Source organism: Leopardus geoffroyi, chromosome B4, assembly GCF_018350155.1.
Source record: "Leopardus geoffroyi isolate Oge1 chromosome B4, O.geoffroyi_Oge1_pat1.0, whole genome shotgun sequence".
Classification (NCBI taxonomy): Eukaryota; Metazoa; Chordata; class Mammalia; order Carnivora; family Felidae; genus Leopardus; species Leopardus geoffroyi.
Window position 1 is genome coordinate 24,970,526 of NC_059341.1, and position 144,179 is coordinate 25,114,704.

Here is a 144,179-nt window from a genome sequence, read left to right on the forward strand (position 1 = left end):
CTAACCATCCTACCATACACAAGAGAGACCCCCACCACAAAGAATTATCCAACCCAATATGTCCATAGTACCCTGTCCTACACTGAGTATTCCTTTCGTCCATATACCTTGGTGACACTGAAGAATGCAAGTCTTAAGTTGGCCAAGAGCAGATGAGTTGTGCAGTAGGCACAGGCTGTGTGTTAAGAAGCCCCGCTGCTTTGGTCCCAGGATCCACTAGATACCATGGTATTAGTGGTAACAGTGGTGGGGGAAAGTTGTCCTTGGATCTTAGGGCAAGCCCCAGTAGGAGAATCACAGTGCAGGCCCGTGGTGTCCTGATGTTGAATCTCCCATCAGAAGGCTGCCTGTAGAGCAGTCCTATGATAGACAGAAATGACCGGTTTTAATCATTCATTCTATGCTCAGGCATTGGCTGGACACAGCCTGGCAGACACAAGGCCTTGGTGTGAGTATTATGGTGGTTATGAAAATGTAGCAGCTGGCTACAGTTTGAACTATAGTTCAACTGTGGTCTCCACATTACAGCCTGTTGAAGGCAAACCTGAACAGTGCAACTCTGTAGCTTTTATATTAGTCTGGGTCCAATAGAAGACAGATATGGCATAGTATTTTAAACAGTGGAAGTTTAATGGGGCTCCTGGGTGGCTTAGTCAGTTAAGTGTCTGCCTTCGGCTCAGGTCTTGATCTCATGATTTGTGAGTTGGAGTCCTGCACTCACAGCAAGGAGCCTGCTTGGGATTCTCTTTCTCCCTCTCTCTGCCCCTCTTCCGCTCATGCACTCTCTGTTTCTCTCAAAATTAAAAAAAAAAAAAACACACACACACACACACACAACAAAAGTGGGAGTTTAATATAAAGAATTACAAAACTATGATGGGATAGTAATTAAAATACTGAAAGAGAGTTCTGAAGGGTATCCTAGGGCTGAAGGACAGTACCACAAAAGGACTAACTTGGGGGGTGTTCAAATTTATTGAAGAAGGTGTGATTGCAACATAATGAATAGCAGAGAAGTTTGAGTCCTGTATGTCTGACTTCCTCTGTGCGTCCAATTACTAACCTCAACGCCTCTGTGTCCCAGTAGGTTGTTACAGTTTCCCTGGAGACTGAGAAGTGGACTTCGCCTATGTTCTGGTGTGCTGTGTTTTCCTTCTTGCTGTTCTTCTGCACCAACATCAGAAGGACTCTGCCCTTGCTATGCACTCCCAGAGCATGCGGTCCCGACCCCAGCCACTGATCCTTCTAACCTGGATACCATGCCCCTGGGAAAATGCTCTTGATACCCTACTCTCTTTGTGTACCCGGTCCTCAGCCTTAACTCTGCTATATCCCAAGGTGTTTGCTGCACCCTTCTGGACATGGATATGATACACTGGAGGCCGTGCACTGCTCTGCTGGTAGGTGGGCTCTTGAGCCCTGACACTCTCTATACATTCATCTGTCAGACTGGGCTCCCTGCACTCCTGGAGAACATTTCTTGCTTGCTTGATGACTAGCACGGACCAGCTTTGGCCTAGGCAACTCAGTGAACTGCAACCACACCTTCTTCAATGAGGTCTGAATCCCAACCTTGGGGTTTGGGTCACCCATTTGGGTAATCTTTCTTGGGTAATCTTGCACCCAAGGATATTTAGACACCTCTCACCTTTATAGTCAATCTACTGTTATAGTTAATAATTGTTTATATTAATTCATTGTTTAATTATTAATTGTTAATTAATAATTGTTTGCCTGTTCAAATTACCAATAAGTAGTTTCTCTCCTGATTGGATCCTTACTGATACATTATCCCTTCCTTCTAGAATGTGCTCTACTGGCTAACCCCTATTCATTCTTTAAGTTTTAGCTTTTTTTTTAAGTTTATTTATTTTGAAAGAGACAGAGACAGAGAGAGAACATGTTGGGGAGGGGCAGAAAGAGAGGGGGGGACAGAGAATCCAAATCAGGCTCTGTGCTGATGGCACAGAGCCTGATGGGGAGCTGGAAGTCAAGAACCATGAGATCATGACCTGAGCCAAAGTTGGACACTTAACCGACTGAGCCACCCAGGTGCCCCTAAGTCTTAACTTTCATAGTACTTCTTCCTGTGCATCATTCCCCGGCTCACTATCCTCATCTTCACATAACTCTGTTGGCCCTTTGTACTCACCCTAAATGTGGCACTAAATATAACTCACCTCCCTCCCTGAACACAGGAATGCCATGTTTGTTATTTCTTCATTGATTTTCTCTCACAATGTTAGAATAAAGAAGGTTCTCAATATATGTTTCTGTTTTAACTTTATGGCCCCCGTGATGTGGTTCTCCCTGGTCAGGGATCTGCAGTGACACTGGCAGATAAGCCTCAATACACTTAAGCCCTCATATTGTAATCATGGTTTAATTACAATATAGTTTGTTTTCCTCCATAGATACAGTGGAATGCAAGGGAAGACACATCCAAAAGATTGAGTGAAGCAGCTGTGGAAAAGCATTTGATGAATTTCTTGGTAACTCCCTCTTTCTTTCTTTCTTTCTTTCTTTCTTTCTTTCTTTCTTTCTTTCTTTTTGTTTAAAGTTTATTTATTTATTCTGAGAGAGACACAGAGAGTGCATGAGTGGGGGAGGGGCAGAGAGACCCAGAGAATCCCAAGGAGGCTCTGCCCTGACAATACAAAGCCTGATGTGGGGCTCAATCTCATGAAACATGAGAAATTAAGGGTCGGATGCTCAACCAACTGAGCCACCCAGGGGCCCCTCATAGTGCATCTTCAAGACTGACAAGAGTGGGACATAGCAGTGGGGAAACTTAAATGTGAGATAGGAAACCATGAAAATCCTAGAGGAGAAAACAGGCAACAACTTCTTTGACTTCAGCCACAGAAACTTCTTGCTTGACAGGTCTCCGAAGGCGAGGGAAATAAATGCAAAAATGAACTATTGGGACCTTATTATCAAGATAAAAACTTCTGCACTGCAAAGGAAACAATCAACAAAACTAAAAGGCAACCAACAGAATGGGAGAAGATATTTTCAAATGACATATCAGATAAAGGGTTAGTATCCAGAATGTATAAAGAACTTACCAAACTCAACACCCGAAAAACAAATAATCCAGTGAAGAAATGAGAAGACGTGAATAGACACCTTTCCAAAGAAGACATCCAGATCTCTTCCGGGCCAACAGGCCAACAGACACATGAAAAGATGCTCTTGGTAATTCTTTTTTCTTTTACATTTATTCATTTTTGAGAGACAGAGCACAAGAAGGGGAGGGGCAGAGAGAGAAGGAGACACAGAATCCGAAGCAGGCTCCAGGCGCCGAGCTGACAGCACAGAGCCCGACGTGGGGTTTGAACTCTCAAACCATGAGATCGTGACCTGAGCTGAAGTCAGACACTCAACCGACTGAGCCACCCAGGTGCCCTGCTCTTGCTAACTCTTAAAAGGAGATAACGGGTGCCTGGGTGGTTCAGTTAGTTGAGCGTCTGACTTTCGATTTCAGCTCAGGTCGTGATCTCACAGTTCATGAGCTGGGGCCTGCATGGGTTCTGCATTGACAGCCGAGAGCCTGCCTGGGATTCTCTCTCTCCCTCTGTACCTCTCCTGCTCACACGCACATGTGTGCGTGCACACACACACACCACACACACACACACACACCGTCTCTCTCTCTCTCAAAACTAAACTAAAAAACAACAACAACAACAACAACAAAAAACCAACCCAGAAGTTAAAAAAAACACACAAAAGGAAAAGACTTTCATGACTTCTCTTTCACTGGTCTTTCACCAATGAAGATACACTCTTGTTATCCACCTTCTCGGCAGGGACTCTAGAACTCTCCAGAGCTCTGTAGGTCATTCCAGAGGCAAATTCTGCTGAAGATGCAGACACTTGCTTTCTGAGTTGCTAATTACAACCAACTTTTTGTCAAATCATTCCACCAACAAACACAAAATGACATTCAACGTCCTCTGAAGAAGTACCTAAATTAATATCTATGCATTTGTCTTGCTATAAAATATGGACACCACATTTTCAAATTTTGCTCATGTGTTTTGTGCAAATGCACAAAACCACAGTGGTTTCTGTAACAAAACAGTGGTTTCTGTTAATTTTTATTTTGGTTAATACTTTTTTTTTTTTTTTTTAAGCAAGGTCTATGACCAATGTGGGGTTTGGACTCACAACTCCAAGATCAAGAGTTGCATGCTCTACTGAGCCAGCCAGGGGCTCCTACTTTGGTTAATTCTTGAAATCATTAACAAATGTAATAGGAATCTGGTGAGTTTAGGGTAGCTGGTTTCGTATTAGCTGTTGCCAGAAATTAAAATAGTAGTGTACTGATGCAAGAAGCAGACTAGTCAATGGAACACAACGTAAAACCCAGGAACAGGAAAAAAAAATACCTGAAAATTTAATCTACGATCAAGTGGCATTTTAAACTAGGTGAGAAAAGATGTCTTATTTAGGACAAGCAAATAAACATTTAAAAAAAAAATTCCTAAATGTTACACCATGCTCCCAAGTAAATCTTGGATTCATTAAAGATTTAATTGGGAACTAACACCAACAAATAAAAGAAAATGTAAACGTAAGGTTGGGCCCAAGGGGAGGATTCAGAGGCGTGCAGAAATGCGGTTTCATTTCATCTGGAGAATACGTTGTTTCCCCCCGCCTCATCAACTTGCATTTAATGTCACTAGCTGCCAGAGTCACTGACCAAGAAAACGTTTGCTGGTGCTGCATCTGCTAAATTCTATGGAGACCGGCCAGGACCCAGAGGGATACGGAAGAAGAATAAACTGAGGGATAAAGAGATTTAGAGAGCTTTTTGAAGGGAAGTTTTCTGGGGGACGACGTCTTCAGTCAGCATCCCGAAGTTCAGCGTCACTCTAGCCTCAGTCCTACACACGGGCTGCTTTTCCACACCGCGATCCTAACTTTTGCAAATGCCTAGAAACGCTCAGCTAACTCCCACCTGAAGGCACCCAGCCCTGCTCTCAAGCAGTCACTGAGATTTGAGAGGTTGGGGCCTCGCACATGCGCTTTGGGTACCCTTGACCGCTAGCTCTCTGTGCGCACGCGCAGTGATTCCATATTACCGAAGTGCGCAAGCGCACTTGTTTTAAGCGGCATTGCTTCCTGAAGGTTACCGTGAGGTGAGAGCTACACAGCCGCGGAGCGTCACTGCTGGGGTGTTGTGGCCAGGAGTGTTTGGCCTATCTGTAGCGCTAGTGTTGGGCTCAGGGAGTAGTGAAAAGCTGAGGGTGAGGTGAAGTCTCTGTGGAGCCCGTAGGCTTAGCAATGAAGAGGATATTTGGGTTCGGGAGTAAGAAGGGCGTGTCGCCCTTGGGCTCCGCTTCTGTTGGGCAGAAGAATAATAGGATTGACAACTTCCTGATGGGTTACCACGTCCGAGACAGAGATCTCGGAAAGATCCACAAGGCTGCCTGCGTGGGCAACGTAGCGAAAGTGCAGCAGATTCTGTTCTTGGGGAAAAATGGCGTGGATGATAGAGACAAGATGAACAGGTAATAGGGACTTGGAGGCTGGCAGGGAGGAGGCGGGAAGGACCTGGGAGAAGCGCACACCTGGTCTAGCTCTACCTGTGCATCGGAGCCCTGGGGGAGCTGGGTTTTCTTCCCTCCTGAGGTCCCGCTGCCCCTCGGTGGTGGGAACCCTACGTGGTCTAGCGCCCAGGCGGAAAGTGTGAGCGGCAAAAACAAAATCTTCAGCTGCCTTGGCACGGAGTCGTAATTCCCGAATAGAGCACTTTACTCTCAAGTTTGACGTGATTTACCCAAATTTCAATAGTAATACACACGAAATTAAGTGTTGACAACATGTTGTTTTTAATGGACTCATTTTCATGCCATAATGTTATAGAAAAGTGCATAATGGGAGAAATAATTCCTGTAATCAACTTCTGGGCTAAAAATCCAGTATTCTTGGGATAAAATCCAGTATCCAGTTTATGTCTGTGTACACTTATGTACGTGTGCTATTTACTGAGGGACCTTGGAAGGACATTTTGAAGTGGAAGATGGCTCTGAATAGGAGGACTCCTTTTTCTCAAAGTGTGTACTCTTCCTGTATTTGTCAGTTTTAGGTAAAGCAAATGAAAGCATCATGGTTTTAAGAATGTTGAGCTACACATGCTCTTCTTGTGATCTCATTAAGGAAATTTTTGGACTCACTGTTGTACATCTGAAACTGATATAACACTGTATGTTAACGAACTGGAATTAAAATAAGAACTTATTTTTTTATATAGGAGGTAGATTTGCCCTTCCAGATACCAAAATGTACCTGAAATTTCCACAAATTATTCATTTACGAACAGCTGAAAAGACAGATAAAGGAGTGGTCCAGAGTAGAAAATGACAAACGTTCAAATATACGTAAGGCTTTAAAATTTGATGCTGGTGACATTTCATATTAGTAGGAAAAGGTGAATTATTCGTAAATAGTGGAGAAACAGCTGATTTGGAGAAAACTTGTTAGAATTTTATCTCCCTAAAATAAGTTCCAGGTGGGATATAAATTAAAACATTTATTTATTTATTTATTTATTTATTTATTTATTTTCAACATTTATTTTTATTTTTGGGACAGAGAGAGACAGAGCATGAACGGGGGAGGGGCAGAGAGAGAGGGAGACACAGAATCGGAAACAGGCTCCAGGCTCTGAGCCATCAGCCCAGAGCCCGAATTGGGGCTCGAACTCACGGACCGCAAGATCGTGACCTGGCTGAAGTCGGATGCTTAACCGACTGCGCCACCCAGGCGCCCCAAATTAAAACATTTTAATATGCAAAATAAGAAAAGTAACAGAAAAAGCCCCCACAAATGCCTATTTACCCATCGTAAGAATGACTTGAAAAGCAATACTTTTGGGGTTGCCTGGGTGGCTCAGTCAGTTAAGCCTATGACTCTTGATTTTGACTCAGGTCATAATCTCAGGGGTTCGTGGGTTCAAGCGCTGTGAGGGGCTCCCTGCTGTCAATGTGGAGCATGCTTGGGATTCTGTCTCGCCTCTCTCTCTCTCTCTCTCTCTCTCTCTCTCTCTCAGGAAAAAAAAAAAAAGAAATTGGGGGCCCCTGGGTGGCTGGTTAAGCAGTCCAACTTTGGCCCAGGTCATGATCCCGTGCTTCGTGGGTTCGAGCGCCGCTTCAGGCTCTGTGCTGACAGCTCAGATTCTGTGTCTCCCTCTCTCTCTGCCCCTCCCTTGCTTGCACACTGTCTCTCTGTCTCCCAAAAATAAATAAATAAAAAAAAAAAATTTTTTTTTAAATCAAAAATTCTGGAGATTGATTTAGCAACATAAAAAACTAAAAGCCTCTTGGGGCGCCTGGGTGGCTCAGTCGGTTGGGCGGCCGACTTCGGCTCGGGTCATGATCTCGCGGTCCGTGAGTTCGAGCCCCGCATCGGGCTCTGGGCTGACGGCTCAGAGCCTGGAGCCTGTTTCAGATTCTGTGTCTCCCTCTCTCTCTGCCCCTCCCCTGTTCATGCTCTGTCTCTGTTTCAAAAATAAATAAAACGTTAAAAAAAACAAAAACAAACTAAAAGCCTCTATCAGAAAATAATATTATTAAAATAAAAGACCATGCACTTGCAAATATTTACAACATATTTGTATCAGACAAAAAAACATATCTTCGTTTTACAGGGAAGTCTTTGAAATCAAAACAAAAAAAAATCTGTAATTTGAAGTTGCATAAAGTACTTCTTTGCATATCTACACGAGACCAGTGGACATAGGAAAATATAGTGTCCCTGGTAAAAAAAGAAATTTAAGTTAAAAAGGGAATGAAGTACAGTTTTCATCTACAACCTTTGTGAAAATAGAGTGATGGTGCTTATACTGCCGCTTAAAGTTTAAGTTGTTTTCGATTTTCCAATAGACAATTTGGTGTAAGTACCACAAAAAATATGTATTCCTTTTACCCATCAATTTTATTTCTACTAAAATATCTTCAGGAAATTACCAGAGGTAAATGACATACATTTTGCTTTTCTCAGCACTATTTAAAATAGCAATGTATTAAGAACTCATAATGGCTTTTATAAGTATGGCATTATATCCACGAGATGGATATGTGATCATTGAAGGTGGCATAGGTAATAGATATACACAGAGATGCAGAGCTGTGCTTTAGTTGATCATTAAGTGAGAACAAAAATCAGTTTGATCATATGTACACACAAGCAGACTTTGGTTTTATATTAAGCCCAAAAATGCACAAAATATGATTAAGTTTGTTATTTCTGAGCCTTTGAATTTACATGCATTTTTCTTTTCCTTTAAAGAAAATCTGTGCTTTCTACAGGAAAAGGTGTATAAAAGTCCTATTAAAAGTTTATTATCAATAAAAAGGTTTGTTATCGTTGAAGAAATCCTGGAGAAAAGCAAGAATATGAATCTTATATACATGAAAATAATTTCTCACTTTGTGTTAAAAAATATTTTTGGATGTAAATTAAGAAAACCGAGTTAATTAAAATTTTTTTGAGGATTGGTATATTCTGACAACTTTTGGCCTCTTCAGAAGTAAAGGGAATATTTTTATTTGCATTTGTAGATTTTATTATACATACGTTAAACATATACATATATTTTCTGTTATATGTAGCTTTATTACATATAGGTAAATGATTTATATTAATCATGAAAACAAAATATATTAGTTTTGTGCTTATGAAAAAGATAAATAGCAAATATAAATGATTATTGCTGTTTCAGAAGTATTGTTTTACTTTATATACCTTTTCTTTAAAAATATTGAACTCTCCAACTGTATTTATCCACTTTCCAACCATTTATTTATCAACTAGAACCTGCATGTGTATTCTATAGCAGACATATTCGCAAGATCCTTTCATTCTCAAAGACTTCATTTTGCACAGTATGAGCAAGATGAGACATTTTATTTATTTTCTAAAGGTTTTATTTTTTTAAGTTTATTTATTTTTTGAGAGGGGTGGGGTGGGAGGTGGGGGGATGGAGGAGCAGAGAGAGAATCCCAAGCAGGCCCCGTGCTGAAAGCAGGAACTTTTCAAATAGACTTTTCAAAGAGTCTCAGCACAGGGCTTGATCCAGTGAACATGAGATTGTGACTTGAGCCCAAATCAAGAGTTGCACACTTAACAGACTGAGCCACCCAGGTGCCCCAGATTTTGTCTTGTTTACTTTATTTTTTAAGTGTTATTTATTGTTGAAGGTGAGAGCATGAGCAGGGGGAGGGGGAAGGGGAGAGGAGGGACAGAGCATCTAAAGCAGGCTCTGCACCAGTTTTTTTGTTTTTTTTTTTTTAAATTTTTTTTTTCAACATTTATTTATTTTTGGGACAGAGGGAGACAGAGCATGAACGGGGGAGGGACAGAGAGAGAGGGAGACACAGAATCGGAAACAGGCTCCAGGCTCTGAGCCATCAGCCCGGAGCCTGACGTGGGGCTCGAACTTCCGGACTGCGAGATCGTGACCTGGCTGAAGTCGGACGCTTAACCGACTGCGCCACCCAGGCGCCCCACCAGTTTTTATTTTTAAGTAAAGTAATCTCTATACCCATCATGGGGCTCAAATTTACAACTCTGAGATCAAGGTCGTATGCTCTACTGACTGAGCCGGCAAGGCATCCCTAAGATGAGAAATTTTAAATTCACGTATTAGGATCTCAACTGAAGTTTTCCTCCTTCTCTTCAATGTTTCTGAAGATAGGAAATTGTAAAAGATAACCTTTACCTGCCCTTTTGAAATTTATGATAGTATTAAATACTAATATTGATCATTGGAAATACTTGATTTTCATAAATCTATAGACCTCAATATTTAATAAAATGAGCTGTTCCTTGTTCCTGGTCATTGGAATCCTGAGTGTCCTTTGGCTTAAACTTTCTTGAGAAGAAAAGAAGTACTTAAAAATGTTTTTCTTTTGTTAATTTAGTCCTCTTTTCCTATAATGCTTTTAAGAACTAAAATTTATTTAAATGCCAATCATATGACTAGAACTGCAGCAGACCTATTGTATATACCATCATTTCACATAATGGAAGGCACCAAGATTCTATGATGTCCCACTATTTTATGTACCAATAAAAAAAAATTTGTTTTAATGTTTATTTATTTTTGAGACAGAGAGAGACAGAGCACGAATGGGATAGGGTCAGAGAGAGAGGGAGACATAGAATCTGAAACAGGCTCCAGTCTCTGAACTGTCAGCACAGAGCCCAACGTGGGGCTCAAACTCACGGACTGCGAGATCATGACCTGAGCTGAAGTCGGATGCTTAACCGACTGAGCCACCCAGGCACCCCCAATAAAAAATTTTTTTAAAGTCTTTTCAGTTGTAGTTGTAAGACATTTTGAGTCATAAATTGCATTCCAATGTCAGAGATACTAAATGTGACAAAATGAGCATCTTATAATGATTGAAACAGTATTCTTGCTAATCCTTAAAACATGTCTGCAAAGTAGGTATAATTGTATTAAGGTACCTAATTGAAGTATTGTCTATGTAAAGCAGTAGTAATAGTAAAAATTATAATCATATTATCCAACAATTATTGAGATGTTATTTGTACTAGGAAGTGTTCTAAATACTTGCATAGATCCTCATTTAAGCATCACAACGAGGTCTTGTGAGATAACTACTATTTATTTTATTTCATTTCATTTTATTTTATTACTATCATTTTTTTAGTAATCTCTACACCTACTGTGGGGCTTCAAACTCATGACCTTTAGATCAAGAGTTACATGCTCTTCAGACTGAGCTAGCCAGGTGACCCGAGACAACTACAATTTTTATCCCCTTTTGTTGAGGACATTGAGGATAAGTCTAAGCAATAACTAGTGCGTGACAGAGTTAAACTAGGATGCAAAGCCAAGTGGAGCTGAATCCCGAGGTCATGCTCTCTCTCTTCAAACAGGCTGCTCTTTTATTAGTGTAATGAGTAATCACTACTAAATATTGTACTTTCTCCAGAGGAAAACTGAATCTTTGTTTTGGAGGCATGGGAATAACATGCTACTTAATGTTTACAATTTCCTGAATTAATTGCATGTTTTGAGAGAGTGCACTATCATTTCCTAAAAAGTCCTCTCACTTTTTTAGGACTGCTCTTCATTTGGCCTGTGCCAATGGCCATCCAGAAGTGGTGACCCTCCTAATAGAGAGGAAATGCCATCTTAACCTCTGTGATAATGAAAACAGGACAGCTCTCATGAAGGTATGTAGTAGCAGCTATGTCTGCCTGAGATGGATTTGATGTCATTACTTAGAACGAAAGTGAAGTTATTGCATTGAAACAAAACTAATTGGTGAAACCTGTGGCATGCTTACTTTAAATTCCCAGAATTTACACTCTGTTTCTTGGCATATCACTGACAGGCCGTACAGTGCCAGGAAGAGAAATGTGTAAACATACTGTTGGAAAATGGTGCCGATCCAAATATTAGGGATGTGAGTGGCAACACTGCTCTCCACTATGCTGCCTTTGGTGATAATATATCCATAATAGAGAAGCTGCTGCTATACAATGCGAATACTGAAGCAATAAATAAGGTAAAGATCTAATTTATACAATATTTGAAATTTTATATATATACATGAATATTTTAGCCACAAAATGTTTTATTTCATACACACACACACACACATACTGAATTCTATACATCAGGCCCTGTCATCATGGAAATAACTCCAATGCCAAGTCAGGGAGGGCAAGAAAAAGGTAGTGCCCACAGAAAGGGCAAAGTTGTATCTCCCAGCCACCCTTCTACCCCAGAAAGAAAATCTTTCCATTAGTGCCTACAAGTGGATGGTAGTCTCAGAGCCCATAAAGGACTAAAGGTCTAGAGGGGAGTGAGGTGATGATGGAGGCTGGGTGCTATGCAGGGGCTTAGGCAAGGGGTGCTGCTGGGGATAGGTGGGAGGAGGAATGGAGACCCAGACCCAGCAGGGAGAGCTTGGATGTGTGCAAGCGGGAGGAGAAAGCAGCAGGTTGTAGGTGCTGGGCACTGCAGGCCCCAGTGCTCTGAAGATGAGGGCATTGGGGTCAGGTCATGTCTTGACATCCAGCAAAGGCATCTACTTTTGTTGGTAGCCACTCTGCCAGCCATGTACCATGTTGGGGTCTCCCACTTCAGAGAATAGCTCCTGCTCAACCTTGTGTAGCTCCTCAGCAGGGTCGTAGCTGTACATGGGGAGTAGATGATGGCCACGCTTGCTGGCCCACCTGCCTTTTCTTCGACATGCATTGCCTTTCACTGCTGAAGCCTCTAAAGGAACACCCTTGGTTGACACGGGTAGGGTCAGTTTTACGTATTTGGAAGTTCAAGTATTCCCTGAATGAAAATATTTGGAAATAACTTAATTATCTAAGATTTCCCTTTCTTTCTTTCTTTCTTTCTTTCTTTCTTTCTTTCTTTCTTTCTTTCTTTCTTTTTCTTTCTTATTATTTTTTATTTATTTTTGAGAAAGAGAGAGACAGACAGAGACAGAGCATGAGGGGGGGAGGGGCAGAGAGAGAGGGAGACACAGAATCTGAAGCAGGCTCCAGGCTCCCAGCTGTCTGCCCAGAGCCCAATACAGGGCTCGAACTCATGACCCATGAGATCAAGATCTGAGCTGAAGTTGGATACTCTACCAACTGAGCCACCTAGGCACCCTAAGATTTCACTTTAAATAAGGATACTTCTAAAGAAGCATTAGAGAATACAGCTTTGTTTTATGTATTTATGGCAAATATTTATGAAAACAAATGTATTTAAGGTAAAACTTACTTTGTTTTCAAATATTTTTCCCATCCAATTTTGTTTTTTTTAATTACTGAAAAATAACATAGGAAAGCAAAATTTGCCTTAGGCTTTGTGTTAAAACTCAAACGTGCATTTTACAATAAAAAATATTGCTGCTGTTGACAAGTTCCTATTTGATAAAAAAGTGACTTATAAAAATGGGATTTATCTTTTATTGGCCAAGGCTTAAGAGGAAAAAGGGAAAAGGAGGGAGCAGTCAGAAATATGTGGGCCAATTTGGAAATTTGGCAGGTGAGAGAAAATAACAAGAAGAGGCTGTTTGTTTTATTGTTTTTGTATTTTTTTTCCTCCAGTTTATATGTTTAGGCAAGGAGTCTTCAATTTTTGGGGTAATAATTGTTACTTAGGATAAGAGTGAGTTATAAACCTGCCTAGAGACCAAGTGTAGGAGGACTCAGAGGAAATCAGATTGGCAGTGGTTGATTAAGTGGGCAAGGAGAGGAAAGAACAAATAATTAACTGTCATATAATCCTATTCTGGCAGAAACAGCCACTTAGATAAGAGTCTAAACTCTGCTGTGAAATCTAGAATATTTTGATGGGAAGTAAGAAGTTTATAAGTAATGAAATCAAGTTGTGTTTTGACTTTACATTTAGTCCCTGTTCTACCTCTGCTCAGGGAAATTAAATGCAGTTTTGATAAGTCACTCTTTTGGCTAAATCTTCAAATGATAGAGGGAGTTGGCCACATAGATGAGACTGATGTAATTGTCTGCTGCACCAGCTCTCAGCTAGAATTGTGGTGGTGAATCCCAGTCCCCTGGGGAACTTAAAAATTTTGTTACAAGACTAAACTCTCCTCTTGAACATTTTGAGTAAATCTAGTAACATGTATACATAGACATGGATATTTAGAAAATTTTTTTTTTGAGATTGTGCTACAACTCTTGGTTAAGAACTATTGGGGCGTGTGGGTGGCTCAGTCGCTTAAGCGTCTGACTTGGCTCATGTCATCATATCACGGTTCACAAGTTTGAGCCCCGTGTTGGACTCTGTGCTGACAGCTTAGACAGAGCCTGGAGCCTGCTTCAGATTCTGTGTCTCCCTCTCTGCCCCTCCCCTGCTCGTGCTCTCTTTCTCTCTCAAAAATAAATGGACATTTAAAAAAGAAAAAAAAAAAGCTAACTACTGAATGGAGGGGTACCTGGGTGGTTCAGTCGGTTAAATGTCTGACTTCCACTCAGGTTGTGATCTCATGGTTCATGGGTTTGAGCCCTGCATTGGGCCCTGCACTGATGGTGCAGAGATGCGTGAGATTCTCTCTTTCCCTGCCCCTCCCCCAGTTGCTCATGCTCTCTCTCTTCCTCAAAATAAATAATTTAATTAAAAAAACCCCAAAGAACTACTGAATGGAGAAGTATAGTATATAAATTGACAGATGTCAAAACCTAAGAAATCTCTGGAAGACCTGCAGTTTGATACATGCTACTTCCTTCAACTCTCTCCAAAAGCATTAGCCTTTCATCTTTCTCTACCTCTGTGAGAAGTTACAGTGAATATTAATTGGCTATAGCTGTTGACTTAAGGAATAATTTTTCATCTAACCAACAGTTATTCACTGGCACCCATAGTGTTATGGGTAGTCTTTTAATAAGTAGAGTCTGACCCTTTAAGGATTTTATATCTTTTGTTACCTATTCATTATGTTACCAAATGGTTATTACAAGCAGAGTTTTCCTGATTGCAATAGGAGAAAATCTTGAATCTTCTTTATTCGTTGAAGCTATGTGACAAACTATCTTACGATGTCTGTTAAATTCATGTTGCCCTGGCATAATCAAAATGATAGTTTTAAACATTGAAATGTAGTTAGTGACAGTACAGTTGGGAATTGTTTTAATAATTTAGTTTCAGCATTCTTGTGAACTAATTCGTCTATTTTATTAACAATCTGGGAGAATTAAACACAAATAGATTGCAGTTTTAATAAGCATTGGAAAAATTCTTAAGATGGGTGTTACGAGCCTTTTTGTTGTAATTATTTTAGAGAGAGTGTGAATGGGGGAGAGGGGCAGAGGGGGAGAGAGAGAATCTTAAGCAGGGTCCACACTAAGTGCCAAAGCCAATGTGGGACTCAGTCTCACAACCCTGGGATCATGACCTGAGCTGAAGTCAAGCGTCAGATGCTCAACTGACTGAGCCACCCAGGTGCCCCTCTTATGAGTCTTAATAGCAATTTTTTTTTTCAACGTTTATTTATTTATTTTTGGGACAGAGAGAGACAGAGCATGAACGGGGGAGGGGCAGAGAGAGAGGGAGACACAGAATCGGAAACAGGCTCCAGGCTCTGAGCCATCAGCCCAGAGCCCGACGCGGGGCTCGAACTCACGGACCGCGAGATCGTGACCTGGCTGAAGTCGGACGCTCAACCAACTGCGCCACCCAGGCGCCCGAACAATTTTTATTACATGTTGGGGCCTAAGTTTTTGGTAAAATGTGATACTGATACTTTAGGAAAGTTTTATGTACAAATATTTGCTTTATGCACAACCAAAATACAAGTGGGCTATTGACTAAATTTGGCCCCTGAATGTATTCAGTTTCCTCCATAGGTTGAATCAACATTTAAAATTATGACACTCGTGCAGAAATCTGGATTTCAGACTTTTCTTATAGGATCATACCTGGTACTTTGAGCCCATACTACTGTTTGGTATGCTTTGCAGCGACTGCCCTTTTTATATGAGGCGTGTGTCTCTCCAGTTTGCTACTGTCCCTACTCAGGTTCTTCACTTACTCGAGTCACCTACTTTACCTCCATAAGCATTGCATTTGCAATTACTGTTTTATGATATAAATAAATAAATAAATAAATAAATAAATAAATATATACACACACATATACATATATATATGTATTTTGAAGACTGTGCTAATCAGATCTCTTTTTGGACACAAAGAAACCTTGGTAATTTTTTAAAAGTTTATTAAGAGAAAGAGAGAGAGAATCCCTAGGAGGCACTGGGTTTGAACTCATGAATTGTGAGACCATGACCTGAGCCAAAATCAAGAGTCAGATTCTTAACTGACTGAGCTACCTAGGTGCCCCCTTTTTTTTTTTTTTTTTTTTTAATTTTTTTTTTTTTTTCAACGTTTATTTATTTTTGGGACAGAGAGAGAGCATGAACGGGGGAGGGGCAGAGAGAGAGGGAGACACAGAATCGGAAACAGGCTCCAGGCTCTGAGCCATCAGCCCAGAGCCCGACGCGGGGCTCGAACTCACGGACCGCGAGATTGTGACCTGGCTGAAGTCGGACGCTTAACCGACTGCGCCACCCAGGCGCCCCTAGGTGCCCCTTTTTTATGGTATATTTTGATAAAGATTTCAAGGATTTTAAGACAATCAATATTAATTTATAATATATATTTTGTATTTTATGTTAATGTCTTAGGAATAGGATTGAATTTTCCAAGTTAGACTTTTGAAGTTGTTTTTGTATTCTATTTATTTATTTATGAAGGAGAGAGAGCGTGTGCATGAGTGGGGGAGGGGCAGAGAGAAAGGCAGGCAGAATCCCAGCAGACAGAATCCTCCAGGCTGAGCTGTTAGCATAGAGCCCAGTGCAGGGCTTGAACTCACAAATCATGAGATCATGACCTGAACCAAAGTTGGACTCTTAACTGACTGAGCCCCCCAGGTGCCCCATAAGTTGGTTTCAAAAAAACACTTTTTCCTTATGTGTACTGTAAATAATCATATTCCTATTGGAATATTTGCAAAGCATATTAGATTAATCATGGTTATAGTTGAATAGATTATGCCTGTTGCAGACAATATTATCTTTCTCCTCAGCATTGATCCCTAAAAATGCAAATAATGTAGTAGCTTTCATTATGCTAAAAATGATCTGTATAAACCAGTATTCAAATTTTTATTGATAAGCTATTATATTTTTATTTCTGATTTATATTTTGCCTAACAATAACTACAGCACAATAATAGGAACAATAACTACAGTATGCCATGATAAGTACTGTGATACAAACAAAAATCTTGGAACCAGTCAGGGTTTGAAGTGAGTTTGGGGGCATGACTGCATATAATCTGTTGAAGAAGGTGGAGGAGGGCTATTTTATTAAAAACATTTTTTTTAATGTTTGTTTCTTTTTGAGAGAGAGGGAGAGACAGAGTGCAAGCAAGGGAGGGAGGGCAGAGAGAAAGAGAGGGAGACAGAATCTGCAACAGGCTCCAGGCTGTGCACTGTCAGTATAGAGCACGATGCAGGGATCGAACTCACAAACCATGAGATCATGACCTGAGCCGCAGTTGGTCACTTAACCAACTGAGCCACCCAGGTGCCCCAGTGGAGGAGGGCTATTTTAAAGAGAAGCCGCAGCAGGTGAAAGCACAGGGGTGGGAAGGAAGAGGCCATTTTGTATTTACTTTTTGTATTATATGTTTAAGTTTAGAGGATCTTTTGTAAGTTTTAAAATTCGGTATGGAAATATGTAATTTTGTAAATTACAAATTGTTTTTGCTCTTTTACAGGATAACTTCACACCACTTCTAGTTGCTGTAAATGAAAACAAACAGCAAATAGTGGAATTTTTAATAGAAAAGGCAGCAAATATACATGCAGTTGATAAATTAAAAAGGTGCAGTAGTTTTCTTTTAAACCTTAGTATTGTTCTAGAGTGGTAATAATTATTCAAGTCAGGAAGATTAACTTAAGAAGAAAAAGATTACTTTATAATTATATAGTGAAAAATGTCAACACATCAACAGTTAGGCAGAAAGCAATTATTCTGACTGGGCAACATGAAGAACAGGGTATAGCAGAATTCATATTCCTTGATAGTGTTGACTAATGTCATTTGCAGTGTTTATTTTTAAATAGGTTCCATGCTCGGCGTGGAGTCCAACACTGGGCCTGAACTCATGACTCTGAGATTAAGACCTGAGCTGAGATCAAGAGTCTGATGCTTAACCCAGTTGCCCCTGCAATGTTTTTTTTTTTTTTTTTCACATGATTTTGTGTTAACTAAAGGGATTTCATATTAATTTTATAAAGGGTGTACTCTCAGCTGTTAGTTTACTTTATGACACAATATTGGACTTCTTAATCTTTTTATGGTATTTTATAAACTTCTACTTCATAGAGGTGCCTGGGTGGCTCAATTGGTTATGCATCTGACTTTGACTCAGGTGATCATCTTATGGTTCGTGGGTTCGAACCCCACATCAGGCTCTGTGCTGACAGTGTAGAGCCTGCTTAGGGTTCTCAATCTCTCTCTTTCTCTCTCTGCCCCTCGCCCACACTCTCGAGTGCACTCTCTCTCTTTCTCAAAATAAGTAATAAATAAACTGAAAAAAAAGAACTTCTACTTCATATATATTTTTCCTTCAAAGATGTATATTGTGGTGCCTGAGTGGCTCAGTTGGTCTGTGGCTCAGTCTGTGACTTTGGCTGAGGTCATGATCTCATGGTTCATGGGTTTGAGCCACATGTCGGGCTCTGCTGACAGCTCAGAACCTGGAGCTGCTTCGTATTCTGTGTATCCCTGTCTCTCTCTGCCTCTCCCCTGCTTGTGCTCTGTCTCTCAAAAGCAAATAAATGTTAAAAAAAAAAACAAAAAAACATGTTAAACGTAAATAGGAGTTGTTTTATCTTTTGGATCACCTTTGCTTTAAATTGCCTTTTTTTTTTGAGGAATACTGTTGTCGTTAGATGGTCTCTAAGTGATGATTAATTACTATTACTGGATACTATAGGCTCATCAGTTTTTATCCTTTTTCATGTCCAGTATGTATTTTTTTATTTTACTTTTAATTGGTATGCATAGAAAGATGAAAGGTAGCTTTAACTGAATAGACTTTTCCTTTAATGAGGAAAAGTTACAGGTGGGTGACAAAAAAGAAAGAGATGTGCCTTAGATTCACACAAGACTAGGTTTATTCATAGCTTTCCTACTTGCTAGGTGTTGTGACCTTGGGAGCGTTACGTATCATCACTAAATATGTTTCCTGATATGAAAAGGAGGATAATAATACACCCTTCAAGGGTGGTTGTGCGTAAATTATATTTTATATACATAGCATTTAATTTAGTGCCTACCATATGCTTATCAGCATCGTTAACTATAGTTATGCCTATTTTATTAGCATTCACATTAAAATATTATCATTTTAAGCCTGCAGATAGTTTTTATACTTACTTGACCTCTAGATGGCTTTGAAGTGCACTGTATCAGATTAAGGAAGACATGGGGAATTCTTTTTTAAAATCTTTACCTATTCAGATAAGTGACCACATAGTTTCTTGTTTATCAAAGGACTTTAAATTAGCAACTCTATAATACATTACCCAAGTGGGACAAGAAGCTCCCTTTTGTCCCTTCATTTTAGTCTTGGAGATAATTTACAAAGATGAACACTTGAACATGTAAATGGTTGATTCTGAACAGACAGGCAAGATATTAACCTGATAAAGTATATCGAAATTAGTTGTTTAAATAACTCTAAATTCCTAAGAGTGAAGTTATCTCTGTTATTTTAGAACAGCCCTCATGCTTGCTGTAAATTATGAATCAACAAATGTAGTCAGGCTTGTTCTTCAGCAAGGTATTGATCCCTTTCCTCAAGATGTGTATGCATGGACTGCAGATGAATATGCTTATATTAAGGGTTTTGATCTGTGTTTGCATCAAAATGCTAGTTATTACTAACCTGAGGTTTAAAATAATTTAACTGTTAACTTCGTACGTAACAAATGGGATTTCGTAGTTTGGTCAGGCAGTTTTGGAATGGCAGTTGGTTAGTCCACAACATTAGCCAGAAATCAAGCAAAGGACTAGACTAGTTGGAAGTAGAAATGTGTGCAGGATTCTTTATCTCAGGACTTTTGAGACCTTTATCCTTAAGGATCCTAATCTTACCCCTTTCGTTTCAAGTATAACCCCTATGCATGGGGTACAAATAATGTTACATCTCTGTGTTTTCTAACTAGTAACTTGGGTCTTGAAATGTTCAGTTGTGTGGAAAACCCTGTACTTTCCTTTGAGAGCTACCTCCTGTACTCTCTCCCTTGAATTTTCCAAGAACCAGAGGAGCACCCTAAGACCAAAGAGACAGTCCTCTTTCACAAGTCGTAGGGAGGGGAAAAAAGAACATCCTGATCATTCTACTGTTTCCTTTGATTCTGTTGCTGCGGCATTGCTGTTGAAACTGGTGCTGCAGTCTGGTCGTGATTGGCCTTTGCTCCCAGGATTCCCTTGCTGATCCAGATTTTTCAGTCTTCATGGTGATCCACACTTAGATTTCAAAGTTACAAAGTTTCTTTTGTTCACTGCACATGCAGCACAAATGCTCAGCAGCTATCCCAAAGCACCAGCACCCTGTTCTGGCAGCTGGGCCTCCTGGCTTTAGTCATACACCCCTTTCCCTACACACTCAAAAACCTTATGTGGAACCCATATCTTAGCCTAGACTTTCATTATGAGTTACCCTCTGAGGATCTTGTTTCTCTTTTTTTGCCAGAAGATGTTAGTTGGGACCATTCTAAGCTGTCAGAGATGTTGAAATAATGCTGCAGGAAGAGATGGGACTTCCCTTTCTCCTTTGTTAGATCTGTACCCCTGCCTTTTTTTTTTTTTTTTTTTTTTTTTTTTTAAAGCATGGAGCCTAACATGGGGCTCAAACTCATGACCCTGAGATCAAGACCCAAGTTGAGATCAAGAGCTGGATGCTCAACTGACTGAGTCCCTGCACCCCCTGTACCCCCACTTTAAATCCTGTGAAGCAGGTGCCCCTGTACCCCTGATTTAAATCCTGTGGAGCATCTTTTCTGAGGTCATGGAAGGTCTCATGTTGCCCTTCCCAGAGTAATGAGCATCAATCACCTTGCCTGAGAGGCCATGTTTTGGGTGTAATATCTTATTAAATCCTTTTATCAACCTTGTAAAATAAGGCAGTAAGATACTTGTTTTATAGAGGAAGATTTTGAGCCAAAGAGAAGTGGCTTATCCAAGAACAAATAGCTATTGGTTATAGAGCTAGGACTCCTGAGTCAAAACACTTCCACAATGGCAAGCTAATTCTAATTATTATTATTATTTTTTTAAGGTTTATTTACTTTTGATAGAGAGGGACAGAGTGTGAGCTGGGGGTGGTTGCAGAGAGAGAAGGAGATACAGAATCCGAAGCAGGCTCCAGACTCTGAGCTATCAGCACAGAGTCCGATGCAGGGCTCAAACCCATAAACCGTGAGATCATGACCGGAGCTGAAGTTGGATGCTTAACCACCCAGGTGCCCCTGGCAAAGTAATTCTAATTTACTAAGCTATAATGCCCTGAATTCATGACTCGTTCATCTTACTGTTTTTTCTTCTTTAAGTACATACTTAATGAAAAGTGTATAGAACGTACAAATTTGAAGTATATGGGGTAATTCCAAGTTTTGGTATTTGCTCTGATGTTATTTGAAATAATCTAAGAATTTGATATATTTGGTAAATGTTTTTCATATCAGTATTACAATAGTAATATTATTTATCACTTTTTTATACATAGCAATTACGAAATAATTTGCAGACATAAAGAAGAAATCATGCTTAAAAATTCTTTGCAAAATAGCAATCCAGGTAAGACTTTACATAGTGAATTGCTCTTGGTGGTCCTAACATAGGTAAAGTCAGAATTAGGAAGTTTTGATAATGAAAGAACAATGAAGAAAAAAACACCAATGTGTAAATTGCATGTGTATTGTTTTCTTTCTTAATTTCTTTCTTTATAGTCTAATATTCAGAATTATTTAAGAAGTTAACTATAGGTAATTGAAAACATGAGGCTGTATTATCTGAAAAGAAATTCATTATTTTAGTCATGTCCCCTAAAATACCATATGATATCTTTGTGTAAGTAAGAAAAACATATTTTTAAAAAATATTTATTTAATTTTGAGAGAGAAAGAGAGAGAGTGAGCAGGAGGGAGGCAGAGGGAGGTAGACAGAGGATCCAAAGCAGGCTCCACCACTGATAGCAGATAGCCCGATGTGGGGCTTGAGCTCATGAGCTGCGAGATCATGACCTGAGCCAAGGTCAGATGCTTAACGAACTGAGCCACCCAGGTGCCCAAAGAGAAAAGATTTTTAAGTTAGTATCTTTTATGTTTCCTCCATAAGCATATTGTAACAAATGGCACTTGCTATAAAAATGGGTGTTTTATATAATGTTTACAAATGGATTATATTTAGTAAATATTATTACCTAGTGATTTGTCTCTTTAAAAAATGAACCATTCTTTAAAACTGGGAATTCTACAGTACTTTTCTGGTACTGTAAACAAATGGCAAATATTAAGAACTGCAAAACTTAGCTAGTGTGCAGCAATGCCAATGAAATTATTTTTTACAGATAGCTGCCAATAGCACAGAAGAAAAGCAATGCCTTGTTGAGAAGCATAGGTTATTTCACATTTTGTGTCATCAAGGTCTCACCATTATCAACTTCATTCCGCAAATCAAAACAATGAGAGAGGCGCTTGGGTGGCTGCGTCGGTTAAGTGTCCAACTCTTGATTTCAGCTCAGGTCATCATCTCACAGTTGGTGAGTTGGAGTCCTGTGTCAGACTTCTCTGTTGGGCTCTTAGCTGACAGTTCAGAGCCTGCGTGGGATTTTCCCTTTCCTTCTCTCTCTGCCCCTCCCCTGTACATGCATGCTCTGTCTCTCTCAAAATAAACATTTAAAAACAACAACAACAAATCCAGAGTGAGATATGTTGACTTCATTAGAACAATGTTTTTGTCAGTTTGTTGGATAATTGTCATGACGCTGTCATTTTATTACTATAAGATAGTCTGTTGCCATTATTCAAAAGATTATCTTAGTAAGTATTGAAATAGGGTAACTTGGGCTCAAGAAATGTAATAAAATCACAAAAACGTTTCACAATACCAAAAATGCTACTGTTGCTCCCAGATGTGGCACCTAGTGCATTGTGTAATCTGAAAAGTATGAAGAAAGCTTTAACTTGGTAGACTGTTACCAAAGAACTTATGTAGGTTAGTTTTGGAAGTTACAGGAAAGGCAAAGATAGAACAGACAGTGTTTTGATCATTAAGGTGGTCATAAAATAGTTTTCAAAGAAAACATTTTTATTCATTTTCATTTGTCCAGTTAACAAATAACTATTAAGTGCCTTTTAGCTTCTAAGTGTTTTCTGTTGTTGTAGAATACAAACACTCAAAAAACAGTCTCTACACTCCAGGAGTTTGTTACTATCACTGTCAATTTCATTATTTAGTCTATTTAGTGCTTACTAGGTGACAGAGTCTCATAGAGCTTATAATTATCATTGTTATTTTTTATTGGCATTTGTTCCAGTTACCGTAAGTTCACGGTGAAGGATTAGAGTTTTAAAAAACTGGGTAGAATCTAAGGTAAGCATGCAGAGTGAGTAGTAAGTTTGCCAGGTAAAGAGGCAGAATGACATTGTTTCGCAGGAGTAGCATCTATCACGATTACGTGTTTGGTGGAGTACACAGCAGTGCAAAGTCTAAGGGTGTACGAGTGAACTTTGCAGGATTTATGAGCAGTTGGGTGTTGCTGGTATAAAAAGTGTGCTATGGGAATGGTTGGGAATGAGGTGAATACCTAGGTAAGACAAGCTAATGGAAGTTTGTCAGTGCTATAGAAAGGAGTAGATCTTACCTGATAGGCCTTGGGAAGTTTCTTCGGTAGAATGCTTTTAGCGGCAAATAATAGGTGACTTCTAACAGTGACTAAAATAGTAGGAACCAGAAATGTTTTGATGGTTCAGTGATGTCATCAGGATCCCAGTCATCTCTTGTTCAGTTTTGGAGTTGGTGGTATTTTTATTTCTTCTTTCCGGGGTGGCTAATTAGCAACAGCTCCAGGTATCATATTCTCACATGGCAACATCCAGTGGGAGGGAAGGACTGCTTTTCTTTATGTGTTTCTTTTAACTAGGAAGAGGCTTGCAGTAGACTTCCTCTAACATTTTAAAGACTAGGTTACATCACATACTCATTCCTAAACTGGTCCCTGGTAAATCAGGTACTGTGATTAGCTTAGAATAATCCTTTCTCTTTGAAGCCAGGGTGAGGCCACCTTCTTTGTGTATTGAGACAATAAATATCCAAATAAAGTTGTGATTCTCTAGCAAGAATGAAGAATATGGAATGGATCTTAGGGAGGGAGCCAGCAGTATTTGATGCAGGGGTTTTGGAGAATTTGAAGCAGAAGACTAATAAGATTAGATTTGAGTTAGGACACTCTGGTTATGGCATAAAATACAGATCACCAAGCCTTTTTCCTAAAGAGCCAGTGAATATTTTAGGTGATGTGGTCTCTCAGCTCTGCCCTTGTAGTGTGAAAGCAGCCATAGCAATATGTAAGTGAAGACATGGGACTATGCTCCAATAAAACATTATTTACAGAACCAGATGGCAGGTTGGATTTGGCCTGTGGCCGTAGTTTGCTGAACCCTCATATGGAGGATAGATTATAGGAAACCACATAAAGAGACTGGGAGGCAAAGGAAGCTCTTGTTTTCTTAGCCTGGTATTAGTCCATTATGAAACTTTCAGCTGTCTATGTTGAAAACGTCAGGGGGTTCAATTTATTCCATTAAAAATTTTTTTTTTTCTGGGCTTTGTGTCTTTCTCATTTGTTTTGCTTAAAATTTTTTTTATTCATTTAAGAAATAACAGTAATATTTGGTGGCTTTTTTTTTTTTTTTCCCCTGTGAAAATCATCAGTTAAGAACTCATGTTTGACTAGGGCAGTGGCAGGGGAAAGATAAAGCAGAGACAGAAAGAGTATAGTTAATACGAATTTGTGATTCTTGAATATAAAAAGTTAGGGGGTGAGAGAGAACTCTCAGAAGATTCAGAGGTTTCCAGGTTGTGCGCCAGCGTTTAAATTGGACATGAAGAATGAGTAGGACTTTATCAGATGAACAGAGGAGAGCAGCAGGAATGAGGAAGACCAGTAATTTTCTGTATATGTTGAATTTGGTGGAATATCCATGTAGGATATTCTCAGTAATTGGATAATTGAATAATAGGAGTTTCCAGCTGGAGATAGACCTTCAAGATTGGAGGTGCACATTTGAAATAATCTGCTTAGAATTGTTAGGCACAGTCATAGCTTGGATAAAGATTGAGCTTGTCCATGATGGAGAACATGTAGAATGAGAAGGCCAGTGAACAAGCCCTGGGAATACCAATTTAGAGAGGATGGATGGAAGAATGGCAGTTAGTAAAGAAGACTGAGGAGTGCTAGGGAAAAAGGCGAGGAATTAGAGGAAGTGATGTTGAAAAAAATTTTAAAAATTTTAAGGAGGAATATTTTTATCAAATTGCTACAAAGAAAGTTGGATTTAACTTTTAAAAGTTCTCTGGTGGTAATCTTTTCAAAAGAACAATTTTTGAGTTGTAAGGTCTTTTATTTATGTGATTGGTACTTTCTGTGTCCAAATATGGAAAAATAACATATCAACTAAGGTCCTATCTAACTTTTTGTAAATGCAACACCTACCCAAGCAGGGTCAAGGGAAAATGATCTAGCCTGGTGAGTATACTTGCCCAGCATTTTTCCATAATTGTCAAAACCTAGGAGTCAAGTGTGAGGAAAAGTGTTGTCGTTCTTACCTGTTTCTTGTGGGAGTATTTGAGGTTTTCCTCAAGTCCTTGATTAACTCTTCTGGATGAATACTGAAACAAAAATCTGGCAGCAACAGCTGGAAGCCACTGTCAGGCCCTGTCTCTGGAATGGAATCACGATACAGCTGTATTTTTAATAGTTTTAAGTGTTGATCAGAAATAGTTTCCAGAGCAGCAGATTGGAGAAACTGACCTCGTGTCAATATGTTATTGCAGAAAACTAATATAACAAGGAGAAAATGTCAGGTGATGCGCTGAATCTACTAGTTCTCATTAGTTTGGGAATTCTAGTGATGTCAGTAAAAAAGTCAATACGGGATTATTTTTGCTTGTGTCTTTTTTGTTATGTTTGAATACCTGACTGTATTTTGTTAGTGCTGTCTCTCTTTATTTTCTTTTGATTTGCCTTCTTCTGATATCTCTCCTTTTAGTCTCCCTTTCTGAATTTCATCCCTAAAGAAATCTCTAAGGAAAATTGTCTTGGAATCTACTATTAGAATACATTTCTACCATATGCATGTTTAACATATATGTATATTTCCTTCTAAGGCAATGGGCTACCTAATCTAAAGTTTGTGTCATATTTTATGAGTTTCTTATGTGAAACGACTTTCTACCTGTACACACAGTGATAGTGATACTGTCAGTGATGATGGTCTGTCAAGATTGGAAGCATTTTCTGGATTGTCAGGTAGAAATTTTTATTGGGTACAGTTTTAATGTGAACTGCTTTAATATATTTTTCAGAAATTGGTAAGCTGTGACTTAACAAGAATATATGGCCAATTGGAATACCAAGTGTTTGTTTTTTTTTAAACAAAGCATCCATTGGTTTATTTATTTATTTTTTGAGTCTATCAGTTTTTATTTATTTTATTTTATTTTTTTAATATATGAAATTTATTGTCAAATTGGTTTCCATACAACACCCAGTGCTCATCCCAAAAGATGCTCTCTTCAGTACCCATCACCTACCCTCCCCTCCCTCCCACCCGCCATCAACCCTCAGTTTGTTCTCAGTTTTTAAGAGTTTTTTATGCTTTGGCTCTCTCCCACTCTAACCTCTTTTTTTTTTTTTTTCCTTCCCCTCCCCCATGGGTTTCTGTTAAGTTTCTCAGGATCCACATAAGAGTGAAAACATATGGTATCTGTCTTTCTCTGTATGACTTATTTCACTTAGCATAACACTCTCCAGTTCCATCCATGTTGCTACAAAGGGCCATATTTCATTCTTTCTCATTGCCATGTAGTACTCCATTGTGTATATAAACCACAATTTCTTTATCCATTCATCAGTTGATGGACATTTAGGCTCTTTCCATAATTTGGCTATTGTTGAGAGTGCTGCTATAAACATTGGGGTACAAGTGCCCCTATGCATCAGTACTCCTGTGGAATACCAAGTTTTGAACCAGTTATATATAAGATAACTCACTTTGCCTTCCCCCAAATGGGTCCTATTGATCTTTAATTCTCAAATCTCCTCTTTTCAGGGTGGAGTGGATAATTCATCTGACAATTTGGATGCAGTAATTTTGACTTTTTGATTATTTTGGCAATAACTGCCTTTAATGGGTGAACTATATCTTTAATTTTCTAAGAAATCAAGGAAAAGAAAAAAACTATAATCAGTAGTATGTTTTCATACTCTGTCTGATAGTTATGTTTTTTCTAGAACAATCCCTGTTACTTCTTTGATTCCTAGCTGCCAGAAAAATGAACTAAGTCCTAGTTAGTTGGAGAAAATTAACTGATTTTTCATATTTGAGAGGAACTTTTATATGGTAGAACATAGTGGCAATCATCAGGATTCTCTTTTTTTTTTTTCCCTGAGTAAAATAGGATTGTTGCTTGTTTCACACTTTCTCACATCATTATTTCATCTATTCCTTTTATACCTTTCTTCAAATGGATATATAGGAATGTAGGAATTTTCAAGGCAAGTACCAAAAAAAAAGAGATTCCAGGAAAAGTATTCTGTGAAATAACCTTCTGACTGTAACCGTGTATAAGACATCAACCTAAATAACAAAAATTTCATATAACGCAGTTGTGTTAGAGGCCCCCAATGACACCCAGATTTGATTATTCACTAGAAGAGCTCACAGAACTCGGCATATAGTTGTACCCATGCCTGTGGTTTGGTATGGGGACAGGCTAGAAAGGCAAATCAGCACAGAGAAAAGGTGCATGGGGTGAAGTCCAGAGGAGACCAAGCGCAGGCTTCCAGGAATCCTTTCTCTGTGGAGTTAGCAGGATGTGCTTAATTCCTCCAGCATCAAATTAGGAATGAAAGTGAAATGTTGTCTGCCAGTAGGAGTCTTATGGATACTCAGTGCCCGAGGTTTTCATCAAATGCTAATCACATAGGCATCTTCTCCTTAGCATGTACCAAAATTCCAGGTTTCCAGAAGGAAATCAAGTATACGGCCTTAAGATTGTACCAGCATTTAGGCACAGTGAGCCGCTCTTAACCTGCTAGGGAATGGTGGGAACCCTCCTTAAATCTAAGATCCCAGGTAACAACCAAGGGCTAGTCATTCAAGTAGGATGTTCTGAGGGTAGCAATCTTTGGCCTCTTGGATGAAATCTTTTCTGCGTAGGAATTATAGCCCTAACTTAATTTTTGGTGGTGTCTTAAAATTTTATTTTAATCGCAAGTAATATGATGGTATAACATGGTACTGGTTTCAATTTCATCATCCATATGAAGAAGGTATTTGTACAGAAATTACTAGGGCAATATTAGGTCATTATAATCTTTTTTTATGTGATTAAGCTTTCATTGTGATTCTTAGATACGATAAACATAATGATTTTTGATTTAAAATTAGAATAAAATCCTTAATTATATGGATAACCCAGGTTTGATTCATATAGTGCTGAATCCCTGTTTATAGTTATAAGATATTTGCTCATATTCATCAATTGTTTTCTTGCCTAAGTATACAAATAACTTTTGTATTTTTGTATTTTGCTTTATGTATTTTCATATACTTCAATTTGGGAGATAGTACCCATATTGTGTTACTTTGATCTCTATCTTAATTTTCAAGGTGACTGTATCATGCTTTAATATATGGTAAGAGTAGCTTCAATGGATACCTTTTTTTTTTTTTTTTACATTTAATAAGCCTTATTTTTTACAGCAGTTTTAAGTTCACAGCAAAATATAATAGAAAGTACAGAGAGTCTCCATATACCATACCACACTCCCTTACATGCCTAGCCTCCCCTGTTGTCAACATCTTGCACGACAGTGGTACATTTTTAGTAGTATTTTTTTTTCAGTTCTGTTGTTTAGTTTTGAGCGAGAGAGGATGCATGAGTGTGAGCAGCCAAGGGGCAGAGAAAGAGGGGAGAAAGAATCCTGTGCTGTCAGCACAGAGCCTGATGCAGGACTTGATCCCATGAACTGTGAGATCATAACCTGAGCTCAGATCAAGAGTTGGACGCTTAACCAACTGAACCACCCAGGCACCCTGACAACAGTGGTGCATTTTATATTGATACTAACTCATCATTTTCAGGCAAAGTCTCTAATTTGCATTAGTGTTCAGCCTTGGTGTTATACATTCTATGAGTTTTAACAAACGTATAATGATGTGAATCCACCTTTGTGGTATCGTGTGAAAGAGTTTCACTGCCTTAAAAGTCCTCTGTGCTGTGCCCCTTTATCCCTACATTCACCCCAACCCTTACCTCCATAGTCTTGCTCTTTCCAGAGTGTCATATAGTTAGAATCATACAGTGGATATGTTTGAATGTTTAGAAAATTAAAATTCCCCGGTAATTGAATGTAGGCATTCAAGATATTCTTTGCCCTTTGTTTTGTTTTGTTGCTCATCAGTAGAGGATCTGATGACATATGCCTTACATGAAAAAAAGCATGATTTCTCTAGATGTGTGTCACCTAATGGGGAGGGTTGAGAAAAATGACGTCATGAACCACTACATAGCACTAACATTGGGATCATCCTCCTCTGTGATATATGGTGGGTCTAGATAGACTCTCTAGCAATGGAAGGAGACAGTCTCAAGAGGTTAGAACTTTATAAAACTGGAATCCTGAGTCTTTACTTACCTTGCCATTGGAAATAAGGCCAGGGAGAGTCTGTTTGCTATGGTTTTGCCATGCTGCAAAGTGCAATAGCTATAGACCACACTTTGTGAGGGGGTGTTTCATCCTAAAACTGAACAGTCTCTGCTGAAGAGCTGGGGAAGTTCTGCCATGTTACAGCAAAATAAAGATACTCTCTTTTAACTCCTCTAGTAGTGGAAGTCCAGAAAAATCATGCTAGTTTAAGTTTGACATTGTCAGCTTATGATAATCATTCTCCTAACGATACCATTTTCCTCCAGTGTCATAGGGTCAGTCAGGTATGGTCACTGTAAACATCAGTTCACTTGTAGGTATCAAATTCTGATAACAACCATTCTTGCTTTTGGTCAGTATAGAAGAGAAAGTAAGATTTCTTAGTGCATTAAGCCTACCAGTCGTATAATTACCATTCAGTGTAGTGTGGTTTCCAGGTGTGGTCCCAAAGGAATACTTTTTAACAAATCATTAGCTGTACACTTTTAATTTCCTATATTTCTTCTAATGTTGATTTAAAATGTATTTTACTTTTTTCTTTAGTAGAAGATAAGAATTCTGAGGAAGACTCTTTAACCAGGTAGGATTTTTATGGATTTTTAAAAATGACATTTGTTGGGGCACCTGGGTGACTCAGTCGGTTAAGTGTCTGACTCTTGATTTCAGCTCAGGTTTGTGAGTTCAAGCCCCATGTCGGGTTTTGTGCTGACAGCCTGCTTGGGTTATTCTCTCTCTCTCTCTCTCTCTCTCTCTCTCTGTGTATTCTCTCTCAAAATATAAATGAAATGAGATGAAAATTATGTGTTGCCTAAGGGAATGCAGAGAAAAAAGCATTTGTTGAGTGTTCTATCCTGGACTAGACACTGTATCATACGCTTAACATCTGTTAAATTATATAGTCATTGTATAGCTTTGCAAAGTAGCTGTGTTATTGTAGCCTACTTTTTATTACTTTGGCAGCTGTGGTTCAGGGAGGTTGATTACTCGACCCATGATTCCATTGTTAATGAGTAGCTGACCCGGGGGTTTGCCTGTCAGCCTGTGTAGCTTCCACATCCATTCTTTGGTTCCTCAGCAGCACTGGGATTAAGATACAGATCCTAGTCAGATCAACTCAGAATGTCAAAATTAATGATGTATGAACTCTAATTTAGAGTGTTCTTAAGAAACCAGGTGAGTCCAAGGATTTGCCCTAATATATTTGACCACTAGTGATAACTAGAAGTAATTAGTGCAGTGGTAACTAGTCTCTTGTTTTTACCACCAGAGATTTTAGGGTGGATCTCAGCTATGGCCATGGTATCACAGCTTTTCCATAAGGAAGATCTAATCAGGCAGGTTCTTAGATGTAGTGATATCTCCTCTTCTTGAGATGAATTAGTTTTCTGTAAGTGAAGGATATCTAGGTGTAGACCATGTTACGTTAATTAAATTCAGCATCTATTTAGAGGATATTTCTTTTCTTTTTCTTTTTTTTTCAATACATGAAATTTATTGTCAAATTAGTTTCCATACAACACCCAGTGCTCATCCCAAAAGATGCCCTCCTCAATACCCATCACCTACCCTCCCTCCGTCCCACCCCCCCATCAACCCTCAGTTTGTTCTGTTTTTAAGAGTCTCTTATGGTTTGGCTCTCTCCCACTCTAACCTCTTTTTTTTTTTTTTTTTCCTTCCCCTCCCCCATGGGTTTCTGTTAAGTTTCTCAGGATCCACATAAGAGTGAAAACATATGGTATCTGTCTTTCTCTGTATGGCTTATTTCACTTAGCATAACAATCTCCAGTTCCATCCACATTGCTACAAAGGGCCATATTTCGTTCTTTCTCATTGCCATGTAGTACTCCATTGTGTATATAAACCACAATTTCTTTATCCATTCATCAGTTGATGGACATTTAGGCTCTTTCCATAATTTGGCTATTGTTGAGAGTGCTGCTATAAACATTGGGGTACAAGTGCCCCTATGCATCAGCACTCCTGTATCCCTTGGATAAATTCCTAGCAGTGCTATTGCTGGGTCATAGGGTAGGTCTATTTTTAATTTTCTGAGGAACCTCCACACTGTTTTCCAGAGTGGCTGCACCAGTTTGCATTCCCACCAACAGTGCAAGAGGGTTCCCGTTTCTCCACATCCTCGGCAGCATCTATAGTCTCCTGATTTGTTCATTTTGGCCACTCTGACTGGCATGAGGTGATACCTGAGTGTGGTTTTGATTTGTATTTTCCTGATGAGGAGCGACGTTGAGCATCTTTTCATGTGCCTGTTGGCCATCCGGATATCTTTAGAGAAATGTCTATTCATGTTTTCTGCCCATTTCTTCACTGGGTTATTTGTTTTTCGGGTGTGGAGTTTGGTGAGCTCTTTATAGATTCTGGATACTAGCCCTTTGTCTGATATGTCATTTGCAAATATCTTTTCCCATTCCGTTGGTTGCCTTTTAGTTTTGTTGGTTGTTTCCTTTGCTGTGCAGAAGCTTTTTATCTTCATAAGGTCCCAGTAGTTCATTTTTGCTTTTAATTCCCTTGCCTTTGGGGACGTGTCGAGTAAGAGATTGCTACGGCTGAGGTCAGAGAGGTCTTTTCCTGCTTTCTCCTCTAGGATTTTGATGGTTTCCTGTCTCACATTCAGGTCCTTTATCCATTTTGAGTTTATTTTTGTGAATGGTGTGAGAAAGTGGTCTAGTTTCAACCTTCTGCATGTTGCTGTCCAGTTCTCCCAGCACCATTTGTTAAAGAGACTGTCTTTTTTCCATTGGATTTTCTTTCCTGCTTTGTCAAAGATGAGTTGGCCATACGTTTGTGGGTCTAGTTCTGGGGTTTCTATTCTATTCTATTCCATTGGTCTATGTGTCTGTTTTTGTGCCAATACCATGCTGTCTTGATGATGACAGCTTTGTAGTAGAGGCTAAAGTCTGGGATTGTGATGCCTCCTGCTTTGGTCTTCTTCTTCAAAATTACTTTGGCTATTCGGGGCCTTTTGTGGTTCCATATGAATTTTAGAATTGCTTGTTCTAGTTTCAAGAAGAATGCTGGTGCAATTTTGATTGGGATTGCATTGAATGTGTAGATAGCTTTGGGTAGTATTGACATTTTGACAATATTTATTCTTCCAATCCATGAGCAGGGAATGTCTTTCCTTTTCTTTATATCTTCAATTACCTTCATAAGCTTTGTATAGTTTTCAGCATACAGATCTTTTACATCTTTAGTTAGATTTATTCCTAGGTATTTTATGCTTCTTGGTGCAATTTTGAATGGGATCAGTTTCTTTATTTGTCTTTCTGTTGCTTCATTGTTAGTGTATAAGAATGCAACTGATTTCTGTACATTGATTTTGTATCCTGCCACTTTGCTGAATTCATGTATCAGTTCTAGCAGACTTTTGGTGGAGTCTATCGGATTTTCCATGTATAATATCATGTCATCTGCAAAAAGTGAAAGCTTGACTTCATCTTTGCCAATTTTGATGACTTTGATTTCCTTTTGTTGTCTGATTGCTGATGCTAGAACTTTCAACACTATGTGAAACAACAGCGGTGAGAGTGGGCATCCCTGTCGTGTTCCTGATCTCAGGGATAAAGCTCTCAGTTTTTCCCCATTGAGAATGATGTTAGCTGTGGGCTTTTCATAAATGGCTTTTATGATGTTTAAGTATGTTCCTTCTATCCCGACTTTCTCAAGCGTTTTTATTAAGAAAGGGTGCTGGATTTTGTCAAAGGCCTTTTCTGCATCGATTGACAGGATCATATGGTTCTTATCTTTTCTTTTATTCATGTGATGTATCACGTTGATTGATTTGCGAATGTTGAACCAGCCCTGCATCCCAGGAATGAATCCCACTTGATCATGGTGAATAATTCTTTTTATATGCTGTTGAATTCGATTTGCTAGTATCTTATTGAGAATTTTTGCATCCATATTCATCAGGGATATTGGTCTGTAGTTCTGTTTTTTTATTGGGTCTCTGTCTGGTTTAGGAATCAAAGTAATACTGGCTTCATAGAATGAGTCTGGAAGTTTTCCTTCCCTTTCTATTTCTTGGAATAGCTTGAGAAGGATAGGTATTATCTCTGTTTTAAACGTCTGGTAGAACTCCCCTGGGAAGCCATCTGGTCCTGGACTCTTATTTGTTGGGAGATTTTTGATAACCGATTCAATTTCTTTGCTGGTTATGGGTCTGTTCAAGTTTTCTACTTCCTCCTGATTGAGTTTTGGAAGAGTGTGGGTGTTTAGGAATTTGTCCATTTCTTCCAGGTTGTCCAATTTGTTGGCATATAATTTTTCATAGTATTCCCTGATAATTGTTTGTATCTCTGAGGGATTGGTTGTAATAATTCCATTTTCATTCATGATTTTATCTATTTGGGTCATCTCCCTTTTCTTTTTGAGAAGCCTGGCTAGAGGTTTGTCAATTTTGTTTATTTTTTCAAAAAACCAACTCTTGGTTTCGTTGATCTGCTCTACAGTTTTTTTAGACTCTATATTGTTTATTTCTGCTCTGATCTTTATTATTTCTCTTCTTCTGCTGGGTTTAGGCTGCCTTTGCTGTTCTGCTTCTGTTTCCTTTAGGTGTGCTGTTAGATTTTGTATTTGGGATTTTTCTTGTTTCTTGAGATAGGCCTGGATGCAATGTATTTTCCTCTCAGGACTGCCTTCTCTGCATCCCAGAGCGTTTGGATTGTTGTATTTTCATTTTGTTTGTTTCCATATATTTTTTAATTTCTTCTCTAATTGCCTGGTTGACCCACTCATTCTTTAGTAGGGTGTTCTGTAACCTCCATGCTTTTGGAGGTTTTCCAGACTTTTTCCTGTGGTTGATTTCAAGCTTCATAGCATTGTGGTCTGAAAGTATGCATGGTATAATTTCAATTCTTGTAAACTTATGAAGGGCTGTTTTGTGACCCAGTATATGATCTATCTTGGAGAATGTTCCATGTGCACTCGAGAAGAAAGTATATTCTGTTGCTTTGGGATGCAGAGTTCTAAATATATCTGTCAAGTCCATCTGATCCAATGTATCATTCAGGGCCCTTGTTTCTTTATTGACCGTGTGTCTAGATGATCTATCCATTTCTGTAAGTGGAGTGTTAAAGTCCCCTGCAATTACCACATTCTTATCAATAAGGTTGCTTATGTTTGTGAGTAATTGTTTTATATATTTGGGGGCTCCGGTATTCAGCACATAGACATTTATAATTGTTAGCTCTTCCTGATGGATAGACCCTGTAATGATTATATAATGCCCTTCTTCATTTCTTGTTACAGCCTTTAATTGAAAGTCTAGTTTGTCTGATATAAGTATGGCTACTCGAGCTTTCTTTTGGCTTCCAGTAGCATGATAAATAGTTCTCCATCCCCTCACTCTCAATCTAACGGTGTCCTCAGATCTAAAATGAGTCTCTTGTAGACAGCAAATAGATGGGTCTTTTTTTTTTATCCATTCTGATACCCTGTGTCTTTTGGTTGGCGCATTTAATCCATTTACATTCAGTGTTATTATAGAAAGATATGGGTTTAGAGTCATTGTGATGTCTGTATGTTTTATGCTTGTAGCGATGTCTCTGGTACTTTGTCTCACAGGATCCCCCTTAGGATCTCTTGTAGGGCTGGTTTAGTGGTGACAAATTCCTTCAGTTTTTGTTTATTTGGGAAGACCTTTATCTCTCCTTCTATTCTAAATGACAGACTTGCTGGATAAAGGATTCTCGGCTGCAGATTTTTTCTGTTCAGCACATTGAAGATCTCGTGCCAATCCTTTCTGGCCTGCCAAGTTTCAAAAGAGAGATCAGTCACGAGTCTTATAGGTCTCCCTTTATATGTGAGGGCATGTTTATCCCTTGCTGCATTCAGAATTTTCTCTTTATCCTTGTATTTTGCCAGTTTCACTATGATATGTCGTGTAGAAGATCGATTCAAGTCTGAAGGGAGTTCTCTGTGCCTCTTGGATTTCAATGCCTTTTTCCTTCCCCAGTTCAGGGAAGTTCTCAGCTATTATTTCTTCAAGTACCCCTTCAGCACCTTTCCCTCTCTCTTCCTCCTCTGGGATACCAATTATGCGTATATTATTTCTTTTTAGTGTATCACTTAGTTCTCTAATTTTCCCCTCATACTCCTGGATTTTTTTATCTCTCTTTTTCTCAGCTTCCTCTTTTTCCATAACTTTATCTTCTAGTTCACCTATTCTCTCCTCTGCCTCTTCAATCCGAGCCGTCGTTGTTTTCATTTTATTTTGCATTTCGTTTAAAGCGTTTTTCAGCTCCTCCTGGCTGTTCCTGAGTCCCTTGATCTCTGTAGCAAGAGATTCTGTGCTGTCCTCTATACTGTTTTCAAGCCCAGCGATTAATTTTATGACTATTTTTCTAAATTCACTTTCTGTTATATTATTTAAATCCTTTTTGATCAGTTCATTGGCTGTTGTTATTTCCTGGAGATTCTTTTGAGAGGAATTCTTCCGCTTGGTCATTTTGGATAGTCCCTGGAGTGGTGCGGTCCTGCAGGGCACTTCCCCTGTGCTGTGGTGTATAACTGGAGTTGGTGGGCGGAGCCACAGTCAGACCTGATGTCTGCCCCCAGCCCACCGCTGGGGCCACAGTCAGACTGGTGTGTGCCTTCTCTTCCCCTCTCCTAGGGGCGGGATTCACTGTGGGGTGGTGTGGCCCGTCTGGGCTACTTGCACACTGGCAGTCTTGTGGTGCTGGGGGTCTGGCGTATTAGCTGGGGTGGGTAGGCAAGGTGCATGGGGGCAGGAGGGGCAGGCTTAGCTTGCTTCTCCTTAGGTGATCCACTTCAGGAGGGGCCCTGTGGCAGCAGGAGGGAGTCAGACCCGCTGCCGGAGGGTTGGCTCCGCAGAAGCACAGCGTTGGGTGTTTGCGGGGATCAAGCAATTTCCCTGGCAGGAACTGGTTCCCTTTGGGATTTTGGCTGGGGGATGGGCGAGGGAGATGGCGCTGATGAGCGCCTTTGTTCCCCAACAAACTGAGCTCTGTCGTCCGGGGGCTCAGAAACTCTCCCTCCCTTTGTCCTCCAGCCTTCCCGCTTTCCGAGCAGAGCTGTTAACTTATGACCTCCCAGATGCTAAGTTGCGCTAGCTGTTGGAACACACTCCGTCCGGCCCCTCTGCTTTTGCAAGCCAGACTCGGGGGCTCTGCTTGGCCGGCAGGCCGCCCTTCCGCCCTGGCTCCCTCCTGCCAGTCCGTCACCACGCACCGCCTCTCCGCCCTTCCTACCCTCTTCCGTGGGCCTCTCGTCTGCGCTTGGCTCCGGAGACTCCGTTCTGCTAGTCTTCTGGTGGTTTTCTGGGTTAGTTAGGCAGGTGTAGGTGGAATCTAAGTGATCAGCAGGACGCTCGGTGAGCCCAGTGTCCTCCTATGCTGCCATCTTCCACTGCATTGAGGATATTTCTATCTGACCTCTGTTTCCTAACTTCCCAGTCTGGTTTTCCCTTTGAGCTAGTACCCTTGACTAGTTCTAGGAAGCTTTTTCTTTTTTTGTAGACTTTTTTCCCCATGACTTTTCTGTACTATGTTTTTGCTTTTTTACTTTCTTCTCTGCTTTTCTTGGTATTTCTTTTTTTTTCATTATTTTTTCCACTTCTGCCAACTAAGGACTCTCCATTTTTCCAGAGGCCAAATCAAAAGCACATAGAATCTCAAGATTTAGGGAATCTCAGAGATTAATTCATAAAAATACCCTCTGGTATTTCAACCCATGTTTAACCTCCTTGCCAAATGGTTGTTTACATGGAGAATTTGAAACTCAAAAGAGATTGAAGTGACCTATTTGGATATGATGAGTGACAGAAATGACAATTAAATTCAGGTTTCTTTCTTTTATTTTTTTCATCTTACAGGCAAATGTTTTAATAATAGAAAGCTGGGGAGTGGGCCTAATGAATACAATGAAGGAGGGTAAGAATCGAATTAGCAGAGGAGACCAGGTTTCAAGAAGAACAACACTGAGTTGGATAGGAATAAGAGTTTTAGATAAGATGTCAGGATATTGAGGTTTATGCCAAGTTAGATAAAGGTGAATGACAGGAATGAAGGACCCAGGATTGTGGGAGTTGTTTAGAAAGGCATATTCAAATAGAGAGTTCAAGAGGGTCCTGAACAGGGTTCTGCTTTTGTGTGTGTTGGTTTCATTGAAGGTGCGAGCATACTTCAGATTTTCTGTTGAGAGATTAAAAATCATTTGAGCTGCTGGGAAGAGTCTGTTTACAGCAAATAGAAATATGATATCATCTACCTCCACCCCAACTTAGGGAGGATGGCTTAGATCCTTTCAAGGAATTGAGGGGCGGGGGTGGAGATTCTTAACTATAGAGATATATGGCCCAAGGTAAGCTGTCTCCTCACTCTACCTCTTTTCCTAAGTCTGTAATGCCCTTCCCATGTACCTGTAGGGCTGGGCAGGGGTAGGACTGACTTGTCAAATCAGTAAGGGAGCTTCATCTGGATAGGTGATAACATGCCCATGTTGAGGTGACTGTGGATGACTGAGACTCCCAATTAGCTTGTTCTCCAGGAGCAGGACATGGCTCCTACCCTCAGTCATTTGAGCCTATCCTTGTTTTAGGAGTCTGTGCCTTCACAGGCTAAAGATTTAAAGGTTGGAGAATGCCTCTGAACCGTGCTGAAGAGTGATGTAGGAGTGGGAGCTCATAGGGAAGAAAATATTCAGGCAGCGTATAGAGAAATAGAGGCACAACTACCAGGACCATTTTTATAGCAGTCTCTCTCCTTGGGTATCTGAATGCCCCTGAAGGTTTCTAAGGTCTTGCTAGTTATATGGACTTAAATAAAGCAAGACCAGTGTAGGAAAAAAAGTTGGACTTGATAATTTTTAATCTTTTAATCTCTGGTTAGTACTTCCACTAATAACACAGAAACTTGTTCTTTAACTTTGGTATATTTACTTAAACTGAGGTCTGCTTGACACACAATGTAATATGTGATTCAACAACTCTGTATGTTACACTATGCTTGCCATAAGTGTAGCTCCCATCTGTTAATGTATAATGCTATTACAATACCAGTGACTATATTCCGTATGCTGTACGTTTGATGCTTGTGATTTATTCTTTCTATAACTGGAAACCTGAACTTCCCTCTCCCCTTCACCCATTTTGTCCATCTCCCAACCTCCCCTCCCTTTGGCAAGTCAATTTTCTGTATTTATGGGTCTGTTTCTGCTTTTTCTCTGTTCACTTGTTCCCTTTTTTAGATCCTACATATAAGTGATATCATATAGGATTTCTGTCTAGGTATATCCATGATGTTGCAGATGGCAAGATCTCATTCTGTTTTATAGCTGCGTGATATTCCATTGTATGTGTGTGCGTGTGCGTGTGTGTGTATGTGCGTGTGTGTGTGTGGTCTGTTCGTGTATTGGTGGACACTTGGGTTGCTTCCATATCTTGTCTATTGTAAATAATGCTGCAATAAAGATAGGGGTGCATATATCTTTTCAAATAAGTATTTTCATTTTCCTTGGGTAAATAAATACCCAGTAGTGGAATTACTGGATCATATGGTATTTCTATTTTTAATCTTGAGGAACCTCCATACTGGTTTTCACAGTGGCTGTCCCAATATACATCCCATCACCAGTGCACAAAGGTTCTTTTTTCTCCACACCCTTACCAACACTTGTTTTTTGCACTTTGAATTTTACCCATTCTGACATGTGTAAGGTGATAAGTCTTTGTGGTAACTTTTATACATATAATTTTCAACCATTTCAGAGAATTCCCTCCCTGTCACACTTAGTTATAGAAACTCAGACTGGGCCTTTCCTGGATATTTCACAGGTTAGAAGATGTGGAGGCAAAATAGATGAGTGAAAGCTTTTTTAAAACAGGGTCCAAATTTTGAACAACCTGTTTGAACAACCTGGAAACTATAACACACTGATGAAAGAAATTGAAGATGATGGAAAGAAATAGACATCTGATGCTCATAGATTGGAAGAATACACATTTTTAAACTGTCTACACTACCCAAAGCAATCTAAAGATTTAATGCAATCCCTATCATTTTTCACAGAAGTAGACAAACAATCCTAAATGTTGTATAGAACCACAAAACACCTTGAGTGGCCAAAGCAATATTGAAAAAGAAAAACTGGAGGTATCACAAGCTCAGATTTCAAGTTTTATTCCAAAGCTGTAGTAATCAAAACAGTATGGTTGGTACTGGCATAAAAATAGTCACATAGCTCAATGGAATAGAACCAAAAACCCAGAAATAAATCCACAACTGTATGGGCAGTTAATCTTCAACAAACAGGAAAGACTATCCAGTGGGGGAAAAGGCAGTCTCTTCAATAAATAGTGTTGGTAGAACTGGACAAGCCTCATGCCAAAGAATGAAACTGGACCAATTTCTTTACCATACACAAAAATAAACTCAAAATGAATTAAAGACTTAATATGAGACCTGAAACCATAAAAATCCTTGAAGAGAGTACAGGCCGTCATTTCTCTGACTTTGGCTGTAGCAACATTTTTCTAGTTTGTCTCCTGAGCCAAGGGAAGTAAAGTAACAATAAACTATGGGGACTACATCTAAAGAAAAAAACTTTTGCACAGTGAAGGAAACAGAACTAAAAGGTACCCTATGGAATGGGACCTATCCAGTAATGGGTTAGTGACCTATCCAGTAATGACCTATTTGCAAATGACCTATCCAGTAATGGGTTAGTAATCAAAATGTATAAAGAATTCATGCAACTCAACATTCTTCCCCCCCAAAAAAGCCCAGTTTACAAATGAGCAGAAGACATAAAGAGACATTTTTCCAAAGACAACACACAGATGGTCAACAGACACATGAAGAGATGCTCCTCAAAACTACAAGGAGTTACCACCTCACACCTGTCCCAGTGGCTAAACTCCAGCAAGTGTTTGCGAGGATGTGGAGACAAAGGAAACCTCTTGCACTGTTGGTGGAAATGCAAATGGCTGCGGCCCCTGTGGAAAACAGTATGGAGGTTCCTCCAAAAATTAAAAACAGAACTATCCTATGATCCAGTAATTGCACTACTGGATACTAACCAAAAGAATACAAAAACACGAATTCAGTGGGACACTCGTGCCCCTGTATTTATTGCAGCATTATTTACAATAGCCAGCGCAAGTGTCCATTGACAGATTAGTGAATAAAGAAGTTGTATGTGTGTGTGCATGTGTGTTGGTATATGTATATCTATCTATATATATCTATACATATCTATGTGTAGATATATACATATATATCTATATATGTATACCTATATATAGGTTATATATAAGGTATATATATAAGATATATAATATATCTTATATATATAATATATATTATACCATACATATACACCTTATATATATATATATATATATATATATATACATATATATATGTAAGGTATTTATCTATACCTTATAGATCTTATATATCTATATATATAGATCTTATATAGATCTTATATCTTATATAGATCTTATATTTTATATCTATATATAGATCTTATATATGTATATGTTACCACATATACATATATATGTATATCTATCTATATATACATATATAGATATGTATAGATATATATATAGATATACATACACACGCACACAATGGAATATTACTCAACCACAAAACAATGAAATCTTGCCATTTGCAATGACCAGGATGGAGCCCGAGAGTAGTATGCTAAGCGAAATCAGAGAAAGACAAATACCATATGATTTTACTCATGTAGAATTTGTAAAACAACAAATGAGCAAGGGGAGAAAAAAAAGGGAGAGACAAACCAAGAAACAGGCTCTTAACTGCAGAGAACAAACAGATGGTTACCAGAGAGGAGGTGAGTGGTGGGAGGGGTGAAATAGGTGATGGGGATGAAGGAGTGCCCTTGTCATGATGAGCACGGGGTGAGTATGGAATTGGTGAATCACTATATTGTACAACTTAAACTAATATAACACTGAATGTTAATATTACTGGAATTAAAATAAAACTTAATGAAAAAACACACCAAATTTTAATTATATCAAGAAACATCATTTAATAAACAGCTGACCTTTCACTTCAGTTTTTAAAAATAAATGAACATGTTTTTGTTGTATATTTTTGTTCTAAAGGCTTTCCGACAAACCTGGTATTGATGATTCATGGCCTACATCAGATAGCGAAGACTTAGATTTTGGTACCAAGGTAAAGTACTCTCTTGTGAAACTCACTTCCCTGCTCTGAATTTAGTTTTCTCCATTATTTACTCTTAAAATTTAACAGCAGCCTTTTTGTCATCATTTTATGTTTGTAATGGAAAGTTATCAAGAATAAACCACTTTACAGATATATGACATGTTGAATTTTTTGTTTTGTTTTGTTTTACTTTGGTAAATAGTAGAGGGGGAGGCTGATAAAAGAATGGGCTGGAAAATATATAATGACTGTAAAATTATATTGGGAAAATCTTTCCCATAATGGAGAAAATATGACATTTGGTTAAGGATAAGGATTCTTACTGTGATAGTAACCTGACTGATAATACTCATGCCTAAATGAAATCTTATTGGATCCAATTATCTATTGTGGGTTTCCTACCCCCCACACCTCCCTCTGGGCACTTTTTTTTTGGGTGAGATACAGGATTTTCCTTTGTCTCTATCTTTTGTTCTACATTTAGACTAAAATAATATTAGAAAATGTAGAAATTTAGATGTTTAAGTTATTTCCCAACATTTGTCTTACAAAGGTGTTTCCCTGTATTTTTGAAATAACTCCATGAAGAGTAAGTTAAAATTCTGCATCTACCTGAAGAATACATGTTTTGCTTAAAATAGTAGCTCTATGAGCAGAGGCTCTTCATAGCCAAGTTGTAAAATTTCTAATTTCAGAAATCTTTCATATTCCAGCTTTTGAAAATATCTAGTCCTAGTCCTTGTGTCAGATTCTAAAATTTAAAGTTTCAGACATTTGATATTTATTTAAATGTTCATTTTGAGGCCCCTAAATCATTATAAGCTGCTGGAGGTTAGGAAACATAATTGTGTATCTCCTGGAGCTCCTAGAATAAAGTCTTGCTTGGAAGAAACAATTTAATATTTTTGAATGTTGAATAAATGAGCAGGGAAATGGAATTCCGTATAATGGAATTTGAAAAGTAACATAATATGCATAATATATAATAATTAAATATGTGAATTTAATAAATAAGGCTTCAATTTATATTCCATTTTAGTGGTTAATATTTATAAACTCGAATTATATTGAGAAAATCAGGAGTTACATAAGAAGGAAGGTTACAGTATATTTTTTAGTATCTTCCAATTGTGAGCTTAGAGTTTTAGATAAAAATTCCTCAGCTTTTTTTTCTTTAACCCCATCTTTATCCCATTAGGTACATCCTTTGAAGGTATACATTTCTTCCTAGAATTCTCATTCCCAATTCTTTCTCCATATTGAACATTGATGTGTTGGGCACCTTTCTTTTTCTGTTTTTTGTTTGTCTAGTAATAATTTATAGCTTTTAGGAAGTGATAGAGGACCACTAATTGAACAATTTATTTTATAGTGAAAAAATTAAATTCTTTATTACAGTATTTATAACCAGATAACTGTAGAGTGATAAAAGTCAGTATTATTAGGGATATACTATGAATAAAAGCCTCTGTTTTACATATATATTATATATATATATATATATATATATATATCTTAAAAAGTTTAAAAGAGACTATTGTTCATAGTATATTCGTAATCGTATTTATATACCTGTTGAAAAATATATGTGTTTTCCACTTACCTTATTTTGCTCACATTTTTCGTTTTTTTCCTTGTCTTAATCTCATTCTTGATTGATTGCTCATATCTTATTTTTTTTCCTTTTTTCCTCTTCTCCCCCATGCTTTTTTATGTATTTTTTATTTCTTTAAAGTTTATTTATTTTGGAGAGAGAGAGAGAGAGACAGAGTGCAAGCAGGGTAGGGGCAGAGACAGAGGGAGACACAGAATCCAAAGCAGGCTCCAGTCTCGGAGCTGTCAACACAGAGCTCATTGTGGGGCTCAAACACACAAACCGTGAGATCATGACCTGAGCTGAAGCTGGATGCTTAACTGACTGAGCCACCTAGGTGTCTCCCCCGCCCCCACCATGCTTTCTTTTAATGGTTTACCCCTACCCTAAATTTCTTTGCAGAAAACATTTCTTTAGTGTCTGTTCTTTTAGTACATCTCTTTCTGTCTCCATTGTCAACATATTTGGTTATGGCATCTATTGTCTGTGTGTGGTTTTCATCGATGACTCATTGCCCCACAAGGTTTATTATTCTTTTTTTCTCTTTATTGGGAGGAGCTGAACTAAATTTTGGGGTATTGTTTTTATGTTTTTGGAGAGAGAGAGAATGAGCACGTGCTAGTAGGGAGGTGCAGAAAGAGAGGGAGGGAGAGAATCCCAAGCAGGTTCCGCGCTGTCAGCACAGAGCCTGACGTGTGGCTTGAAGCCCACTAACTGTTGAGATCCTGACCTGAGCTGAAATCAAAAGTTGGTCACTTTACTTACTGAGCCACCCAGGTGCCCCAGAAGGAGCTAAATTTAAACAGTCATTTTTATCTTTAGGGTTTTGACAAACAGAAGCAACTTAAACTGTTTGCAATTCCAACTTACCTACATAAGATACTACTAAAAAGTAAATTTTTATATTTTCTTTTACAAGAGATAATTCATGGAAATATAAATCATGCAAATATTTCAAAATATAACACATTTAAATTTCTTAGTGTTAGTTTTTTAATATACTTTTAATTACCTAGGGATAAGTTTTTGTTTTAGGTTACTTTGAAAGTATTTGTATAATAATCAGAGGTAAGGAAAGTAACGTTTTGAGACTACCTATGAGATCTCTCGTAATCCTTATCACATGAGAAAATGTCGACTGGTTGTAGTAAATGGCATAACTGAGATTGAATCTACATTTGAATGATTCCAAAGCCTGTGTTCCTTGTGTAATGGTGCTCATTTGGTAATGGTGAATATTACCATTTTATCGAATTGGATTCTTGTAATCCTTAAAGCTATTAATTCTTTTCTAGAATGTCCCGAAACCAAGTGTAGCAAAGCTACTGCATTCTTCTGGGCAACTCATGGAAAACAGTAAGCTATTGGAAGACTTGTATTATTCACTAATTCTTGTCCATTCTTGTGTTATTCATTGATTTGAAGTTACAGATATTTTCATGTCCTCTTTTGTTTTCTACTAAGTGAGAGCAAAACGTGGCTCTGTGAAAGCAGAAGGTGGAACCTTATCTGAGGACAATAATCCTGATTCTGAAAATGAAGATGTGGGTGAAACTCTTTCCAAACCACCAACCAGAGATTATGGCGATTCTCTTCCTGTTTTTCCATCAGCTAAATCTCTTCTAAAACCTTCTCTCAAGACGTTAGCTGTCCTTGGTCTTCCAAAGGTGAGTTGTTTTGTTTTATTCCTCTCTGCGCACCCCCCCCCCCCCCCCCCCCCCCCCCCCCCGCCCCATACCATCCTCTTGCTCCTCGTAATGATGAAAAGGATCTTAGGAAGAAATGGAAGTCCTCAAGATCATAGTAGAAAACAGTGTAATGACAACAGAGAGGAAGGTACAGGATTGAGATTTATAAAGGTTGGTGGGAGTAAACAATTCTCAGGTATGCCTTTATGGAAGCAAAGAAGTAGAAGGCAGCTGGAAAGAACAGCTAGATGCATATGAAGATGAGGAGGGAGATGAAGGGGAAGAATTCATTTCAGAGGGGTGAGATGAATTTAAAGTATGAAGAGTTGAGAGAAAGTATTATAAAAACACACCAGCAATGGTGGGATTAAGGGGGAGCAGATACTCTTTAAATTATAAAGCATGGGAGAAATTATTTAAGTGCAAATTAAGAAAAAAAGCCAGGTAATAAAAAAAATGCTTAGACTCTTCTGAATGACTTATAGCTGATTTTTGTGAAGAACTGGAAGAAATTTTTGCCCTTACATTTAAGTTAATAAAGGTGATATCCTATATTTAGTTTAGCAAAACCTGTGTTTCTAAGGAATGCAAAGTGAAATCTGTTTTAGGCCATACCAGATTTATTGCGAATTGTCAGTTTTTGGCTATTGTCTTTCTTGGGGTTTCTTTTTTTTTTTTTTTTTTTTTTAAGTTATGGGCTTTTATTTATTTATTTTTTTTCAACGTTTTTATTTATTTTTGGGACAGAGAGAGACAGAGCATGAACGGGGGAGGGGCAGAGAGAGAGGGAGACACAGAATCGGAAACAGGCTCCAGGCTGTGAGCCATCAGCCCAGAGCCCGACGCGGGGCTCGAACTCACGGACCGCGAGATCGTGACCTGGCTGAAGTCGGACGCTTAACCAACTGCGCCACCCAGGCGCCCCTTTCTTGGGGTTTCTAACTTAACTTACTGTGTGGTATAATCTTGGTATATTTTAGGTCTTTTTGAGTAGAAAGAGAGGAAATAAATGTTTATTCTTTTCATTAAATAAAATTTCTGGTTATGTAAATAAGGTTCTTTATCCATGAAATGAAAAACTAAATTTGAAGCTGCAACACTGAATTTGTTTTTTAGCTTATTTATTTATTTTGAGAGAGACAGCAAGCAGGGTAGGGGCAGGGAGAGAGGGGAGAGACAGAATCCCAAACAGGCTCTTCATTGTCAGCACAGAGCTCGACACATAACTCAGACTCACAAACTGCGAGATGTCGACCTGAGCCCAAATCAAGATGCTGAACTGCCTGAGCTACCCAGGTGCCACTTAAGCTGCAAACTCTTAAAAAAATATATATAAAACATGTTTTCTGCATTCTGATTTACCTTTTTTAATTTTAAATTTTCAAATGTTTATTTGAGAGAGAGAGAGAAAGAGATAGAGGCAGAGAGAGAGAGAGAGAGAGAGAGAGAGACAGAGAATCCTAAGCAGGCTTTGTGCTGCCAGGGTCGAGCCTGACACAGAGCTTGAATAACCTGAGCCAAAATCAAGTTGGACGCTTAACCAGCTGAGCCACCCAGCTGCCACTCTTTTTTTAATAGTATCTGCATAGAATAGACACATACACACATACCAAATGAATTAACTCAAAATGTATAAATTTTTGTCTAATGTGAACTCTTTGTCATGATAGAATCATAAGGCAGGAAAGGTTGCCACGAGAGTATACAAAATTCTTTCTAGAAGATGATTTTTACTTCGAATATCTCCAACAATAGATATAATGCCCTTCTGAATCTGTTCATATAGTTTTTGCTTTAAAATCAAGTTTGTCTGATGTAAGTATGGCTACTCCATCTTTCTTTTGACTTCTAGTAGCATGATAGGTGGTTCTCCAAAGCTTCACTGTCTTTTCTTCAAAAAAAAATTTTTTTTTAAGTTTATTTATTTTTGACAGAGACAGAGTGCAAGCATGAGCTGGGGAGGGACAGAGAGAGAGAGAGGGAGACACAGAATCCAAAGCAGGCTCCAGGCTCCAAGCTGTCAGCACAGAGCCTGATGCGGGGCTCGAACTCATGAACTGTGAGATCATGACCTGGGCCGAAGTCAAATGCTTAACCGACTGTGCCACCCAGCTGCCCCCCAAAGCTTCACTTTCAATCTGCAGGTGTCCTCAGGTCTAAAATCCGTCTCTTGTAGACTGCATATAGATGGATCTTGGGTTTTTTTTTTTATCCTTTCTGGTACCCTGTGTCTTTTGATTGGGGCATTTAGTCCATTTATATTTAGAGTGATTATTTTAAGATATGGAAGATATGGATTTAGTGTCATTGTGTTATCTGTAGGTTTCATGCTTGTGGTGAGGACTCTGGTCCTTTGTAGTCTGTGCTGCTTTCCACTCACAGAGTCCCCCTTAGGATCTCCTGCAGGGCTGGTTTAGTGGTCATGAGCCCCATTAGGTTTTGTCTGTCTGGGAAAGCCTTTCTCTCTCTTTCTATTCTAAATGACAGCCTTGCTGGGGAAAGGATTCGTAGCTGCATATGTTCCCATTCAGCGTATTGACTGTTTCCTACCCCTCCCTTCTGCCCTGTCAAGTTTCGCTGGACAGGTCTGCTGCTACCCTTATGTGTCTTCCCTTGTAGATTAAGATCCGTTGGTCCCTAGCTGCTTTCAGAATTCTCTCTTTATCTTTGCATTTTTCCAGTTTCGCTATGACATGCCGTGGTGTTGACCTAGTTTTGTTGATTTTGAAGGGAGTTCTCTGTGCCGCCAGGACTTGGATGCCTGTTTCCTTCCCCAGATGGGGGAAGTTCTCAGCTATAACTTGTTCAAATAAACCTTCTGCCCCTTTCTCTCACTCCTCCTCTTCTGGGACTCCTATGATGTGGATATTATTTCATCTCACTGAATCACTTAGGTCTCTAATACCTGCCTCATGGTCTAGTAATTTCCTTTCTTTCCTTTCTCTGCTTCATCTTTGTCCATAATTGTATCTTCTATTTCACCTATTCTCTCTTCTGCTTCTCCCATCCTTGCTGTCACTGCATCTAGTTTATTTTGTATCTTGTTTACAGCATTTCTTTTTTTAATTTTTATTTTGTTAATTTTTTTAAATGTTTTTATTTATTTTTGAAGGAGAGAGAGAGACAGAGCATGAGTGGGGGAGGAGCAGAGAGAGGGAGACACAGAATCCGAAGCAGGCTCCAGGCTCTGAGCTGTCAGCACAGAGCCCGATGCAGGGCTTGAACTCACCAACAGTGAGATCATAACCTGAGCCAAAGTCGGATGCTTAACCAACTGAGCCACCCAGGTGCCCCTTGTTTACAGCTTTCTTAATTCATCGTGACTATTCTTTAGGTCCTTGATCTCTGAAGCAGTAGATTCTCTGCTGTCTTCTATGCTTTTTTTCAAGCCCAGCTATTAATCTGATGGCTGTTATTCCAAATACTTGATCAGATATATTGTTTATATTTCTTTTGAGCTATTCTCTGGCTCTCCTTTCTTCCTGGAATTTTTTTTGAGGAGAATTCTTCTGTTTTGTCATTTTGGCTAGTTTCCTGTCCTTTATGTGTTTTAATAACTTGTTATGTGTCCCGCACCTGCAAGTACTACTATATTAAAAAATGGTCATGCACTGTCCAGGGCCTGGCACTTGAAGAAGTGTTTTTGGAGTGTGTGGTGTGCACTCTTTTGTTGTGTCTTTGCCTGCTTTTCTCCCTACTTTGAGTAGTGGTTTGGACCTTCCACCAGGTGTGTTTTGATTTGTTTGTTGAAGTAACCCTGGAAAAAAGGAGAAGGGGGTGTTGAAGAAACCTTATCCCAAACAAAGAGAGGTATGACAGGGGTGGCAAAAAAGACCAGGCAGAGAATCAAAGAAACTATAGGGCTTAATCCAGAAAGAGAGAGAAGAAAATAAAGAAGGAGATACAGAAAAGGTGTGAAAGGAATAGAGTAAAATGCCCGCTTTTAAACAAACAAATAACCAAAACAGAGGAAAAAAGAAAAAATATATATAGTAAGATTTGACGTAAAGTCAAATCAGAGACTATGAAGCTGATTCCAAAGGGAGGAGAGGAAAGAGTAGAGGAGAAAGAAAAGGGAAAAGAGAAGGAAAGAAATCGAAAGAAAAGAGGGGTGCTTGGGTGGCTCATGTGGTTACATGTCCGACTCTTGATTTTGGCTCAGGTCATGATCTCACTGTTCGCGGGTTCGAGCCTCGCATCAGGCTCTGCACTGACAGCATGGATCCTGCTTGGAATTCTCTCTCTCTCCCTTTCTCTGCACCTCTCCTGCTTGTTCACTCACTCTCCTCTCAAAATAAGGAAATAAATATTAAATAAAAAGAAAGAAAAGAAAAAAAAGTAATTAAAGTAAAAAAAAACCAAACTAACATACACAACCACAGGACAGTTGTCTACTAGTGCCCGGGACTGGAGGCTGTGCTGGTCTGGAGGAGGGGCTGTCTGGTTCCGTCAGTGTCAGTCTCACTACCTTAGAGAAGCAGTTACCAGGCCCAGAGGGGCGGGGTTTGGTGTAATGGGTCTGCCTCCATTGGGGCTCGTGTCCGTTCCCTGAAACCCCACCATGTTGGTGGGGAGAAAAATGGTGACACTCTAATCTCTCCTCCCCACACGAGGTGCCTCAAACCTCACTCTTTAGGCTGTCCTCACAGAATAGCCTGGGGGGCCGGCTTGCCTTGCTCCACAGCCTCCTATGCTTCCTGAGCACTCCGCTGGGATTCAAAACCTTAGAGGATCCCTGTTCCCCCGGACCTGGTTCTGGGGTAGCGCCAGTCTGTCCAGGGGACAAAGGGCCTCTGGCTTGTGCCTGCAGGGTCTTTTTCCCTTGGTTGGGGGGTAATATACCCTCTTTCCACTGTACTCAAGGGAGGGGACTGTTCTCTACCAGTGTAGCCCTGAGATTGCTACCAAGCCTAGGGATGGCTCCCTCCCCACCAGGCGTGGGAGGTGGCAGCTCTGGTCTAGAGAAAGTCTGGCAACCTTGAAAATTCTGATTTTTAGCTTCTAAGGCAGTTTTGCAAAGTAGAAATTGACTCTCTGGACCTCTCCTTGGTCCGTGGTCCGGAGAGGTTTTCTCTTATCCAAATACAATCCCACACTTCCCACAGCCTCTCTTTCTCTTCCGTTTGTTTTTCCACCGAAGGGCTTCCCCCACTCCATGCCTGTGTTGCCCATTTTATTTCTCCTAATTCGCATACACACACTTCTGTCCCACCAAGCTGTCTCTTTGCACCTGTGGAGATTTTTCTGTCACTGTGCAGCCTGTATTCCTGGTATTCCAAGTGCTCTGACCTCAATACTGCTGTGTTTGAGGGACAAGGGAAATTCTGATCCCCTTCCTCTGCCATCTTAACTCCTCCCTCCTCCTTTTATTTTCCTTTTCACAATTTCAGAGTTCTGTGTAGGTTTGCATTATTATATCAGTTTAATATGTTTTATAGATATTTTGGGCTTTTTTTCCTTGAAATGTATTGATCTGAATTTTCTGTCTTTTTTTTTTTTTTTTTAAAGTTTATTCATTCATTATTTGGAGAGAGAGAGAGCACAAGTGGGGAGTAGCAGAGAGACAGGGAGAGAGAGATAATCCCAAGCAGGCCCTGCACTGTCAGTGCAGAACCAGATGGGGGGCTTGAACCCATGAACTGCGAGATCATGACCTGAGCTAAAATCAAGAGTCAGGTGTTAACTGACTGAGGCATTCAAGCGGCCCTAAAATTTTCTTCAGAAGTCCCCTGGGTACTTCAAATTTAATATGTCCTAGTTTAAAGACATTGTTTCTGACCCTTTCCCTTTCCTCTTTCCTGACTCTTTGTAATCTGCTCTGTCAATTGTTTTCCCTAGCCTAATAAATAGCAGCCCTGAAACAGGAAAAGTCCTGGACTCTGAACTTCCCTGAAACGACCGCATCCAGTCACTCACCACATTCGATATTTTGTACCTGCTTACCATTTTTCATGTTATTCCTATAATTCACTCTCTCACCTATAATTTTGCAATACTCTTCTGGTTTTGCTTCCTTTATGTTCATCCTACATTGCTGTCAGAGTGACTTTTCTAAAATATATTTGTGACGATGTAATTCCTCTGCTTATTTAATGGATCCCCATTACCTGAAGGAGGAAACTCATGTTCTAGCATAACACTTGCTCTTTTTATTTTTTGGTTTCGTCCTGATGTTCCAGTAATATCTATCTATCCCCTTCCCAATAACTCTGTTCCAGTTTTGCCATATTCCATAGGTGTTGTCACTTACTCTATTATTTCATACTTGATCCTTTTGCTCATTCTAGAATGCCCTTCACACCCTCCCTGTGCACTTGTCTGTCTTTTAAGATACAGCCTTATCTTCCCAGAGTTTGCTGAGCTTCCCAAATGGAAGTGTTTTCTCCTTTGTGCGTTCACTGTGCGTTATTCACTTCACTTGTAGAACTAGTGGATATTTTTCTGTCCTTCCCTGTTTTCATGCATCTCTACCACTACTAGCCTATAGAACAGACTCTGTCTTTTATTTATATTTCCAGCTCCTCCCCAGATAATGCCTATGACTTGACAGATACAGTATGTGTTTGTCTTTCTGAGTGGGTGAGTGCGTGACCAAATGAATTAATGTGATGTTTTTCTGAAGCTGGGTTTTTGTTTTGTGTTGTTTTTATAGGAAGGAACAGCAAAGTCAGCAGTGGAAGCAAAGGAAGATGGTATTGGTATTATTGAAAATGTGCCACCAGAGCAAACAGTTAATGACAGTTTGACTTCTGGTGGAGTGCATAAAAATTACAGAAGTGGTAAGCTAGTGAATCTCTGTGAGTTGTTTTTCTATGATTAAATGCTAGTATGAAAAAAATTTGAAAGTATGTAGATCCAAATATATTATTCATTTTTCATTAAGATATTTTTCTGTTGCTATCTTCGTGTCTGTTGCTTTCTTTATAAGTATCCCAAGTACTACCACCTTTTTCTTCCTGAAAATCTTCAACTCCCTGAACATGCTTTCTGCTATTGCTTTTATTTTATTGAAATATTCATGAATGGAGATAGACTATGTGTTTAAAATTCATAGTAACACACGTTTTCATTAATTTATCTGTATTTTATAGATATGATGTCAGCATTAGGATTAGGAGAAGAGGAAGATGTAGAATCACCTTCTGATCCTGAGGTACTGTCTTCTTATTATTTTTAAATACAAGCATTGAGTGATGTTAAAACATCAAAGAGATGCTTTGACTTTATTCTCTCATCTCTGCATTTGCCCATAGAAACCATTTCCTTATATTTTTACCTATAATTGATAAAATAATTATGTTAATTATGACAATACAGTATAATACAGTTCTCTTGCAAACTTAATGAAAGTTGCTTAGTATTAGTACAGAAAACTAAGGCTTAGAGGGAATTAGTTTGGGTTTTGAAGTTATCTAAACTAAAGAATTACTAAAGAAATACTCAACCTATGGCCAAATGTATGATTCTGTGGTGTATATGGATGTGTCAAACTCCTAATGACATCCAGAAAGAGTTTGGATTATGGTGTTTTACAACTTGAACCTTCAAAAGATAATGCCTGGGACTTGAAAATATTGTATTTGATTGCCAAGTAGATCTACAAGGAGCATTGGGATTATGATAACCACAGTTTGGTTTGGTGGTGCTTTAATAATAAAACACTTTTTGGATAGTTAAAATAACATCGTGGCACACGTATAGTAATATAAGTAAAGTAATGATGACCTATTCTAAGGTGATAACTAAGGATAGAGGTAAAAAGGGCCTGATCTCTTAGACAAAGGCAGCTGCTGCATAATGCTGCAAGCACAGTATTTGAAGTCAAAAGACATGCTGTCATCTTGGTTCCATCACTTCCTAGCTGTGGGATCTTGGAAAAACTTGTTTAACTTGTTTGAATGTCAATGACCTCGTTCCTAAAGATGATACTAATCTTGGTTTTGTGTAATGAACAGATGTGGTAACGCTTTGAAAACTGTAAAGGGGGCTATAGAAATAGAAGACAAAATGATCACAGTGGTATTTAGTGACTTACTAAATATTGAGGATACTTTTTTTTTTTGAATCTTTGTTTATTTTTGAGAGGGGGTTGAGGGGAAAGAAGATCTGATACAGGCTCTGCACTGAGAACAGGGAGCCCAGTGCAAGACTTGAACTCATGAACTGTGAGATCATGATCTGAGCCAAAGTTGGGCGCCTAATTGACAAAGCCACCCAGGCTCTCCAAGAATACTTTTTTTATGTGAAGATGTCTGAAGGTGAATAAAATGGCAGTAGTGTCCAGAAGAGAATGGGGAAGTTAGAATGGGTTTTTGATTTTCTAATTTGGGCTATGTTAAGTTTCAGTAATCTATTAGTAGAGACATCATATGTGTATACAGTTGACCCTTGAACAAGATGGGCTTGAACTGTGGGAGTCCACTTACATACAGATTTTTTTTCTATAAATACAGTACCATCCTGTAAATGTATTTTCTCTTCCTTATGATTTTCTTTTTCTTTTTTTATTATTCATTTTGAGAGACAGAGAGAGGACAGAGCATGCGAGTAGAGGAAGAGGGATAGAGAATCTTAAGCAGGCTCTACACTGCCAGCACAGAGCCTTACATTGGGCTTGAACCCACGACCTGTAAGATCATGACCTGAGCCAAAGTCAAGAGCCTGACCCTTAACCGACAGCACCAGCCAGCACCGCTTCCTTATGATTTTCTTAATAACCTTTTCTTTAGTTTATAGTGTAAGAATACAGTATTTAATACATATAACATAGAAAACATGTGTTAATCGACTGTTTATATTACTGGTAAGGTCAGCATTTCGTTATAGTAACTCTGACCTTCCATGCTCAATTTACAGAGTTAATGGCCGAATGAGGATTAACAGGTAGATTAGAGGGCTTCTGCTTTAATATTCTGGTTTTTAATATATACTTTTCGATTTTTAAGTCTAATTGCTTTTGCTTTTATTTATTTTTAAAAAGTTTTTAACGTTTATTCATTTTTGAGTGACAGAGAGAGACACATTGTGAGTGGGGGAGGGGCAGAGAGAGAGGGAGACACAGAATCGGAAGCAGGATCCAGGCTCTGAGCTGTCAGCACAGAGCCCGACACGAGGCTTGAACTCACGAACCGTGAGATCATGATCTGAGCCGAAGTTGGACACTCAACCAACTGAGCCACCCAGGTGCCTCGTCTAATTGCTTTTAAAGTAGGAAATTCAGTAGCTACGTTTTTGATATTTGTGGATTTTCGAGTGCATGGCCATCAGAGCCCTTAACCCTTGGTTTGTTCAAGGGTCAACAGTATAGTGATTTGGTACTTTTGAGATCTTCTCAATGAGATTATTGCAAATGTTTTGACCTTAATAAATTTGTCCTTATATACTGACTGCGTACCAAGCAGTTAGATACTGAGTGTACAAGTTGAGGGGTTAGGTTGTAGTGGTCGGAGCAGAAAAGTAAGTAAACAGCAATCCGTTATAAGTCAGTATAAATGCTTCCTAGAAAGAAAATGGAGAATGTTAGGTTAGAGAATATTGGGGGAGTTTGTAGTGAGGATGAGGATGAGAGTGGGAGTAGGAATTTTGGTAGTCAGAAAAGATCTGAGTGTGGCAAAAGCTGCCAAGTGAAAGATGAGAAGGACCAGTCATGTGAAGATCTTGGCGAGGGACATTCTGGACAGAGAGAACCACGGATCATCATTTTACTCTAATGTCTTAGAGTTACCAAGAAGTAGGAAGACCCACTCCATCATCATAATCATTGTTGTGTGTAGAAAAGAAAATGTGCATACTGAGATAAGTGCTTGGCACATTTTAGGTGATTAATAAATAAATGTTCTTACACTTGCCTTTTAAAAGCTTACAACACTTTTTGAAGAGTTTCATACCCGTATCTAAAATTTTTTTACTATTAGTTAACCATAATTTTAAGAAAATTTTTTCTTACTACTTTGCCATTCGATCCATCCCTTCTTTCATCAATAAAAATTTCAAGCTTTTGTTTACCTAAATGAAGCAGCAGCTACAACAGTGTTTTGTTTATACTCAACATGATATACTCCAAAGTTTCTTAACAAATGTCTGCCATTCTATTAGAAGCAGTTTAAATTTATAGCAAGTATACTTTTAAAGAATTTGTTAAAAAAATTTTTTTTAATGTCTATTTATTTTTGAAAGACAGAGCACGTGAGTAGAGGAAGGGCAGAGAGAGAGGGAGACACAGAATCCAAAGCAGGCTCCAGGCTCTGAGCTGTCAGCACAGAGCCTGACGTGGGGCTCGAGCCCACGCTTTGTGAGATCATGACCTGAGCTGAAGTCAGACGCTTAACCGACTGAGCCACCCAGGCGCCCCTAAAGAATTTATTTAAATACTTATTTTAAATGTCCTTTTATTTTGATCGGGAATGCAAAGTAAGGTGTTTTGTTAGTTCCTTTTTGAAATGTGCATATAAGTCAGTCTTCTGTCTATGAAAGTATTCTGGCCTTCCATGCTCAGTTTACAGAGTCAATAGCCAAATGAAGATTAAAAGGTACACTTAATCAAGAGAGCATATATGAGGTTTTCTATTTAAATGTTTTGGTTTTCAATATGTTTTTCTTATTTGTAAGTCTGATTGTTATTAAAATCGGAAATTCAGATATTTTCTTAGAAAAGGATTAGGAAATCTTTACACAACTCATTATTGATGCTAATTTTAACAGAGTATGTCTGAGAGTCCAAACAAATATGTTCCTCATTTATCTGGAGCTGTGGATCAGAAAGGGCAAAGTATATTAAATGGACAAGTAGAAGGTAAGAACTGTATTTTACTAAGAGGTCATTGGACAGAATGTTGATTTAAAACAGGAATACTGATATATTCTAATATCTAAAGAAAATCACCTATTAAATGCATAGTAAAGAGATGTGAAAAGGAGATGTATCTTATGTGGTGTCAGCAACAGATTAAATTGAGAGTGCCACCAAAGGAGCTAAATGACTAGTTCCCTTTCAAGATACTGTAAGACCTAAGGAACCTCAGGAAATAAGAAAAGAGCCAAAGAGGGAATGATGAGAACAGTGGAGACTACAGGGAATAAATGAAGGAAAGTAAGCAGGTGTTTATAGTGTTTCTACTGGAAGGTGGTAAAATACACTAGTTCTTTAAAAGGAATAGCAGGCTATTTGAAATGTAGGAATACTGTGGTGAGCTTCCAGTACTAGAATTTGTCAGAGTAGCATACCAAAATTTTCCCACTCTTACTGTTATCCTCTTTGTTGGGAAGACATTAAGGACTGACAGCTGATGATGCAGAGTTATGTCCTGTCTACCATGGATGAACTTACGCATTTATAGTCAGCGATAAATGTACATACCTTAATGCCATATCAAATTGGAGGTACTTCATAAGAGAGTTATCATTTAGTGCAAAATAAGAGAATTGGAAGGAGGGTCAGTTAGGGAGACATCAAGGAAGCTATAGCTCTGATAAAAAGTTCCATTAGAAAGTTTATGACTTTTAGGGCGCCTGGGTGGCTCAGTTGGCTGAGTGTCCGACTTCAGCTCAGGTCATGATCTCAGTTCGTGGATTCAAGCCCCATGTCAGGCTCTGTGCTGACAGCTCAGAGCCTGAAGCCTGCTTCAGATTCTGTGTGTTTGTCTCTCTCTGCCTCTCCCCCGCTCATACTCTGTCTCTATCTGTGTCAAAGATATACATTAAAAACAAAATTTTTTGGAGGCACTTGAGTGGCTTGGTCGGTTGAGCGTCGGCCTCTGGGCTCAGGTCGTGATCTCGCGGTTCGTGAGTTTGGGCCCTGCATCTGGCTCTGTGCTGACAGCTTGGAGCCTGGAGCCTGCTTCGGATTCTGTGTCCCCACCCCCTCTCTCCACCCCACCCCTGCTTGTGCTGTGTCTCTCTCTGTCTTTCAAAAATGAATAAACATTTTGGGGGACTTGATAGTGGGTATAGAGGGTATAGATGTAAGATACTCCTGCTAAACAAAGAGGAAAAATGTGGTAGAGATAATCCATAACAAGAATATAAAAGTAGAACATTCAAGACCATAGATCCAGAAATTACTGTTGAGAAGGAGGACTAGTGAAGGGAAAGAGAGAGGAATGCATGGTGTGTTAGCTAGGAAATTTTGGAGTTGAGGAGGAAACTCGGGAGAATTCACGTTAGATGGCTGGAGTACATGTGCATTAAATCAGAAGATTAGATCACAGCTACTCCAAAGAATACTAAAAGCAAGTGGAGTGCTAGAATTGGGGTAAAACCTAGCCACTCATTTATCCTCCTCAGATCTCTTAGACATCAAAGATACATGTTGTATTGGTATTCATTATTCAAATGAGATTAATTTGAATATGGAAGCATTGGCTGTTATTTTTTTAAGACAGCTAATTTATTATATGATAGCTATTTTTAAAAATTTTTTAATGTTTATTTGAGCGTGAGACAGAGGGCAAGCAGGGGAGGGGCAGAGAGAGGGAGGGAGACACAGAATCTGAAGCAGGCTCCAGGCTCTGAGCTGTCAGCACAGAGCCCAGTGCGGGGCTTAAACCCACAAACTATGAGATCATAACCTGAGTTGAAGTTGGATGCTCCACCGACTGAGTCACCTAGGTACCCCATGATATGATAGCTATTTCATAAAAGCCTTTTTTAAAGGCTTACATGATCTACCAAATCAAACTAATTTTGGAAACAAAAGAAGTGATAGGGTTAATTCCCTAATGCTAAAATGGTTATTTTCAGTAAATATGATGCTGATTTTGAAATAGAAAAGATTTTTGGTATCTAAAAATTTTGTGGCAATTAATTTTATTTTTCCCTTTTGGTAATCATATTTCCATATTAAAAGCTTATTATACATTATTTCTTAGATGTGTTTTATATACCTTCTTGCATGAGTGGATCAAGAAACTTTAAGATGGCTAAACTAGAGGATACAAGAAATGTAGGCATACCAGTAACCCACATGGGTATGAACAAAAATGAATACTTTTATTAACTGTTATTCTACAAGTATATATCCAAGCTGATCAATTCAGTACACTTGCTCTGATGAGAAAGAAATTATGCATTCAACCGAACTGTCATCACAACTGTGTACTGACTAAATTACAGGACAAATTGAAGAACATGGTAAATACTTGTAGTATAATGGTATAAATGATTTTGCTGTACTGCACATTAAGGGTATGCTGTTGCATTCTGCCATCGGCTTTCACATTTATCCTCTGAGGGTCATGAATTGTTCCTCTAATTCCAGATTGCTTTTCTTTACATCAGTCAGCATGTTCACATTGGTACATGTACACTTTTCTATTTTAGTTAGTCATTTGAAACATAATTTTAACTTTTGACATCCTAACTGCATGTTCTGTGGAGCCTATATTCCTATTTTTTCTTCAGTATGTATAATGCGTTCATTTTTCTGTCTTGTCACTGTCTTAACCCACCTGCCTGTCCCCCCAAAAATAAAACACCAAAACCTAATGTAATCATTTTCAAAGCAAAGCATGAGGATTCAGCTCAGTACTAACTGCATGAATGTATAGTTGGCTTTCATATTTACATATAATTGACTATTTGTCCCTTTTGCTTTTTAGATCCTCCTGAAAAATATCCTCACTTGAAGGTAAAACTTCTATATTTTTATCCTGAATTTTTTTTTTTTTTCAACGTTTATTTATTTCTGGGATAGAGAGAGACAGAGCATGAACGGGGGAGGGGCAGAGAGAGAGGGAGACACAGAATCGGAAACAGGCTCCAGGCTCTGAGCCATCAGCCCAGAGCCTGACGCGGGGCTTGAACTCACGGACCGCGAGATCGTGACCTGGCTGAAGTCGGACGCTTAACCGACTGCGCCACCCAGGCGCCCCTATCCTGAATTTTTAACTACAGACTGTGTGAGATGTACATTATGTCTTAATCATATTGTTTCAATACCCATTCAGCCTACCGTTGAAGTGGAAGATTCTTTTTCTGATAAAACAGTAGGAATGAAGGATATACAGACATCCAGATCAGGTAAATTTTACAATACAAATTTAACAGTGGAAAGAAGTACACTAAAATATTCGAAATGCTCTTATTCCTAATTTTTTTTGGTGGCACATTTAGTTGAAGGATTTGACATAAATAAGGTAGATGTCATTGTTGGTATCCATGTTTGAAGAAAAGATATTTACAAGCATAGGAAAAAGAGATTTAAAAAATATAAGCTTTAGTTCATGTTTCTTGTTTTATTTTGGAATCCTAAATATTCCTAATATTAATTATTAGACTCTTAGACTTTTCCAGTGTTCAAAATGCTTATTTGAATTCTGACCTTTACCTAGAGTAAAGCTTCACTTGTTAACATGTCCATTGTGTTTTAACTTGATTTCATGTTATCTAAATAACAGTTTAAGCCAAATATGTTCTGCTTAGCAGACTGTGTGTATTTGTGTATGTGTGTATGTATGTATGATGTCTTTGATTATTAAAAATGGGGGAAGTAATTATTTTTTATATTTAGTAGATACAATCTTTTAAAACAGTAATTCTGAAGCTTTTTGGCTTTATAGTCCTTTTATATCATTTAAAAATTATTGGGAATTCCAAAGAACTTCTGTTTAAGTGGGTTGCATATGTTGGTATTTACAATATTAGAAATTAAACCTGAAACATTTAAAATACAGGTATACACAGTCATATATTCTGTTGGCCATTAGACCTATGACCCTCAGTTGTGATACTATTGCATATCATATCTTTAGAAGACTCCATTGTACACTTAATATGAAAATGAGAATGAAAATGTCAAATAATATTTAGTATTATTGTGAAAATAGTTTTGACCTCTTGGACTGCCTGAATGGATGGATCTGGGACTCCAGGGATTTTCAGATGACACTGGAGAACTGTTTTAAACCATATACAGGGTTCATGGATGTGAAATGATAAAGGGTACTTTGTGATGAAATGGACATTTAAGTTCCACTTCTGCATTTTCTTTCTTTCACTTGTCTTAAGAGGTTTAAATCAGACTATCTTGCTTTTTTAAAAAATATATATATTTTTGTTACATACTCATTTTCTGTCTCATGACACTATTTTTTGGATCTAGTGTAGACTGAGACTTATCCTGTTTTTACATGGCAACAATTATGTCACTCAAGGCTTTTGTTTCCATATAAATTTATGTTTAGCCAAGGCTTAAAAATTGAATTCTGATGATATTGGTACATTGAGGAAAGACCATTTCATTGTGATTAAAGTAGTACCATTCATTAAAAGTTTTATTAAAAACCCATGTCTTTAGAACACACAGTGCATATTTAAACATAAAATAAATGGTTAGACATAGATTTTGTTACTAAAATATTCATAACCTTGAGCAGTCTTAATTATTAATAAATAAAGCTTTTATGAGACACAGAATATGTAATAGAGTTGCTTGAATGAATCAAAGTATATAATGGTAGAGAATTAAAAAGAAAAAATGAGAGACTAGTTAAATTTATCTATGTGAATGTCAAATATAGGACATGTAAAATACAATAAGCTCTGAAGGAGTAGTAGTGTGTTTGGAGGGAGAGGAGGATATGGAACTGCTTCTCTGAGGAAAGAATTGATACAAATTAGTCAAGTATGTATTACTATTTGCATTCTAATAAATGAAACTTTGTTTTCAGATTTTTCGGATTGGGAGTCTACTAGTTTGACCTTCGGTAATGAGACTTGTCAAACATCCAAGAATTTGAAGGTTGATAAATGCCCATTTGTATCACAACCAATGATCAAAAATCAGTCAGCATCCACAGATTCTGGACCGATAACCTTAATAGATAAAGAAAAGATTAATATTGGAACTGTGCTGCTGTTAGGTAATTGTACACTCCGTGACCTGAGTGAATCACAGTTACCAGAAAACAGAGAGAGCAAAGAAGGTAATGAAGCATAGAGAATTTAACCTCTTCGTGGCTTCACCATAGTTGTGGTTTTTCGAAAATAATTTTGTGGCAAAATTTAATTTGTGTTTATTCTTTTTACGTAACCTACAACCAGAGTATTTTTAGCAATACATTTGCATTCTTCCTTTGACTAAAGCAACATACAGATAGCAAAGAGACATGGAGAAATTAATTTCTTTTAGACTAGCATTTAGTGTACACTGGAGAATGGGTAGCAGGATTATATTTAGAACTTTCGGATTAGTTGGAAAAACTAGGTACGGATCTAAAGATTGACTACTCAAAACATAGTTTCTTAGCTTTATTTTTATAGCTCTAAATTCACAAGTATCGGTCATACTATAATCAATGTAACAAAAAAAGCACCTTCCCAAACAAAATGTTAAAATACTTCCTATATTTTCTATGATTTTATTTTAGTGTTGGCTTTCTCAATTGAGTCACTGAGAATTTATCACATAGTATCATCTTCTCAGCTATGTACACATAGTCTGTCGCCTTGTTTTATTATTTTTAATGAATAAATAGTTCACAAGGAATATTGGTTTTAAAGAGTGCTGTATTATTTAAAAATAATATATGGAAAACCAATTTTTTTTAAATAGTATCTTTAAAAATTTTTTTTAAATATTTTTATTTATTTTTGAGAGAGAGAGCATGAGCAGGGGAGGGGCCGAGAGAGAGGGAGACACAGAATCTGAAGCAGGTTCCAGGCCCTGAGCTGTCAGCACAGAGCCTGATGCGGGTGGGGCTCGACCTCACAGACTGAGATCATGACCTGAGCCGAAGTCGGACGCTCAACCGACTGAGCCACCCAGGCGCCCCTTGGAAAACCAATTTTAATTCTACTAAGATACTCAGTCTATTGATTAATGACATCTAATGTGTGTTCTACTTTATGTACCAGTGCCCCTTTTCAGTCATTTGATCAGGTCTGTACTAATAAATTGTACAATATTTTTTTCACCTCTGTAGTTTTATGTTCTTTTCTTTCTTGATTTCTAAAATTAACATGTATTCTCAAAAGATTTTGAGCTCTTTCCTAGAGTAGTGAGTATAGGCTATAAATCCAAAGTTATTTAATATACAAGTGACTTGTTTGCTGTTACTTCTTCATGAGCTTGGTAGATCCCAGAGGCAGGACTTTCAAAACAAAACACACAGGCTTCTGTAACACATAGAAGGATATGAAATAGAAAAATTACAAAATAAATACAAGCAGCTTAAACCAGTTCATATAGATCATTTCTTACTTGATGCCTTTTTATAAAGTTATGAACAGAGTTCTCTAGGGACTGAAGATTGTGTGTTTATTCATTTAATACAGATTTAGTCTGTGCTGGGTCCTAATAATTTTATATCTTGAGTATTTCTGGAACCATTCTGTTAGTTTGGATGTGCATCATCTTTATTTTATATTACTGCCTTCTAATTCATCTCCCATCTTTTATTACTATGCCATTCAAATTCATCCTTCCCCACAGTATTTAGAGTGATTTGTCTCAAATGCAAAGAGGACCATGAGCTACTGTTGAAAACATATTTATGTCCAGGCATCTTAAAATTATATATAAGGCTCTCATAATCTAGACTTCTGCCTAACTCTCCATCTTTACACCTTTCTACTGTCTGCTTTTTTCTCTGGCATTCTGAACTGCTGGTGATGTCTTCCTCTTTGATCCCTGTATTTTGGACAAATAGTTACCCTGTCATGTGCTTCTCTCCCTGTCTTGCTAAGGCCTTGCATGCTCTCCCCTTTTTCTGCCTTCTAACACCTTTGAATCTTGCTAACCTCAATGTTGGAGTCTTAGCTCAGTCATTCTCTCTTGAAAAGCCATTCCTGACACCTTTTATCTACATGTTTCTCTAAACCTAGGTGCTTAGTACTTAGTGGGAACTCCGTAAATAATTACTGCATAAAATAAATAAAGGCTGTTGACACAAAGATGATTTAAGAGATTATCCCATACCGTCCAGGAGCAAAAGTAGAAGATACGTAAAGAAATAATTTACAGTTCAGGTGGTGAAGATACACTAGAAAAATCTATAAAGTACTAAGGTAGCCCCAGAGAAAGACACACCTATTTATCTGGGGAAAGATAGCCATTAACAAGGATGACTCTACATAGCAAGCAGTCTGAGTCCTAAAAGATGGGAAGAAAATTGTCAAATAGTGGAGGAAAACGTTTCAGGAATGTTTACTTATCAGGAACATACACCTATAGAAAGGGTATACACTGATAAAAGCATAAAAAGTAATAGTAATTTTGGAAACCATGAATAATGTTGTAGTTGAATCTTAGTGTGTTATTAAAGAGGTACTGTTACAAGTCTGTTGTGACTTTATATGTTTCTACTGTTTTTTTAAATTTTTGTTTTGTTTCTGATTGTTTTGTTCATCGGTGTTAGGTGGATGGATTTGTGAATGAATCTTTGAGATGTTTGTATGCATTTAAGCTGGTGACATCTAGTATTTCCCAAATGGTTTGTTGAAGTTTTAGATAATTATAAGTATTTCTTAAAGAAGTAAATATTCAGGGGCCACCTGGGTGGCTCAGTCACCGATTTCAGCTCAGGTCATGATCTCTTGGTTTGTGAGTGCAAGCCCCACGTCGGGATCTGTGCTGACAGCTCAGAGCCTGGAGCCCATTTCGGATTCTGTGTCTCCCTCTTTCTCTGCCCCTCCCCTGCTCATGCTCTGTCTCTCTTTCCTTCAAAAATAAATAAACATTAGAAAAAAATTAAAAAAAAAAAGAAGTAAATATTCAGGTAAAGATTAATTTAAGCTTTCAGTTGATAAAATGTTATTTTCTATTTTTATGAAGGTTAGAGCTTTTATCTAACCATTCTGAGTAATCTATTTTAACTAAATATATATATTTGTCAGCAGACCTAGACTTAGAATTAACATCAGTGGAAGAGCGAGAAAGGCTTGATGGAAGTGAAAATAACCACCCACAGGTATGTAAAACGTTAAATTTCCGATTTTATATTGTTTTCCTTGCTTTGATAATGTGATACAGTTCAAGTGAAATTATCTTTTGAATGAGCATTTGAAGTTGATAGATTATAACTTATTATTTAGTTTTTATAAAATTTTATAAGTTACAAAACTTAAAATATTGTTAGAATTTATAGTAACTTATAGCTAAACTTTATCCTTGGAACTGAGGCAAAAAAAAAATTCCTGAATTTTGTTTGCTTCTTCCATTATTGTAACTTCCTTACATGATAAGGAAGGTAACATCAAATATTGAATCATATGTTTAAGCAGTTGAAATTATGAGCAATATAACAATGATGACCACTGACTTAGATTCATGTAGAAGGAGTAATTATTTTCAGTGGTTCAAAATGTGCAGTTTCATATTGCCAGTCACTAATGCCAAGATTAAAGATGTATATTCCAACTTTGGTCTCTTTGTAGTTGACTTTGGAGAATGGGGTCATAAAATGAACACAACTGCCTATTGTAGAATCACACCTTATAGGATGGGTTATACACAATAGGTTTTTAAGTTATTTCATTTCAGCATAGGAGCTCAGTAAGTATTATTAACAGTTTTCTTATCCACTTTCAGTGGACGTTACAATATATCAGAGCTGGGTACAAGTAGATAATCTATATTGATGTACACCACCATTATAGTATACAATTTGAATTTTCTTTCTCATTGATATTGATTTTGGCTGCTAATAATTTTAAGTTTGCCTATTCTCTATTAGTCTTTAAAAAAATACTCAAATGCACTTTAGGGCTCATTATTTAAGGGATGGTAAGGTAAAATGTTTTTAAAGTTTGCAACATTAAAAGTCATCTAATTTATTTTTTGGTAGATTTAACATGTAATGAATTGTTTAGTTCAAAAAACTGACAAAATTAAGTTTATGAGTTCATGTTTTTCTTCTGTCTTAGGCTAAGGCAAGTTATTTTTCACTTCTTACAGGAAGTTACAATTCAGTGACTTGGGAACAGCTAAACATAGATTAAAAAATTTAACAGTTAAATTTTGATTATTTTCTAATTTTTCTTTGTCCATACTTGATTACTTAAGGATAAGGTTATTTTACAAACATGTATCCCGGCAGAAAAGACATCTGAAAATCAAAACAAGGAAATTAACTGTCCGTTTTTGCATCTGCAAAAAATGACTCAAGAACCAGAAATGAATAAGGAATGTGATAGAGAGCATGATATATCTGTATATTCAGGACGTGCTTCTATGCAAAACTTGGAGGAAATGTGGATCAAACAAGGCAAATTAGAGTGGAAAAATAGCTAAAAACTCATTACCAGTGAGTTAAAGCAGAAGTTTGGTGAAATTTGTTAACAGTACAGAATTCCTACTTATCTTGAGGAAGAACCACCACATGGTCACTCTAAAGAAGGAGCCAACTTAAAGGGAATACCTTCTAATTGGACAAATAATGTCCCTCAAAAAAAATAAAAATAGATCTACCCTATAACCCAGCAATAGCACTGCTAGGAATTTACTTGATTGTGAGGAAGAAGATGCATTTGGAGTGTCTGTCTCAATAGTATTTCAGGCATTTCCTGAACAAAAAGAGCCTAGTCTTGAAAATGTCATTCTCTCCCATTCATACTCTGGGTCCCCAGAATATGCTTGCCAGTCATCTTCTACGCTTTCTTGAAATGAAAGTAAATCATCAGGGAAATACAAATCAAAACCACACTGAAATATCACCTCACGCCAGTCAGAGTGGCTAAAATGAACAAATCAGGAGACTATAGATGCTGGGGAGGATGTGGAGAAACAAGAACCCTCTTGCACTGTTGGTGCGAATGCAAAATGGTGCAGCCACTCTGGAAAACAGTGTGGAGGTTCCTCAAAAAATTAAAAATAGATCTACCCCATAACCCAGCAATAGCACTGCTAGGAATTTACCCAAGGGATATAGGAGTGCTGATGCGTAGGGGCACATGTACCCCAGTGTTTATAGCAGCACTTTCAACAATCGCCAAATTATGGTAAGAGCCTAAATGTCCATCAGCTGACGAATGGATAAAGAAATTGTGGTTTATATACACAATGGAATACTACTTGGCAATGAGAAAGAATGAAATATGGCCTTTTGTAGCAACGTGGATGAACTGGAGAGTGTTATGCTAAGTGAAATAAGTCATACAGAGAAAGACAGATACCATGTGTTTTCACACTTCTGTGGATCCTGAGAAACTTAACAGAAACCCATGGGGGAGGGGAAGGGAAAAAAAAAAAATCTTAGGGAGAGAGCCAAACCATAAGAGACTCTTACAAACTGAGAATACACTGAGGGTTGACGGGGGGTGGGAGGGAGGGGAGGGTGGGTGATGGGTATTGAGGAGGGCACCTGTTGGGATGAGCACTGGGCGTGGTATGAAAACCAATTTGACAATAAATTTCATATTAAAAAAAAGAAAGTAAATCAGACTATGAAGATGAGAACAAACCAGACATTGAGCATCTTTTTAACAACAATGAGAATTTTTATAATGATACAGAAAATAAAAAAGCAAGGAACCCATTAGTTACATTTAAAGTGAAAGAAGGCCAAGAATTTGACTTGCAAATGGCAAAAAATACGGACCAAAATACCACCGACTGTAAATTAGACATTGGACATATACCTCAGTCTAGTGATTCAGAGAGCCTTTTTGGTTTGTGGCTTGCCTGCTCCGATGTGATGAAACATGTGATTCAAACAAAAAGGCATGATATTTCTGCTGTCACAAACACAAGAAAACAAAACCAATACAAGACTTTTTCCAGAAGCCATTATATGCAGATAATGACAGTACTCATAACTATAAAAGTGTTAAGTCTGAATTAGAAATTGTGAGTTCTTCTTCACCATCTAGTTTTCCAGCATCTAAAGTATATTTAAGTGAAGAATTACATCAAGATATGCAAAGGTTTAAGAATGAGATAGGCATGTCACAAGTAGAGTTCCTGGCTTTGGAAAAAGAAAGTTCAACTTCCAAAAGAGATAGAGGTCCCCCTTGCTGTTACTCTTGTTTTTTCTTTTTAGCAATTATCGATCCATTCTGATTTTCCACTTAAGAGAAAAGGAGTTTGTATAAAATGGAATTGTCTAAATAAGTAATTGTGTCTGGAAATAGATTATTTCTGCTATCTAACAAATAGGAGTTCAGGAAAACATTATGATTTGTTTTCCTTAAAGTTTCTGTGTCAGTCTTCCAAGTAGCATATGAACTGGGAAACTAATTAGCTATATAAGTACCATGTGACCTCATGAACCAGAATAATCATAAAGACACTGCTTAAAAAACATAATCTCCAGGTTTTTTTGAATCTATTGGCTTAAATATAAATTGCATTTCCATAAACAATAAAAGGGGAAGGAAGCAATAACTAAGAGAAGGAATATAAACAAATGTTCCCAGCCAGAATTGCTTCAGTATGTGTCAGTAGACCCTGGGTCTAGGGTTCTTTCTTGTCTCGCAAGACAGCGGGATGCAGGATTAAAATGGGAGAGATGGCTAATGTCCAGAGAACACAAGAGCCCCAATTAAGGGTCCTTGCTCTGTTGTTATTAGGATCAGAAGGCTTCCAAACATGGTGATTGACGTGCACAAAGAGACAGTAAATCTGTGAACATGAACTCATGGGCATGAGGGAAAGGGGGTTTGAAGATATAGGGTGTTAGGGGTTTGGGTCAATATAAAACAAAATCCTGGTGCCTGGCAGATGGTTGTTAACAGCCCACCTGAGCACCTTATCTGTTTATTTTAGCTAGTCTAGGGGATAAGACAGATGCTACTTCAGGATCCACAAGGCACCTTTCTTTTGCTAATTAGCTCCCCTCTGGGCATCTTTACCCTGCAGCCTGTAGCCTATAGCCCTATTTACCTGTTTACCTAATTTGGTCCTTCCTTCCTGTGAAAGCAGCTTTCTGCTATAATACTAAATTGGGGGGCATTTTTGCCCTGAATACCTAATCTTGCTTACCTCATACACCTTTGTATGGGGGCCTTTGCCCTCCTCTCTATTCTGGGGCCCTTTGCCCCACTTCTCTCATCTTATTTGCCTAATCTTGTTTACCCAAACTTGGGTGTGAGCATCCTATGGCTTTGTAATTCTTTATGTCTTGTTAACCCATCAGTGCAGGCTCAGGGAATTCCTAAGCTTACTCCCCACAAATACATGCAGTCTTCTCTGCTTTACTCACAACCTTGGAACTTAGATTTCAACATGACCACTTTGAGATAGTTTTAATAACAAATATTTGTATTATCACCACTTTTTTTTCACACTTTTTAAATCATCATTCTCAGATGTTTCTGTTGAGTCAAACTTTGACTTCATGTTTAATAAAGTATGACACATTTTGACATGTATGATTTTTACCATGTAGGTAGCATAAGCCTTCAGCAAACCTTTGGTATTTAACTCCAAGGGAGAAAACTGAGTTTTGAGATGTGTGGAGTTTAGAAATAGACAAAATCTAGAGATATCCTTCTTTAAAAGAAAAAGTAGCTAATGTCCTCGTCCCCTATGAAGGTATTAATTTACTGTGCCAAAGTCATACTTTTAAGGTATCCTATTAATTTAATGAATTTGTGGTCATTTATCTGATTCAGCATTAAAGAATTGTATCATCTCTTTTGGTGCCATAAAATGCTAGGTAATGCCACTTCAGGAACTTTGGACAAATTTAACCTTTTTTAGTTTTACTCGAATTATCAGTAGAAAATGGGTTTAAAGTTGATAATTACTTTTATACCCTCTCCCTATAAAATTTTATGGTTGTTGAATGTGAAATTCAGGGAGCATTACTAATTTCCCAGAATTCCAGCCTAACATCCTTTTCACTCTGTTCCTTTTGTGTTGTGGCAAACCTTCCTTTGTAAATTTTAGGGAACACTGTTACTTTTTTTGAGAACCTTGGGATCCAAATTAAAAAGAATTATAAAAGGCAGTCAGGGAAAGAATAGCTTTGTGCAGAAAGAGGAAAGCTTCCTGTTTTTGTTACTGGAGCACCTCAATGTCACATGTTTTAAATCTGGCTGTTGTGTAAAACCCAGGTGGTAAGGATAGGAAAGGACAAATTTTGTCTTTGTCTTTTTATTTCTTTGGATTTCTTGGTCAGATGGGGTGGGGGTAGGGTGGGGGATTTTCAGTAGCAAAGTGTGGATATGAATAAGAGTACAAAATTAAGAAAGCCCTTTTAGAAATTTTGGAAAATTCTGCTTTTTTTATTCAAACAGAAATTAAGCCGACTTTATAAAAATTATAATTACATGTAATGATAAACTAAACACAAAATGTTTATCAATTAAAATTATGACAAACTGTCAACTGATAAAATTAATGAAAAAACTTCTTTTTATTGACTAAAGTAACAATTGCCTTTAGTATCAAGTTCCATTAAAGGTTGAAGAAAAAAAGAAGCACAGAAGTAGTGACATGGAAGTATCAGAAAACATACATGATGCTGCAGCTGCTGGATTAATTCAACAAAGAAAGAATGGAAAAACTGATAACCATCAATTTCCTATTACAGAAAATAAAGATTCTGATAGGTAAGCCATAGCAATATTTAAATAGTAGGTAATTGTTATTTTCCTATGCAACAAACTTTTATAGTTTGAGCTGATGTTCATGATGAACAAGTTTCGTATTTTTCGTGGAGATATTTCATCCTATGTGGTAATCAGAAAAATGTAAATAATGAGATACCATTTTTTGCAGTCATAGTGATAAATATTTTATTAAAAAATAATCAAAGTGGGGCGCCTGGGTGGCTCAGTCGGTTAAGTGTCCGACTTCAGCTCAGGTCATGATCTCACAGTCTATGAGTTCGAGCCCCGCGTCGGGCTCTGTGCTGACAGCTCAGAGCCTGGAGCCTGCTGTGGATTCTGTGTCTCCCTCTCTCTCTGCCCCTCCCCTGCTCATGCTCTGTCTCTCTCTGTCTCAAAAATAAATAAAAAACATTTAAAAAAAATTAAAAAAAAATAAAAAATAATCAAAGTTAGGAAATGTGAGGAAAATGACATTCTTATTCACTGTGGCTAGATGAAGTTGGTAAATCCTTTCTGAAGGGTCATTTAGCAGTGTGTTTCAAAATTTCAGATATGTCGTTGCACCTGGGCAGCTTAGTTGGTTAAGGGTCCAACTTCGGCTCAGGTTGTGATCTCGCACTTCATGAGTTTGAGCCTTGCATCAAGCTCTGTGCTGACAGCTCAGAGCCTGGAGCTTGCTTCAGATTATGTGTCTCTCCCTCTCTCTCTGCCACTCCCCTGCCTGTGCTCTGTCTCTGTCACTGTCAAAAATAAATGATAAAACATGAAAAAAATTTTCAGATAGGTCATCCCGTTATTCCAGTGGCTTCATTGCCAGGACTGGATCCTCCAGGAAAACAAGACTTCTATAAACACACACCACACACACACACACACACACACACACACGCACACACTGTAAGGACATTTATTATGTATACAAAATAGGATAGATATTTTAAGGTTACTTACATAAATATGTTACGTGTATATGTTAAGGATATTTATTATAATAAATTTCCCATATCAAAAAGTTGAAGATAGCCTAAATGTTTATTTACTTATTTTGAGAGAGAGACAGAGAATGTGTGCATTGGGGAGGGGCAGAGACAGAGGGAGAGCGAGAATCATAAGTAGACACCATGGTAACAGTGCAGAGGCCAACACAGGGCTCGATCTCACGACCACAAGATCATGACCTGAGCCAATATCAATAGTCAGATGCTCACCGGACTGAACCACCTAGGAGCCCCAGAGACAGGCTAAATATCCATTAATAAGGAAGTAAATTTTCACTTCTATAAAATAATGGAGTATGTGACCATTTTAAAAAATGAAATTTGGTTTACAGTGTACTGATGGTTTAACAAAGTATATTTAAAGCATTTGGTTTGATGTCATGTCTTACGCACATTTTGTTAGAATACTTTTAATATCTACTGAATTGCAAAAGGAAGTTCCCTGCTACACTGGCAGTCTACTTCATTACCAACAAAATTGCTAGTTATTAGATTTTTGGTTTTGTTTCCCAGTGCATGAGTGCTCAAATGTTGGACCCTCAACTTAATCTGAATATTGCCAAGAGGTTTTCACATGGCAACTTGTCTCATATTCTACATAAACATTTGATGACCCCTGTGCTATAAACAAAAATGCTGATAATGCAATGAATCATTTTTATAAAGGTACCTTGCTTGCATGCCATTATCCTTCCTTTTTAAAGAGAACATATTTCAACATGCACCACACCAAATTTTTCAACAGTGCCTTCATGTTATGCAATTTATGACAATTCAGTTTACAAAGTAGGAATATTTTCTGCATTCTCACCCCCTTTTAGTTCTGTGTATAAGATTTTAATATGCTAATTACTTTCGATAGTATAAAATATCCTAGAGTGAGGTGACTTTTTAAAAATGTTTATTTTGAGAGAGAGAGAGAGCATGCGCACATGAGTGGGGGAGGGGCAGAGAGAGAGGGAGAGAGAGAATCCCAAGGAGACTCCATGCTGTCAATGCAGAGCTCGATGCAGTGCTTGATCTCATGACCCTAGAGATCATGACCTGAGCCGACCTCAAGAGTTGGATACTTCATGGACTGGGCCACCCAGGTGCCCTTAGAGGTCAATAATTTTTATCAAGCATGAAATACTGCCCTTGAAATTTAGTTTTTCTGTGGTCTTTCTAAGCATGATAAAAATGGTAATCAGCTTATATAATATTATATATCTAGAAAATTTTAAGGAGTCTTCTCATTGTATAATTTTGTGAGTTATTTAGTACCTTGGTCTGGCATTAAAAAAAAAAAAACTAGTGTTACATATATGCAATTTTTAAGACTTCAAAATATTACAAAAATACTACATAATCCTTATGTAACAATTGAAAACTACAGCAATAATAGAAAATTAGATCAACGATGATCATTCCACTTAGCTATAAATCCTTAAAGAGCCTTCTTCACTCTTTGATCCTGATTTCCCTCCCATCCACTCTTGAATTCATTGTAGCAATTTTCCCTTTCCAATCTTCACTACTCCAGAATTGTTTTTTCAAGGTTACCACTGATTTTCACTTTAATGAATCTGAACATAATTTCATACATCTCATTTTATTTAACCTTTCAGCAATATTTGACCCAATGGAAAACTCTCTCCTCCAAAATTCTGTCTCCATGTTGCTTTTAGGATATCACTCACTCACCTGATTTTCCCACTGCCTTTCTAGTCTGTACACCTCAGCCTGATTTGCTTGTTTCTCCTCGTCCTCCACCTTTTAACCCATTGATGTCTTCCAGGAATTTGCCTTTGATTTTCCTTCTCTCAACTTTTACTATCTTGTATATTCTAATGATCCTTGAGTTTATATCTTCAGCCCGGATCTCTGTCCATAATTCCAGACCCACATATCAAACTGCCTACTTGATATCTCTTTCTGGACAGCTATTGCAAACTTAACATGTCCAAAATTGAACTACTGATATTCTTTCTTAATATTTGCCTTTCATGTCTTTCCTAATTGAGTTAATAACAGTTCCATGAGTTGCTCTGCTAGAAAACTTGGTATCATCTTTGAGTCCTGTCTTTTTTTTTTTTTTTTTTTCTTTTTCTTTTTCTTTGTCTTTTTCTTTCTCTTTTTCATACACATCACATCTAATCTGTCAGTAAATCTTGTCGGGTCTTCCTTCAAATATATCCAGAATCCAAACATATCTTCCATGACCAAGAGACTGTCATCTGTTGTTTATATTGGTGTAATAGGTAACTAATTGGTCTTCTTGTTTGTTTGTTTCTTCTTTTGTTTTTACTCTGTTTCCTTTAATTCTGAACACATTGGATCTATTAAAATGTAAGTCAGATTGTGTCCTTCCTCTGCTCAAAACCTAATTGCCTCCCATTTCACTCAAGAGTACATGCCAAAACTCTTCCTAATACCGACAAGTCCTATATAGGATCTTTTCTTCTCTGGTGTCTCCTTCTGTCTGATTTGAACTATTTTCTACCCCTTTCATTCTGTCCAGCCATACTGAATTTCTCACTACTCTTTAAGTACTTCGGACATACTTCTGTACTTGCTGTTAACTTTATCTGGAATGCTTTCCCTCTGATACCTCATGGCTTGCTTTTTCCCTTTTTGTTTGTTTTTTCTTTCAGTTTTTTGCTTAAATGTCACTTTCTCAGCAAGGCCTTTCTTGGCCATCCTGACTAGTATTTCAACTACCTTTTTCCTATAACACATCAAAATTTGATTTCTCTGCTTTAGTTTTTCTCCTCTAATACTGTATATTTTGCCTATGTAGTTTATTGTTATTGTATGTTTACTTCACTCATGAGTAGGATTGTTATCCGTTCGTTGCCATGTCCTCAGTACCTAGAAAATGTTCTAGTATATATAGTGCTTATTCAATAATGTTTATTGAGCAAACAGAGTTTAACCTGTGTATATTGTGTTTAACATAATACTAGTTCTCACTTTTACAAAGTTTGGCGTGGGTTCATTCTGACAATTAAACCTGCCAGTTATATACATTTTTTGGATTTTGGGGGGCCCAATATTGTGTTTACTTGCTACTTTTCTTTTAGTTATATTTATGTTAGTTTTAATTATGGTAAAATGTATCAAAGGAATAGCAAACTTCCTTTATATTTATTAAGGAAACTAAAACATGGTGCCAAATTATTATAGGACTTTAAAAATTCTTGCCAAGGGATTATGAGCCCTCAATACCTGAAATAAAAAGATGAAGTTGGAATTTATCACTTACAAATAAGAGCGAGCTATGCTGGTTAGGTATAGTCTTTTCTAACAGAGCAGTCTGCTATTCTTATACAGGGTTTGCGGAAGAGTGGAGTTTAAGGATTGGGGGACTTTCAGAGAATTAAATGGTTTGTCATCATCTGAAGTACCATGGTTATTTGGGTGAGACTGTTGTGGATTGGTTGGCATGCTGAGGCATATGTGTTGGAGTGATTTTGTCCTTTATTGGCTGTCTTTCAGAAGGAAGGGGCTGAAATGGATTGGTTGGTGAGTAAGGCTGGTGGGCATTGATTAACACATTTAAAACTGATTCTGGTGGCTTCTTGTTACCATGGCTACATGTTAGGGTTTTGTTTTTGTTTTTGTTTTTTGTTTTTGTGTTTCTAAGTTTGAGGTGGCTTTCACCAGATGTTTTCTATTTAAAAGCTGCTTCTATTCACTGTGTTCAAAATGAAAGCTATTTCAAATTCTATAATTACAGATTCATTTTTGAAGTTTGGGTCAAGAGGAATTGTTTGATAATTGCTTTCAGAAAGATTCTTCTTTTCTTGGATGTTATTTCAACTAGAAAAGTTATCTGTACAACAGTTTTTTGAGAAAACAGTTGCTAGTTTTGTTTTTGTTTTTGGTGCTCTTAAGGGCTCATGTTTAAGTCCTAAATAATCTGTGGGAAATTTCATTGTTTTTGGAAATGTATGTAGCTGCATGGTAATAATATTCTCTTGCATGCATTTAGTCCATGAAAAAGTAATTATAATTTTCTTTTTGGCGAATCCCCTAGTTTTTTCTATCAGGATTAGATACGAGGCTAAGAGTATCCAAATCATTTGTTTTTAATTTTTTTTTTAACGTTTATTCATTTTTGGAGAGACAAAGTGAGAGTGGGGGACGGGCAGAGAGCGAGGGAGACAAAGATTCGGAAGTAGGTTCCAGGCTCTGGGCTGTCAGTACAGAGCCTGATGCAGGACTGGAACCCACAAACCATTAGATCACAAACTGATCCGAAGTCATACACTTAATAGACTGAGCCATCCAGGCGCCGCAAACCATTTTTTTTTTTTTTTTTTTCAAACAAAAGCATAGCTAATCAGATTGTTGCTATTTTTGAGTGATATATATGACATATGAGTACTTCAGAATTTTTGAAGTTTTTCTAGATTTATTGACATAATTAACATACAATGTGTAACTATAAGGTATACCTCTATTAATTTGATACACTTTTATATTGTAAAATGATTACCACAATAGTGTTAATACTTCCATGACCTCACATAATTATCATTTCTTGTTTGTGATGATCTACTCTTGTAGCAACTTTCAAATATATAATACAGTATTGTTAACTGTAATCACCATCCTGCACATTAAATCCCCAGAATTTATTAATCTTGTAACAGGCAGTTTGCACCCTTTGACCAATATCTACCCATTTCTCACAGCCTCCTAACCCTGGCAACCACCAGTCTGTTCTGTTTCTGTGAATTTTTTTTTTTTTACGATTCCACATATAAGTCAGATCATACAGTATTTATTTACCTGTTTCTGATTTATTTTCACTGAGCATAATGCCCTCAAGTTTCACTCATGTTGTCACAAATGGTAGGATTTCCTTCTTGTTTGTGGCTGAAAATATTCCATTGTAAATATATACCATATTTTTTAATCCATTGATCCATTGATGGATGCTTAGGTTGTTTGACTATTGAAAACAATGCTGCAATAAACATAGGGCTGTACATATCTCTTCGAGGTAATGATTTCATGTTTTTAAGATATATACCCAGAAATGGGATTATTGGATCATATGGAGGTTCTATTTTTAGTTTTTTGAGGAACCACCATACTGTTTTACATAGTGGCTGTACCAATTTACAGTCCTACAGCAGTACAAGGAATTCCTTTCCTGTACATCATTGCCAGTGATATCTCTTGTCTTTTTGGCAATAGCCATTTTAATAGGTCAAAGTGATATCTATATACTGCAGTTTTGATTTGCATTTCCATGGTGAATAGTGATATCGAGCACCTTCTTATGTACCTCTGGCCATTTGAATATGTTCTGAGGAGAGACGTCTATTAAGGTGCCTTGCCTGGTTTTTAATTATATTTGTTTTTTGCTATTGAATTGTATGAATTCCTTACACCTTTCAGATATTGATGTTTTTCATATTTGTAGTTTGCAAATGTTTTCATCCTTTCCATAGGTTGCCTTTTCGTCATGTTGCTTGTTTCTTTTGCTGTGCAGAAACATTGTTTATTGCACTGTTTTTGCTTTTATTGCTTGCACTTTGGATGTCATATCCTAAATCATATGTAAGATCAATGTCAAGGAGCTTTTATCCTGTTTTCTTCTAGGAGTTTTATGATCGAAGGTTTTACATAGAAGTCTTTATTTGGGTTTGTATTAATTTTTGTGAGTGGTGTAAGGTAGCGGTACAGTTTTATTCTTTTGGATGTTAATATAGTTTTCTCAGCATCATTTATTGAAGAGATTATCCTTTCTCTTCTGAGTATTCTTGGGTCTCTTAACAAATTTTAGTTGACTTTATGCATGGGTTTATTTTTGGGTTCTTGATTCTGTTTCGTTCATCTTTGTGTTTGTTTTTATGCAAGTTCATACGGTTTTTAGTACCATAACTTTGTAATAGTTTGACACCAGGAAGTGTGATGCTTCCAGCTTTGTTCTTCTTTTTAGGATTGCTTTGGCTATTTGGGGTCTTTTTTGTTCCTTACAAATGTGAGGAATGTTTTTATTTCTGTGAAAAAGGTCATTGGAATTTTGACAAGGATTGCATTGAATCTGTAGGTGGTTTCAGGTAATGTGGATATTTAACAATGCTGATTTTTCTAATCCCTAAACAATGGGGTATATTTCCATTTGCTTGTGTCTCTGCTGTTCTTTTATCAAAGTCTTGTAATTTTTACTATATCTTTCAGAAAGTACCCACTTTATTGAGAGTTATTATCATGAAAAGATGTTGAATTTTGTCAAATGCTTTTTCCTTACCTATTGTGATGATCATATGATTTTTTTATTCTGTTAATGTGGTATATATCAAATATATTTATTTGATTTGATTTCTGAAGGATAATTTTGCTGAGTAAAGTATTCTTGATTGGTAGTCTTTTTCTCTTAGCACTTTGAACATATAATCCCACTCTCTCCTGGCCTGTAAGGTTTCTGTTGAGAAATTGCTAATAACCTTATGAGGGTTCACTTGTAATCAGATAGTCTTTCCTCTCTCTTTTTCATTCTTTTACTTTGTTCTCTGATTGCATTATTTGAAAGTTCCTGTCTTTAAATTCACAGATTTTTTTTTTTTTTTGCTTGATCCATTTTCCTGTCAGTGATCACTCCTGCTTTTTTCATCTCATTCATTATACTCTTCAGCTCCAGGATTTTTGTTTAGTTATTTTTTACTATTTCCTGCTCTTTGTTAAACATCTCATTTTATTCATATAGTATTTTTCTGATTTTACTGAATTGGCTTTTTGTGTTTTCTTGTAACTCATTTTCCTTAAAATTGCTATTTTGAATTCTCTTTTGAATAAATAACAGATCTCCATGTGTTTCAGATTGATTACTGGAAGATTATTGTGATCCTTTGGTGGTATCATATTTCCTTGATATTTTATATTCTTTGCAATTTTGCATTGCTGTCTTTGCATTTGAAGTAGCAGTCACCTCCTCCAGTCTTTAATGACTACCTCTTCAGTAAGTCCAAACCTGATTTTTTTGCTCCAGTGGTGTGCTGGAAATTCTCTGCAGGACACCTCGTTTTCCAAAAAGGCTCTCTCATCCGCGGGTGATTATCTTAGTGTTTTCTAGGGAGGGACTCCCAGATGTGGCTGAGAGGGAGGGACTGGAGGCAGTTTATGGGCTATTGCTAGGTCCACAGATAGACTATAGTATGTATGCCTGTTACCTGATGCACAGGTAGGCAAGACTTTTCCTCAGTCCCTTGGAATATGGTGCTAGGTCCCTACAGCTCCTGCAAAGGCAGTTTTGTCCGTGGGTAGATAGATGCCAGTTTGTTGTAGGTGGGCAGATGCAACAAGGTACATCTCATTCAGCTATGATACTGATATCACTCTGACATATGGGTATTTTAAAAGTAGTTTTTCCCCTAAGATATTTCCCTGATTTCTTCTTTCATGTTATATGGACTTCATACTATTTTAAAACTTTGTTTAAATTAAGCATTTTCAGATTTAAAAGCAAAACCAAAAATATAGCGCAAATCTAATTATTACTCCCATGTCTAAGAGTCACTGCCTTTAGGCAGTGAACTCTAACTTTTTAGTGTAACCTTCAAGGTTCTTCAGAATTTCTTCCCTGACTTATCTCTTACTACTTGCTTCCATGTGTTTTATGCTTTTTTTCCTCAAGTTCCTAAAAGTTTGTACTTTTCCTTTCAAGGCACCTAGATGCAATCTATGTAATCTTTGTGCTCACATTCTAATCGCTTAAGAAAATGGTTTTTTCCTGTTTCTTTTCCTGGTGACCTCTCCTGTTTATTTTCCCTCTTCAATAAAACCTTTCTGGTCCTCACTTACAGCTTTTCATATGTCAATTCTTACAAATCACATTGTATTATAATTATATATTTATCTGTGTTTGAAACAACAGATGAGTATTTCCTTGTATATGGTTGGTACTTCATCACTGTTCTGTGAATTAATAAATTAAGTCAGATGGGTAAAATTCAGAACTTTATGAAAATTGTCTTTTTATTCTTTATCAGTAAAATTATTAGAAAACGTTGGCTTTTTATATGGCTTTTTAATGGATTTTTTTTAAAGTAGTGAACCTGGTTTACATATGAAGAAGTTAAAGAAAGGTGAAGATGAAGAAGGGACATCAGAAGAATCTGTGATCACACCAGTGTTGAAGAAGGCCAATTCCCTAACTGGTGGTCTACTACAAATGAATGAGGGCAGCAGTTTAAGTGAAAAGGATCAGCATGAAAGCAGGTAAAGTCTATCAATTCTTTATTTCCCTGTGAAGGAATTTTAGCAGTGGTTACCTTTTGTGAAAATAAAATGCTGTAGTGTAGGTTGATCCAAGCTAAAGCAAGAAATACTCAACATATCAAATACACTGCTTGAAAAGTTATGATGAGGTTAAGTGACTTTGTCAAGGAGCAGTATCAGTAGTCACCATGGAATATGGAAGGTAAGTGTAAACAACTCCTTAGAGCATTTTAATTGGGAAAGGTAATAGAGAAATGGATGATAACTGAAAAAGAATGTGAATTGCAAAGGCATTTTCTTTCTTTTTTTAAGATGGGAACTTTTAGAGTATGTATTCTGTTGGAAATGATCAATAGAGATAGACATGGTTAGTTAACTTAAAATTGTTTGTGTTTCCAAACATTAGGAAGTTTGTTGATTATATTACATTATCTTTTAAAGATTATAGTAATTGTCCTTAGTACTACTATTCATGTAATTTTGTGGAAAAGTTGATTTATTCAGAATTGATTCCATGATGGGGTATTCTCATATAATTGAATGTACAGATTTAAAAATATATATGTATGTGTATGTATTATATATATATAATTATATATATTATAATATGTTATATATATAACTTTAATATATATTACAGTATATATTATTTCTATGTATTATGTATTGTTATATAGTGTATATATATTATATATACTAATTATATATAATGTATGATATATTATTATATTATACATTTATTATACTATATATTATTTACTATATTTATTATATTTATTTTATATTTATATAAATATGTAAAATATATTTATATAAAATATAGAATATATATTTATATTATATTTATATTATATATTATATGTTATATATTATATTATGTAAGTAAATATATATAAAATAAATATAATGTATATATAATATATAATAATATATATAATATAATATTTTATTATGTACATATATATAATAAAAAATACACAAACACTGAGGTCATTCTGAATAGAACTAATACTTCCTGGATGATTTTAGATATTCAGTGCCTTTGATAGTATCACAAATAGCTATGATTTTGTTAGGGACTTTAAAGTATCTGGTTATATCAAGTTAATATTTATTTACATTCTGGGGAAAGGGGAAGATTTTGTTTATTTACAATTGGAAAATAAACTAGTAATCCATAACAGATTATTCCTTTTGGACTAGAAAGCTCTAAATTACAAAAACCATGCTTCCTGTACCAGCAGTGTCATTGACACAGATTATATGTTCAATAAGTATGTGTTGAACGTGGGAATAAACAGTTGAATGAATGAATGAATGCCTGTTGATGAACTTCTCTAGAAGAAGCAAATCTTTAGTTTATTGAAAGTAGGTTTCCAATATTGCCTAGGTATAAAGTCTCTTAAAAGAATGTTTAAGAGTCAGAAATTGTTATGTATAGCTATAGCTAGAAATAGAATAATAATGTAGATTCATTTGCTATTATATTAGTTAGAAACACTTAAGTATTACTTTAACCACATATTCTAAAACACATGCTTTGAAGGCACATTCCTGGGTTTGAATTCAGGGTTTGTTCTTGGCCAGCTATTAGGGCTTCTTGGGCAAGTCACTTCGACTTTCTGTGCCTCATTTTCTTCCTGTGTAAAATACTAATATAATAACCTGCTTCATAGGATTGTTGTGAGGCTTAAAATACCTTTAAGACATGTAAAGTGCTCATAATAATACCTAGATAGTAGTTGCATAGTGAGTCTTCAACACGTTAATATCATGATTGTTAAAAAGGGGTTCTTTCATATAAGGACTTAACTTGCGCTTTTCAAGTAGGTTTTAGTGCCAGTAAAAGCTTATTTTTAGTAAAAATGACAACAACAAAAACAATGGTATCATTCCTATCAAATAATGCAAGTAGCATTAGGATTTTCCTTTGCTTTTGTTAGTTTTTATCTAAATTTAGTACTTTGTTGTGCCCGCTTCAGCAGCACATATACTACAACTGGATACACCTAATCCTTTGTTAATATTAGCAGTAGTATATTTTCTATGTTGTTTAATTTACTCTGTTGTTTAATCCCCTTTGTAGAAAATTAGTTTCAAATGCAGAGATTTTATATCCAAAACAATAGGTTTAAATATCCTTTGTATTTTAAGTATTTAATATTTGCCTGAAAAGAATTGTTGGGTTTTTTCAGACCTGCAAAGAAAATTTCTAAGAAGAAGAACAAGGTAAGAAAAATATACAATATAATTTTATTTGTTATTTATTTTATTTTTATTTTATTATATTATTTTGATAAATATTTATTAGAAATATTATTCAGTGGTTAAAAAAATACTTTATGAAAGATGTAGTGAAAAAATAGAAAATCTTCCTTTGCTGTAGAGACATTTTCTATGAAAAATTTATTTAGAAATACTAGCTATTGATAATGGTGTCTTTTTGATAAAAATCCGTTCTTTTAAAATGTCTCTGTGGTTTTGCTTTTAAATGTTTATTTACTTATTTTTTAAAATTTATTTTGAGAGAGAGCACGCACAAGTAGGGGAGGGGCAGAGGGAGAGGGGGAGAGAGAATCCCAAGCAGGCTCCATGCTGTCATTGTGGAGGTCAACATGGGACTCAAACTCAGGAACCCTGAGGTCATGACCTGAACCAAAATGGAGTCGGATGCTCAACTGACTGAGCCACCGAGGTGCCCCTGTTTTTGCTTTTATAAAAAGATGGGTATTTATCACTTCTCTATACCTAGTATATTTTATAAATATTTGGGGGACATTTTGAAATAATATTAATTATTTATAGGTCAAAAAGCAAGTTACGTCTATGGATGACCTTGTCGACTTAATTCAGTCATCTGAAACAGCTTCAGAGGATTGTGAGTTGCCTTACTCTAGGAATTTCATGTTGCTAATTGAAAAACTTGGCATGGATTGTAAAGGTAGGAAGCCTTTTTATGTATATTGCTGTAGTAATATGTGCACACCTGCTATCTCAGAAATATGTTTTTTTTAAAAAAAATTTTTTTTTTCAACGTTTATTTATTTTTTTTGGGACAGAGAGACACAGAGCATGAACGGGGGAGGGGCAGAGAGAGAGGGAGACACAGAATCGGAAACAGGCTCCAGGCTCTGAGCCATCAGCCCAGAGCCCGACGCGGGGCTCGAACTCACGGACCGCGAGATTGTGACCTGGCTGAAGTCGGACGCTTAACCGACTGCGCCACCCAGGCGCCCCAGAAATATGTTTTATATTAAAGGAGAACTATTGTATCCTGTCAGCCAAAGAGTCATCATTTCTACTGTACCTTTCTTAGTGGGAATGGCACATCTAATGTTTGTTAACTCTGCTTCTCTTCTGTGCCTTCACCCAGGTCAGGTCATTATTTTTCTCCTAGATTACTGAAATAACCTCAGGACTGTTTTCCCTGCCATTCAGCCTCCCAGGACCTTGGTCTGCACTGCAACCATAATTATTATGTATTTTTAAAAATGTGTATTTCATCATGTTACCTCCTTGCTTAAAGCTTAGCTATTACTTCTCATTGCTATTAAGTTAAAGGCCACAGTCCTCTGGCTTCATCTTGCATTGTTTTACATCCTTCTTTCCATCTGTGTCTTATCCACTGTTTTAGACATTTCTTCCTGTGAAAGAGCTTTTTGTTTCCAACAGCTTTAGTTAGGTAAACTGGTAAACTGCACATATATGAAGTGTGTCATTTGATAGTTTTGACATATGTTTACACGTATGAAACGATAACCATAATCCAGACAGTTAACATATTCATCACCCTTAAAAATCTCATGTCCCTCTATATTCCCTTATTATGAAGCTGCCAAATCGTTTTCTAAAGGAGTTGCACCATTTTCCATTCCCACCAGCAGTCTGTGAGAGCACCAATTCCTACATACATATTCATGAACACTTAGTATTGTCAGCTTTTTAAATCCTAGACATTTGGATGTATATTTAGTATATATATCATTATGGTTTTAATATACATCTCCCTAATAACTGATGGTGTTGGGCATATTTTCATGTGCTTGTTTGACATCTATATCTTCCTTGGTTTTTTTTTAATATGAAATTTATTGTCAAATTGGTTTCCATACAACACCCAGTGCTCATTCCAACAGGTGCCCTCCTCAATGCCCATCACCACCCGCCCCAACTCCCCATCATCCCTCAGTTTATTCTCAGTTTTTAAGAGTCTCTTATGGTTTGGCTCTCTCCCTCTCTAACGTTTTTTTTTTCCTTCCCCTCCCCCATGGGTTTCTGTTAAGTTTCTCAGGATCCACAGAAGTGTGAAAACATATGGTATCTGTCTTTCTCTGTATGACTTATTTCACTTAGCATAACACTTCTCCAGTTCATCCACATTGCTACAAAAGGCCATATTTCATTCTTTCTCATTTCCACGTAGTATTCCATTATGTATAAAAACCACAATTTCTTTATCCATTCGTCAGTTGATGGACGTTTAGGCTCTTTCCATAATTTGCCGATTGTTGAAAGTGCTGTTATAAACATTGGGGTACAGGTGCCCCTACACATCAGCACTCCTATATCCCTTGGGTAAATTCCTAGCAGTGCTATTGCTGGGTCATAGGGTAGATCTATTTTTAATTTTTTGAGGAACCTCCACACTGTTTTCCAGAGTGGCGGCACCATTTTGCATTCGCACCAACAGTGCAAGAGGGTTCCTGTTTCTCCACATCCTCCCCAACATCTATAGCCTCCTGATTTGTTCATTTTAGCCACTCTGACTGGTGTGAGGTGATATCTCAGTGTGGTTTTGATTTGTATTTCCCTGATGAGGAGTGACATTGCAGCTTTTCATGTGTCTGTTGGCCATCTGGATGTCTTCTTTGGAAAAGTGTCTATTCATGTCTTCTACCCATTTCTTCCCCAGATTATTTGTTTTTGGGTGTGGAGTTTGGTGAGTTTTTTACAGATTTTGGATACTAGCTAGAACTTTGTAGTTTTGCTATTGTAGTGGTTGGTTTAGGTTTTATAGTCTGTGGGTTAAACATCACAGTCTGGCTTCCATTAATGTTATACCACATCATATATAGTTTAAGAAAATTACAGTAGTTTACTTACATTTCTTCTTTCCCAGACAGATCCTTCCTGGATCTGTGGGATTATAGTTTTCATTCAGTTTAGAAAGATTTTGGCCATTTTTTCTTGTGATTAGACATCTTGTGATGTCTAATATGTGTTTATTCCTATCCATTGTATTTTTCATGTCTAACACAGTTTACATCTCTGTAAGTGCCATTCAGTTTTTAAAACAATAGCTTCTATGCCTCTACTTATCTTTTCATGCTTTGTTTGGAGATATGTTACTTACGAACAGTTTTACCCTTTAGTCTCTTGCTCTTGCCAATTATTAGATGAATCCAGAATGGTGATCAGCCTAAGGCAAATTATGAGTTTTTCTATCCTAGCTAATGTGAATAGATACTGTCCCTTGTTCTGTGAGGGCACCAGGGAGTGTTTCCTCTACTCTTTTCAGATTTTTTTCCCTTGATGACTTCCTTCTATGTATGCATTGGTTGTTACTCTGCTGAATACCCAAAGGGGGCCCTTTGCCGATCTCCAGGGTTTTTTCTCTGTTCTGCTTTCTCCTCTCCTATATGCTGATCTGTCATCTCTATCTGCCTTGAATTTGCCAGACTCTCAGTTTCATCATCTCAACTCAAGGAGTCTGGTGGAGACTATTTAAATAATGCTTTTCTCCTGTGTCGTAGCCTGAACATTCTCTCAAGGCATTGAGCTTGGGCATGTGTTAGGCTAACGTGTTTTGTTTTCAGGGATCATTGTCCTTCATTGTCTGAAGTTCTGTGTCTTGAAAATCATGTTAAAATTATATTTTGCCTGTTTTGTTTTTGCTTGCTTCAGGTAGGAAGATCAATCAGTACATGTTACTCCATCTTGGCCAGAAGCAGATTACAGTGGAACTTCGGCACGTACTCTAGACTGTCGAGAGTGCTTGTCTTCCTCATTTGCTTAATTGCCTCCTGCTTATCCTTCATTCCTCAGTATAGTTATCTCTTCCTCAGGGAAATCTATCTTCCTTGGGCCCAATCTAGATCAAGTTATGATCACAGAACTCTGTTTTCTAATAGGAACTATCTGAATTTAGAATTATCATTTGAGTTGTCTTTCTCCTTCACCAGACTTTAAGCTAATTGAGAACCAGGGGTCTTCTCTATTGTATCTGTAGAGCTGAGTATAACATCTTACATTGAAGGTATATATTTATTTAATGTGTGAATGAGTAAATTGAAAATGCACAGTCCTGTATATGCAAAAAGTACTCATATATTTTATTTCTGTTTCTTCTCTGATGTAGATACTGTTGGCTTCTTGAAAATCCAAGATATAGTTCTTTCCTATGAAAGATTAATGAAACTTAACAAAAGTCACTGTAAACTACTTACAGGAAAAATTAAAAAAATGGAAAAAACAGTTAGTGCACTACAAAACGAGCTACGAGAAGCAAAAGACATGAAATCACGGTTAGAGCATCAAAAAGTGGAATGGGAACATGAATTCTGCAGTTTGAGGTATAGCATCTTGGTTTTAAAGAAACATTTGAACTGTTTACTTTTATACTACAGATGTATAGGGACAGTTTTGTAACTGCTAACTTACCATGTGGGATTTTACAGGAAAGAAAACTTCTTTAGTGTTGTGAAGTGTGAGGTTCTTGGAAATAATACAGCAAGTTCTTAACAGTGAATACTTGTAATAATTTAATGTATTTTCCAAATCATAAGTTTAATGGCCATTTAAAAGTCCACCATATAGAAATGTCATTATTTAACAGATTGAATTTTGCTTGTTTTTCATTTTTCTGTATTTTAATGCTGTAAGGAATGTCTTTTATATAAATCTGTTTCTACATTTCTGGTTACTTGGAATAAATTCTTCAATATAATATTATTTGATTAAAGTATAAAAATTTTTAAAAAGGTCTTTGATCCACATTGTTCAATTGTTCTCGGGAAAGTTTATATTAATCTCTATACCCAGCAACAGAGTATAAAATGGTCATTTTTCTCAAGACAGAAAAATTCTCAAAAATTGATTCTGTTTTATTCTCAACATTCAGGGTTAAAAAAGTAAAGTGGGGGTGCCTGGGTGGCTCAGTTGGTTAAGCATCTGACTTCAGCTCAGGTGATGATCTCATGAGTTTGAGCCCCGCTTTGGGTGGGCTCAAGCCCTGCTTTGGGTGAGCACGAGCCCCATTTCGGGTGAACCCCTCTTCTCTCTCTCTCCCTCTCTCTCTGCCCCTCGTGGGATTCTGTCCCTTTCTCTCTCTCCGCCCTCGCTCACTTGTGTCATGTCTCTCTCAATAAAAAATTTAAACAAAGTAAAATGGGGGTGCCTGGGTGGCTCAGTCAGGTCATGATCCCAGGGTTCATGAGTTCGAGCCCCACATCGAGCTCTCTGTGGTCAGTGGAGAGCCCACTTCAGATTTTCTGTCTCCCTCTCTCTCTCTGCCCCTCCTTTGTTTGCATGTGCTCTCCCTCCCTCTCTCAAAAATGAATACACATTAAAAAAAAAGTAATACGGAAAGTGATTACTGGTAAGTTTTTTAACATCTCTGTCATAGGTAGATAAAATTAATTCAAATGTGTATGCTGAAATCACATATTACTCTTTATTGTTTACTTAATATGTATCCTGTGTTGTTCTAGAAGGGATTCTTAAGTGATTCATAAAGTAGATAATCAACAAGGTAAGTTGCAAGTGTGGTGGAAGAAGAAACAAAAAGTATAGGGCAACAGATATTAGACTCGCTAGCCTAGTCTTGGATGACAGTAATCTGCACGTGTATGTTGTGTAAACAACATCCGCAGATGCTCTCTTACACTGCACATCATTTTTGGAGGTACCTATAATGTTTCATCAAGTGGAAATTTATTTCTAGTGAATTGATAAAATTGTTTATAAACAGTAACTTCTCTTTTTAATGAGTAACTGAATTATCTGTCCTATGGAGGAATAATTACACCTGTAGGAAAAGGGGTAATTTTCAACTCTAACTTTTCTGAATAATTTCACACTTCCTTTCTTACAACATCTACCAGAGTTATTACTGACTAAAACTAAGTTGCATAATGCTTTCTCATTGCTTCTTTTCAATTGTATATATCTTTTGGAAGAGATTCAAGTGAGAAATTAAAAACAGCCCTAGAAAGGAAAAAAATTTGAGAACATAGAAATTTCATGTGGACAGCCAACATGTGGAACCAGATCATAGGAGGAACTTTTTATTTCTAACAAAACAAATTTTAAAATAAGCATATTTAATTGCAGATTTACTTTAAAACAAGAAGAGGAAAAAAGAAGAAATGCTGATATGTTATATGAAAAAATTAGGGAGAGGTTAAGAAGAAAAGAAGACCAATATAATAAAGAAGTTGAAACAAAACAACAATTTGAACTCGCTCTTAGAACACTAAACATGGAATTGAAGGCCGCAAAAAATCATTTGAATCAGGTAAATTACTTTTTGATAAAAAATTGTGTATTTCCATCAATATTATATAGTGTATTATACATATATTTTATGGTATCCCTTTGATTCAATATATATTATTTAGGTTTAAAATAAATTAAAACATGGGATCATGGTCCTTTGAACATTTTTTTAAAGTTCTCCTCTTCAGCTTTTGACTTTTTTTTTTTTTTCCCAACGTTTATTTATTTTTGGGACAGAGAGAGACAGAGCATGAACGGGGGAGGGGCAGAGAGAGAGGGAGACACAGAATCGGAAACAGGCTCCAGGTTCTGAGCCATCAGCCCAGAGCCTGACGCGGGGCTCGAACTCATGGACCGCGAGATCGTGACCTGGCTGAAGTCGGACGCTTAACCGACTGTGCCACCCAGGCACCCCTTGACCTTTTTTTTAACGGTATGAGACCAGAATCATAATGAAATGTATCTACAGGTTGTAGAAAAGCGCAGTGACACTCAGTGGCAACTTTCTCCACAGAATGCCAGAGAATTCCAGGATGGAATTCTAAACAATCACCTTTGCAAACAAAAGGAGATAGAAACGGCTCATAAGAAAACTAATTCTAAGGTTTCTTCTTTAGCTATTTTGAAGTACATGTGTGTATGTATTTGTATATATTTTATTTTTTTAATTATTACTACTTTTTCTCCATGTATGTATATATATATTTTAAATATATATATTTTAAAAACCGAACACTGTACATCATGGAAACTATACAGGATTTTAAAAGCACATATATTTTTGGGGAGGGGTATGGGGGGGCGGTGGCATTTTTGCTTCATTCGATAAAATAATATTCTTGATTAAATGCATTTGTCCCCAGCAAATAGTGACATTCATAATGTCCTCATCCAAATAAGAGGCTTTTATTACTTTCTGTAGGAATCGATGAGCTTTCCCTAATCTCAAAACTGTTGCTACTAGCAACATGTGTTTTGGTTTTGAACAGTTACTTCACTGCCTTGATATATTAATAGGTTAGTTTAACACTTCTGTTAATGGACAGGAGGACGAGTGTAGCCAGTTCACAGATCATATTTTCGGTATCAAGTCTCCTACTTTTGAGAAAAGTAACACTTTGCTTCAAGTAGCATCCTATTTCATTACAAGGAACTTTTGAAACAATGGTATGCTATGCTATATACTTAATGATAATTTATTGATAGGTATTTTATTCCTAATAAAATAGTGGAGTGTATTTCCCCTCTTTTATATTTATTACTATTTTATGATTATTATTATTATTTTTTTTAATTTATTATTATTTTCAACATGAAGAGGAAATACAAGTTATTGCAGCAGTAAATAATCTCATGATTTTCTAAGAGATGTATAAATTTCACCGTATTTCCTATCAGTATTTTGAAATCCAAGACTTCTTTCGTACTTGTGTATTTACACTAGAGAAGTAGCAGTGGTTGGTGCAGGAGCACTAGTTGTGGAGTGAGAAGACCTGGGGAGAGTCCTGCAGCTCACAGTTTTAATCTCTGCATTCTAGAATTGTGATAACCAAATGAGTTCATTGATGTATGGAGAAGTGTTTATATTATAGTACAGTGCCTAGATTTGTCAGTTATCAATAGATATATTTTTATAACTGACTATAGAAATATTAGCAAAGTAGATATCTATGAAATATTCTCAGGAAAAAAGAATTTTAGGAAATTTAATCTGTCCAAGTAGATGCAGAGCTAACGATTTTACTGTGGGGTAGCTGTGTTCGATATCTACTGTAAACTCAATTTTTAAGTGTAGTCAGATTTATTAATCTTTTATTTCAGGCCTTCTGGTTTGTTGTAAATCAGAAAGGCTTTTCCAATTCTGACATTCTGAAAACTTTTCTCAACGAATTCTTTTTTACTTTCATGCCTTCATTATCTTCCGTTAAAGTTCTGAACTTTTGGGAACTTATGCTTGTATAAAATTTGAGATTTGGAGCCAACTTTATTTTTTTCCAGTTGGATATTCACTTACTATAATCTTCCTTCCTTCCTTCCTTCCTTCCTTCCTTCCTTCCTTCCTTCCTTCCTTCCATGTGTATTTATTTATTTTTGAGAGAGAGAGCACAAGCCAGGAAGGGGCAGGGAGAGGGAGAGAGAGAATCCCGAGCAGGTTCCGTACTGTCAGCACAGAGCCTGATGTGGGGCTTAAACCCACAGAATCTGAGATCATTCCCTGAGCCAAAATCGAGAGTCAGAGGCTTAACCAACTGAGCCACCCTGGCACCCCTTGCAACCTTTTCATTGTATAAACAGATTATACTGTAATTGGAAAGAAAATCATGATATAATGTCATTTTATTGAGTGCTGTCTGAAAATTTCCTTTGTTTTACTTAGCTTTCTGATAGTCATGAAAAACAACAAGATCTGTTGCATAAAAACCACATGTTGCAGGATGAAATTGCCATGCTAAGACTGGAAATAGACACCATAAAAAATCAGTACCAGGGAAAGGAAACAAAATATTGTGAAGACATTGAAATTGTAAAAGAAGAGAATGACAATCTTCAAAAGACCATAAAACAGAATGAGGAAACATTATCAAAAACAATATTCCAATATAGTGGACAGCTTAATGTTCTGACTGCTGAGATTACGATGCTAAACTCTAAACTGGAGAATGAAAAACAAAATAAAGAGAGCCTGGAAGCAGAAGTTGAATCATACCGTGCTAGACTGGCTACTGCTGTACACGATCATGATCAGAGTCAGACATCAAGAAGAGACCTAGAACTTGCTTTCCAGAGAGCAAGAGATGAATGGTTTCACTTACAGGACAAAATGAATTTTGATGTGTCTAATCTACAAGATAACAATGAAGTTCTTTCTCAGCAACTTTCTCAAGTTGAAAGTAAACTCAATGCCCTGGAAATTGAGCTCCATCACACAAAAGATGCTCTCAGAGAAAAGACTTTAGTTTTAGAATGTGTACAAAGGGACCTAAGCCAAACACAATGCCAGAAGACGGAAATTGAACACATGTATCAGAACGAACAAAGTAAAGTGAATAAATATATTGCAAAGCAGGAATCCTTAGAGGAAAGGTTATCTCAACTACAAAGTGAAAATATGTTGCTTAGACAGCAACTAGATGATGCTCACAACAAAGCGGACAGTAAAGAAAAGCTAGTAATTAATATCCAAGACCAGTTTCAGAATATCATAAAAAAACTTGAAGCTAAAAGTGAAGAACAAGGTCTTATGCTGGGAGAAAGAAATAAAGAATTAATCGATGAATGTAAACATTTAAAAGAAAGAATGTATCATTATGAAAATGAGAAAGCAAAAATAGAAGTAAGTATCCAGAAAGATAAGAATTTTTCAGATTTCCAGAAAGAAAATTCTGGTAATACTTGATTATGGCTGAATTTTGAATCTAGTTGAATATTAAAAAAAAAAAAAGACTATAAATCAACATAAAAGCATAACTTGTATGCAACAAATAAAAATTAGACCTGAGAGGTGCTTTAATTTGAGTAAAGTTATGGTGTCATCTATGAAATTTTAAGATGTTAAATTATAAATTGTTAATAGATAATAGTCTTCTGCTACAATAATAATTTTTTTAAGTTTAGTTAGAGAGAACATGAGTTGGGGAGGGGCAGAGAGAGAGAAAATGCCAAGCAGGCTCTGCACTGCCAGGGTGGAGCCCGACACAGGGTTCTAGAACTCATGAACTGTGGGATTCATGACCTGAGCCGAATTCAAGAGTTGGTCGCTTAACCGACAAACCCTCCCATAAAAGTTTTAATCTTTGCCACCACATTTTATTACTGTGGTGAGCTGATAAATGAAAATGCTCAAATGTAAAATGAGTATTTTGAAATTGAGATTCAATTAATTGAGTTAACCGGACAGTAACTTCAGATTTCCCAGATGAAATGAAGTGTAGGTGCTCTATCTGGTAGTACTTTTTCCTTTGGTAGCTTTTTATACATTTTAAGTTGGTATGATTTTATTTTTATTCACATAAATTTTAATTTTCAGTCTCAAATCATGTGTTCCTACAACCTCTTAATTCTTTAAAGGCATCTACTTTTCACTAAATCATAATTTGGGACAACTGTGGTGAGTTTTAGCAAAGCTATCTTTGAGTAATCTTCCCACTGCCATTTATAACTTATTTTAAATATTTTTACAAATAATTTGCTCATTTTGAAGCTCAGTTACTGTCATGTGGGCATAAGTTTGTCCAGTACAAAGAGAATTGTATCTCTCTGTGATTTATTAATTTGGCATTGGATCTCCATTTTCAGACCAAGGAGGGGTTGCAGGATTCTTGTTTAGCAGGAATGGAGTGAGTAGGGGAGAGAGCTGTAGGAGCTGAGGTCAGGGAGGGGGGTGGAAGCAGGGGCCATTGAAATGACTTTACTTTGGTTCTGAGATAGGACTCTATTAGAAGGATAAGAGCAGAGGATTGGATATGTGAGGAACTCTGACGGTAACTTAAGCCTGTAATAAAAAAAGAGGGAAAACCTTTCATAATGTAGAATTTACGACTGCTGTGCCCACTATGTCCCCATTTCTTTTTGAGACTTCTGTAGGTTATGAAGCTTTGCAAATTCACCAGTGGAGAACAGATAGGCTGGATTCATTATCTAAGTGACATCATCCTGACTAGGCAGGGAGATATAACACCTTTTGTTCTTTAACTGAATTCAGTAAGTAGGAATGTGTACGTGTTAGGAAAAGATGGTTAATTGATGTATGTGTTGATATTTCTCAAAGTACGTATGTTAGAGTTGTATATTATTAACATAACTTAATAATAAGATGATTTATAAAATCAATAACAGAAATGTCTTATTAGGTAGTTATGAGACAACTGCAACAAGAACTGGCTGATACTCTGAAGAAACAGTCTATGTCAGAGGCTTCCCTGGAGGTTACATCACGTTATCGTCTTAGTTTAGAAGATGAGACACGGGATCTAAAGAAGAAATTAGGTCAAGTCAGAAGTCAGGCATGTATTAAATGTAATCTGTCAACAGCTAACTTATAGCTGGTTAAATAATATAAAGTGTTTTAGGATACTAATTTCCATAGACCACTTCCTTTTGTATTTTCATTATAATTCATTATGATTTTAGTATCTTTACAATGCATTTATTTCTTAAACTCTTTTATTCTACTATTTGTGTTATATATTTTTTCTTATATATTTACTCTTAGGAAAGTTGAGGCTTTTTTATCTTTCCTCACAGAAATTGAGACACTTTTTTTTCTTTGTTTAATTAAAAATTTTTTTTTAAAGTTTATTTATTTTGAGAGAGAAAGAGCAAGAGAGAGTGTGTGCATGCATGTTAACAGGGGAGGGGCAGAGAGAGGAGAGAGAGAATCCCAAGCAGGGTCCATGCTGTCAGTGCAGAGCCAACTGCACTCCATGAGGAGTGCCATGAGGTCATGACCTGAGCTGGAAGCAAGAATTGGATGCTTAACTGACTTAGCCACCCAGATGCCCCAGTAGATGCTATTATTCTTCTTCTTATTTTTAACGTTTATTCATTATTGAGAAACAGAGACGGCATGGGCATGGGGAGGGCAGAGAGAGGAGGAGACACAGAATCTGAAGCAGGATCCAGGCTCTGAGCTGTGAGCACAGAACCCGATGCAGGGCTCAAACTCACAAACTGCGAGATCATGACCTGAGTCGAAGTCAGATGCTGAACTGACTGAGCCACCCAGGCGCCCCAGTAGATGCTATTATCTTCATTTTACAGATGCAGAAACTGACACACAGAAGTTTTAAGTAATTTGCTCAAGGTCATATAGGTAATAACCAGCAGAATTGGGAATTCAGACCCAGGCATTTTGGCTCCTACTAAGATACTGCTTCTCAAACTATTCCATGAAATATATTGTTGCCATTGAAAACAACATGTTAAGCTATAAAATCACTAGAATAGCAATGTCATTCATCTATGTGAATATTTGAAATCATAGTTGATGCGGTGCTTGGAGTATGAAAACAGAAATGTTTACCATAAGGTAATTCCCTATGTTGCCTCCGTTTGACTAATAGATAAATTTGTATGTTTATCTGATCATATATAATTTAAAAACATTAAAAATGTTATGTTTTTGTAGTAGAGTAAGGTTGGTAAGCTATTCTGTAAGAATATTTAAACATTTTCAGCTTCGTAGGCCATAGTCTGTTGTAGCAGCTCAGCTCTGCTGTTATGACCTAAAAGTAGGCATCAGTCGAGGAGAGTGTGGCTGGGTCCAATAAGATTTTAGTTACAGGGGCACTTGGGCGGCTTAGTTGGTTGAGCGTCCTGACTCTTAATTTCCACTCAGGTCATGATCCCAAACCCCACATCATGAGACCGGTCATGAGACCCAGCCCCTCATCAGGCTTCTCCCTGAGCTTGCATCCTGCTTATGATTTTCTGTCTCTCCCTCTGCCTCTCTTCCCCACTTGTGCACGCGGTCTCTTTCTCTCTCTCTCTCAAGTAAAAAAAAAAATGTAGTTACAAGAACAGGTGATGGTGTTCTACTAGATTGCCAGTAGTTAAAATTATTACTTTTTCTTTATTCTAGTTGCAAGAAGCACAGGATCGACATGCAGAGGCCGTAAGATATGCTGAGAAGACGAAAGATCATATGCAAAAGTATAATTTAATCCTCACAGAAAATAGCTTGATTATTTATAAAGCAGATAAGCAGTGTAGTATGAGAAATGTATTAGTTATGCCTGTATATCATTGTGAAGCTGGATACAAATTCCAGCTTTGAGCTATTTTGAAATGCAGATTGTGGCATATTATCTCTCAATGTTGCACCTTATCCACAAAACACAATGAGAAAAATGGCACAATTGCCAAATCCTCCTCTTGATAAAATTTTAAGGATTTATGTAATACCCTCATTTGTTCAGAAATTATACGGTTTTTTTTTTAAATTTATGTGTGAGAATAATTATCTTAAGATCTGCATTTTAGGCTAGAGGTTAAAAATACCAGACAAGAAGAAACCATCAAAGAGCAAGCGGCCCAAATTCAAGATCTTCAGAGCAACTTGTTAAGGACAAGTTTGGTAAGTCAGTCTCTTAATGTCTGCCCTACTGAAAAGGAATCCTTATTTCACTAGTGGTAGTACATAAGAATGTTTTGGATCATATGAAAAATCTCACAGATCGAAATATTAGGTTCATATTGTTCCTACTTGCTACTAGTGATGTAATTTTTCTATATAGATGAAGTGGATTGAATTCATAAAGTAATGATGTTTGTAGTGAGATTTTAATAAAAACATTGTGAGAGTCTAAGAAAAGCAACATTTTATATACACCACAGTGAGCGTTTGGTTTAGTCCACCTTTTGGCTATTGTGGATGATGCTGCTGTGAACGTTGGCATACAGATGTGTGAGTCCCTGCTAATATTTTTCAGCGTGTTTCAAACTTCCCCAAACTTTGAGTGATCATTTGATCTTGAGTTCTGACTTTCTCTTGTAATCTCAACCCTTCAGTGAGAGTTTGAGAACAGGTTATTTTAATGATGATTTGTTGTAATTTGTAATTACAAATTTGCAATTTATTGTCTTCATCAAAAATGACTAGCAGGTCGTTATGCAAACGTCCTTCTCAAAGGAATGGACTTTTCTCTTTGTTGGATTTTGTAAAGGAAAAGAAATGCCAGTGAAAAACTAGAAGTGGCTGCTCAGTCAGGGCCTTACCTAGTAACATAGTGCTGCTACCATTGCAAGTTCAGAAACTCATTTTTCTCCATTCACCTGAGTTAATCAGCCTTTCAGAGATTTCACAGTTCAATCTCAGAAAAGACTAATGTGCAATTCAGGATTCTAATTTATTGATATGTAGTGAAACCCCAACTGTTTTCCAAGCAGAACAGTTAATGTCATCCCACTCTCACCCTCCTTTGTAGGATTTACACTGTACATCCTAAGTGGGAGCCATGAGGTAGATACACTGACCCACTAGTTTCTTTCAGTCACAAAAGCTATATAATATACATGCAGGTTTCATTAGACAGCTATACCCGTCAGGGGAACTAGAACATTCTGTTGACTGGCCCTTTTTGTGGCTGAAGAGACACTGAAAATTATTTTCTTTTCGAGACCTCTTATAAATGAGTCACATTGTTTTAGGGTACTTTTCATGCGAGTAACATGACACTATGTTGATCAGTCTGCTATGAATGAGAGTGCGAGGCGTTGTCCTGCTACTGTGTCCTAAAGCAGTCTTTAAGGTCTCAAAAACTAAAATTTGTAAGAATATCCGAAACTGATTAAGCTTTTATTAAAGAATAACGAGGGATTTTCTGTAGATGCCTATAGAAAGGAATTAGGGTTATGGCATGAAATTAGCTGCCACTTTAAGGTCTTCCCTGTGAAACAAAAATTTAGATAGCTTTCAGCCAACTCATAGCTCTGACTTCTCTAGAAGGCGCCTATCTCCTGAATCCCCAAGCCAGAGACTACCTGGGTTAAGGTTTTTTTTTTGGGGGGGGCGGGTGTTCTTTTTTATTAACTTTATACTTCATTTTTAAAAATTTACATCCAAATTAGTTAGCATATACTGAAGCAATGATTTCAGGAGTAGATTCCTTAATGCCCCTTACTCATTAAGACCATCCCCCCTCCCACAACCCCTCCAGCAACCCTCAGTTTGTTCTCCATATTTATGAGTCTCCTCTGTCCCGTCCCAGTTTTTATATTATTTTTGTTTCCCTTCCCTTATGTTCATCTGTTTTGTCTCTTGAAGTCCTCATACGAGTGAAATCATATGAATTTGTCTTTCTCTGACTTACTTATTTCACTTAGCATTAATACCCTCCAATTCCATCCACGTGGTTGCAAATGGCAAGATTTCATTCTTTTTGATTGCCAAGTAATACTCCATTGAATATATATACCACATCTTCTTTATCCATTCATCCATCGGTGGACAATTGGACTCTTTGCATACTTTGGCTAATGTTGATAGTGCTGCTATAAACATGGGGGTGCATGTGTCCCTTTGAAACAGCACACCTGTATCCCTTGGATAAATGCCTAGTAGTGCAATTGCTGGGTCGTAGTGTAGTTCTGTTTTTAGTTTTTTGAGGAAACTCCATACCATTTTCCAGAGTGACTGCACCAGCAAAAGAGATCCTCTTCTCTGCATCCTCGCCAACATATGTTGTTGCCTGAGCTCTTAATGTTAGCCATTCTGACAGGTGTAAGGTGGTATCTCAGTGTGGTTTTGATTTCCCTGATGATGAGTGATGTGGAGCATTTTTGCCTGTGTCAGTTGGCCATGTGGATGTCTTCTTTGGAGCAGTGTCTGCTCATGTCTTTTGCCCATTACTTCACTGGATTACTTGTTTTTTTGGGTGTTGAGTTTGGTAAGTTCTTTGTAGATTTTGGATACTAACCATTTTTTTTTTTTAATATATAAATTTATTGTCAAATTGGTTTCCATAAACACCCAGTGCTCATCCCAAAAGATGCCCCCTTCAATACCCGTCACCTACCCTCCTCTCCCTCCCACCCCTCATCAGCCCTCAGTTTATAAGAGTCTCTTATGCTTTGGCTCTCTCCCACTCTATCTGATATGTCATTTGGAAATACCTTCTCCCATTCTGTCAGTTGCCTTTTAGTTTTGCTGATTGTTTCCTTCACTGTGCAGAAGGTTTTCATTTTGATGAGGTCCCAGTAGTTCATTTTTGCTTTTGTTTCCCTTGCCTCCAGAGACGTTTAGAATAAGAAGTTCCTGCTGGCAAGATCAAAGAGGGTTTTGCCTGCTTTCTCCTCGAGGATTTTGATGGCTTCCTGTCTCACATTGAGGTCTTTCTTCCATTTTGAGGTTATTTTTGTGTAATGTACAACTTTTTATGTGAACATGTTTTCATTTCTCTTGGGTATATACCTATAAATACAATTGCTGGTTCATATGGTAACTCTGTTAAACCTTTTTGTTTGTTTGTTTGTTTTTGTTTTTTCAACCTTTTGAGGAGGGGCAGGCACTTGGGTGGCTCAGCTGGTTGAGTGGCCGGCTCTTGATTTCAGCTCAGGTCATGATCTCAGGGTTGTGGAATCGAGCCCTACATTGGGCTCTGCTCTGAGCATGGAGCCTGCGTGGGATTCTCTTCCTCCCTCTCCTTCTGTCCCTCTACCCCACTTGTGCACTCTCTCTAAAATAAGTTTAGAAAAAATGTTTTTCTAGTTTAACCTTTTGAGGAACTGCCAGACTGTTTTCCAAAGTGGCAGCAACATTACATTTTCATCAGCAGTTTTTGAGAGTTCCCATTTTTCCTGACTCTTGTCCATGTTTGTCATTATCTGTTGTTTTTATTATAACAATTCTAGTGGGTATGAAATAGCATCTTGTGGTTTTTGGTTTGCATTTTTCTTATAACTAATGATGTTGAACATCTCTCTTTTATTTTTGAGAGAGACAGTGTGAGCAGGGGAGGGGCAGAGAGAGAGGGAGACACAGAATCTGAAGCAGGCTCCAGGCTCCCAGCTGTCAGCACAGAGCCCGATGTGGGGCTCGAACCCACAAACCATGAGATCGTGACCTGCGCCAAAGTCGGACGCCCAACTGACTGAGCCACCCAGGCACCCTGAACATCTCCCTTTTAATGTGATTTTTATCCATTTCTATATCTTCTTTAAAGAACTAATCCATTCTTCTCCCCATTTTTATATTGGATTGTCTTTTCATTATTGGAAGAGTTATTTAAATATCCTACATACAAATCCCTTAGCAGATATGGGATTTTCAGATATTTTCTCATATTTAGTCGCTTGCCTTTTCACTTTCTTGGTGATATTTGAAGCATAGAAGTTTTTAATTTTGATGAAGTAAACTTAATCTGCTTTTGTCTTTTGGTGTCATGTCTAAGAAATCATTGCCAAATCCAGTCACAAACATATACACGTATGCTTTTTTCTAAGAGTTTTATCATTTTAGCTCTTAGATTTTAAGTTAATTTTGTATATATGCTATGGGGTAGAGGTCTGATTTTATTACTTTGCATGTGGATATCCATTTGTCCCAGTACCATTTGTTACAAAGACTATTCTTGTTCCATTTAATTGTCTGACACCCTTGTTGAAAATCAGTTCACTATAATGTGAGAGTTTATTTTTAGATTCTCAATGTTAATACATTGATCTATATGTCTATCTTTATGCCAGTACCATATCAAATTTTATGAAAACTCTTTCCTAGTTATCTTGACAATTACCAGTCACTTATGTAATAATAAAAAGTCAATGTAGTAGAACTTAACTTTGCTCCTATAGAGATTTTTGCTTCTGGAAGGACCCTTTCGCCAGCCTATGCCTTGCTGACCCCATGACTCGATGTGAAGTCAGGCTCAAAAAGATAAAATGCTCTTTCTTTAGTCTGTTCAGACTTTTATTTATTTATTTATTTATATTTTATTAAAAAATTTTTTTTTAGAGCATGCACAAGCAGAAAGAGGGGGCCTGGGGGGTTGGAGAGAGAGAATTTTTAGCAGGCTTCGCACTTGTGTGGAGGCTGACAGGGGTCTTGATCCCATGACCCTGGGATCATGACCTGAGAGTTTGAGGCTCAACTGACTGAGCCACCCAGGTTCCCCTCCTGTTCAAACTTTTAGTTTCTCAGTCAGTGCCACCCACTTTCATTTCCATCAAATCTTGGTCATAGAATCTCTTGACTCAGTCTACCATTTACTTCATTATATTTTATTATCTCCTAATGCATGGACTAATCCATAGTTTTCACCATCTAGGAAGGAAAAGATTAACTCTGGGCTAGTGGTAATGCAAACTGGTGCAGCTGCTCTGGAAAACAGTGCGTAGGTTCCTCAAAACAATTGAAAATAGAACTACCCTATGACCCCTCAATAGCACTACTGGGAATTTATGCAAAGGATACAGGAGTGCTGATTCATAGGGGCACATGTACTCCAATGTCTATAGCAGTGCTTTCAACAATAGCCAAATTGTGGAAAGAGCCTAAATGCCCATCAACTGATGAGCGGATAAAGAGATGTGATTTATATATACACTGGAATACTACCTGGCAAGGAGAAAGAGTGAAATCATGCTATCTGTTGCAATGTGAATGGAACTGGAAGGTATTAAATGTGGATGGAACTGGAAGGTATTATGCTACGTGAAATAAGTCACAGAAAAACAGATATCATATGTTTTCGCTCATATGTGGAACTTGAGAAACTTAACAGAAGACCATGGGGGAAGGGAAAGGGAAAAATAGTTACAGAGAAGGAGAGGGGCAAACCATAGGAGACTCTTGAATGCAGAGAACAAATAGAGGGTTGTTGGGGGGGGGCGGTGGGTGAGAAGGGAAAGTGGGTGGTGGGCATTGAGGAAGGCACTTGTTGGGATAAGCCCTGGGTGTTGTCTATAAGTGATGAACCACAGGAATCTACCCCCAAAACCAAGAGCACACTGTACACGCTGTATGTTAGCAAATTTGACAATAAATTCTATTTAAAAAAAGAAATGAGGGGCGCCTGGGTGGCTCAGTCGGTTGGGCGTCCGACTTCGGCTCAGGTCACGATCTTGCGGTCCGTGAGTTCGAGCCCCGCGTCGGGCTCTGTGCTGACAGCTCAGAGCCTGGAGCCTGTTTCAGATTCTGTGTCTCCCTCTCTCTCTGACCCTCCCCCGTTCATGCTCTGTCTCTCTCTGTCTCAAAAATAAATAAACGTTAAAAAAAAAATTAAAAAAAAAATAAAATAAAAAGAAATGAAAGCGAGGGGATGGAGAAAAATTTATCATGTTAAAAGAAAAAGTAGCGATACTTTTGTCAGAAGAGTCCTTAAAACAAAGACTGTGGGGCACCTGGGTGCCTCAGTCATTTGAGCGACCGACTAGATCTTGGCTCAGGTCATGGTCTTATGGCTGGTGGGTTTGAGCCCCATGTTGGGCTCCAGGCTGACAGCATGGAGCCTGCTTGAAATTTTCTCTCCCCCTTTCTATGTCCCTCCCCAACCCTTTCTCTCTCAAAATAAGTAAACTTAACAAAAAACAAAGACTGTAGCAAGAGCCAAAGAATGCTACTATATCATAATAAAGGGTACAATCCAATAGGAAGATCTAACAATTGTAAATATTTATGCACCCACCATGAGAGCACTCAAGTACATAAAACAATAACAAACATAAAGGAACTAATTGATAATAATACAGTAATACGGTACTTTAACACCCCATTTACACCAATAGATCTTAACAAAAAATCACGAAAAAATACATCTTAACAGAAAATCACCAAAGAAACAGTGGCTTTGAATGACAGAGTGGACCAGTTCGGACTTAAGAGATTTTTTTCAGAATGTTCCATCCTAAAACGGAATACACATTGTTTTCAAGTGTACATGGAATATTCCCAAGAATGGATCACAAACACAAAACAGGCCTTAATTATTATAAAAAATACATGCAGGTTAAATAACATGCTACTACACTGAATGGGTTAACCAGGAAATACAAGAAGAAATTTTAAAAAATATGTGTATGCAAATGGAAATGAAAAAACAATGGTCTAAAACCTTTGAGATGCTGCAAAAGTGGTTCTAAGAGGGAAGTACATAGCAATATAAGCCTACTTCAAGAAGCAAGACCCAAACAACCTAACCTTACACCTAAAGGAGCTAGAAAAAGAACAACAAATGAAGCCTGAAGCCAGCAGAAGAAAGGAAGTAATAATGATCAGAGCAGAGGGCCCTTGGGTGGCTTAACCGGTTAAGTGTCTGACTCTTGATTTTTGGCTCAGGTCATGATCTCACAGTTGTGAGATCGAGCCCCGCATTTGGCTCTGTGCTGGCAGCATGGAACCTGGCTGGGATTCTCTTTCTCTCTCTCTCTCTCTCTCTCTCTCTCTCTCTCTCTCTCTCACTCTCTCTCTCTCTCTCTCTCTCTCACTCTCTGCCCCTCCCCCACTCAATTAAAATTAAAAAAAAAATTAAAGCAGAAATAAATGATAGTCAAACAAAAAACAGATAAAACTAGAACAGATCAATGAAACCTGGAGTTGGTTATTTGTAAGATTTAATAAAACTGGTGAGGCTTTAGCCAGAGTTATCAACAAGAAAATAGAAAAGACCAAAATAAAACCACAAATGTGAGAGTAGAAATAAGAAACAACACCACAGAAATACAAACATTTATGAGAGAATATTGTGAAAAACTATATGCAAACAAATTGGACAACTTAGAAGAAATGAATTAATTCCTTATAAACATATAACTTACCAAAGTGAAACAAGAAGAAATAGAAAATTTGAAAAAAATCAATAACCAGCAAAGAAACTGAGTCAGGAATCAAAAAACTCTCAACAAACACAAGTCTAGGACCAGATGGCTTCACATGTAAATTCTAACATGTAAAGAAGAGCTAATACAAAAAAAAAAAAAGATTAATACCTGTCCTTTTTTTTTTTTTAATTTTTTTTTAACATTTATTTATTTTTGAGACAGAGCATGAATGGGGGAGGGTCAGAGAGAGGGAGACACAGAATCTGAAACAGGCTCCAGGCTCCGAGCCGTCAGCACAGAGCCCGACTCGGGGCTTGAACTCACTGACCGCGAGATCATGACCTGAGCCGAAGTCGGCCGCCCAACCGACTGAGCCACCCAGGCGCCCCATCCTGGTTCCTTTCAGTTGCATAGCCTTTCTTTAGTTTCTCTTTCCTATCCATTTTATTTTCAGGTATATTGTAGCATGACTTCCCTTTCCTCCAGTGTCATTTTCTTCACTTGATTAGAAACCCTTGCTGTCAGCCTCTTCACAGGTCATCAGGTTTCCACTAAGAGTCTCGTGGAGGCCCTTTTTGGGTCTCATTCTTACGCTTTTCTACATCTTTTCAGGTTCCACCTACCTCCTGGTTCAAAGGAAGTTTAGTTTTAGGTTTTTTTATAGCAGCACACCATTTTTAGTATCAGTATCTGCGGTAGTAATTTACTGCTGCATAATAAGCCACCTCAAAGCCTAGTAGTTCAAAACAGCATTTATCTTGTTCACTAATCTTTAGTTTAGGCAAAGCAGAGTAGGGCAACTCATTTCTTCTTCATTTGGCATCAGCTGGGATAACTGGAAGCTGGAGACTAGAATCATCTAAAGGCTTGTTCATGCATGTGTTTGGCTGTTGAGGCTGGCCTTTGCCTAGGACGTTGGCTAGTCTCAGCTGGATTATCTACATGAAGACTCACTAGGTAGCCTGGGATTCCTCACAACGTGGTGGCTGGGTTCTAAGGGTGAGCTTCCCTAGAGAAAGAAAGTCAGATGGAAGCTATATCACATTTTCTAACCTGGCCTTAAAAATCACAGCAGTTCTGCATATTCTGTTCACTAGAAACCAGTTACTGAAGCCAGCATATATTTAAGGGGAGGAATTTTCACAGGAGAAGTATCAACGAATTTATAAAACCACTACATCCACTCACTTTGTCTTACCAATCATATATAATGGAAGGAAGTCCTTCCCAACTCAGCATCACTGAAACTCCAGCCAGTTTTGTTGTTGTTGTTATTTAGTATGATCTCTATTTTGTAGAAAGTAACAAAGGATTACAAGATAACAGTATTGAATTAAAATTTTTTTTGCCTCAAAAAAATATGTGGATCATCCAATTAAATTTTTATACTGGGAGATATGATTTCTTAACCTGGAGAATCATTTCTCCTGGGAATGCAGTTCAAATTAGCATAAAGCATTTGCAGTTCAGAAAAAGACTGTGGCATTAGAATCATTACTTATAGATTCATGAATTAGAGTCTTATTTTCAGAGTCTTGGTATTTTTTGACTCTGGCATACATAAGTCAATATGATATTGCTAAAACTTCTTTAAAAATTATGGAGTGTTAAGATGGGGGAAGGGCTAAGAGACTTTCTGCTAAGAGGGGACTTATTTTATGAAAGATAGGAAAGAATCATAGAAAAAGTATAGAATCAAGTGCAAATGTTGTATAGTAAACACAATGATAGCAAAGATCTATTTCATTAACACCTGATGGCTTTAACTTTGCTCTTGATTTTCTGAGTTGTTAAGGTTCCACATTCTAAGACAGGGAACATTTTATTGCAAATGAATTTATTTAAAAATTTGAGTGCCTGGCTGGCTCAGTTACTCTTGATCTTGAGGTTGTGAGTTTAAGCCTCACACTGGGTGTAGAGATTACTTAAAATTCGAAAAAAAATTTTTGATAGTAGTTTTGAGTTAGACGCATTTCACTCCACTTCCAAACTATATTATTTTATTCATGCAGGCTGATGACCTTACAACAAAACTGGAAACTACATCTTCAAAATGTCTACACCTGGATGCAAAAAATCAAGTTCTTCAACAGGAGTTATTGTCAATGAAAGCTTTAGGAAAAAAATGTGAAAAACTAGAGAGCAATAGCAAGAAGTTACAACAAGAAGTCGTAAAATTGAAAAGTTTTATGGAAATGAATATGGTAGAACGCAGTCAAGTGGAACAGTATAAACGGGAGATTGAAGAAAGAGCACGACTGGAGATAGTAGAAAAATTAAAGGAAGTCAATCTGTTTTTACAGGTTAATTTATTGATCTGTAATGTGCTTTAACTCACTGCACTGCAAGTTACATTTTGGATAGATGTATTATATACTTTTCCTCTACTTGTTTTATGGTAATTTGTAGATTTCTAGAGGCATTTGTTCCTCCCTTTAAAGATTTCAGTTTTCATCAATATTCTCACTAAATTGAGAGGATAAGAAAAAATTATGATTTAAACAACTATTCTCACTATTAAGAGGAAAGAAAAAATTATGATTTAAAAATTGTACTGTACTTGGATTATTCTTAAGTTTATTGTTGACTTTTAAAATTTTGTCATTGATTCTATTTGAATTATCAGATTGCATGAATACTAATACAAGAATGATTGAACTTTAATTTTATAAATCATAATTCAGTTGACATTGATGATAAATATTTTACACGAGCTTTTTTTCATTTAAAATTGCTCTCTGAATAATTGACTCAGAACTAAAGGAAACAGGTATAATTATTCAGATTATAGCTATTTTAAAACTATCCTGTTAATTTGCTTTAGGCACAAGCAGCAGCTCAAGAAAACTTAGACCAGTTAAGAGAAAATGCTCATGCTTCAATGAGAAGTCAAATGGAACTTAGAATTAAAGATCTGGAATCTCAGGTCTCTACAATGAAGACTTCTCAAGAAGATTCTACTAAAACAGAGTTGGAAACATACAGGCAACTCTACCTAGAAGAATTAAAAGCTAGAAAGTCCTTGAGAAATAAGCTGAACAGGTAAGTCAAAACAGAATCATAGACAAGAAATTTAGCTTATTAATTTGCCTCTAAAGCATAATTTCTGTGGAGCCAAGATCATGAGATGAGTAGGAAGTGAAAGCCAACTAGATCGTGTAATTTTGGAAAATGATGTTTCTAAGTGAACTTACTTTTGAAATGTTAGTCCAGGACAGTTTGCATCCCTCCTCTTTTTTTTCGTTTTACCGGACCTCTTCTCCGCCCCCCCCCCCCCCCCCCCGCCCCCGTATGTTTTCCATTGATCAGATCTGCTAGTCTTTAAGTGAATTGTTTGAAGCTTTCTCATTTAGAAGCATATTATTATAAAATTGCTTGTCAGAATTACCCTAAATAGAAATGTCAATGAGTTTCTTTTTGGAAGATTACATCTTTAACCTAAAAGGTCAAGTACTACTACTACTCATCCTGGCAGCTTGCTACATTTATTCTCTTGATTGTGATCTTTGGTATTATTACTAGAGTGGGCCTTGAGACAAACTATCCTTTATGCTTTTTCTACTTTACATAAAGGCATACAGGTGAAATACAGAAAGACTCACACAGGGCTGAAGGGGAGTATAATTCCCAAAGTGGCTAAAAAGAGCACCATGGTGGGAGGGAGGTGTGTGGAAGACTGAAGACAGAAAGGGCAGATTCTGCCTCCAGTGCCTTGGTAACTGTTATAAGCTAATTGCCTCTGTAGCTGTTTTAGTTCTTTCTGATCACACCTCTGCCATCTACTATCTCCCCTAAAGATTGTTGGTCTCAGTGATTCCTCGGTGTCAAATGCTCAGTTTCTTTGAGATAATAAGTGAAATGTACAAGAGTGGTGAAAGCAAACGCTTGAAAATGTCTTTGAGGGATGGTTTATTTTTATATCTGTAAACAGGTTTACTAAATATAAGTATGTATATATACTGGCATCCTGAAGGATCTTGTCAGTACAGCCATTCCAGAAGACAGCAAGTATTATTCGTTAAGCCATGTACATCACTGATAGCCACTTCTCTCCCTTCCCTCATTTGAATTGTTAGGGATCCCCCTGGAAACATAAGTATTTCTTTAGAACAATTTTAAAAGTATAGTTTTAGATAGTGGGTGTGCTCTGTCACATGTTCAGTGTTAAAACACTGTTCAATGGCAAATGCTATTTACTATTATGGAAACTTAAAAAGATGTAAGTCATTTAGGAATGATTTAGGGAAAGAGAAAATGTATTTGTGTTTTCTAATCTTCACAGGACCAATGAGAGACTGTCAGAGATCAATACAAAACTTCTGGTAGAGAGACAGCAGCACCAAACTTTACTCGGCACTCTTGCTATGAGGTCAGGCCTGGAACCACCTTATTGTGGACATTTTGAAAATAATTTAGTGCTCAATAGAAATCTTACTCCAAGAGGAAACTTAGTGATTCCTACCTCAAACCCACGGCCGTCATATGACTACAGGGAGACTTCCTTGTGGAAGGTTAGTTATATTATCTGTTTTACTTTGGGTTTCAGATATCTGATATAATTGTTGCTTTTAATTTGGTGAAATTCTGAGTTGTTTAAACGAATACATACGAAGTAAAAATCATAATTATATGTGCTAAGAAAGAACTGAGGTAAATTTTATAATTTTTTGTTTTTTAGTCCCCGGATCTCTCATTTTCAAGGGATACTTATTTTTTTTTTATTTTATTGAGAGAGTGAGTGAGTGCATGCAGGGGAGGGGCAAAAGGAGAGGGAGAAAGAGAATCCCAAGCAGGTTTCATGCTCAGCACAGAGCCCAATGTGGGGCTCAGTCTCAAAAACCATGAGATCATGACCTGAGTCAAAATCAAGATTTGGGCGCTTAAAACAACTGAGCCACCCAGGTGCGCCATGAGAGACACCTAGTATTAACTGTATTCAATAAATATAACTAAACTGACCCATTTTAAATTTCTTGAAAAGCTTTCATTTAAATTTGATTTTAGAAAGTAAATGTTATTGCCTGCTAACCACAGGTACACTTAGATGCTTGGACTTACTTTCAGTTGGCAGTGGTTCATAAACATTTGAAAGTTTTGCTATAATCCAGTTTTTGCACCCCTGTACATAAGTGAATGATCGGTCTCCAAACACTTAACGACATAATGAATGTTTACTATTTAAAAGAATCCATGGGGGTGCCTGGGTGTCCCAGTCAGTTCAGCGTCCAACTCTTGATCTCAGCTCAGGATTTGATCTCAGGGTCATGAGTTCAAGTCTTGCATTGGGCTCTACGCTGGGCATAGAGGCTACTTAAAAAAAAAAAAAAAAAAAAGAATCCATGATAAGTCCTTTTTATGAATTAAATCAACTTGCAACACTAAAAAGGTTAATTTCTCTTTTAAGTTACAATTTTGGTATTTTCTTACACGAGAATACATCCTTAATTGCTTTCTTACTTATGACACTCTTTTTTCTTTTTCCTTTTTTTTTTTTTTTTGACTTATGGCACCTTGTTTCAATTTTTATAAAATGTCTTGCTGAGCAATTGTAAAGCATTTTCTAAATAGCTAAATCAAGCAAATATTTGAATCAAGCCATTATTTGAATACTAACAGTTAATGAGAAAATCCTTTTAATTAAAAATTCTTTAAAATTTTTCTTTGAATTAAAATTTGCTGATATATAGTTTTTCCGTGTATACTTTTCTCACCCTCTTATTTTTTTGATAAGTGGAAAGGTATAAATAAAATCACACATGTGTTCTTACTCATGGACTTCAAAGCTATTTTCACCATTGAAACACAGATTTTACCTAGAAATAAACATAAAGGTCACAGAGGTAAGTATTTAGGAAAAGAGCTTTTGGGGGAAAGATGCAGTATTACCTTGGTAGTTCCTTAAGTCATGTCATATAAAAAACGTGGTTTATATTTTACATAGTATTTATTAATGGTGATATAAAATTGTTTGAATAAAGCCTTCCCCCATCGTCTGGTATTGAGTTATTAATTTTATAAGTCTGGTATAGTAATGTTGTCCCATTCATTTTATAAGGCCTGAATATAATGCTGTTGTCAAAAAAGTGTTATGGTTCCTCAAAAACTTAAAAATAGGTATTCATTAATTCCACTACTGCGTATTTACCCAAAGAAAATGAAAACACTAATTTGAACAGTTGTGTGCATCCCTATGTTTATTGAAACATTGTTTACAATAACCAAAATATGGAAGCAACCTAAGTGTCCATCGATAGATGAATGGATAAAGAAGATGTGTAATATGTATACAATGAAATATACCTCAGCTATCAAAAAGAATGAGATCTTGCCATTTGTGACAACATTGATAGACCTAGAGGGTATTATGCTAGGTGAAATAAATCGGAGAAAGACAAATAAATACCATCTGATTTCACTTACATGTGGAGTATAAAAAAACAAGTCAACAAACAGAATCATAAATACAGAGGACACACTGGTGGTTGCTAGAGGGGAGGTGGGTAGAGAGGTATGGACAAAATAGGTGAAGAGGAGTAAGAGGTACAAATTCAGTTATAAAATAAGTCACAGGAATGAAGAATACAGCATATGGAATATCATCAATAATATTGTATTAATGTATGGTGACAGAGGGTAACTACACATACGGTAGTGAGCATAGCATAGTGTATACAATTGTCCAATCTGAATTTGTATATTGAAACTAGTGTAACATTGTATGTCAGCTATACTTCAATTAAAAAAAGGTATTAGGGAAAACAGTCTCTGAAAATATTGGGAAACATGTCAGCCAAAATATTTGTCCTCACACCTAAATTTGTAAAGATATTGGAATCCTTATCACCACAGTGTTGATTATGTTCAGTACACTATTTTGGAGCCCGTTTGGGGCATTCAGGGAAAGGCTACTTTTATAAGAAAGATCTAAATAAGAACATTGTAGATAGGAACAGTTGTAATATACAGTTGACCCTTGACCAACATGGTTTCAAACTGTGCAGGTCTACTTTACTTACACATGGATTATTTTTGGATACTCTATAGTACTATAAGTGTATTTCCTCTTCCTTCTGTTTTTCTCAATGTCATTTTTTTGCCCTGGCTTATTCTACTGTACAAAACATGTATTAATCGACTGTTTATGTTACCGGTAAGGCTTCCGGTCAACAGTAGGCTATTAGTAATTAAGTTTTGGGGGGATGAAAAATTATATGCAGGTTTTTGACTGCACCCCTACCCCTGTGTTATTCAAGGGTCACCTGTAGTTTGAAATATTCATACACATTTGATAAGTAAGTAGATAACCATAACTTTAATAAGTCAAGTGTTTCAAAATTTGGTGCTAAAGGTACAATTGAAAATTGTATATTGTTTTCCTTATCTCTAATTGAGAAGGTTATAAATCAGAAGCTAAGTTTGAAAACTGTTGTAACCCTATATTTTTCCTTCAAATAGATTTTCTGAAATCTTTGTGTGCATATGAAAAGAAATAAGTGTTTTAGTCATAATACTGATAGCAAAATATTTTAACTCAATTTTTTGCCAGTAGAATTTCCACATGACAGTATGACAGTCCCACTTTCTTCATTTTATATGTATTTAAGAGTCAGTCCTGAAAAATTAGTAGCAAAAAGCATTCCTTCAAATTTTGTTTTTCTAAAAGTAAAAAAATGGAAAGCCCATTTTAAGGAACAATTCATTAAGGTAAAAAACTGCTTAAACTTTCATAAATGGCAGTTTTTCTAATAATTTCCAAGTAATAATTCAGTATACAATATGATTCTTGTTTAAACTTTTTTGTACCAGTAAGATCAAACATCACCTTTCAGAGATGATACACATTCAATAGACCAATGTTAATTGTGCTTTTTATCAGATTCACTTAAATAGCATTATATATATATATAATATACACATATTATATATACATATATATATACACACATATATATACATATATACATATATATATATATATATATATATATATATATATGTATCTGTTCTCAATTATCTAAAACTAAAATAGGAATTTATTTTATGTGATTGTCCTTCTATTTAAGCAATCCCTAACTTTGGCTTAGTCTCTACAATATTATTTCAAGACCACATGTCATAAGCTATATATAATTCCTACAATGTCTTTTGTTAACCTTACACATTCTAAATAATATTTGACTTATTTCAGATGCAGTGGGAGTTGGAAAAAAGTATAACCAGAGCACTAGAAGAAGGTATGTTGCCAATATGTATGAATTTAGATATCATTGATTTCTGAAATAAACTCTAAATAGTAAATGGCATCCCTTTCCATTGTTTGGATGATAGATACTACATTCACATTTTTTTGTACATATCTAGTAAAAAATGTAAAAGTATGAGCATAATGAAGAACATACTTCTTCCTCATTTAGTCATCATGTTTCATAGCTCTTTTAAAATCTCCCAAAAGTCTAGTGCACCCAGGTGGCTCAGTTGGTTGGCCGACTGATTTCAGCTCAGGTGGGTTCAGGCCCCACAGTGGGCTCTGTGCTGAAACCTGGGAGCCTGGAGCCTGCTTCAGATTCTGTGTCTCCCTCTTTCTGTGTCCCTGCCCGCTTGTGTTTTGTCTCTCTCTCAAAAATAAATGAATGTTAAAGTTTTTTCAATCTCGTAAGTCTATATGTCTGTTATTATTTCTGGGGATAATCTTCCTTCACTGGTGCCATCCCTATGAAACTGTCAACCTGCACAAGTCTCAGAAAATGTGTGCTTTATCAAATTGTTGTTTCTGCTAGTAATATAAGACCCAAAAAGCCAAAGTCGTTTTAGTAATGCTTGGTTAAGTAATTATAGGTCATATAGCTCTCACTTGACAGGTAATGGGTTTAAATCTTCGCTCATTGACTTTGTCATCATTGCTTTTGCCCTTGAGTCAAACTTCAAGTTCCTTAGCATGGAATGAAAACACCCAAATCAGTTTGCTTCTTGACAGATTATTCAGCCTAGTCTCTCACTATTTGCCCTACTCTGCTGCTTTGCTCTAGCACCTTGTCAAACTAAACTACTCATAATTGCACAAGTGTTCTTCCTCACTTCTAGCTCTTTGTATGTGCTTCTTCCCTCTACCTAGCATACTTTTTCCTTGTCCTTCAGGTATCAGCTTACATAATCACCTTCACCAAAGAGCAGACAATATTGACACAAAACTGGGATATCCCTTCTGTATGTTCCAGTAGTGCTGTGTTTTATACCTGTCACTTATATCTGTATACTTGGCTCTGTTGGAAATGCCTGTTTGATTTTTCAGTTTATAGTTGATGATTGTTCAGGGTGGACTGTGTCCTCATCTTGTAATTTTGCCTTGTAATGAAAAAACCAGAAACTCTGATATTTATCCACAATAGCAATTAATTCAGTGTGCAACCCTGAGCAAAATATATTTCATAGTAATCTTGGGTTTCATATTGCAGTTGTATGTAGGTATTTTTCATTTTTCTTAACACTTATTCATGAAGGCCCCAACTTTCCTTTCCTTCCCCTTGCCCTTCCCCTTCCCCTTGCCCTTCCCCTTGCCCTTCCCCTTCCCCTTGCCCTTCCCCTTGCCCTTCCCTTCCCCTCCCTTCCTTCCCTTCCCCTCCCCTCCCCTCCCCTCCCCTCTGCTTTCCTTTCTTTCTAACTTGTAGTTAAAAGTATTTTGTATAAGGAATATAATTCTTTCTTTTCCTTTTCAGCTGCTACTGAATTTGAATCAGGATCCTGTAGAACTCCTTTAGTATCTACTGATGATTCAATTCTAAATCAAGACCTGGTATGGAAAGCGTCACAAGAATATGTACAGATTTTGAATAAAAATTATATGATTTGAAAAATAGAAAAAATTTACTGGATGCTTACAAAACATTTTCATTGTTTCCCAATTGAACACACTATATGGCAAAATCTTGATTAAAGGAAAATGTTTTTGTATCATATGTGTGTGATGAAAATCTGTATAATATTTTAAACTATGTTTCTTGGCATCTCATTAACTTTTAAGCACATTTTGTACGTGGAAACCAGCACTAGAGGGTTTTACATACTTCAGACCGCTCCACTACCAGCTGTTTGAACAGCACCCAAACAACCAAGTTGCCACTAATACTTCAGTAGTGTTAACGGATGGCTTTTGTATTTTCCAATTTTTGTTACTATATGTGGACCTAAAGATTTAGACATTATTTTGATGTATTCCTGCTATGGCTATTGCCAATGTTTGTATGTATTACAATATTTTATAATGCCATAAAACCTGTGTATAATTGTAAACACTGATTCATAGCTCTTTCCACATGGAGAAATAAAATTTGTCTAAGGCTTTTCACCTTTTCTCTTTATTTATTTATTTTTGATTTGCTTTTTGGAAACAAAGTTAGAGAAAAGAGAAACTAGAGAAAAAAAAAAGAACTCCCCCCCCCCCCCCAGAGTCATTATTTGCAAGTAAATTGCTAATGTGATGCCTGATTCCTGTAGCATTTAAATCCTACAAGTCAGTACATTCCACATAACTACCATACAACCTTCACAATCAGAACATTAACTCTAATACACTCAACGCTTGAATAATGGGGTTAAGGGCTCTGACCCCTACGCCCCATAGTCAAAAAGCCATGAACAACTTTTGACCCCCAAAGACTTAACCACTACTACTACCAATAATCTTTTGTATATTATATGTATCATACTATATTGTTACAATAAAGTAAGCTAAAGAAAAAAATAATATGAAGAAAATTATAAAAGAAAATATATTTACAGTACTGAAGAAAATGTGTGTGTAATCAGCGCACCCATTAAAACTCTTGTTCAAGGGTTAAGTATAATTCTATCATTTATTCCTCGTAATTCTTTTTAAGTTTGGTCACTTATCTGTAGTATACGTTATACCAAGGAGGGTCCTGTTCAGAGGCATGTATCGAATTCAGTTGTGTGTCTTAGTCTCTTTCAGTCTAGAACAGTTCCTTTGTCTTTCCTTGACTTTCATGATTTTTAACCTTTTGACGAGTAAATTCCAGTAATGTGGAATGTCTTTCAATGTGGATTTTTCTTAGGTTTCCTTATGATAAAATTCAGATCATACGTTTTTAGCAAGAGTATCACTACAGTCTACTCTTTTCATTGCATCCTATCACATGACCTACAATTTGGATTTGTCCCAATACTGGTGATGTTAATGTTGGCCACCGGAGGTAGGATCTTCCAGGTTTCTCCCCTGGAATGTTAACTTTCCACTTTACAATTATTTAGTATTTTGTGGGGAAGTACTTTGAGACATGTATTATCTCCTTTCTCAGACACCCTGTGCCAGGCCACCTCTTCTGCAGATGATGTGCCCCCCTGCAGGTTCTGAAAACCCACACTGGGCTATTTTTCCCCTGTGCAGATGCTTCCCCACCCTGTTCAGTCTGTGTTACTTCATTATTCTATATCATGCACTTTTCAGGGATGCTCTCACTTGAGCTCCAACACTGTGCAGGGTGACTGTCCCACACGTAATGCCTTCCCCATTCTGTCTAAGCTCCAACACCTCACTCTGGACCCCCACAACTCCATGCCTCTGTTTCTAGGACTGGGAACTAAAATGTTGGGGATGGGAAAGAAGAAAGGAAGGAAGGGCTCCACAGGTCTTTTATAATCAACTTGGCAAGCTCTCCAAAGCCAAGTTTCTGATTGGAATTGCATCGAATCTGGCAATAGTGTGTAAGGAAAGACATTTCTCATACTGATTTTCCCAAACAACTAGTATTTTAATTGCCTAAGCTTATTCCCCACAATATATTGTTTCTTACTCGAGTATTTTATCTGCAGATTCCTTTGGATTTGGTTCATGCAGCGACATAGAATCTAAATAGTGGCATTTTCGTTTCTTTCCAATTCCTAGAGCTTTAATTTTTTTTTTCTTTCCTACTACAAGAATGACATTGAGTAAATGTGAGGATAATGAGTGTTTATGTCTTCTTGAAATTGCAACATGTAAAAGTATTTTTCTATAACTAGATAGTGGGGTTTTGAAAACTATAGATCTTTTATGAGTCTCTTAGTTTGCTCTTACCGTTTATAACAGATCACCATCAACACAGTGTCTTAAAGCCATACACATTTATCTCACATTTTTATGGGTTAGAAGCTGAGCAATGGCTTAGCTGGGTCCTTTGCTCAGGTTCTCACAAGGCTGTACTCAAGGTGTCCGCTAGACTGCGCTTCCCCATTTGGGTGCTTCGATGGGGAAGAATCTGCTTCCAAGCCCACTGAGTTTGTTTGTTTTTTTTTTTTTTTTAATGTTTTATTCATTTTTGAGACAGAGAGAGACAGAGCATGAACGGGGGAGGGGCAGAGAGAGAGGGACACACAGAATCGGAAGCAGGCTCCAGGCTCTGAGCCATCAGCCCAGAGCCCGACACGGGGCTCGAACTCACGGACCGCGAGATTGTGACCTGGCTGAAGTCGGACGCTTAACCGACTGCGCCACCCAGGCGCCCCCTGAGTTTGTTTTTAAGAGAATTTCCTTGTGACTGTATGACTGGACTCATTTCCACAGCTCTTTGCTAGTTGGAGGCTTAGGTCCTAGTGGTTGCCCACGGTTCCCAGATGCTTGTCTTAGTCCTTTTGGGCTGCTCTAACAAAATGCCATAAGCTTATGAAAAAAAGTTTTATTTTTCACAGTTCTGGAGACTGGGAAGTCCAAAACGAAGGCACTGGCAGATTCAGTGTCCAGCGACGGCCTGCTTCCTGGTTCATGGACGCTGGTCTTCCTGCTTGGCGCAGGGCCAAGGGAGCTCTCACAGCCCTCCTTTATAAGGGCACTAATCCCATTCATGAGGGCTCCACCTTCATGACTTAATCACTTCCCAAATCCCCCACTTCTAAATACTATCACGTTGAACATTAAGATTTAACACATGAATTTGGGTGAGTGGGGACACAAATAGTCTAGAGCAAGGCTGTTCCTTGTTCTTGGCCATGTAGACTTCCTCAATACGGCCGCTTAGTTTAGGAGGCCAGCAAGGAGAATGTCACTTCAGAGAAGGCTCAGTCCTCCTTGAAGGGTGTTCATGTGATTAGATCAGGTTTGCCTAGCATGATCCCCCTTTTGATGGACTCTGAAGTAACTGAATTAATTATGTCTGCACAATTCCTTTACATTTTCCATATTCTAATAGCTAGAGTCAAGTCACAGATCTTAAGAGAAAAGAATTATAAAGAAAAGGTGACAAGACTAAAGGGCAGATATTATGGGGTCACTTAGGGTCTTTCTGCTACAAGTATATTAAGGAAGTTCCCTTATACTAGTTTCTAAGTTTTGTCATGAATGAATATTGAACGTTAATAGATGTTTACTTCACATCTATTGAGATAATTTTTTTAAGTGTTTATTTTTGAGAGAGACCAAGCAAGCCAGCAGGGGAGGGGCAGAGAGAGAGGGAGACAGGCTCGGAAGCAAGCTCTGTGCTGACAGTGGTGAGCCCTACGCGAGCCCCACGGGCTCAAATTCACACACTGTGAGATCATGACCTGAGCCTAAGTTGGATGCTTAACCGACTGAGCTACCCAAGCACCCTGAGATAAGTTTCTAAAATATTTGTGAACGGGGGGAGGGGCCAAGATGGCAGAACAGCATGGAAGTTTTCTGTGTGTCTCGCATCCATGAAATACAGCCAGACCTACACTAAACCATCCTGCACACCTAGAAAACTGGAGGACTAACACAACAATTTGCACAACCTGAACCACAGAATCCAGCAGGAATTTACCCCAAAAGAAAGAGCATAAAGAAACGACAGCCAGGGATTTAACCAACACAGATACTAGCAAGATGTCTGAACCAGAATTTGGAATCACGATAATAAGAATATTAGCTGGAGCCGAAAATAGATTAGAATCCCTTTCTGCAGAGATAAAAGAAGTAAAAAATAGCCAGAGTGAAATAAAAAGTGCTATAACTGAGCTGCAATCACGGATGGATGCAGAGGCGGCAAGGATGGACGAGGCAGAACAGAGAATCTGTGACATAGAGGACAAACTTGTACTCTCTCTCAAAAACAAATAAATGTAAAAAATTAAGATGCATATTAACAAAAACAGGAGTTGTTTTGTCTTTTGGATGACACTTTGCTTTAAATTGCTTTTTTTTTTCTTTTTTGAGGAATACTGATGTCCTTAGGTGATCTTTAAGTAATGATTAATTACTATTACCAGGTACTATATAGGCTCATCAGGTTTTACCCTTTTTCATGTCCAGTATATATATTTTTGATTTTATTTTTAATTGGTAGGAGTAGAAAGATGAAAGGTAACTTTAGCTGAATAGACTTTTCCTTTAATGAGGATAAGTTACAGGTGGGTGACAAAAAAGAAAGAGATGTGCCTTAGATTCACACAAGACTAGGTTTATTCATAGCTTTCCTACTTGCTAGGTGTTGTGACCTTGGGAGCATTACGTATCATCACTAAATATGTTTCCTGATATGAAAAGGAGGATAATAATACACCCTTCAAGGGTGGTTGTGCGTAAATTATATTTTATATACATAGCATTTAATTTAGTGCCTACCATATGCTTATCAGCATCGTTAACTATAGTTATGCCTATTTTATTAGCATTCACATTAAAATATTATCATTTTAAGCCTGCAGATAGTTTTTATACTTACTTGACCTCTAGATGGCTTTGAAGTGCACTGTATCAGATTAAGGAAGACATGGGGAATTCTTTTTTAAAATTTTTACCTATTCAGATAAGTGACCACATAGTTTCTTGTTTATCAAAGGACTTTAAATTAGCAACTCTATAATACATTACCCAAGTGGGACAAGAAGCTCCCTTTTGTCCCTTCATTTTAGTCTTGGGAGATAATTTACAAAGATGAACACTTGAACATGTAAATGGTTGATTCTGAACAGACAGGCAAGATATTAACCTGATAAAGTATATCGAAATTAGTTGTTTAAATAACTCTAAATTCCTAAGAGTGAAGTTATCTCTGTTATTTTAGAACAGCCCTCATGCTTGCTGTAAATTATGAATCAACAAATGTAGTCAGGCTTCTTCTTCAGCAAGGTATTGATCCCTTTCCTCAAGATGTATATGCATGGACTGCAGATGAATATGCTTATATTAAGGGTTTTGATCTGTGTTTGCATTAAAATGCTAGTTATTACTAACCTGAGGTTTAAAATAATTTAACTGTTAACTTCGTACGTAACAAATGGGATTTCGTAGCTTGATCAGGCAGTTTTGGAATGGCAGTTGGTTAGTCCACAACATTAGCCAGAAATCAAGCAAAGGACTAGACTAGTTGGAAATAGAAATGTGTGCAGGATTCTTTATCTCAGGACTTTTGAGACCTTTATCCTTAAGGATCCTAACCTTACCCCCTTCGTTTCAAGTATAACCCCTATGCATGGGGTACAAATAATGTTACATCTCTGTGTTTTCTAACTAGTAACTTGGGTCTTGAAATGTTCAGTTGTGTGGAAAACCCTGTACTTTCCTTTGAGAGCTATCTCCTGTACTCTCTCCCTTGAATTTTCCAAGAACCAGAGGAGCACCCTAAGACCAAAGAGACAGTCCTCTTTCACAAGTCGTAGGGAGGGGAAAAAAGAACATCCTGATCATTCTACTGTTTCCTTTGATTCTGTTGCTGCGGCATTGCTGTTGAAACTGGTGCTGCAGTCTGGTCGTGATTGGCCTTTGCTCCCAGGATTCCCTTGCTGATCCAGATTTTTCAGTCTTCATGGTGATCCACACTTAGATTTCAAAGTTACAAAGTTTCTTTTGTTCACTGCACATGCAGCACAAATGCTCAGCAGCTATCCCAAAGCACCAGCACCCTGTTCTGGCAGCTGGGCCTCCTGGCTTTAATCATACACCCCTTTCCCTACACACTCAAAAACCTTATGTGGAACCCATATCTTAGCCTAGACTTTCATTATGAGTTACCCTCTGAGGATCTTGTTTCTCTTTTTTTGCCAGAAGATGTTAGTTGGGACCATTCTAAGCTGTCAGAGATGTTCAAATAATGCTGCAGGAAGAGATGGGACTTCCCTTTCTCCTTTGTTAGATCTGTACCCCTGCCTTTTTTTTTTTTTTTAAAGATCTGTACCCTTGCCTTTTTTTTTTTTTTTTTTTTTTTTTTGAGTTGGGGCTCAAACTCATGACCCTGAGATCAAGACCCAAGCTGAGATCAAGAGATGGAAGCCCAACTGATTGAGCCACCCAGGTGCCCTTGGACCCCCGCTTTAAATCCTGTGAAGCAGGTGCCCCTGGACTCCCGCTTTAAATCCTGTGGAGCACCTTTTCTGAGGTCATGGAAGGTGTCATCTTGCCCTTTCCAGAGTCATGAGCGTCACCTGGCCTGAGAGGCCATGTTTTGGGTGTAATATCTCATTAAATCCTCTTATCAACCTTGTAAAATAAGGCAGAAAAATACTTGTTTTATAGAGGAAGATTTTGAGCCAAAGAGAAGTGGCTTATCCAAGAACAAATAGCTATTGGTTATAGAGCTAGGACTTCTGAGTCAAAACACTTTCCATTATGGCAAGCTAATTCTAATTATTATTATTTTTAATGTTTATCACTTTTGATAGAGACAGAGTGCAAGCTGGGTTGCGGGGTGGGGGAGATGGTTGTAGAGAGAGAGGGAGACATAGTATCTGAAGCAGGCTCCAGGCTCTGAGCTATCAGCACAGAGCCTGACACGGGACTCAACCTCACAGACCACGAGATCATGACGTGAGCCAAAGTCAGAGGCTCAACTGACTGAGCCACCTAGGTGCCCCAGAAAGCCTATTATTTTAAAAATACATATTAAAAATATGCTATGTGAGAAGTTACCAACGTGTCTATACTGAATAGAATGAAGAGGAAAGCTGACAAATAAGATATTCCTTATTTATTTATGTGTCTCCTTCTTCCCGTTCCCCACTCTGCCCCTTTTTACCATACATGTAGGGGATTTTTAGGAATTTTATATTAAATATGAAATACTGAAGTATGGATTGCAAAAAGTTTGCCTGCTATGATGCATTCACCTTCTCTAAGGTTCCCAACACTTTTGGACCTATTCTCCCATTTTCTTTCTCAAGAGTAAGCAGCAAGGTTTAAGAACAGTCATTAGAGCTAGGAGATTGTAATCTAGTTGTAGTTAACCCTTAGAGTAGCATGTATGCTGATGGCACTAGCACTCAGTCTACCTAGGTATCAGTTTCCTCTTTGTGAAGAGAAAAGGTTGGACCAAATGACACCATTGTCAGTTGTATTCTAGAAACTCCTATAAGCTCTCTCTGGACAGAGATTGGAAGGGGAAGGACAGAGGTTACATGGTCAGAGCTCTACCATCAGAACAGCTCTGCTTTAGCATTATTTTTGACTTCTTCATATAAAATTTAATTGGAAATACTATGCACACACACTGGCATGCACATACACACACATACACACACAATGCCCTATGAAGTAGCTTGCATCTCTAAGATCCCCTAGTTTGTGATATTTTATTCAACTTTCTCTAGTTTTAGCAGACTCTAAGTGCTCATCAAATAATGTATTTCCGGGTTCTGAGAGACTTATTAAATAAATGCTACCTTAAATCTCTTGAATAAATAAATCAAGTGCTTTAGGATTTTCTCATAGGTTTAGTCAATTGTTCAAAATGCTAATAATCATTCTCAAATCTCTTTTTGAGACCTTTTTCAAATTAACATCTCCTGAATTTGAGGAGAAAAGCTAAATATGAGAAATACACTTGCACAAAGGCTTTTGACATTCGAGAAAATTATGCAATGATGCACACACACTCTCTCTCTCTCTGAAATAATGTCTTTTTTTTTTTTTTTTTAACCCTAAAGTGCTATGGTTCTACTGTGAGCCTCTGAGCTCCTCTATGGCTGTGTTTCAGTACCTCCCTCAGGCTCGCTGTTTGTTTCAGTTACATCACCACGCGCACGTGTCAGTTTCTCCCTCAGGCTCGCGGTTGATTTCAGTTACATTACCACGTGCACATGTCAGTTTCTCCCTCAGGCTCGCGGTTGATTTCAGTTACATTACCACGTGCACATGTCAGTTTCTCCCTCAGCCTCGCTGTTGGTTTCAGTTACATTACCAGGAGCACCTTTGGGTTTCCTATCTTTACCTGCATCCCAGGTTTGCAGAGTATAATTTGTCAACAACTAGTGAAAATTATATTTACGATATTCAAATTATATTTACGATACTACTACAGCATTGTGTTCCCTTCACACTGGATTGAAATTTTCACCCTTGGTACAAAACCAATAGGGGCTGCAATTCTGAGCACTTTGTTAGCCAACACTATTATACATGTGCTCATTTAAAAACACAATCAGTTTCACTTGAGAATTTCCTTGATACAGTTATAAAAATGATAACTGCATTCAATATCAATACTTAAGGTCTTTTTAGTATCTGTGTGGTAAATCTGGAGTACCCAAAACAAAAATAGGGGTACCTGGGTGACTCAGTCACTTGTCTGACTCTTGATTTCTGCTCTGGTCATGATCTGGTGGTTTGTGGGTTGGAGCCCCGCATTGGGCTCTGTGCTGACAGTGCAGAGCCTGCTGGGATTCTCTCTTTCCCTTCTGTGTCTGCCTCTCCCCTGCTCTCTCTCACACTCTCTCTCTTCTACAAATAAATAAAAACAATAAAAACAAAAAGACTTCCACTGTACATCAACATGATAGTTGTCTCTAGGAAAAACACCTTGGCAGCAGCTGGTTGTGCTATAAACTCAGCTATTCTTTCTTGTTTTCATGTAACTTGAATTTAATGGAAGGAATGAATAACAAAAATGACTTCAGATTTAAGTATAGGTTTCATTCACTGTCTGAATGTTGGAACATCCCTATGAAAACTTCTGTAAGCTGAAATGGTGTAAAGCAAAGAGCATCCCCTGCCTTCTGAGAGATCACATTATACCACTTCTGTTTTTATGGAAGTCCTACATCACTACCTGTTTTTGCTAACCAAAAGAAATCCAAGGGGAGGGGGGAGGGGTGTTTCATTTTTACACTGTACTAATGTAAATTTTTCACAAAAACAAAGTCAAATAATGCAAACTTTCAGAGAGCAAAGGATACCTCTGTTTGGGAAATGTTTGCCCTCAAAATGAATGAAATGAACCTTTCGTATAAAATACGCACGCACGCACACACACACACAAACACAAGTGGCTGTGTTATGCCCAGAATTCGTGATCCCCAAATACCGCCAGGGAGCCGAGTCCGATGTAAAAGCAAAAGAGCCTTTATTCGAGCTGGCTCGAGCTCAATCCCCTACCTGCACCGACGCAGCGGTGAGATACCAGGGAGAGAGATCGAGTTTCCAAAGCACAAAGGTTTTATTGGGGCCTAGGGGCAGTTGGTGAGGTAATAGCTATGGCCTCAGCCGATTGGCTGGGGAAGGGTCCGAGTTCTGTTAGGCAGGTGGGGGAGGGGGTGGCTCAAGGGAAGGAGGTGTGGTCAAGGTGAAGGACATAGAACAAGATGGAGTTGGCTAGCATAGGCCCGCCCTTTCATTCCCCCCTTGTCATGTAGCTTACGGACCCAGTCATGGGACCGGCTGCATTTATGGTGACAAGGGGAACAGAGTTTGGAGGTTTATGCAAAGTTCTGGGAAGGAAGTGTCCCTGGGGTGGGTCTGGGAGGTCTGATTAAGTATTGTCCCCGAGCTGGTGTCTATGATCTGCCAGGTGATGTTTGGGGGGGCATGGGGACTCCCGGCAGCATGAGCAACGACAAGCAGAGTTAACAGAGTTACCAATATTAGGTGAGTTGAATGCGCTGTAGCTTGAGCTTGAGCGGGTTGTGTTGGTCCCAACTGATGGCCCATCGCGTGACGAAGTCCTTCCGGATCGAGGAGGGGTCCGCTGGCCGAACGTGGGTGTGATGGACCCAGGTCGCGATGCCGTCTACTTTGAGAGCGGTGGGGGTTGTCAGCACCACGATGTAGGGTCCCTTCCAGCGCGGCTCGAGGGTCTCTCGGTGGTGTCTCTTGACGCAGACCCAGTCTCCCGGCCTGTACTGATGAGGTGTCGGGGTCGGGCCAGCCTCGTAGATGGCTCGGAGGCGCAGCCAAATGTCCTCGTGCGCCCTCTGGAGCCCTCTCAAGGAAAGAAAAAGTTCTTGATCTTTAAACTCAGCAATAAGTTCAGCTCGAAGGCTGGGAATAACAGGGGGTGGCCTGCCAAGCATGATCTCGTAGGGAGTTAAAACCCAGAGTGTAAGGAGTGTTTCTAACCCGCTAAAGGGCGTACGGTAGGAGAGTCACCCAGTCCCTGCCAGTCTCCATGGTTAATTTGGTAAGGGTCTCTTTTAGGGTTCTATTCATTCTTTCTACCTGTCCTGAGCTCTGGGGCCTATAAGCACAATGTAATTTCCAGTTTGCCCCCACCACCTTGGCTACTGCCTGTGTTACCTGTGAGATAAAAGCTGGTCCATTGTCTGATCCTACCATGGCAGGAAAACCATACCTGGGTAAAATGTCTTCTAGTAGCTTCTTAGCCACCATCTGAGCCGTTTCATGCTTGGTTGGGTATGCCTCCACCCAGCCAGAGAAGGTGTCTGTAAATACTAAAAGATATTTATAACCATACTTTCCTGGTTTGACTTCGGTGAAGTCAACTTCCCATTGGGCTCCCGGTCTGGTGCCTCTGAGCCTGGTTCCTTTTTTTTATTTGATGTGGCTCTCGCGTTGGTGAGTTGGCAGGTCTTGCAGGCAGATACAACTTGCTCTATTTTGGTGTCCTCTTGGTGAATCTTGATTCCAGCATGTCGGATTAAGTCTTTTAATTTTCGGGCCCCCATGTGAGTAGACCGATGCATGTGCTCTAATATTGAGACTCCGAGCTGGTCTGGCAGCACGAGCTCCTTGTTAGGTGTATACCACCATCCCTTTATCTCCTGGGTCATGGGGAGTTTCTTGATCCGCTGTAACTCCTCCTGGGAGTATTTGGGCTGGTCTGGTAAAACTGGGTCTCCCGGGTCCAGTAGTTGTATGGTCATGGTGGGGACTGGAGTAAGGGCGACTGCCTTGGCTGCCTGGTCAGCCTTTCGATTACCTCTAGCTACTGGGTTATCAGCTTTTTGGTGCTCTTGGCAGTGGATAATGGCTAGCTTGGCAGGAAGCCATAAGGCCGTAAGCAGGTTAAGTATCTCCTGCTTATTTTTTATAGTCCATCCTTCCGCCATCAGTAACCCCCTCTCCTGATAAATTGCCCCATGAATATGAGCTGTGGCAAACGCATAACGGCTGTCTGTGTAGATGTTAACCCGTTTTCCAGCTCCCAGCATCAGCGCCTTGGTGAGGGCTATGAGCTCTGCTCGCTGGGCTGACGTTCCGGAGGGTAGAGCCTCCGCCCATACGGTGTCCGTTTCGGTGACCACCGCTGCACCCACATACCTGTGTCCATCTCGCACAAAGCTGCTGCCATCAGTGAACCAAGCAGCCTCGGCATCGGGGAGGGGCCGGTCGGTCAGGTCCATCCGGAATCCATGTACTTGTTCCAGGATTCCCGCACAGTCATGTAATGGAACACCTAGGTCAGGGTCGGGCAGCAGGGTTGCAGGATTGAGGGCTGCACCGGGGTGGAACTGCACTCGTGGAGGGTTGAGTAGGATGCTCTGGTAATGAGTCACACGTGTGTTGCTCATCCATCTATCAAGAGGCTGTTTCAGGACCCCTTCAATGGCGTGTGGGGTCGTGATCCAGATCTCCTGTCCTAGGGTCAGCTTGTGTGCATCCTTGACTAGGAGTGCTGTTGCCGCAATAATTCTTAGGCATGGTGGCCAGCCGGCAGCCACTGGGTCTAGTTTCTTAGACAGGTAAGCCACTGGGCGGTTCCAGGGGCCTAAGGCTTGAGTTAGAACCCCTTTTGCTATTCCCTTATGTTCGTCTACAAAGAGGTGGAAGGGTTTCGTAATGTCTGGGGCACTTGGGAGGGCCTTTTTTAACTGATTAAAGGCAATTTCTTCTTTTTCAGTCCATTTAAATGTTTTCCCCTCTTTGGTAGCTTCATATAGGGGCCTGGCAATCTCAGCAAAACCTGGAACCCAGAGGCGGCAGTAGCCGGCTGATCCTAGGAATTCCCTCACTTCTCTTCGGGAGGTGGGAGTAGGGATCTTTATTTAGGACAGTTTCTTTTCTGGCATCTGATAACCTCCGCTGTCCGCCCTCCAAGATATATCCCAGGTAACTTACCCTCTCCCTGCATATCTGAGCCTTCTTCGCGGATGCCCGGTACCCTAAGGCCCCCAGGATAGCCAGCAGGTCCTGGGTCCCTTGCTCACAGTCTTTGGCTGTGTCGGCAGCAATCAGGATGTCATCTACATACTGTAGAAGGGTGAGGCCAGGGTGCTCCCTTCTGTACTCATCCAGGTCCTCGTGTAGTGCCTCGTCGAAGATGGTGGGTGAATTTTTGAATCCCTGAGGTAGCCGTGTCCAGGTGAGTTGCCCACTGTAGCCCTCCTCCGGATCATGCCACTCAAAGGCGAACAAGGGTTGGCTCCGGGGTACCAGCGGCAGACTGAAGAAGGCATCCTTTAAATCTAGTACAGTATACCAGAACCTGGAGGGTGCCAAGGAGCTCAAGAGAGTATATGGGTTGGGAACAGTTGGGTGTATGTCCGCAACCCTCTTATTTACTTCCCGGAGGTCTTGTACCGGTCGATAGTCATTTGTGTGAGGCTTTTTGACCGGCAGTAGGGGGGTGTTCCAGGCAGACTGGCAAGGAACTAGTACTCCTAGGCTTCGTAGTCTCCGGATGTGTGGCTGGATCCCCTTCCGGGCCTCCTGAGACATGGGGTATTGTTTGATCCTTACCGGACTCTCTCCTGGCTTGAGCTCTACCAGGACTGGGGTCCTGTGAGCGGCTAGTCCCATTCCCCCCGTCTCTGCCCAAACCGAGGGGAATTCTTGTAGCCATCTGTCTATATTATCCTCTCTCGGGAGCGCCTCCTGGTGGAGGCGGTATTCATCCTCCAGTTTCATGGTCAGTACCTGGATGGGGTGGCCCTTGCCATCGGTAACCTGAGGCCCCCCTTGTCTGAAAGTTATCTGAGCTCCAATCTTGGTCAGTAAGTCCCATCCTAACAGCGGGTAGGGGCATTCTGGTATTACCATAAAGGAGTGGGATACCCGGCCCTTTCCCAAATCTACTGTTCTTCGGGTAGTCCATGAATACTGGCTCATACCAGTTGTCCCTTGTACCCAGGACTTCTTGCTGGCTAGTTTTCCTTGTGGGGTGCGGAGGACCGAATGTTGTGCTCTGGTGTCGACAAGGAAGTCAACAGGGGTCCCCTTCACTTTAAGAGTTATCCTGGGTTCAGGGAGAGGGTCCGAACCCCGACTCCCCTAATCACTTAGTTCATCTAGCTCTAGGACTTTTACTCGATCAGTCTTGCTTCCCTTCCCGCTGGCCCTTTTTGGACAATCTCCGGCCCAATGCCCTATCTCCTTGCAGTATGCTCACTGATCCTTCTGCAGCCTCTGCTTCCCCCCCTTGGTGGTTCTTTTACCTTTTCTTGCGTCGTCTGCCAGCTGCCGGAGACGGCGGTCTCGTTCCTCGGGGGAGTCAGCAGTGGTAGCTAGTAGTATTCTGGCCAGGTCTCGAGTCTGCTTACTGCTGGCAGCCGCCATGGCGCGAGGCTGCTTGTCCTCAGGAGGCTCCCGGTTATTATATACCTTTTCGGCTACCATCAGTAAGTCCTGCAGACTTTTTTCTCCTAGTCTATCTATTTTCTGTAATTTTCTCCTAATGTCTATGGCCGATTGGTTTACAAAGGCCATGATAACAGCTGCCTTGCTTTCCGGAGCCTCTGGATCCATGGGGGTATAGGTACGGAATGCCTCCATGATCTGTTCTAAAAACGCAGCCGGAGATTCATCTTTTTCCTTTTGCACATTTCCTACCTTGGCCAAATTGGTTGGCTTTCTAGCAGCCATTCGGAGACCCCCCATTAGAGTCTGGCGGTAGACCCGGAGCCTCTCCTTACCTTCTGCTGTGTTGAAATCCCACTGGGGCCGAGTTAAGGGGAAGGAGGCATCTATCTGAGCCTGGTTGGTGGTGGGATTCCTGTCTGCGCCTGGAACTAGTTTTCGGGCCCCACTGAGGATTCTTTCTCTTTCTTCAGTCGTGAACAGGACCTGCAAAAGCTGCTGGCATCGTCCCACGTGGGCTGATGGGTAAAAAGAACAGAGTCTAATAAATCAATAAGCCCTGCCGGTTTCTCAGAAAACTTAGGATTCTGAGCTTTCCAATTGCAGAGGTCACTAGTGGCGAAAGGCCAATAGTGATGGGGCTGATTCCCCTCCACGTCTGGGGGTCCGGTGGCTCGCAGGGCAGAATAGTGGAGTCGGCGGCGGAGGCGGATTGCTCCCTCTGAGCCCTTTGTCTGGTAAAGGGCGGGCTTCCCACTGGAGCGTTTCCGCCTCCCGCTCTCGGAACAGCATCTGCCTCCCCCGGAGGGGGAGGATGGTGTTCTTCCGGCATCCTAGAGGGGTTATATGGGGGAGGAAAAATTAATTCTTCTTCAGTACCCTCCTGTAGGACAGGGTAGAGGGGTGCTGAAGGCTGGGTAAGACTTTTCTTTTTCTTTGTCCCCTGCAAAGCAAGAATGGGTTTTGGCTCTGGAGGGAGAGGGGCTAGGAAGGGCTTAAGCCAAGAGGGTGGGTCTTCTACAAGGTCCTGCCAAGTGATAATGTAAGGGAGCTGATCAAGATGGCCCATCTTAGGCCGAGAGATGATACTCCTGACTCGGTGGATGGTAGGGAGGTTGAAGGTCCCCTCTGGTGGCCATCCGACATTGAAAGTTGGCCACTGGCTAGAACAAAAAAACTGCCACCAACCCTTTCAGACTTCCACACTGAGGTTGTTAGCTCTTCCCCTCACATCCTTAAAGTGATCAATCATAATACTTAGAGGAGTAGTCTGAGTCTGTCCCATAACGTCCATCCAGTAAGTCCACAGAACAAAACAGAGAAACACAAAAACAGACAGAGGGCCCCTAGGAAGTCTTCCAACTCCATGGAAGCAAAACTGAAAGGTAGCTTAGACCTTTGAGGGGATTCCACGTCCCTCCACAACCGATGAGGGGATTCCACGTCCCTCCAAAGACGACGGCCTCACGCTGACCAGCGGGAGCGACCCGATTCTTCATATATGTCAACCAAAACAACCTCCTGCAAAAGAATTAACAAAGGGCACATCTGAAAATCCTGATGTCTTTCATCCAGGCATTAAACAAATTTGCAAAAAATATAAAATAATGCTGTTGTATTTTTGGTTTGTTCTGAAAAACATAGCTATTTTTATAACATGTTATGTATATTTACATGTATAGTTTTATCATTGCCATTTTAAGTGAATTAACCAACATTTTAGAAAAATATCTCAGCAATTAAATTTTATTATCTAATCCAGTAAATGTCGACAGAATTCAAAAGCCCAAAAAGTATTTTTTGGGTCCACAATAATCTGTTAGAATGTCCTACACTAAACTCTACTGTGTATACTTCATTATGGATTTTATTAAATTTATTTTAACCTACATTTCAAACTGCTAAGTTTATAGTAAAATAATATTCTAGGTCTCTACTGTTGTGGATTTTCTTTTTAATTTGGTGATATCATTAGACCTAATGACTGTGCTCTATTGTATCTTGTCTTCATGAACTTTCACAAAATACTTCTCTTATGTTCTCTAATATGTAATGCAAGAGGGAATAACCAGATAAATTTGTCACTGGTCAACATTTCCTGGTATAATAAGCGTAGGGAATTGTGTAGGTGGTAAAGATGGAAACCCTATGCTTGAAGGCTTCAACTATACTAAGGGACTCAGGTTAATCAGACAGAGGCCAATGCACATGAAAACTGCACCAGCAGAATTTGTCATCAAAGTGATATCAGCAAACATGGAGGAGTAGGCAGCTCTAAGAGGCTGTTTCCTCACAAAAACATTAAAACAAAACAAAACAAAAAAACAACAAGCAACACTGTCAGAATAAGCTATGTCAGAACACGGGAAAAGAGTCAAAGGTTCACAACAATCTAGCAAATACTGAATCAAGAAAAAGGTAACTTAAAAACGGTAGAAAAATATTGTGGCATTTTTATTTGGCATTACTCCAATCCCCTCCCCGGCTCAGTGGTGATCTTTAACAGTCTGAATATAGAGTATGGGACCCTGGTCTCTGGCTTCTGGAGGAAGCCGAGTAGATCTTTTCTCAAAACTCTTTTAGTCTGCTCTGACCTGCCTGGGGTTACCTAAAGGACTGACTGACCTGGGGTATTTATTTTTCTTACCTGACCCAGAAAACTCAGCACAGAAAATCAGTGGATATTCTCAAAAACATTATAAGGCAAATGAACAAACCCAGCTGCCTGGGAAAAGAGATACAGTTAAGGCCTAAAATATAGCATTCAGTCTTGAGAAGGAAAGCTGGGAAGAGCTTTCCTTTGAGAAATTAGGCATTCGAAGTGTCTACATATACTGGGAAATTCAGAAAACCACATGCGTGCCCAGAGCAGGATGCATGTTCAAAAAAAGACCTGAGAAGACCCTAAGTTTTTGCCTCCAGCTAAACTCTAGGCTTAATACAAATAGGAAATGAAGGCAAATGCAGAGCTATAAATAAGTACTGAATAATTGCCCCAGATTACAGAAGTAATCTGAAAAGAATGGGAGAGTGTATTTGGCTCCTAGCATTCAAGGAATCCTTTGTAAAAACACTAGCTGAACACAAGCTAAAGGAATAGAAACCTCAGAGACCACGTATGATAGAGAATACTGACTTTTCAAAATACATCAGAAAAGTCAATTAAACAACCACAAAAATAGCTACAGAACATAACAAAAATATAACTCTGAAGAGTGGAAAGAATCATATCTCTAGTGTTCCAGGGGTGGCTGGGTGGCTGAGTTGGTTAACCTTCAGACTTCAGTTCAGGTCCTGATCTCACAGGTTGTGGGTCAAGCCCCATGTTGGGCTCTATGCTGACAGCTCAGAGCCTGGAGCCTGCTTCAGATTTGTGTCTCCCTCTCTCTTTGCCCTCCCCCACTCATGCTCTGTCTCTCTCTCTCTCTCAAAAATAAATAAACTTAAAAAAACAGTGCTCCACATTATTGAAAACAAAATGTACAGTTTTTGATACAAAATTTAAATCATGAAAAGAATCAAGATATTATGGTCATCTCACAGAAGAGATTAACAGAAACTGCCCCTGAAAAGCACAGACAAGTTACTTATTAGATAGACTTTAAATCAATTATCTTAAAAATACTCACAGAACTAAAGGAAACTATGGACAAAGAGCTAAATGAAACCAAGAGAACAATGTGTGTGTGTGTGTGTGTGTGTGTGTATGTGTGTATATATATATGAATATCATTAAAGAGAAAGAAATTAAAAAAAATTTTTTTAATGTTTATTTTTGAGAGAGAGAGCATGAGCTGGGGAAGGGCAGAGAGAGAGGGAGACACAGAATCTGAAGCAGGCTCCAGGCTCTGAGCTGTCAGCACAGAGCCCAACATGGGGCTCAAACTCACAAGCCATGAGATCATGATCTGAGCCAAAGTCAGATGCCCAACTGACTGAGCCACCCAGGTGCCTCAAGAGAAAGAACTTTTTAATCCACAGACATTCTAAAGCTGAAATGTACCAAATGGAAATTAAACTTACTAGAGGGTTCAAATAGTAGATGTGAGGAAACAAAATAAAGAATCAGTGAACTGGAATTTAGGTTCATTGAAATAATCTAGCCTGAGGAACACAAAGAAGGAAATATAAAAATAAAACCTAAGAGACATGTGGAATTCCATTAAGCATGTCAACCTATGAGCAAAGGGAGTCCAGAAGGGAGAGGAAAAAAGAACAGAAAGAATACTTGAAGAAATAATGGCCAAATATCTGCCAAACTTGACAAAATACATGCATTGATATGCTCGAAGTTTAAAAAACTCCAAAAAGGATAAACACAGAGAGATCCAGGCTGAGACATATTAGTCAAATTGCCAAAATTAAGGACAAATATACAATCTTGGAAGCAGCAAGAGAGAATCAAATTACATGTAGGGGATCTTCAATGGGTTTAACAGCAGATTTCCTATCAAAAACTATGTCACCAGAAAGGAATGAAACAGCATTATGAAAGTGCTGAAAGAAAAAAGCTGTCAACCAAAGATTCTATATCCTACAAAACTATCCTTCAAAATTGTGAGAGAGACTAAAATCTCCCAAGATTAACAAAATCTGAGAGATCATAACAAGTATATTTGGCCTCCAGGAAATGTTAAAGGGATTCCTTTAGGATGAAGTAAAAAAGGACAGCAGTAACTTGAAGTCAGGTTAAAAAATAACTCTAGTAAAGGTAACTACATAGTTAAATATAAAAGCCAAAATTATTGTATGTTTGGTTTGGAATGTCTCTCTATATTTCTTATATTATTTAAAAGACAAATGCATGAAGAAATAACTAAAACTCTACGTTAAAGGGTGCACAATTTATAAAAGATGTAATCTGCAACAAAACCAATATAAGGGCAAAGCCATATAAAAGTAGAGTTTATGAAAGCTATTGATGTTGAGTTGGCATCAATTCAAAATAATTCTTAGAAATTTAACATATTTATAGTAATACCCAAGGTAACCATTAGAAAATCTAAAAATAGTGTTTGAACAACACTATTAATTAGGAGATATTTTATATCTATGTGTGTGTTACATAAATCATATATATATATGTATATATATATATATATATATACATATATATATATATAAACATACATTCTTTCAATACATTATTTTCAAGTACATGGAATACTCTCCAAGATATGCCATATTTTAGACCACAAAACAAGTCTCAATAAGTTTAAAAGTATTGAAATCATTCAAAGTGTCTTCTCGGAGTGCAGTAGAATTAAACTAGAAATCTATAGCAGAAAGAAAACTGGAAAAATAACCTATATAAGGAAATTAACACACTCTTGAGAAGAAATATTTAAGGAAGAAATCACAAGGGAAATTAGGAAATACTTTGGAACAAATGAAAATGAGAATGCAATATACCAATACTTAATGGGATGCAGTGAAAACACTTCTCAAAAGGATATTTATAGCTATAAACATTTCCATTAAAAGAGAAATTTAAATCAGTGACCTAACTTTACACATAAAGAAGTGGCAAAAAAACCCCCCACAAAAACAAAAAACAAAACGCGAAACAATGGAGAGAACCAACAAAATAAAAAAAGATGAACAAAACTGGCAAACATTTGTATGACAAAGAAAAAAATAACATGCAAATAATGTCAGATAGGAAACTGGGAACATTACTACCAATTTTACAAAAATGAAAAGGACTGTGACAGAATACAGTGAACAATTGATTGTATGCCAACAGATAACCTGATAAAATGAGCACATTACTAGAAACACACAAACTACCAGACTGACTCAAAAGGAAATAGAAACTCTGTATGGATTTAAAACAAGTAAAGAAATTGAATCAGCAATGAAAAACTTCCCAATAATATACGGGAGCAGATGGCTTCACTTGTGAATTCTACAAAACATTTAAAAAATTAACATCAATGCTTCTCAAACTCTTCCAAAAGAGTTTCTCTTCTCTTTCTTCCAGAAGAGGAGAGAACACTTATTGATTCACTCTATAAAGTTAGAATTATCATGATCCAAATCCAGTTTGGTAGTTCCTCCCTCGAATAATTAAACAGAGAATTACCATATGATCCTGTAATTCTATTCTTAGTTATATACCCCTAAAAATGGAAAAATAGGACTCAAAAAATACATGTACACATGCGTTGATGGCTGCACTATTCCCAGTAGCCAAAAGGCGAAAATAACCCAAATTTCCATCAGTGGACACACGGATGAACAAATTGTGGTTCACACGTACAATGAAATTCAGCCATAAAAAAGAATGAATTACTAATATCTGACAATGTGGGTGAATCTCTAAAACATTATGTTAAGTCAAAACATCACATTATTTTTTGGTCACACTTACATGAAATGTTCACAATAGGTAAATCTGTAGAGACCAAGAGCAAATTGGTGACTGCCAGGAGATAGAAGAGGAAAATGGGGAGTAACTGTTTAGCAGGCATAAGGTTTCCTTTTGGGCTGATACAAATATTTTGCACTTTGATAGAAGCAGTGGTTGCACACACTGTGAATGTATTAAATGCCTTTCACAGTAAATAGATCATTCACTTTATTATTTTTTTAAATGTTTGTTTATTTTGAGAGAGAAAGAGTGAGCGGGGATGGGGCAGAGAGAGAAGGAGAGAGAGAGATTCCCAAAAGGCTCCATGCTGTCAGTGCAGGGCCCAATGCGGGGCTTGATCCCACGAACTGTGAGATCATGACCTGAGCCGAAACCAAGAGTCAGACACCAACTGAGCCACCCAGGTGACCTGGATTGTTCACTTTAAAATTGATAGTTTCAAACGTGAATTTCATTTTTTTTCTCAGCAGGCTCCATGCCCAACATGGGGCTTGAACTCACAATCCTGAGATCAAGAATCACACGTTCTGTTGACTGAGTCAGCCAGGCGCCCCAAGAATTACATTGTAATAAAATTAAAATTGTTCTTAACACGAGGCTTTAGGTCAGAGAATAAAGATAATGAATGTGATTGGGAGAGAAAAGGTAATTGGAGCAGCTAGAATTCCTAAATGTTGAATCATAACCTATGTAAAAAAGTATTCTTACTGGCCTTGTTCCCCTAAGGTTACATAATTACAGATGATGTCCCAGCAGAAGCAAGGTGAGCTGTGAATCTAGGATCACAGATCTTCTATGCCATATGCAAAGTGCAAACTGTAATGCACAGATTTAAGGAAGATTCTTCCATATAAATAACGATGTTTCCCAAGTCTCATTTTAAGGATTCCAGTTTTTCTAGAGTTTATTCAACTAGACCTTACACTTAGCAGAACAAGCTTAGAACAAGAGAAATATTGGTGAAAACAGGCCAAAGCAATGAATATTCACTGAAATTGTTCCAACTAAATTTTCATTTTTATGAACAAAGGCATAAATTGGGATATTATTTAGTTTAAAAGGCTATTTAGTTAAGGTTTTTATTTGTCTGTTTTGTTCATTTGTTTTGACAGAGTCTCCTCTTACACGTAGTGAGTGAACTCTAGGATGGGAGATCTTAAGTTACTGTTCAAACACAAAGAACTGGATGATGAAGTCCCTGGCAAATAATTGCATATTAAAATACTCACTTCTACAAACACAGGGGGCAAATGTATGCTGAACTCTTTCTTCTTTCCCCCCCCCCCCCCCCAGTTGGATAAGCAGTTGAATGCAACTCCCTCTTTAAAAAAAAAATTTTTTTTAACGTTTATTTATTTTTAGGAAAGAAACAGAGCATGAATGGGGGAGAGGCAGAGAGAGAGGGAGACACAGAATCGGAAGCAGGCTCCAGGCTCTGAGCCATCAGCCCAGAGCCCGACGCGGGGCTCAAACTCAGGACCGTGAGATCGTGACCTGAGCTGAAGTCGTAGGCTTAACCGACTGAGCCACCCAGGCGCCCCTTTTCTTTTTTTTTTTGCAACTCCCTCTTTTAAAGAAACTTTGCTTCTGAAGGATCAGGCTGCCTTGCTCCCCCCCATTTTTAGAGGCCAGGCTATCATATTTCCAAAATTTATATTTCAAAGAAAAAATATAACAAAATATTTAAAGTCATACAGTGACATATAAATAATTGTTATACAATGTAGTTTAGAAAACAAAGTGGGCACTTATATTTTATCATGGATATTTGAGGTTCTAATAAAATACAATAGCTGGAAAATAATTCATACAGAATTGATGTGCATAATTATCTTTTTCTTTTCTTTTTAAAGGAATCTATCAGGGTTTTTTTTTTTTAAATGTTTTTAGTTTTGAGAGAGAGAGTGAGAGATACAAAGTGCAAGTGGGGCAGGTGCAGAGAGAGACACAGAATCCGAAGCAGGCTCCAGGCTCTGAGCTGTCAGCACAGAGCCCGATGCGGGGCTCGAACCCACAAACTGTGAGATCATGAACTGAGTTGAAGTCTGACGCTTAACTGACGAGCCACCCAGGCGCCCCGAGAGCTGTTACTGTTAATCACATTTTGTACATGAGAAAATAAGAATATGTTTAAGGGCTTGTAAATAACACAACTGGGGCAAGAACTGAAGTGTAAATACATAATATTCAACAACAGGCTGTAACTTCATTCTACAAGTTGATTTTTGGACTAGTTCAATCCTACCCCCAGAAAATGACTATTTTTTATCATCTGGAGCAATATATGGGTGTCTGGTCTTTGAGGAAGCTAGGCGGGCCGGTTGTGGTAGCATACCAAATGGATTTGCTCCTGGAAGACATCTTGGGGAGTTTTAGAAGTCAGCAGCTTGTCTCTGTCTTCCAATATCAGCACCTGCTAAAGAGTAGTAAAACTTCTGGGTACTGAAATAATCCCCAAAGAGGAATTAAGCCTTCTGATAATTTATATATTAGTGTTAAGCTCTTCAATGTAAAGGACACAATTTAAAGATCACTGCAAGGGCAATTTGGCAATGTTCTTTAGACAAGGGGAAACTGGGAATATAAAACTACAAGGAAAGAAAGGAACAGAAGAAAGAAGCACTTAGGGGCTTAGCTCATTTTCTTTTCATCAAACCCTCATTGTCTCTCAAGTCCTCCCTCACCGCCACCATTATAGTTGAGGTATCACCTACATATGGGAACCTCCAGGCTCCACTCCCTCATCTTCGGCCCACAACAGAAGTCAAATGTCCCCCGCATTTATTAACTGACAAACATAAGTCTCTAAGTAGTGATGGAGACCAAAAATCTCCTTGGCATTCTCAACGTATGTTTTACATTTCAGTTTCCCAAAAATACCTTACATGATATTTGAGCCACAAAATTACTGTGCCATTTGCAAAATGTCTGGTTATGCATTTTTTTATTCCAACCAGTGCTAACGTGTCTTAAGATACCACATATGGCTACCCTCTTAAGGCATTTGAATGTGAAATTATCATCCACAATACCATCATAAGAGAGGAATAAAGACAGATTACCTGGGGTTAAGAGGATGACTGACATACTGATGAGTGAGCATACAACTAAAATCACCAGCAGGGCAATAGCAATTCCCTTCCAGTTTCTCTGTGGAGGGCTGTTACTTCCCAGTTCCTACCGAGATAGAAAAAGTTAAAAAAGTTTCATAATTATACATGCTCCAAAAGAAATGTATTCATAAAGGAATGATTCACTGCATGGCACAATCACAGTTTGAAAGCTTATTAGGATCCTTTTCCTCTTCAGTAGCTCATTTATATATTATAAATGGCTATCTTTGCGGGGGGGGGGGGGGAATCTTATTTCTCTAAGAGCTAAACCAACAGAGCCTGATGCCTGCTGTCCAAAATGTAGATGGCATTAAAATGCATCGACTGTAAACCCTAGGACAATAGCCAAAGTACTCTACAAAATAATTATGGAAATAAACACACCCACTTACATTTTTTTTCCTACTACAATGGAACCTACAATAAAGATTTAGATACAAATATTTCCCAAGCACTGTGGACTACTTTTCTCACTGGATAGTGGGGGGAAAAGAGTAGAGATGGGAAATCATTCAAAATGCCCCATGCTGCAGAGCAGGGCACATCTGTCAACACAGCAGGCCTCTTTTAAACGGCTCCCCCACCACTCATAAAAGTTAACAGGATGCAGTAACTAAATTAAATGAGTGCTTCGATATCAATGGTTGATAGCATTCTCTCCCTAGGCAGCAGGCCTAATATTGGCAAGGAGGGAAGATGGATGCGGAAGGATAAACTTGAGCATCTCTCACAATACATCGAATAAAGCTTTTCATTTTTCAGATGATGTGTGTTCTACCCTGTTGACTAGAAATGTGTGAGCATAACTCACCAAAGCAAAGCAAACACCACACTGGCTTGAAATGAACGCCAGATTTTCTTTGCAATGAAGTTTATAAAACACTGAATCTCTCATTTCTTTCTTCCTATGCCATCTCCCAGCTTCCCTTCCTCCTTCCCAACCAAGACTTCTTTATTGAAAACTCAATAAGTTTTTTTTTTTTTTTTAAATTTTTTTTTTCAACGTTTATTTATTTTTGGGACAGAGAGAGACAGAGCATGAACGGGGGAGGGGCAGAGAGAGAGGGAGACACAGAATCGGAAACAGGCTCCAGGCTCTGAGCCATCAGCCCAGAGCCCGACGCGGGGCTCGAACTCACGGACCGCGAGATCGTGACCTGGCTGAAGTCGGACGCTTAACCGACTGCGCCACCCAGGCGCCCCAATAAGTTTTTTTTTTTTAAGACAAATGAAACAAAATGTAAAGGTATCCAGTTCACTAGGTGTGCACAGATCACTCAACAAGCTTCAGAGCAGCTCTGCTGTAAACAAAGATAAATAGGATAGCAAACATTTAGTAAATTATAAATGGGTTCCTGTGACTCACAGATTAAAACATTGAGCACATTTTCATATAGTGATTTTGGCTTCCAATTCTGCCATAAATACTTTGGATGTAAAGAACTACACCCTAAATAAATGTAAGAAGAGAGCGTGTGTGAAAGGTATTTTGTTCTTGTTTTTCCCTTTCTCAGATCAACTGCTTTGTCTTTCAGTCTGATGAACCAAATCCAGCAGAGGTCAATTCTATTATTTATTTATTTATTTATTATTTTTGAGGGGAGAGAAAGAGAGAGAGAACGAATGAGCAGGGGAGGGGCAGTGAGAGAGAGAAACAGAGAATCCAAAGCAGGCTCCACACTGTCAGCTCTAACCCATGAACCCTGAGATTATGACCTGAACCAAAGTCGGACACTTAACCAGGTGCTCTATTTTTTAATGACTCACTCTATACCTCTTTTCTATGCTTCTTAATGCTTGTTGTCCAACACCCCTATCTCTCTTGCATTTTGGTTAGAATCTCCATGCATATTTGGACTGTGCAAGTCCACTTATACACAGATTTTTTTTACTTTAGTACTGTAAATGCTTTTTTCTCCCTTATGATTTTCTTAATAACTTTTTATTTTTGCAAGCCTACTTTATTGTTAAGAAGTGGGTGTATAAATAAATAAACATAAAAAAAATTTTAAATATACCATTTTTAAAATGGTAAAAACACATTTGAGTAAAAATAAATTTTTTTTTTTCTGTTCATAAAGCGATTCACATAAGAATGTGTGGCTCCTTTAAGATGACTCATCAATGCCCAAGGCATCTACTAGTCTGTTTAGGAACTGCAGACTTAATGAGCTCCTAATATAATTCTCCCCTTTCCATCCACCTTAGATTCTCTTACCGAGGCAATATTTATAAAACATGGTTTTACTTCTGTCACTTTATTACACAAAGTCCTTTAGTGTCCTAGTACTATCCAAATAACCAAAATGCAAATCAAAATTGAGCATAACACTTGTCTCTTGCCCAGCTCCAGTTTCCTCATCCAGCTTGATCCCTTTTGAGAAAGAACACAACCCCATACTGCTCTGATAACCATTTGGCACAGACGCTTCTTATGCTTCAACCTTGACATCACCTTCCATCCTGATTCTTTCCCATCCAATCCCTTTCGCATGCCTCCGCTTACAGGCACTGTCCATCATTCAACATCCAGCTCTAATGTCTCTTCTTTTGGGAATTTCACCTAATTATGCAAGCCAAGTATGATTTCCCTTCCTCTGAAAAAAAAATGCCTAAAATACATTGTACTAATAGGCTGAATCCACCTCTACCACTGAATAGCTGTGAGATTGCAAAGATGCATCTTTCTGAGCCTTTTTTTGTTTTCTCTGAACAAATGGAGTAATAATGTAATTTTTTTTTTCAACGTTTATTTATTTTTTTTGGGACAGAGAGAGACAGAGCATGAACGGGGGAGGGGCAGAGAGAGAGGGAGACACAGAATCGGAAACAGGCTCCAGGCTCTGAGCCATCAGCCCAGAGCCCGACGCAGGGCTCGAACTCATGGACCGCGAGATCGTGACCTGGCTGAAGTCGGACGCTTAACCGACTGCGCCACCCAGGCGCCCCAATAATGTAATTTTTAAATGTAAGAATTAAAACCAATTCTTCCAACAAAACTCTTACTGACAATAAAATTCACATGAAATGAACTACTTGGAATGTTCCTCCTCAACACACTTAACCTAGGTCACTCTGTCTCCACCTTCAAGTCTCATCTCAAATGATCCTTCCTGACCACTCACTCAAATAAGATTACATATCCCTTCTATCCATTCCCCCCCCTTTGTTTTTCTTCACAGCACTATCATTTTAGGTATATCACAAATCATATTTAATCATCTATCTATAGTAATATATCAAGCTATTTAAGAAGATATAATGTGTTTAAATGTTTATTCTATCCTTCTCAGCCCTTCAGAATAGAAACATCACGGTGTCATTAATATAGTACATCTTGTTCTTTGCTATATCCCTAGCATTGTGAAAAGTGTTTGGCACATACTAGGTATGCCATAGATAATTCTAAAACAAATGAATGAATGATAGCAGCTATGATAAAGATAACGATGATGGTAGTGGTGGTGGTTCTGATGATAATGCTTAAAGCCGTATGTAAAAAGCCATCATATCCCTGTCAAAGCTACTATCTGCTTAAAGAATGACATTTTAGACAACTTCGGATTTCTCAAACCACTGACTAATGTCTGGTTCTCTTAACAGATGCTTAGAAAATAATTGCTCAATTAATTAAGTGGTATAAATGGAAACCCAAAGGTGGATAGAGATACAGTGTTATTAGGTAAATATACGTTAATAGCAAACTTTTAAAATGTAGCTCCTTGCTAAAGATTAATTTGACTGAGATTACTTTTAGCCTCATTTATCTGATGCTAGCTTTCTAAAATGCAGTTGCCAACCTTCAAGTTAACTTCTTCAGCAAACTTAATCATTTCTATTGCCATGGGAAATGGTCCTCACTGGCTTTGCTTTTCAGTGACTTTCTACAAGCCGACACCTGAAACCAATTAAGTGCACTTGCCAGGCCCACAGAACAGGTATGGTGCCGTGTAGCCACCTGAGAAAACATGTTAAGGAGTTGGCAATGAGGTCATCTGGATGCTCTGGAGGCAGAACAGAGTCCGTGTTGGAAATCATATTCACAGAATAGGTTTGAGGGTACCTTCAAAGATATAAGGACAAACATGTAATAATCCATATAGGAGCTGCTTTTGTAAATTAGTTCTCCAGGGGACAGAGGCATCAGTTGAAACATTTTTGTCCAATTGCAGATAATATTCAGTGCTGTGACTGTCAAGAGACAAGTTGGTACTAGAAAGGACTTGGATCTGTAACCTAGCTATTCACGTTATATCGACAGCCTATCTACTCATCACCTTCCAGAGAACAGTTGAGCTTATACGACAAGGTTGTCCACTAAATGCATGGTTGACCTAAATCAAAATGCATATTTGTTCAAGTGCAGAGAAAAAAGTGCTGGGAATCATACACGAAAAAACATACAAAATTTATGTGTCATTTCATTTGCAAAATAAGGGGGGAAAGCCAAAGCGATCCTATCTTCTGGAAAAAGTAAAGAATAAGAAAAATTTGAAGGCCTTTTTAAACTTATACTATTCCACTTGTCCTTTCCCTTCGACAACTACAATGTATTCATTGCCATAAACACCATGAGAAGAAATATTCCTCCAGATTATGATAGTCTCAAAAAGTGGTAACATTTACAGAAAGATTCAAAGGGAGAATCAGAATATTGAATTATGTCTGTAGATTAGATGTCGGTGTGTTTTAATACAGATAGATTTTCTTCTACCACATGTCTACTTTCTGAGAACCACAGGGAAGATTCTTTAAAATATCTGGGGGCGCCTGGGTGGCGCAGTCGGTTAGGCGTCCGACTTCAGCCAGGTCACGATCTCGCGGTCCGGGAGTTCGAGCCCCACGTCAGGCTCTGGGCTGATGGCTCGGAGCCTGTTTCCAATTCTGTGTCTCCCTCTCTCTCTGCCCCTCCCCCGTTCATGCTCTGTCTCTGTCCCAAAAATAAATAAACATTGAAAAAATTTTTTTTTAAATATCTTTATTGCTATGTGAAAAGGAGAACTTCGATTTTCAGCCTTAGAGTATTAGTATTAAATACAGTGATTCTTAGCTTGGTTCTCAGTACAACCTTACTAACCATCCAAAAACTCAACTCTTCTCTTTTATTTTATCCCCTATATATACTTCTTTTATTGCTTCAAAACTCTCTGCTGCACTGAAGTCTTCACAAAATCAAAGTGTTAATGTTTTCTGACATTAGGGCAGAATAGGCACAATAGGGCTTCCTTCCCCCCTATTCCTGTAGTTTTATTAGAGTGCTACACTATTAGGAAACAGAATGACCCTTTTCAGGTCCTGGACGTAGTCATTTTTGTTTAACCAGACTCCCATTCTTTCTCTTATACAAGTGCTGATGGAAGTGAACATTAAGATATACAGCTGGTTCCAACTGAGAGAATATGCAGGTTTGAGAACTTCTGTTCACGTTACTCCAAGAGTGAATCAAGCATCATGAAATTTTCTCCCAAAATGTCAACCTGTGTAGGGTCAGTAATCTCCACTTCCTCAGATCACAAAATATATCAAAATACTTTGAGAAATCTAACCTTCTTAACATTCTGTTTCTCCTTTCTTCCTTTAATCCTAAATGTCTAAGTCTTCTTACCTGCAAATGGTCTCTGGCTCATTTCTAACTCCTTGTCATGCAACCAAAACATGACCCGAGGGAAGGGTATGGGGGGGGTATCAGGGAGGCGGGGGGGGGGTATGGGGGGGGCGGGGGTGGGGTGGGTAGCGGGGAGGGATAAAGGATTAGTATCCATACTCTATAAAGAATTTACCAAAGTTAACACCTGAAAAACAAATAATCCAGGGAGGAAATGGGCAGAAGACATGAATAGACACTTTTCCAAAGAAGACATCCAGATGGCCAACAGGCACATGAAAGGATGTTCAACATCGCTCATCATCAGGGAAATACAAATCAAAACCACATTGAGATACCACCTCACACCGGTCAGAGTAGATAAAATTAACAACTCAGGAAACAACAGATGTTGGTGAGGATGTGCAGAAATGAGAACTCTCTTGCACTGTCGGTGGGAATGCACGGTTGGTGCAGCTGCTCTGGAAAACAGTGTGGAGGTTCCTCAAAAAATTAAAAACAGAATTACCCTACAACCCAGGAATTGCACTGCTAGGCATTTATCCAAGGGATACAGGAGTGCTGATTCATAGGGGCACATGTACCCCAACGTGTATAGCAGCACTATCAACAATTGCCATATTATGAAAAGAGCCCAAATGTCCATCAACTGATGAATGGGTAAAGAAGATGTGGTTTATATATACAATGGATATTTTTGATAAAAATCCATTCTTTTAAAAAGTCTCTATGATTTCGCTTTTAAATGTTTATTTATTTTTAAAATTTATTTTGAGAGAGAGCACGCACAAGTGGGGGAGGGGCAGAGGGAGGGGGGAGAGAGAATCCTAAGCAGGCTCCATACTGTCACCACAGACTCCAACATGGGGCTTGATCCCACAAACCATGAGAATGTGACCTGAGCCGAAATGAAGAGTCAGACGCTTAACCAACTGAGCCACCCAAGCACCCTGATATGCTGATTATTTTTTAAAAACTAGGGGAGGCAAACCAAGGGATGGACTAAATGAGGGATGGGTATTAAGGAGGGCACTTGTGATGAGCACTGGGTGTAGTATGTAACTGATGAATCACTAAATTCTACTCCTGAAACCAATATTGCACTGTGTGTTAACCAGAATTTAAATGAAAACTTGACACACACATACACACACACACACACAAATAAATAAATAAATAAATAAATAAAATTGACACAGGTAAAGAAAAAGGTATATAGAATACTTCTGGCAACCGAGAAACAATTACTGTTAATATTTGATTTACATGTATCTATATCCGTTAATATATTTCCCTAGGTAATTTCATTCAAGTCCACAGTTTCAACTGTCCACTATCCACAGTTGACTCACAAATCTACAGCTCTAGTCCAGTAATTACCATCAAGTTCCAGATCTATATATCCATCTGCTTTGGTTTCAACATTTGCATGTTTCAAAAGCACTCAGCAAGATGAAAATCAAGTGCCTGGTCACTGCCCTCACTTGATCCTTGTTCAGTGTCACCCATCTTAGGGAAGGGTCTCTCCTTCCATACAGTTCATCAGTCAAAATCTGAGGCATCTGGCTTTTTTGAAGTTTATTTATTTTGAGAGAAAGAGAGAGGGTGTGTGAAAAGGGAGAGTGAGGGAGAGAGAGCGGCAGAGAGAGAATCCCAGGCAGGCTCTCTGACCAGTTGACTCTTCATTTATTCTGTAAATGCTAAACAATGTTAGATAAGAATGCTAAGGTTAAGCATGGGCACGTTATTTACTTAATCTAGATGCAAGCTAGGTTCAAAGAATTAGGTGATATGAATGAACCAGGTTGAGGGTGGTATCTCTCTAACAGTCTTCAAATCTGTGATTGTAAGATTTGTAAAACGAGAAAGAGAACATGACTGAACAAATATGATTATGGGAAAATTTTCCAACTACCAAGAAGTGTTTTGCTGACTATTCCAGACTTTTCAAAGTGCTGTAACTTCAACATTGGAAGCCTCCTTTTGGGGTGCATAATAAACGTTCTGCTGTGTGTAATTTTAACCAAACTGAAGGATGCTTACACTTTCCAGATACCAGCTGTTGAAGCAGCAACTTTCAAACGAGTTTGCAGTACTGATTGATCTTCCTACCTAAAGCAAGCAAAAACAAAACAGACAAATTACAATTTTAACATGATTTTCAAGACACAGAACTTCAGACAATGAAGGACAATGATCCCTGAAAACAAAACACATTAGCCTACACATGCCCAAGCTCACTGCCTTGAGAGAGTTTTCAGGCTATGACACAGGAGACATAAATTATTTAGATAGACTCCACCAGACTCCTTGAGTCGAGGTGACAAAACTGAGTCTGGTGAATTCAAGGCAGGTAGAGATGACAGATCAGCATACAGGGGAGGAGAAAGCAGAACAGAGAAAGAACCCTGGACATCTGCAGAGGGTCCCCTTTGGCTATTCAGCAGAGTAACAACCAATGCATACATGGAAGGAAGTCATCAAGGGACAAAAATCTGAAAAGAGTAGAAGAAACACTGCCTGGTGCTCCCACAGCACGAGGGACAGTATCTATTCACATTAGCTAGGATAGAAAAACTCATAATTTGCCTTAGGCTGATCACCACTCTGGATTCATCCAATAATTCGTAAGAGCAAGATTAAAGGATCCAACTGTTTGTAAGTAACATAACTATATCTCCAAACAAAGCATGAAAAGATAACTAGAGGCATAGAAGCTATTGTTTTAAAAACCAAATAGCACTTACAGTGATGTAAATTACGTTAGACATGAACAATATGATGGACAGGAATAAACACATATTAGACATCACAAAAGACTGAAGTTTAACATTGGAAACCTGGGAGAAAACTTCAAGGGGGGAAATAACACAATTGCCCAAAGAGGCAGGGGAAAGGGATAGGAAAAAAAAAAACAAACTATAATCCCACCGACCCAGGAAGGATCTGTCTAGGAAAGAAGAAATGGAAGTAAACTATTGTAATTTTCCTAAACTATATACGATGTGGTACAACATTAATGGAAGCTAGACTGTGATGTTCAACCCACAGACTATAAAACCTAAACCAACCACAATAGCAAAACTGACTACAGCAGAGGGGGAAAACACTAACCTGATTACATAACCTTTGAATGGATCAAGTTCCACAGTTTATAAAACAAGGCTGTAGAAGGTAAAGACTAATAAACATGTTGGCCTTTCTCCCCATGATACAATGGATTCTCAGATCAACAGCTGGACCTTTCTAAAATTTGCCCTGAGAATTTTAGAATCTTAATCTGCAGTCGTTTTCTCTGCTGTGATCCCTGCCCACCCAATAGCAAAACTGACTGTCTATGTTGCTTCCTTAGACCTTGATCTTAGTGTTTGGCACTCTAAATTTGTCTTTCTTCCTTACACAGCCAGAACTGGGATTTATAGATTTATAGCACTTTACCAACCGCAAAGCTCTGGGGACAGCTTTTCTGATATGCTTTTACCACAAAGCCTTAATCTCTTCATCAGAGTACCTGCTAAAGCAGCCTAACGTAAACAGTACGGACATGAAATGATTGAGGAACTTTGGTTTAGCAAGACTCCATTATTTCCATGTCAGTGGCTTTCCCTTGCCTCTGATGGTCATGTAAAGGATTTATTACTCAATCTAGGAGGTGCTGTTTGTACTGTAGTCTGTGAGCATTGTCCACTGAGTAGTATAGAGAGGAAGTTAGTTAAAAGTATTATAAGTGGAAAAAAAGTACTGTTGGCTAGTGGCATTGGCGAAAGTTGTGTGAAGTACTGAGGAGAGATTCTGGGCCTCATGCTCCCCATTTGCTGCCACTTGCGGTGGAGTGAAGAATAACTTCAGTATAATTTGTATAGGGGACCACTTCTACTGGCATGCCACCTGCCTGAACTATCACGTTGTATTGGAACGCAAAATACAGCAACAGTAATCATGCTAAATGCA

The 144,179-nt window shown here is 38.2% G+C and overlaps 2 protein-coding genes across 14 annotated transcripts; one reads left to right on the forward strand and one right to left on the reverse strand.

The window, feature by feature from the left end:
* Nucleotides 1–5,109: 5,109 nt before the first annotated feature.
* Nucleotides 5,110–111,790, forward strand: ANKRD26 (ankyrin repeat domain containing 26). 13 transcript variants are annotated; one of them, XM_045466324.1, is made up of 32 exons: nt 5,110–5,519; nt 11,103–11,217; nt 11,379–11,552; nt 17,298–17,404; nt 21,318–21,388; nt 30,072–30,108; nt 41,650–41,722; nt 44,603–44,663; nt 44,772–44,974; nt 51,648–51,774; nt 52,087–52,148; nt 55,697–55,787; nt 57,862–57,960; nt 58,591–58,619; nt 58,939–59,011; nt 60,661–60,915; nt 63,827–63,900; nt 69,318–69,484; nt 78,526–78,696; nt 80,892–80,925; nt 81,502–81,637; nt 85,055–85,268; nt 87,028–87,211; nt 89,570–90,526; nt 92,043–92,195; nt 93,773–93,843; nt 94,174–94,267; nt 103,461–103,751; nt 104,273–104,490; nt 105,731–105,959; nt 109,637–109,682; nt 111,162–111,790. In XM_045466324.1, the coding sequence occupies exons 1-32, from the start codon at nt 5,293–5,295 to the stop codon at nt 111,293–111,295; spliced, it is 4,977 nt and encodes a 1,658-aa protein (XP_045322280.1). In that variant the 5' UTR covers nt 5,110–5,292; the 3' UTR covers nt 111,296–111,790. The 13 variants fall into 13 exon arrangements, with proteins under 13 accessions (XP_045322280.1, XP_045322288.1, XP_045322283.1 ...); XM_045466332.1 differs by having other exon boundaries at nt 93,773–93,825; XM_045466327.1 differs by having other exon boundaries at nt 78,529–78,696.
* Nucleotides 111,791–121,245: 9,455 nt separating this feature from the next.
* On the reverse strand, nt 121,246–125,116 carry LOC123591756. Its single transcript, XM_045466442.1, has 5 exons — nt 125,101–125,116; nt 124,950–125,064; nt 123,639–124,826; nt 122,541–123,136; nt 121,246–121,583 (listed from the first exon to the last, which is right to left on the reverse strand). The coding sequence occupies exons 1-5, from the start codon at nt 125,114–125,116 to the stop codon at nt 121,246–121,248; spliced, it is 2,253 nt and encodes a 750-aa protein (XP_045322398.1).
* Between the last annotated feature and the right edge of the window lie 19,063 nt (nt 125,117–144,179).

Bases quoted from the DNA above. Each gene is read 5' to 3' on its own strand.
- ANKRD26 (XM_045466324.1), top strand. From the start codon at position 5,293: ATGAAGAGGATATTTGGGTTCGGGAGTAAGAAGGGCGTGTCGCCCTTG. The intron at 41,723-44,602 runs GTAAAGTACTCT...ATTCTTTTCTAG, and splicing joins ACTTAGATTTTGGTACCAAG to AATGTCCCGAAACCAAGTGT. The intron at 85,269-87,027 runs GTATAGCATCTT...ATTTAATTGCAG, and splicing joins CATGAATTCTGCAGTTTGAG to ATTTACTTTAAAACAAGAAG.
- LOC123591756 (XM_045466442.1), bottom strand. The intron at 124,827-124,949 runs GTGAGCATACTG...TGATTAGGGGAG, and splicing joins CAGAGGCTGCAGAAGGATCA to TCGGGGTTCGGACCCTCTCC. The intron at 123,137-123,638 runs GTTATCAGATGC...GCCTCTTGATAG, and splicing joins TTGGAGGGCGGACAGCGGAG to ATGGATGAGCAACACACGTG.